The sequence below is a fragment of the Equus quagga genome, chromosome 8 (genome assembly GCF_021613505.1).
Source record: "Equus quagga isolate Etosha38 chromosome 8, UCLA_HA_Equagga_1.0, whole genome shotgun sequence".
Classification (NCBI taxonomy): Eukaryota; Metazoa; Chordata; class Mammalia; order Perissodactyla; family Equidae; genus Equus; species Equus quagga.
Genome location: NC_060274.1, coordinates 45,362,605 through 45,506,783, shown reverse-complemented (window position 1 = coordinate 45,506,783; position 144,179 = coordinate 45,362,605). Strand labels below are relative to the sequence as shown.

Below are 144,179 nucleotides of genomic sequence, written 5' to 3'. Positions count from 1 at the left end.
TATGGACCATCTGATAGTCACATTTGGTTCCACCTATGGTCTTGACCTCCTGAAGCTTCTGCCAGCCTTCTAACTCAACATTATTTGATCAGTAAAACTATTTTAGTTTGCAGTCTTGGTCTAAGCCAGGATCAGAGTGAAAAGTTAAAATGTTTCACTTAAATGAAGTGTTTAGAGTAGTCAAACTCATAGAAACAAATAGTAGAATGGTAGCAGCCAAGGGTTGGGGAGGGGGAAATGGGGATGTGTTTAATGGGGATAGAGTTGTAACTTTTCCCAGATGAAAAGTTCTGGAGATTAGTAGTACAATAATGTAAATATATTTAACACTACTGAGCTGTACACTTAAAAATGGTAAATTTTATATCATATGTATTTTACGACGACTTAAAAAAATAATAAATAAAAATGAATCTTCTTTGAGAATTTATCCTCTATGTAAAATTAACTGATAGGGCATTTGAGGAAACTGTTACTTATTAGATTATTCTTTATTCACAGTGATCTGCAGCCCTGGATCTTATAATCCACGTGATGGAATTCACTGCCTTCCATGCAATAGCAGCCTGGTGTATGGAGCAAAAACATGCTTGTAGGCCATTCTTTTGAGTCCTTTGGTGGTTTATTAAACATGAAAGTATATTTTTGAAATATTACTATACAATAAATCACTATTATGCAAAAATTAAATATCTTAGATTTTACAAATAATGGTGTCATCATTTTAATTGAAACATTGTATGTCCAAATGCTTTATGAATGGAACATCCAGCAATCTTTATTCATTGATGCCAGACCCCCATACTACTACAAAATCTCTCTTGGATCACTGCTTTTTAAAAATAGTTTCAAATACACTTTATCGGGTTAGCCCAAAAGGTCTTTCAGAATTTTTACAAGATAGCCCATTCTATCTTTACTGTATTCTTCCACAGTCATTTTAATTTCAGCTTATTTCACTCCTTTGATTTAATTTTATGAAATTTTAGTTCTTCTAGTTTGAACTTTCATAGTTCAAAGTCACTTTTTCAAAAGCTTCTGAGTCTTATTTTTGAGATTTTTAACCACTTCAGTGCAGGACCTAGTTCCAGAAACATCATGAGTTTTTAATATAGTTCTATGTGGCTGTCATAAACTTTACGATTTAAAGTCCTTTAAATTACCTTTGTGACGTTTTAGAATGGAGTAATCATTGTATGTTCCTAAATTAACATTTGAACTTTCACCATGTGGAAAGAAAGAGAAATTCAGCAATTTCTTTCCGTGACAACACCTCCAGGGAAGAGAATCAAACAATCATCACCACTTTTATTTCATTTCCTTCACTATTAAAGTATTATGTGACAGATACTACTGCCACTACAACCTAAGAGAACTTACGCTCTCTCACACTGAGATGCTATATTTGAATATGAAAAATTACCAAAAATTTAAGGATTTAAGTACCAGGAAAACACATGAGTAACTTACAAAATTAGTAGTTTCTCAATTTTCTAATTATTGTTGTATATATATTTTTATTCACTTTATACTCTCTTGGACATTTTCTGTTGAACGTGTCTCTTCATATTTCCTTTCTTAGGACATAAACATTTGTAAATGGCAAATATCCATAGGTTGGATCTAGATATAACTGTGCAAAAATCGACAGGAAAAAAGTTTGCTTATACCTAGAATCTATTAGGCTTTCTAAAATTAGCCAGTTAATAAATTAGCCTTTCATTTGATCATCCTATGGACAAATACTATCCTGGAATTCTCACACAAATACAAAGGGAAAAGAAATGATATTTATTTTTTAGCCCTGGTGATGTTTCTTAAAAACATCTCTTTAGACTTTCATAACCAAGACGTAATTGTTTTCATTTGGCTTTTAGAGGTTTTTCTAGAGCCTTCTTTCCTCTAGTGAGTAACATAACTGCCATTGTGCTGTTTGGGTTAGTTGCTCTTCTAGCCCGTTTTCTGTAACTAGTTGAAGACCTGCTACGTCTCCATCTCCAAAAGCAGTGTGACCTCCTAAAGTTTTCCAGATGTCTGAATTGTATAACGAGATGAATCGAAATACCTGTTCTTTCCTTTGTGCTCTGTAAGTTTGGATTACTTTTTCCTATCATTTAAAAATGCTGAGGAATTTCACTTAGGAGATATTTTTCTGAGGAATGAACAGTATCAGCTCACTAGCTAGCCAGCCTGGCAAAGCAGAGGCAGAGTTAGAATGGTGATGACAGGTGTTGGAGATGAGAATCTAATGAGGAAGATATGGGTGGTCTGGGGTGAGGGTAGACAGACAAGAGTAGGAGAGTGATTGTAGTAAGGAATGAAATGTAGCTCGTGAAGGCAGGCTGGAAGTGAGATTACACCAACTGCAGAGGGAGGACAAGGCCAGACGTTAGAAGCAGAGGACAAAATAGAAGATGAAAGTAAAATATTACTATTTTCTCTTGGTTCCCATAGTGAAATGTTCTTTGCCCTATTTTATCACTTATCACATTTATTTTAATTGATTGTGTTTCTGACTTCCACAGTCAGTTTATATTAGGGTATTTCTAGTTTCCTGGTCTTCTTCATAGAACGTAGTTATGTGCTTAATAATTTCTTAAATTAATTAATAGATTATGAATGCACCATGATTATCAGTACTTTAATAACTAAGATAAAATTTGCTTCTATTATATTAACAGGACGTGGAATGTTGAAAGTTGTTTAAAGTGATGACAATATGTATGATAAAAATTATAAACTAATCCCTAAGAGAGATTACTGTCATAAGGCAGTTTCAAGTGTTTATTATTTTTGTTTGCATCAAAATAATATCTTACATTTTTATAATGCCTTAATTTTAACAGGACATTTTAAAAAAATTTTAGGATCTGATATTTATCTGATGGACCTGTGAAGTTTGCAGGGCAAATATTATTCCCATTTTGTATTTTATTAATTAGATTTGTTTTCCCATTATAAATGTGTAATATGTATTCATTTGACAATATGTAAAAAGAACCTTAATAAGTTTGGTCAAGTAATTTCACTTAAAGGAAACTATCCTAAGAAAGTGAATCAGAAATCCAGTGAAATATTACATCCAATGGTATTAATTGCTGCATTAAATATAATGAAAATGAAATGAACATAAATGACCTATAAGAGGGAATTGGTTGAATAAATTATGTTATTTCCATATGGTACAATGTGATGTAGTGTTGGTATCTGTACTGTTTAGATTTTTCAAACAAATGAACCAAAATGTTAACAATCATTGTTTCATGTAATATGATCACATGTGAGCTTTTTTGATACCCTCTGTTTTCCAAATTTTCTACAATGAAATGAGTTACTTTCAAAATCTTGGAAGCAATAAATGTACTTTGAAAAATTAAAATAGTAACAATTTGGAGAAGACATCATTGCTTATCTCTCCAATATCAATTCGCTTCTCCCTTCTTCCTAACAGAGTACCAGGTTTGTTTACTCCAGAGAATGATTCTTTTTAGCTAGTGAGCATGTGGCTTTTTTCTGGCAGCTGTTTTGTTGAAACCATGAGGATGAAGCCCACACTGAGGACACAGAGTGGAGAGCTCAAAAGAACTGGGGCCCCGATAATGATGTTGAATCATTGCCCTATTGCATCTGAATCCCAGCCTGCCCCGGACTTCCCAGTTCTGTGAGATAAGAAAGTTCCTTTTGTTGAACCAAGTTAGGTTTTCTGTTACTTGCAGGTAAAACCATCCTAATTGATAGCGTATTCATTAGAGGAAATTTGTAAAATAGAGGAAATTAGAAGTAGGGGGAAAATACCACTTTATAGTTTCATAACCTAGAAATCAGCAATGTTAACATTTTGGTAAATTTCCTACTTTTGAGTGAATTTTTTATTCATGCTAGATGTACCATTATGCAGCCAATATTTCCCTTAATATTATGATATATTTTCCATGCTATTTTATTTACCTCATTAACAGAATTTTATTGACTATACCATTTGATACATTTCAGCAAAATTACTATAATATGGTTAAGCATTTCTAATTGCTGGACATTTCAGTTGTTTCCAGTTTTCACGGTTATATGTAGCATTTGAGCTAACATCTTCTTGGTATTTTCTGGTATTTTTAAGTCTTCTCTACGCTTAGTACCCAGAAGTAGAATTATTGGGTTTGGATATTTCTAATCCTCTGGACCAACTACAAAATTTCTTTCTTAAAGAATTGTACCAATATATAGTCCCACCAATGATATGTCAGAGTACATATTTCACTGCACCCTCTCTTTTTTTAAAATTCTTTATTTATTTATTTATTTATTTGAGGAAGATTGGCCCTGAGCTAACATCCATACTCATATTCCTCTATTTTATATGTGGGACGCCTGCCACAGCATGGCTTGACAAGTGGGGCTAGATCCACGCCCGGCATCTGAACCAGTGAACCCCAGGCCTCCGAAGTGAAGTGTGCAAACTTAACTGCTACACCACCCGGCTGGCCCCTGATATCTTTTTTTAAAATTGTGATGTATTTTGAAATATTATAATATGGAAAAAGTTTCCCATACTATGTTTTCATTTTTTTGAGTAGTAGTCAGATTGAACTTTTCCTCATATAATAATGCTGCTGCTATTGCTGATGATAGTTATTTACTGAGTGTTTATTGTGTGAAAGATTTTGTTTGAAATCCTTCACATAGATTTTCATATTTAATTTGCCCAACGCTGTGATTTATTATTATTATTCTCATTTCATATATGCTAAAAATGAGTCACAATAATTATGTAACTTCCCCAGGTTTACACAGCTGATAAGTCTGAAGATGTGTGTCAGTTATGACTTGGTTCTGCTGCAAGTTAGAGAACGCTGACTCAGTGGTTTCTGTTCTCCCTCACGTCCAGCAGAGGTCAGGTCAGAGCTAGTGCGGTGGCTCCACAATGCTGTTGTTACCTCGGCCACTTGTCCTTTTTTGCTCCACCCTCCTTTGTGCAGCTTTTGTCCTCACAGTTGCAGTTGGTGGCTGTACTTCTAGGCATTGAATTTCCCTTTCATTCAGAAAAAGGATGAAAAGGAAAACTCTGTACGAGACTTTTATATTATATCCAATCGAATAATGTCACAAGACCACCTGACACTACAATGAAGGGTCGAAATCGATGCATTCATTTTCGATTCTCATTAATAGAGAAAAAGAGGTAAATAAGGGATATGGCCTTGGGATGGGTATTGAGTGGACCATGTCTTTATCTTCTACAGATCATCCCTTTCACTAGTCAGCATCAGTACAAACCCATCACATTAATAAGCTCTACAGGTAATGTACTCCTTCTCTTCCTTACGTAATACAGCCTCAAACTCTCATCCAGTTACTGCATCCAGGTTGAAGTTCAGAATCATAGGTGATGTGTAGAAGCTTATATCACGTCCAGGGTCCCTGTGGTCGAGACAGTTTATGTGCCTCCAACATATCCAATATAAAATGGGTGGGAAGGAAGAGAATAACTAATTTAAAACACCCATTCAGAAAAGTGAGAGAAGAGAAGCACATCCCAGTCACCCATGCAGGTGGACAAGACAGAGTGAGATCTTCCTGCTATCAGCTTGGTATAAGTTTTTCGATTGGTCCCTGATTCTAACCTCTGTGGTTATCTCCCTTATCCATTATATTCCACTTTCTGGAAACTGCACTGTAGTTTCACTTCACTCTCTGTTAGAACTCAGGGATACAGGACACTCAGGCTGCCACTGGTCAGATTTGGAAATCCACGGGGAAGTACAGTCCTCTTGTATTGTGTCATCGTGGTCAAGCCTGGTGAAAAAACATGCAGAGATGCCTCACGGGCCCCTGCCTGCCCTCACTCTCTTCTGCTCTTCGTTGGATTTGCCCCCGGGCTTCCTGGCTCTGAAGACCCATAGTGACCTCGGGCACACCGCCTGCTGCTTGGCATACAGAGAATGAGCTTCCCCAGAGGTCTCAGCTTCCACAGTCTGTCCTTTTATACATGTAAAAAGAAGATGGACTCCCTGGTTGGTGGTAATTCATGACATTCAGTGACAGAACATCACTTAAATTATCACCTATCATCACCCAGGGTCAAGTGCCTATAGAAGACAAGGCTTTGGGTGCCCAAGCAGCAGGTAAAATTATTTGTTTTAACGAAGACAATGAAGCATAAGGACTGAGGTGAGTTGGTTGCTTCTAACCACACTTGGTGAAAGAAAATGAGGTCAGGGCTTTAAAGAACCAGAAAGCTTCTATGACTGCCATGAAAGTAGGTCATTTTTTTTTTTTTTGAGGAAGATTAGCCCTGAGCTAATTACTGCCAGTCGTCCTGTTTTTGCTGAGGAAGACTAGCCCTGAGCTAACATGCATGCCCATCTTCCTCTACTTTATATGTGGGACGCCTACCACAGCGTGGCTTGCCAAGTGGTGCCATGTCTGCACCCAGGATCAAAACCAGCGAACCCCGGGCCACCAAAGCGGAATGTGTGCACTTAACCGCTACGCCACCGGGCCGGCCCTTGAAAGTAGGTCTTATCTCCTGTGGCCACACAGATTTCTGATAAACAAATTTAAATTCTAATCCAATGGTGGGCTCAATTATGAAGCAACTTGAACTCACAACCTAGTCCATTCCTCATGTTAATGATAAGGCATTGATTGGGAAAGAAAGCGTATGACCCTCAAAATTGAGATGAGGACATATGAAAGATCCCTGTGAAGCTGAGCCCATTAAACCCGACATTCTACTGGCTTCTTTTGCTAATTGAAGCATCCCTTCCCCCCGAGGAGGTTAGCGTTCCCCTTGCCTGAAGAGCCTATAGTGTTCTCTCCTAAAGTAGTTGTCTGTCCCCGTCCCAAAGACCATCTTCATCATGTCTCATTGCTCCTAAACCTATACCTAAACTCGAATCTTGGCAGTCCCCAGGCTATTTTGGTATTAAATATTACCTACCCTACATATCAAAATAATTGCAATAGCTATCAAGTTGATATCAGAAGATATCTGGCATATACATATGCTGTGTCAGACTGACCCTACAGGGACCCCCTCAACACACACACAGTTATGTTCTGTATAATCCTCTCTCCTTGAGAGTGGGTAGAACCTGTGGCTTGATTTTAGACAACAGAAGATGTCAAAGGTGGAATAATCACTTCCATGATTACCTTACATTAAGACTCTATATTAGCAAACTGGAGCAAGAGATCCTTCTGCTGACACTGAAGAAATGAGCTGTCATGTTATGAGAGGGCCTGAAGGGGACCATGTGGCAAGGACCTGAAGTGGATGCTAGGATCTGCAAACAGACCCCAGCTGTCAGCTAGCAAAACATCAGGGCCTGAGTTCTGCAACTGCGAGGAATTGAATTCTGCCAACAACCATGTGAGCCTAGAAGACCCCATACTCCAGAAAGGAAACCAGCCCAGCTAACACCTTGACTAAGGCTCTGTCCCAAGAAAAGCCTCAATCAAGCCATCGCAGACTCTTCACGGAGAGAAACTGAGATAATGAATGGGCATTGTTATTTAGGCCACGAAATTTGTGATAATTTGTTACCCAGCAATAGAAAATTTGTAACTGATAGATATGAGAATAGATCAAAGTCTACTCAGTCAGAGTGAAAAGAATGTAATGTTAGATCTGACTGAATTTATTGAGATGGATGGAATTACCACAGATTCTGGATTTGATGTGTTAGCTTGAGCAGCTCGGAATAGCACTAATAGTCTGCTCATCTGATTGACTGAAATCTGAACCCAGCGGTGGATTACACTGAATGAAGTTGGCAAGCCTGGAATTACTTGGTATACTGAGGACGGTATCTAAAGGCTGAGTGAGATTGGAATGCTGAAGTGGATTTTTATGTAATATCCGCATATCCACCCCCCCCATTTCTGGTCCCTGATAGGTCTAGAATTCTTGGTGAAGAGAGTGCTGGCATTCTTGAAGTCTCTGTAATGGCAGTTCTTTGTGGTCTAGCAATGAGAGTTGAGATGCTGTCATTGAAATTGGCCTCATAAATCTAATGAGGTTGATGGCTTGTAGGAGTAGTGCCAAGAAGAGGCCATGGACAGGTGGGCATCGGGGCTGAAGCAGTAATCAGAAAGGTTTGATCCACATAGATCTTTGGCATGGGCAAATTGCTCATGGTGTCCCTAAGACTGAAAGAGATGGATGACAATTCATTTTCCCATTGGGTTGGAATTTAGGTTCATTTATCAGAGCTCTAGTCCTGTTTTAAAGAAGCCTGACTTAAGTCACAAGAGTTGAGAGTCAGGACTTCTTAGCTAATTTTCAGAATTGAATTGATTCACAGACCCAGAGGTATTTGTGCCTTGACCAGAGTGGGGCAGAAGATAGAGGGATGTTGGAAAATAACCATCCAACTTAATCAGGTAGGATTCCAGTTGCAGCTTCTTTTACAGATGTTGTTTATTTACTAGAATAAATTAACATAGTCCCTAGTACATGGTAGGCAGCTGCTGATGAATTTGGTGAATGCTTTCTTCTCTATATTTTTAAGTGAAGACCACCAGAAGCAGTTTTTTTTTCTTTTCAGCTGGCTGGCCAGAAATACACTTTGACTGTCCTTCTGCAGGGCTATGTCAAATTCCAGCCTCTGTCATAATCTTGTTTGCAGGTAATTTGACAAACTTTCCATTCTGTGGTGCACCCATGCTGACCCTCTATATTAAAGGCACCATGCTGATTGCACCTAGTAAACAGGAATTATCAAATTCCTCACACAACAAGTGAGATATATGCATGTCAGAGGGTTGGAAATAAGCCTCACAAAAATTCAGAGTCTGCCACCTTTGTGAGATTTCCAGGAGCCTGTGATCTGGGGGCATGTTGATATACTTCCATATTTATGGACAAATGTCTTCATCTGGTTTCTTCTACCAATAAAGAGGTGCAGTGCCTAAGAGGGGAGTCTCTTGATTTTGGAGTCAGCATTTACTTCAATTGGATGTGCTGCTCCTGCTCATTTACTAAGTAACCTGAAAGGCTGCCAGTTTTGAAAGAGGCTTAGAGCAAGAGATGGCTCTGCAATCATTCTGGGCCACTGTGCAAGCCACTCCCGACTTGGGCAATGTGACCAGTACAAGCACACTGGGAGTGTCACAGCAGATAACAGTATTGCATGGACTGTTGGGAAGATGAGGTAAGTCACAGTGTGAACTCTTGAAATATTAGAGAAAGCTGTGCCATCCTCTTCAGATATTCTCCTTTTGAGAAACTGCTTCTGGATTGGGGCTGGATTTTTGTGTTGGCCACCAAGCTACCGTGTGATCTGAGCTGCCATCAAAGTGGGTATATTCTAACCCACTGAGCTGTGAAGTTGGGTGTGCACAGCAGCAATCTCTCAGCCAACGGGATTGGTGAATGGGTGTGTATGAGACTGAGCTCAGACAGGTCTGAAGTCACGTGTAAATTACACCAGACAGTGGCTCAGACTTTCATTGTCCCCACTCCTGCCTCCTCACTTCATCCTGCACCTGTGACCTCATGGGAAGTTCTCTATGACAAATTTACTGGGGAGAAAATACTTGAGCCTAATTTATAGAAGATTATACATAATATGTTTGCAGCATCAAAAAGTGTACAGCTACAGCCATACTCACAGGTGTAGTCCCAAAGGAGAGTGGTGAAGGGAAATCTCAATGGGTAGAATTTTGAACAGCCCACCCATTTTTCACTTTGTTGGGAATGAGAAATGACTAGAAGTATGGATCTGCATAGATTTTTAAGCAATAAGTCAACAGTTTAGCTCACTGATCAGAGACTTGGAAAGAACAAGATTGGAAAGTTGGTGACAAGATGTTGTGAGAAAATGTATGTGACTAGACCGATCCAAATAAGCACAGCGTGTGGAGGAATGCACACTAAAAAACTCTGCAGAAGAGAGCCTTAATAATCCAGTAGACAAGATGACGCATTCTGTAGGCAATGGTCCCCCTCTCTCTTCTTTGCCAGCAGGCTCATGGACAAAGTAGCCATGAAGACAAAGATGGAGGGTCTGCTGCCTACCTAGGCATAATCTGATTACAGCCACTTTTGAGTGCCCAGTCTTCCAATAGCATAGTCCAACGATGAGCCCCCAGTATGTTTAGCAGGGAGACAGTCAAGCACCTGCATAATGAGTTGATTACATTGGACCAAGTTCATCACGAAAGGGATTGTGTTCATACTGAAACTGGATATAGAGTTGCCTTCACTGCCTACAATATTTCTGCCAAAACCACCATCTGTGGATTTACTAAACGCTCTTATTGCTGTCATTATATTCTGCACAGCATTGCCGCTGACCAGGGAACTCATTTTACAGGAAATGAAGTATGGCAGTGGGCTCAAGCTCATGTAATTCACTGGTTTTACCATGTTCCCCATTACCTTGAAGCATGTGGACTAATAGAATGGTGGCTTAGCCTGTTGAGGACTCTTTTGGTGCCTGCTGAGTATCATTACTTAGTGGGACTAAGGTAATGTCCTCTTGGGTGTGATTCATTCTATGAATCACCAACTAATAGCAACTGGCCACATTCCCCTCATTGATTTTATGCCTGTGGAGTTACAGTGATTATTGTAAGAAGGACATAGTGGAAGGCCCCAGACCTGTCCCTACCTGTATAACACTAATGCATGGTGTTGTCACTTCTATAGTTAAGACTCATGGGTCTCAGAATTGTGTGTGTGTTGGGGGGTAGGTGAGGGGAATGGCTTTTCACTGTTACCCCACATATCCACTAGCAAGACATTTGTTTCCTGTCTCTGCAGTTTGGACTCTGCTAGTTTAGAGTATTATTTGACAAGGAAGGAATGCTTCTATTGAATTGTAAGCTGGAACTTCCACCTCATGCTGTTGAACCAACTCATTAAAAGGAGGTGACTGTACTAGTTGGGATGATTGACCCTAGCCATCAAGGGTAAACTGGGTTGCCATAACACAATTTGGACAGGGAGGAATGCCAGAGATCCTCCATGGCATGTCTGAATACTTCCTCATCTTGAGGTAAAAGTGAATTGAAGACTACAACACCCAATATAAGTGAGACTGGTGATGGCACAGAATGAAGATGTGACAACTATGAAAATGTGCCTTTCCAGTCTCCTACGGTAAGGAGTAATTGATTGATAGCCCTGCTGCTGTACTCTGAATTCACCACTGTTCACAGTGAAGCCATGTTTTCCCACAGGTTGCTCTCCACCAATGACTGAGCATGGTGAGGGTCATGATGTAGGCTCATTATCTGCATGTGGGAGTTCCCTGATGGGCAACTGTGGCACAAGGACTTCTCATCAGCCCAGCCAGTTCGCTCTTAGAACTGCAGTGCAATCTACAACTCCACCTAGGACCTTTCCTCCTTCCTTCTCTCCTCATGGGGTTCCAATCTGCATCGTTATATGGGGGCTCCCTCAGCCTTTTCTCTCTTCCTCCTCTTTTTCTCTCACAGACATTTCCCTAAGTAAATTATACATCTAATGTTAGTTTTTTGACTGATTCTTGGAGGACCCAAACTAACTAAGTTAGTTAGGAGCCAGGAATGATCTGAGTGGTAAAATGGCATGCCAGGACTTGTTCCCTGACCACTCAGTGGGCAGAGAGGTTGCTCCCCTGAGTGGTATGTCCTTTCAGGTGTGATGATTTGGGTCTTTGAAAGATAAGGGGACATTGATGCCAACAGGTCAACAGAGTTGGCTCACTACTGTTTAGTCAAATTGGTGCTTTGAAAATGAATAAGGAGAAACTGAGGGCCTTAACAAGTGATTGATAGCTATGTGTGGGAGCCAGAGGGCCTCTTTGGTAGCTTACAGAAAGATTGTTAATTTACTGGTAAGAACCAGGGGATTAGAGTTTGAGGGTGTTTGATCAAAGGAACTGGAACTTATTATACAAGAATTTATTGACTAGGACAGTTTTTGGGGGGTGTGATATTTAATTCCCTGGCAAGAATCCTGCGTTATGGGCACACTTACTGCTGGGGATGGGAAGCTTTTAAAGGCCTAGAGAAAGTGCTGGGCAAGACTGAGCAAGGTAGAAATTCTGGAGCCACCCAGGGAAGATGAAAGAGGAAGGAATACAGAAGCTGAGGGAATTGGGGATGCTGGAATTGATATAAGAAGGTAAAACTCCCAACAGAGCATTATGTTCCACAAGAGAGCTCAATGGCCCACACTTCATGGGGCCATCAGGGATGTGTGGGTCTGAGCAGCACCAGCATCACTAAATACTTCATCGGTGGGCTTCCTCTGCAGGCCAGGACTAATGGGAGCAGAGGCAGACAGAGTAAGGCAAGAATAAAGCCTGATGAATGTTTGACTGTGGGGCACCAAGTGACCACAAACCCAGAACTGCCCATTATGCATTGGGTCTCAGCTGACCCAACAGCAATCCATTGTTAGATGGAAGTGGTACCTTGAGGACTCAGTCCAAGCAGGACCATAGTGCCCATGTAAGCTGCATGAGCTGATAGTCCAGACCCTCGTATCACTCACAACAATTGTACCATTGTCTGTGCCCAAGCTTTGACCTATGGGATATTTGGAATTCTGTTTCTTAATTTGTGACATATGGAGACTTTTATTTACTTTTTCATATTGATTTATAGTTTAATTGAAATGTTCTCCAGATTTATAGTCTATACATCAGTTCTTTATATTGTATTTTCTTTATGACTCAGCATAAAGTTATTTATAAAATTTCCACATGTACTTATAAAAAATATGTATTCTGTAATTTTTTTTAGGAAGAATTATGTGCATGTCCACTAGGTCAGGTTTATTAATTATATTCTTCATGTCTTCTATATCATTTATGATTATTTTGTCTCCTATTCATTCCACCAGTTACATATAAAAATATTATGCTATAAATTATAGTATACATCCTCATCAAGATCTAATACTTGTTTCTTTTACCATTTTATATTTGTATCCTTTAAGAGTGCAAGTCACATATAGATACTTTCAATCAAATGAAAACTTAAAAAAATTACCACGAGTAGAAATTCACTAAAAGAAAAACCAAAGACTATTCTTCAGGCAGAAGAAAAATAATGTGCAATAAAAGGTGAAAGAAGGAATAAAACCCAATAAAATGACAAATAGGGGATATAGCTAAATGAATAGTGACTATTAAAAAGTAATAGTAAAGATTTGTCAGATTTAAAAAATGCAATTAAAATACATCAAGACAATAGTAAGGAATAATTAAATGGAGTTAAACTCTACTATGACTTTCACATTGTCTGTAAAAAGATAAAAAGCATCAGTAAATATTAGATCTTGATAAGGCACGGATATATGCTATAATCTACCGGACACTGTTTCTGTATATAGAATTCTAAGTTGGCAGTTATTTTCCTTCAGTACATTGAAGAAATTCAGCTGTCTTCAGAATTCCATGGTTTCTTTTGATACCATGTCAACATAATTGTTTCTTTTTTGAATAAAATCTGTCTTTTTCCTCTGGATGCTTGTAGGATTTTCATTTTTTCTTTGTTTCACTGTAGTGTTGCTGTTTGGGAGCTCTTCATTGAATTGCTGTCCTCCATCAACGTTAGAAGATCATGAGCTATTATCTTTTCAACTATTGCTTCTACTCCCTCCTGCCCTTCCTCTCCTTTTACGACTTTAAATATTCACTGCATTCTTATTCTCTTATGCTTCCTTATGCATTTTATATCTGTGCTGCTTTTTTTTTCTGACTTTAAGGATGCAAGTTGCATATAGATACTTTTCTCAGTATAGAGAAATTCACCATAGATTCAGATTCTATTCAGAATAGAGAATTCACTATTCTCTCTTAAGCTGTGTCTAATATGTTGTTAAACTCATATATTTAATCTAAGTTATTATATTTTTCAGTTACAAAATTCTTATTTGTTTTCTTTCAATTTTGCTAGGTCAGTTTAGGTTTCTAATCCTCTACTGAAACTTTCAATTTTGTCCTACACCTCCTTGAGTACAGCACATTTATTTTCTGTTCTGGGTCTGATTATTCCATCACTTGAAGACACTGTGATTCTGTACCTGTTGTTCTGGGTTCCTGTTCCTTTGTGTTCGTGTTTTCTCACAGCCCTGTGTGCCTCTTTAGTTTTGATGATATGCTTTGTATTTGAAAACATTTGTAATCATAATTTAGGGCCAAAGACAGTTCTATCTATTTCCAGTGAGGAGGCTGGAGGCATTGGCCATCTTTGATCTCTTTAACCCAGTTTCAGTGGTTGAGATTTTCTGATAATCCAGTGATTCAAAGATGGTCTTCCATTTAGATAACACCAAGGCCACCATCCTTGGTGTACTCAGACTCCATATTTTGCCCCACTTGCCCCATGAGATGTCAAAAAGTGCTATTCAGTTTCTCAGCACACCGTTCCAAATAGGAAACATACTCGGGGCAAAAACACTCAGAATGCTAGGCAAAACTCTGAATTTGGGCTTTTCCAGCTCTTAGTCTGGTTGTGTTTTTCCCAGGTTTTTAGATCTCTAATTGCTTCAAGAAGAATTATATATTCTGTCCAGCTTATTTTTGTTGCCCTTGGCAGGAAGATTTTTCTAAATTGCCTAAACTGCCAATTCAGGAATGTGAAGTTCTTAGCTTTAAAAAGAAGATTTTTGGTTTTCATTTGTTTTTAAAGAGGCCTTTCTCCATGCCATTGCAGACTAAACTCTAGTGAGAGTCCATAAAAAGAATCTGAATTTAAGGTACGTACTTACTGCTAGTCCATATTTCTAGTTATGTGGTTTAATGAGCATTACATTTACTTTTAGAAATGACAAAATAAAAATGTGTTGTCATCCCAGTCTGTACCATGGGACGTGATTATATCACAGATACTACTTCAGTGTAGTGTCTATTCTTCGCTTAAATAACAGAAGTGAAAGTCATAATATATATTTGAGTAAGCCTCAAGGATTATATTTAAATAACTCAAAATATTTGAAACATTTTGAGTATTTTTTAACGACATAGATTTTATTGTTCTCATTTAATCTACTTTAAAAAGCCGGAATATTTCAAAAGTATTCTCTTAAATATGACTCTATCCGGAAGTGCAAAACCCAGTCTAATAAATAGTTTATTTTATAAATCAGTTCAACACACATACCCATGCAACAACATGTAGAAATTGGACCTAATTATATACATTCAGCCCACATAAAATTAAGCTATTACAAAACATTTTTCTGGCAGATACTATAAGTAAATGGGATAAAAACTAAGATATATATAAATTATATGTTTTAAATGTAAACATATGAAAAGAACAGAACAGGAGAAAGATGAATTCTAAATTAAGACATTCACTTTTACTTAATTAGAATCTTCAAAATGTTTTAATTTCAATATTCTCATATTTCCAATGTATTAAGTAATAAACACTTTTCTGTGGACCTTGTGCTTTATATTGTCCATTCTAGTATGTGTGTCTTACAAATATTAACTAACTCAATTGTCTTAGGATTTGTACTACTATCCCCACTTTACTGATGAGTAATCTGAGTTAGAGAGGTAGGTAGCATGTACCTGATCAACATTCAGTAAGTGGTAGGACAGGGTTTAGAACCAGACTTCTGATGGCCAAAGCCTTTACTGCTCAGTTACAGAAAGCAAAGGGAATGCAAATATTTATTGAGGATGTTTATGATACAAATGTTAAAAGAATGCTTTGGCCTTTGTTTCTGGTGATTGTGATTCCATAGATATGGAGTAAGGGCCATTGCCAGGGATGGGAACCACTTGCCAATGCCTTCTAATTCCTGCCATTCTTTGCTGATACCAGATCCATCCCTCCAACCAGCATGTTCTAGCCCTTGCTTCCTAAAAAGCATCTTAGGCATTTCCTTTGGATCAATTTCCTCTCCTCTTTTTTCCCAGCTGGAATTCCCTTTAGTATCTTCAACACTATGCATAATATTCCATCTGTCAGATAAGCAGGAAAAATGGTGGTTGGAGATTTCTTCATTGTTACACTTGCAAGAAAAACTTGATGTGTGAAAAACTTGTGCGAGACATGAACACTTACTGGGAGACTCACTTGCACTACAGAACTTATAAAAATATATCATTGTTCTCACTCTATAGAAAACTGTCTGTATTTCAGAAATATAATAAATGCAATCTTTTAGTATCTCTCCCTACAACAGTCTGTTAAAAATGAAAACAGAAGCTGTGGTTTTATACTCATCTGGTCCCTTGTAAAGCATCATATGTATTTGCAAATGATGCCATTTAAAATGAGTTTTCTCCCTCATTTCAAATACTGAGTCTTTGGAAAAAAATCACTTCAAATTATAAGTAGTAAATAATTAAATGCATATGTGTATATACACATGCTTATATTTATAGCTATGTACAAATAGTTACAGAATTTATGTAGCTGTATTTACATAGACAAATTAGAATGGCGAAGTCTGCAGAATAGCATCTCTCAGTCTACTCCCATGTATATCTTACTGCTTATATCCACCTGTCTTTGATGTCTGACTTAAAAGGACTGTCTAGATCATGAAGCGTTGCTTCTTTTGTCTTTTGTTTGGTTGTTTTTAATCAGGTCCTCCTTATACTTAATTTACATTTCATATCATAGTGAATTTGGAGGGTAACTGTTTAACCATTTATGGATGCATGCATGTATAGAAAGAATGCTTCCAGCTGGAAAATTTAGATAATTCTGAGGACTAAAGTGAGGGAACATTATCTCACCCTTTGTTTTGTTATTTTCTCTTTTTTTCCTTAAGAGCTAATTATGCATTATAATTTTTAGTTTTTAAGTCATACTTCTCAATGTTTTAAAGTTTTCTAATGCACCTTTTAAAATCTGTATTACTCTAAATTACAACACTGTTGCATTTTGGCTCTGTATTCAAATTAATCACTTTCATTCCCCCCCGATTATTATATAACATTATTTGTCCTTTGAATTGTAGGTATGCTGCTTACTGTACTAAAAAAGCCCATTATGTTTCTTTTAAAGATTTTTAGTTTTTGGCTTAAGTCGAGGACGCATTTTGATTCTCACTTCAGTGTTGCTATGTGTAAGATCTATATTTTTTATGATATCGATTGCCATAATTAATCTATAACCTACAAAAAGATAGATAGGAAATAATATTTTTATATCAAGCTTCTTTATTGCAATGATGCCTATTTTTAAATGGGAATGTTTTCTTCTAGAGAAAATAGCAAGGGAGGGCAGGAGCATTTGAATTGACCTGGCCACTTGTCTGCCAATTGCTGACTGGAGGGACCTTCTCACTCCTCCAACCACCTCCACCATCTCACTGGGATTGTTTTGATTGGGGACGGACTTTGTTTTTTGGAAAAATAGTATGTGCTTTGAAATCACAGATTGAACATTATGTAATGTGCAGATTCCTTTAACCCTTTATTTATAGTAAATTAAACTGAAGTTTCTGAGGCTTAAATGAAAACAATGTGTGGAGAGTATATTGCAGAGTATAACTAATCCAGGAAGGCACTTAATACTTTCTTAAAGTCATTGGTTCCATACAGTCTCAACTTCATAATTCAGTCACTAGCTAGTGTATATCAAGAAGTAGCAGAATTTGTCTTAAATTATAAATTATGATACTGATGCAAGTTAATGACTTTAATGCAAAAGATCAAAATGGCATGTGATACCATCCCTGTTTCTCTTGATGTAAGAACCTCTGTAGGTGTACAAGACCAGGAGCTCCATGGCCCAAGGGCCATATATTTCTTAGTCACCCAGGCCAAAAGTGTACTTGGCACATAGAACACACTCAATAAATATTTGTAGAATGATATCAGTGATAAATAAGGTTGGCAACTGCTCCACTGGAAGAATATTTGGTGCAGGCAGTGCTCTCCACTCCAGCCCTGACTGTGCAGCATGCAGGATAACGGAACCAGACAGACTTGGCCTCAGTTCTACCACTGAAACTTGGACAAGTTACCTACCACATATTAATTTCCTCATCTATTCAGCAGAGTTAACAAAAGGAAGAAATCAAATGAAAGAATTTGAAATGCCTATTGTAGTGGTTGGCATATAATTGGCACACAATACATGGCAGTTCTCTTCACTTGGCTTCAGGAGGACTGGGTCATAATATTTGGTCATCTTGTGTAAATTTCAGTGCTAGGACCATATGTAAACAAAGACATACAAAAACACTACTGATGCTTGGATACTATTTTAACAAGAAGTTGAGATACAGTTTGGTTAGGAGTCAGAAGATATGACGAACATTTAGACTATGAAGGTCACAACATTTTTGTGAGGAGCTACCTTTTTTATTTTGACAAGTGTCGAAATCACCATAGTTGATTTAGGGAGATATTCATTCCCTATATCTGTGAGGAATAGAGTAGAAAAACATTTTGGAAATTCCTGTCTAATTTTTAGAGGTCCTTGCTCTAAAAGTGAACGATAAGATGTCAAACCCCAGGCTCTGGTGTAAAGCTCAGTTTGGTTCTTAACCAGTTTCTGAACTTCCTGGAGCCTACATTTACTGTTATGCGAAAAAAGGGGATAACGTTACTCACTGCCTGGGGAAATTGTGAGGGTAAGTGAGATAATAAATGAACCTAACATACTTCTTGGCTTATAACATACATTTATTGTTTGCCTAATAGTGGATTTTACAGAACTATAAAATAAAGTACTTTGTTGCATATAAAACATTAATAATTTCATAGAAAGGCATGACTTATTGGATACTTTGCACTTTTTTTCATTTTAATTGTAAGAAATGCATGCTTAGGAAGGGAATAATCCACAAAATCAAGGAGAAATAAAAATAGAATTGTACTCATTTGATAATGTAAATATAATAAATAAAGAAAATGGGAAAATAATATTCCTATAAAATGTATTTTAAAACAATTCTGCCTAAACATAAATTCCAGGAATTTTTAAAAATGGAAAATTAATTATTAAATAAAATATTAAATATTAAATGAAATTGAGAAATGTTTATATATCCTGAAAATTGAATTTAAAACCAAGGTGGCAATATTTACAATTCTTTTTAGTTATCAGACTGTGTCATCAATGTACTAAAATGACTTCAGGTGTATCCTTTGATTATTTTTGATAATTCCTATAAATTGCATATTTAATGTGTAAGTCATAGATTTTATATACTTCTCTAAGCTCACCTGGAAGGAGTTTCTTGGACTATAAAATGCCCATGTGTAAAGCATTTAGAGCACATTTTCATTTACATTTTCTTAACGTTATTGAGACTTCTAGTGAGCACTCCCAGTGTGATTGTCAGTGTCACTTAATGTTCAATGGACTTTATTCCTTTCAACATTGGGTGTTTGGACTTGATGTCTACATTTTTGTGTTAAGGTTAAAATAGCAGGGGCTTTGAAAAATTCAGACTGAAATTTGACACTGTGGTGAAATTTAAATGAGCTGCACTTTGTAACACTTTTCCAACAGGCTATGGAAATGGTTGTAGTTTTGCACAGATGACTCAGTTCATTGATTTATTACTTCATTAGATACCTATTGAGCTGTTTAATTATGTTATTATGTTTAAAGTATGCAGAAATATTCAAAACTGTGAAAGAAAGTCTAAGATAAGCCATTTATATTCCAGAAGTGAGAAATAAGCAAGTAAATAAATACCAAAAGTGTAAACTTGACTTGTCTTATTATCCATAAGTACCAGTTTCTCCTTAGTATAAGAAGTTATTTTCAGCATCAGAAATTTTATACCAAAAGCCATTTGTTTCCTGACTTGCATCAGAAATGGCCAATGGCTGTTTAATGGCTCTTCACCCTCAACTCTGCAAGAGTGGGGATTTGATATGTCCCAGGTTGCTGTGTTCTGGACGTGTGAGGTCTGCAAGACAACTGAGAAACTAAGAGACAAGAGGGCAGCTAGACAAGGGGATCTTAGAGTTGCTCTCAAGATGCGTATTGGACTTAAACAAGGACAGTAAATAACTCTGAATTTCTATATTGAATACAATTCAGCAAGCCTTTAACATAAAGGTATTGGATGATATTCTGGGGACTGAATGTTCCACAGCCTGAATTTGAAAGATTTTAGAGTAAATAATTCAGGAAAAATAAAAATTAACTATAATGAAAGCATAATAGGATTTCTAAATCATATGCTAAAATAAGATGCCAAATGAATAGCATGTCAGGGGCATAGAAGGACAATCCAGTTAGGACTAAAGAAGCCTTCTCACAAGTAATGGCACTTGAGTTCTGTGTTGAAAAATGTTTAATATCTCAAGATGCTGAAATGACAGGGAGTTGGAAAGCCGAGGCCGTGTTCAGAGCATAGTCAGAGGCAGGCAGAGCCTAAGGATCTGACACCCCCTCCCCCCCGGGGACTGGGTCAGGGTGTGCACTGTGACCTAAGTGTAAAGGCGACAGTCTGCCATGCTGAGCAGTCTGGCTGCTATTCCGTGTGCAATTGGGAGAATTCAGCCAAAAACTAAAGCTGTGTTTCAAAAACTGAATTAGTAGACTGGGGAAGTTGGTTTGGAGTGAGGAGTACGAAACAGCTCTACTGTGGAACAGTAGGTGGCAGCTGGAATGCAAAACATGTGAACTGTAAAAATGCTTTTAATCCAGAATAAGTGAATTGCTATCTCCAAATCTGATTATTCAGAAAAACTGACTGCATCAGGCATCCACAGATGCTAGGAGTAGGGAAAAAAGATTAGGTGGGCAGGTCTAGTAAAAACTTATGTTGAAAATTATATTGGCCAAAGAAGCCATAGCTGTTCCCAGTGGTGCCTGTTGATTGGTACACCTGCTACTGCCCCATTGTGCTGATGGCGAGCCATCTAGAACACTTTTCCTTATTGCGTGGCATTGGAGCACACATCTGCCTTTCTAAAAATTAATAAAAGACTTCATCTCTTGCCTGTTAACGCAAATAGAGTAAATTGTTAATATTTGTTAAATTTGGCTTGTGTCTACTTTTGTTTTCTATATGTGTAAATAATCTATATTTAAGATAATTGATATAGTTTTCAATAATGCTTGTTTGAAATAGTGTATATTTTGCATGTTTCAAATAATGGCTACATTAAAAACATATTTCGCTACTTAAAATCAAAATAAAAAAAGAAAATATTTGAACTCTCTGAAATTTTTTGGACGTTTTTAAACATTGTATACATAAAGCATTTATGTTGAGGGAGTGGAAAGGAGAGCTTCTTAAACAAATTCATGATGCTACAAATTTTAAAATGTATGACGATTCATCTCAACATGTTTTACTGCGCAAAGGAACTGAAGAAATTGAAAGTATCAAAGCGTAAAAGGAAAATAATCAGGGGCCAGCCCATGGCGTAGTGGTTAAGCTCCACTTCAGCAGCCTGGGTTTATGGGTTCAGATCCCAGGCATGGACCTACATCACTTGTCAGCCATGCTGTGGCGGTGAACCACATATAAAGTGGAGGAAGACAGGCACAGATGTTAGCTTAATGCTAATCTTCCTCAGCAAAAAAAAAAAAGTGGGGGGGATAATCAAATGTAAATTAGTTTCAAGGCATATAAACTCCCTGATGTCAAGGATAGTCTCACCTCCCCATCTGTAGAGGCACAGCATTAGAGCAGGCCCTGGCACATGGCTAGGAAGCATCTAATGTCTGTTGCATGCGGGACTGAAATACAAGTTATGCGGGGCTGAAATACAAGTTTTGGAAATCACCCAAAACTTCTGTGAAATGTAAAAGTACTGATGGATTGTAAAAGTACTGATGGATTCATCCAACAAGGAAATAGGCTATGACTAAGAGAATGAATCTAACTTGAAAATCAAAAATGTCAGATTAGATCGTTTCCAGAACCACTCTATTGCTTGTATAAGTAGCTTCATATTTTCAGATATAAATATTGGTTGAGTAAGTTGAAGTAAATTCATGTAATACATTTGTAAACATGATTTCCTTTTTTAAGCTGAATAAATCATTTGACAATAATTATTAGGTACTTATGGAGCAGGCCTATTTGAATTTTAATGATTCTGGCGCTCCAACAACTCCTTTCTTGAACTTTGAGGCTCTGTGTTGAGTACCATGTCCAAACCACAATGTTTTGGAATCAGTCAACCTGGACTCATACTCTCCTCTCTTTGTAAGGTAGTTATTGAGGTGGTTACACTTATCGAACAGGACAGTTTCATTGTTAGTAATCTCAGCAAAGTGTTCTATGGGAAAAGAAAAGAGTAAAATAACAGTTCAACCTGATAGCTTCATAGATGTGCAAGTCTAAATCAACAGCAAGCCAGAAAGAACCTAAGAACAACAAGTTTCTCTTGGACAAAAATGTAAATAATATCATTATATATTAAGGATAAGAAGTATCATTAGTCCAGATTCTGTCATTTGTTTAGTTTACGTATTGTTCTTATGTTCGTATGTATTATTATGTGTTCTTATGTTCTTATCAATCTTATTGATGGATAAAGGCAGAAATATTCTCTAATATGCATGGATCAGATCAGAAGGATTTGCAGTGGCTTCTTTTATTCTTTTATTATTTATTTATGTAGAAAGAGGAATGAGGGGTTGAAACCAGAGAGGGAGAGGAAAGTTACTGTAGTGTGATAACAGCCATGAGCTCCAGTTCTCAGGAGTGTGCCTGGAACGAGGTGGCTCACGCTAGATTAGACCCAGTGAAAGTCAATTTCTCAAGATGATTTCATGCTCACTCTATATGCAGCCAAATACCAGGTTTTCTGAAATTCTCACAGTGTTTTGGGTGCCATTGCCGTAATTTCAGAGCTCACCGCCCATCCTGTGGGGATTACATCACTGAGAGAAGCAGGGAGACTTTGGGCCTCAATGACTGAGTCTCTTGGACTGCAGCATTCCTGGTGGGGAGAGGAGAGGCTGCTGGTATGCTGTGGGAGATCGAGAATGCCTACCTCCCCATGGGGGCTAGGACCATTTCTTGACAAAATCATAACTTTATATAACCTTGTCTCAAAAAAATCTACCCTTGGATAATGGAGAGATGGCTGATATCTAGCAGCCTTTAATACCAAAAGGTAAGTTTCGGAAAACTGATCACACCTGAGAGCAACTGGTTCATTCTTCCCCTGAGTATTTTCATGCAAATTTGTGTGTGTGGAGCACATTTTGGCCAAAGACGTTCTTGATAAGCAAGGTAAAAGTTAAACCTAAGCATATGTAAATTTCTTAGAAATTCACTTTGTGGTGGCTCTACATTTATTAAGGTCCATAGTGGTTCAACTTTTCAGTGATGACAAATATATCAATTTTTCTTGACTATTATTCAACCTTTAATGATTGACTGATATATACTGAATGATTTTGTTTTGTACTCTCTGCTGTTTAGGAGGCCTGTCTAACCTCCCCTTGCTGACCTCTAGTTGAATCCTACCACAATGCAGTGTAATTTCTTATTTGTGTTATGCCAGAGGCCAGAGGCCAAATTCCATGAAGGCAAGAAACCATGCTTTATTCCCTTTCTTGTCTTCAAATAATTTATACTTAATAGGTGCTTAATTCCAAATTTTGGAATCAATAAATGTATAGGAAAAAAACTTTAAAGCCTTCAAATAGTGACTATAGTTCTGCTTTTTTACACCCTACACCTAGTAAGACTCTACCTTTCTCATCAATGTGCCAAGTGTTGATTGATTGATAAAGGCAGAAATATTCTCTAATATGCATGGATCAGATCAGAAGGATTTGCAGTGGCTTCTTTTATTCTCTGTCCAAATGGAGTCAGTTTAGAATTATATGTAACTTCAGAAAAGTTACAGAGTGCACCTGGCCTTCAGCATTGTGTGTTTTAACATATTGGACAGAAGAACTGCTTCCTCACTCTGCGCTTGGAGGATGACTAACACAGGGTTATCGCTCAGGATTTGACTGTGGCCAGTTTGGGGGACAGATGATCATTCTGATGAGAAACATGAGTCCATGAAATGCAGAGCTGGGATATCTGGAGCGTATTTAGATTGCAGGTGTTCAGGAGTTCAATTTTCCTTAACTTTTCTCCAGAGAATCAAGGGATTCCTTGTTTTTCTGCCTGATGGAACAATAACGCAAATTGTCCAGCCTACCTCGTTCCTCAGTTTAGGGAATGATTTAAAATCATGCTTGCAAGAGAAAGTAATGTAAGTGAAAATGAAATATATGTATGCATCCATCTATGGCCCACAACATCGAGTTTGAATGCACAGAAAAGGTGTATGTTAGCTATCTTTGTGCCTGCATTTCCCAAATGACTAAGAATGGAGATGATAAAAGCAGTAAGTTGTAAGAAGGAAATATTGTATTTATGTCAATTAGACTGGATCTTCAAAGGATGGCCAGTAGATATAGCTCTGTAATGAAATAGAATTTGGGCAGGATTTCAGTAGAAATCAGTCCCATTATCTAATAATCCATTATTCTAAGATGTGAAGGAGAATCAGCAACTACAATCTCATGTGATGGAATCCGGACTGAAAAAGATATGCAGGTACACAATGAGGATGGTTGACAACACAGCATTTTTAATCTGTATCTATAGAAAACATTTATATAAGCTCTCTAATAGAGGGATTATAGAAATACATTTAATATATAATAGTGTACTTTAGTGTACTTACTGTGAAAATAGCACATTTATTTAGAGAGGGATTTTATGCCCAAAGTTCTTGTTGATATTTTGAAATATATCCATTTCCTTCTCTTGCAGTAATTGTTACCAAGAAAAGCAAAAGTACCAACAATTTTCCATTATTCCTCATCAAAAGTCTTCTCCTTTTGATTGATATTTCCCAGAGTCATCTAGAATGTTCACATCAGTAAAATATTCTAGAAAAATGTCAGAGTTTTTGTATGGTCCAGTTTCTACATTTGCCTGCATTCATGTCTTGTGCACATGGCCTGTCGTTCGATCCTCCACGTGCCTTCCTCATAAGTACAGTGACATATGGTACATTCGTCAGTCTTCACTTCTCTCCCAGCTGGGATGACAGCAGTTTCTGCAAAGCAGTTTGGACCTGAAATGCAGAAAAATGTTTTATATCGTGTGTGTATAAATATATAATATAGTTAATTAGGCAGTTAGCTTTACAGTACATGTTTTATTCACTTTTTAAATGAAAAACAGTGGATGTTCTAATTTCAGTAACATGGAGTACTCCAACTTCTTTTCTGAAATGAAATTAATATTATTTAAAATTTTTGAGAGTGATGATACTGTGATTTTCACTAACAGATTATCCCATTTTGGGGCCTTACACATAGGCCAAATCTATCATCGTTTGATTTAATTAATTTTAAGTAATCATAGAAAAAACATAATTAACCGTGACTTTCACAGAATCAGTCTTATTCTTATGGTACTTTTATAAGAGAAAGCTTAAACAAGCAAACTGGTTGAAATAAATCCGGTGTAACTTCCACACCTCTTGGAGTAGCTTTTCAAAAGTCAGCATACAAAGCAATCACCTGCAGGGCTCCTGAAACACTGGTTGCTAGTCCCCAGAGCTTCTGACTCACAGGTCTGGGATGGGCCAGAGAATCTGCTGTGGTAACAAGTTCCCTTAATGCTGATGCTGCTGGTCTGGGAGCCACACTTTGAGAAGCACCTTCTTAGCAAGTACCAGGGTTATATCTTCAACAGTCTTCCATGAGACCTTCCCTGAGATTCTCAATCAACATCAACTATGAGCTTCTCAACTCACAAAGGTGCCACATCCTCATTTTACTTACAAGGTAAAGTCAAGGACATGAAAAAATGAGTACCAGAAAGATTTCCACTATGAGTTGAAACAAACAGTTTTATGTTATGGTTCACACACCTGATTCAGATATGAACAACTGCTCTGCCTCCACACCTCTCTCTAAAATAGAAACATCAGTAATTACCGGGGCCTAAATAAAGGCGCCAATTTTGAACTTCAACAGTGTGCTCAAATTCTCATCTCCCCTCCTTTGCTTCTAAAGTCTCTGATGATGTGCTCACTACCAAAATATGATTAATTATAAGGCATGAAGTCATGTGAGAGATGAAAAACATCCGTCTACAAAATTTTTGAAAATGCACTGATCCAACCAAGTCCCAGGATAAAAACTGGCCTTTATATAATTCTAAGGCAGAATAATTCTAAGCAGAGTAACTCATGCTTTTGCGGCTGCTGCTTTTCACATTAGCCACACGGGCTCCTGAATGTGTCACTCTGGAAACTGTAGCCAGGCGTCCCCAGCCCCTTCTCCCTCTAGGAACTCTGCTTTCTCCCGCTCCCTGACTCAGACACAGTCCTGGGATTCTTCCCTTGACTTCTACCTTTCTCCCTTGGAGATCTTGATGTGTTAACAATCATTCGTCTGGGAATGAGACCCAAATTTCAATTCCAATCTTATTTTCTCTCTAGTGCTAGTCCTGTATTTCCGGAGGGCAGCTGTCTGCATGCATCGCCTGCTGACACTGCCAGACCTTCCACGCCTGGGACCAGTGCCTCTTCTGTCTGAGGTGTTGAGCTTTATTGGTAGTAAAGTCACTCTCCTCCATGAGCTCTGGTGCATTACAATACTCTAAATCCAGACCCTCCCCATCCAGTAGGCCAACAGGATGTCCTCTGTCTCCACCTACTCCCACACAGCCAGCCCTGGGGCTGCCTTCTGCACTCCTGGCTAGGACTGTTTCCTCAGCTCTGAGGTCAGAGCCCCACAGCGCAGCCATGGCTGATTGAGGCAGGCTCCACTTTGTAAACGCTGGTCCCACTTGGCTCCTGAGATGCCTGGGAATTTTACATTGGATGCTAGCTTTCTTTTGCATGCTTTTTTTCTTTGTTTTTGTTTGTCTCTTTTGAGGACACAATCTCCTCCTAATTCGCCCTACTATCTATCAGTGTGTTTTACACATAGAGGGCTCATTATAATTGCCCAGAAAACCTGTACCCTAGATTTAGGTAAGTATAATACTTACAGGTTGAGTCTCCAGAAAAATCTGGACTAAAAATCTGGTACCACCACTTAATAGTTATGTGATCTTGGACTAAGTAATATCATTGTTTTGAGGCTTAATGGCCTCAACTGCAGAATGGGAATATAATACCTCACAGGGTCTCCTAAGGACTAAATTAGGTGATGCAATGCTCGTGCCATTGAGTTATTCAACAAATGCCCCCAATTCTTCTTGCCTGAATCAATCTTTCTATGTCAGTGCAATAGTCATTTCTGATGAGTTTTTATTATTATTGATTATTTTTTATATCACTGTAGGACTTCGGGTCTTTCTTTTTCATGCCTCACAACCATTGGAGTCTTTATTCTTTTTGATATTCAAATTGTCCCAAATTCGGCTAGTGGGAGACCTGAAATGCAAGCTGCTCTTGTGTCCTTTTGACACACTCTTTTAGTCACTAATAGCTTCTTTCATTTCTGAACCAATAAGATATCTGCAGCTCACCTTGCCCACATCTGAAATTAACCTTTTTTCCAAGGGGCCCTGATTCTTTTTGCTGGAGAATGACATTTAGGATCCAAAACCTGGACATTGTGTGCGCTCATTATTACTGGGGTGTTACTGCTTCTAGGCCCTCTCAGTGGGCACATAGGAACACACACACACACAATTTTTTAAATTGAGAGTTCACATTATTATAATTGAAAAATTTTCTTCTTAAGATCTTGTATATGTATATCTTCTCCTTTATAATGAAACACTTCAAATTTAACATATTTAATTATTTGATTGATCCTATTAATTTTTTTCTTGACTACTTAGATTTTATATTATATATCTCCTTTTACGCTAGGACTCTTGTTTATTAAAATCATTAACATATTCACCTATTTTCTTTCTCTTCAGTTACATAAAGGAGTTTTAAACTTATAACACAAATGTTATTCTGAATAAATAATTAATTATTTTTTCAGAGCCGGCCCAGTGGCGTAGCAGTTAAGTTCGCACGTTCCGCTTCAGTGGCCTGGGATTCACCAGTTTGGTTACTGGGTGCGGACACGGCAGTGCTTGTCAAGCCATGCTGTGGCAGGAGTCCCACATAAAATACAGAAAGATGGGCATGGATGTTAGCTCAGGGCCAGTCTTCCTCAGCAAAAAGAGGAGGATTGGCGGCAGATGTTACCTCAGGGCTAATCTTCCTCAAAAAAAAAAAACGAGAAAAAATAATTTTTTCTTGCAGTTCTTATAGTCAGTGTATTTTGTTCAAGAGTCACTTACCTCTTTTCTCTGTGTGGTCATATTATCAGTGACATATAGAGTGAAGTTCATTTGTTTCAACTTATTCTCTCCACTCTATTCCTACTCTACCACCCTCAGCTGTTATAGTAATCATTTTCAATAATCCTGATTTATGAGCACATTATTATTTCCTCACCTTTCTTTCACAAAAGGTAGGTAGCATACTACCTAACTCCATGTACTTTGCTTTTTTCACTCAAAAATATGTCCTAGCTGATCACTCCATGTCAGGACACGGAGAAGGTCCTTGTTCCTTATGGCTCCATTGTGAGCATGCACCATTGTGTATTCACACACATGTGATCAACGGATGGGTATCTTGAAACTTGTCCCCCCTGTGTATATGAAATTTATAAATTCTTAGTGCATTTTTTATTGTCTGCATTAGCAAGGAAGACATATAATAATATATATAGCCTCTTTTCATAGCTTCACAGTTCATTTCTTTTTAGCACTAAATAACATTCCATTGTCTGGGCTTACCACAGTTTATTTATCTATTCACCTACTGAAGAACATCTTGGTTGCTTCCAAGTTTTCGCAATTGTTAATGAAGACACTATAAACATCCATGTGCAAGCTTTTGTGTAGACATAAGTTTTCAACTCATTTGGGTAAATACCACAGAGTATGATTGCTGGATTTTAAGGTAAGAGTATGTTTAGTTTTGTTAAGAAACTGCCAAACTATCTTTCAAGGTGGCTGTACCGTTTTGCATTCCCACCAGCAACGAACTAGAGTCCCTGTTGTTCCACATCTCACTAGCATGTGGTGTTTCCAGTGTTCCAAATTTTGGCCATTGTAATAGGTGTGTAATAGTATCTCATTTTAACTTCCATTTCTCTAATGACATATGATATAGAGCTTCTTTTCATACGCCTATTTGCCATCTGTATATCTTCTTTGGTAAGAAGTCTTTTAAGGTCTATCCTATTTTTAAATTGAGCTATTCATTTTCTTATTGTTAGGTGTTAAGAGTCCTTTGTAGATTTTGGATAACAGTCCTTTATCAGATTTCTCTTTTGCAAATATTTTCTCTCAGTCCGTGTCTTCTCTTCTTTTCTCTTGACATTGTCTTTTGCAGAGTAGAAGTTTTTAATTTTAATGAAGTCCAGCTTATCAGTTATTTCTTTCATGGATTGTGCCTTTCTTTGGTGTTGTACTAAGAAGTAACTTCCATACCCAAGGTCATTAGGTTTTCTCCTATTTTATTTTCTAAGAGTTTTATAGTTTTCCATTTTATATTTAGGTCTACAGTCCATTTGGGGTTAATTTTTGTGACAAGTGTAAGGTCTGTGTCTAGATTCATTTCTTTCCATGAATAGGTCCAGTTGTTCTACCACAATTTGTTGAAAAGATTATCCTTTCCTCATTGTATTATCCTTACTTCTTTGTCAAAGATCAGTTCACTGTGTTTACGTGGGTTTATTTCTGGACTCTCAATTCTGTTCATTGATCTATTTGTCTATTATTTTGCCAATACTACACTGTCATTTCATCTAAATTATCAAATTTGTGGGCACAGAATTATTAATAGTATTCCTTTATTATATTTTTAATGCCCATGGGATCTGTAGTGATGTCCCCTATTTCACTTATGATGTTAATAACCTGTCCCCTCTCTTTTTCATAGCCTGACTAAATCAGTTTTATTGATTTATTTTTCAAAGAACCAACTTGGTTTCTTTGATTTTCTCTATTGATTTCCTCTTTTCAATTTCATTGATTTATGCTCTCATTTTTACTATTATTTTTTCTTCTTTTAGTTTGGATTTAATTTGCTCTTCTTTTTCTAGTTTCTTAAGGTGGAAACTTAATTTCAGATCTTTCTTCTTTTCTAATACATGCATTCAATGATATAAATATCCCTCTAAGCACTGCTTTTGCTACATCCCACAAATTTGGATAAGTTGTATGTTCATATTAATTTAGTTCAAGATATTTTTAAATTTTTCTTGAGAATTATTTTTTGACCCATGTATTATTTAGAAGTAATCTGTTTAATCTCCAGATACTTTGGGATTTTACAGGTATCTTTCTGTTTTTGATTTCTAGTTTAATTCCATCATGGTCTGACAGCAGATGTTGTATAATTTCTATTCTTTTAAATCTGTTATGGTGTGTTGTATGGCCAAGGATGTGGTCTTTCTTGGTGAATGTTCCATTGAACTTGAAAAGAATGTGTGTTCTGCTGTTGTTTGATAAAGTAATCAATAAATTTCAGTTATAGCCAGTTGATTGATGGTATTGTTGAGTTCAACTATGTCCTGACTGATTTTCTGCCTTCTGGATTTGTCCATTTCTGATACAAGGCATTGAAGTTCCCAAATATAATAATGGATTCATCTATTTCTTCTCACAATTCTATCATTTTTTGCCTTGTGTATTTTAACATTCTGCTGTTAGGTGAATACAAGTTGAGGATTGTTATGGCTTCTCAGAGAATTGACCTCTTAATCATTATATAATTCCCTTCTTTATCTTTCCTTGCTTTGAAGTACACTTTGTTTGAAATTAATATAGCTACTTCTGCTTTATTTTTATTGTGTTAGCATGGATATTTTTCTGTATCCATTTACTTTTTGCTCTATATGTGTCTTTATATTTAAACTGAGTTTCTTGTAGATAATGTACAGTTGGATTTGAATCTTGACCCACTCAATCTCTTTTATGCCATTAACATTTAAACCACTTATGGATATAGTTGGATTATACTATCTACCATATTTGTTACTGTTGTCTATCTTTTGCCTTTGTTCTTTGTTCCTATTTTTGTCTTCCACTGTTTTTCTGCCTTTTGTGGATTTAAAGAACATTTTATATGATCCCATTTTCTCTCCTTTCTTAACATATGTTATACTTCCTTTTTTTTACATTTTTCAGTGTTTATCCTAGAATTTACAATATACATTTACAACTAATCCAAGTCCATTTTCAAATAAGTGTTCTGCTTCAAGAGTAATGAATAAAAAATAATAACAAATAATCCTAATTCCTCCCTCCCATCCCTTGGATCACTACTGTTATTCATTTCACTTATTCATAAGCATAAATAACAATATCTATCTATGAGCATACATCAAATACACTGCTTCTAGTATTATTTTGAGTAAACTATTATCTGCTGGAACAATTAAGAATAAGAAAAATAAACACTTTGATTTTACCTTCACATTCCTTCTTCATGCTCTTCCTTCATGTAAACCCAAGTTTCTGACCTATATCATTTTCCTTCTCTCTAAAAAATTTCATAAACATTTCTTGCAAGGGAGGTCTACTGGCATCAAATTCTCTCAATTTTTGTTTGTCTGAGTAAGTCTTTATTTGTTCTTCACTTTTGAAGGATAATTTTGCAGGGTATAGAATTGTAGCACGGTTGTTTTTTCTCTCAACATTAAATATTTCACTCCTTTCTTGCTTGCATGGTTTCTGAGGGGAAGTCAGTTGTAATTCTTATCTTTGCTCCTCTATAGGTAAGATGTTTTTTTTTACCTCTGGCTTCTTCAAAGATTCTTTATCTTTGATTTTTTCTGAAGTTTGAATATGGTATGCCTAGGTGTAAGGGTTTTGGGGGAAGTTATCCTGCTTGGTATTCTCTGAGTTTCCTGGATCTGTAATTTGTTATATGATATTAATTTGGGGAAATTCTCAGTCATTATTGCTTCAAATATTGATTTTCTTCCTTTTTATGTTTCTTCTCCTTCTGATATTCCCATTATGCATATATTACACCTTTTGCAGTTCCACACTTCTTAGATATTCTGATAAGGAACCCATCAAAGGCATTCTTCATTTCTGTTACAGTGTTTTTGATCTCTAGCATTTCTTTTTGATTCTTTCTTAGAATTTCCATCATATTACTTATATTACCCATCTGTTCTTGCATATTGTCTGATTTTGCCAATAAGCCCTTAGCATATTAATCATAGTTATTTTAAAATCATAGTTTGATAATTCCAACATGCCATACCTAACTCTGGTTCTGATACTTGCTCTATCTCTTCAAATTATTTTTTTCCTTTTAGTATGCCTTGTAATATATTTTTTATAGTTAGACATAATGTACTGGGTAAAAGGAACTGCTGTAAATAGAACTTTAGTAATCTGATGGTAAGGTGCAGGGAGAAGGGAAGCATTCTGTTGTCCTATGATTAAGTCTGATTCTTTTCATGAACCTTTGCCTCTGGACTGTGAACTTCACAAGTGCTCCTTAGATCCCCCAAACTTTGGTGTACAGGATGGCTAGAGTAGGCTGGAATTGGGTATTTCTCTTTCTCCATGTCAAAGGCTAGACCAGGTGGAATTGGGTATTTCCCTCCACCAGGTTAGTTGTGCTCTGATAAAACCCAAGCAGGCTAGACTCTGGCTAAACAGTTTTTCCTGAGTGCAGACTTTCTTAAAAAAAAAATAAAATGCACAGCCAGCCCTGATGGCCTAGTGGTTAAAGTTTGGTGTGCTCCATTTAGGCAGCCCTGGTTCACTTCCTGGCATGGAACCACACCACTAGTCTGTCAGTCACCATGCAGTGGCAGTGGCTCACATTGAAGAACTAGAAGGACTTACAACTGAAAAATATACAACTATGTACTGTGGCTTTGGGGAGAAAAAAAATTGAGAGAGAGGAAGATTAGCAACAGCTGTTAGCACGAAACTTTCCCTGCAAAAAAAAAGAAAAAAAAAGAAAAAAGAAAAAAAAGGATAAAATGCTCTGACATATTTCAGAATGGATACTTTCCCTCTCCCCTTGCTGGAAGATGTGAAAACTCACAAAATTCTGGAGACTTTCCACAACTGGGTCCCCTTGGATTCTTTGACTTATCCACACTGAGCCCTCAGCAATTCATCAATTACAAGTTAGCTTTTTGTCAATTACACTTTTGGTTTTCTTACTCCAGCACTGGTTCCCACAGAGGTTTCTGCTCCAGTAAGTTGTGATTCTCTTTATCTGCCAGTCTGTCTCTCCAATTTGGAGGGAGCAGTTTGCCCTGTGACCTTAATTCTCTGACGGCTCTTAAAAGTTATTGATTTTTCAGTTTGTTGAGCTCTATTTGTTTTTAGGATGGAGAGGCAACTGGAAACCCTATTGATTAATTTTTGAAGACTAAGCCAACTTTGCATACCTGGAATGAATCCCACTTGGTCACAGTATAAAATCATTTTTTATATATTGATGTATTTTATTTGTTAATATTTTGGTAATAAGTCTTGTTTCTATATTTATGCAGGATATTGGTTTGTACTTTTTTTTTTTACATTGTTTTGTCTGGTTTTGGTATCAGGATAATACTCTCTTTATAGAATGTGTTGGGAATGGCTCCCTCCTCTTTTATAGTTGGAAGACATTGTGTAGAAGTGGTATTAATTCTTTTTTTAAATTTTTGATGTTATTTTCCAATGAAACCATCAGGGCCTGAAGTTTTGAGAATAATCTTAAAATTATGATTTCAATTTCATTAATAGTTTTCATACAAATTATCTATGTCATATTGGGTGAGTTGGAGTAGCTTGTATTTTTCAAGGAGTTGGTTCATATTTTCTAAGTTGTTAAATTTATGTGTGTAGAGTTGTTGATAGTATTGCTTTATTATCCTTTTAATTTCTGTTGAGTCTGTAGAGATATCTCCTGTTTTATTCATGATATTAATAATTTACATCTGTATTTTTTTCCTTTATCTTGCTAGAGCTTTATCAATTTTATCTTTTCAAGGAATCAGTTTTTTGTTTCATTGATTTTCACTACTTTCTGTTTTTGATTCTATTGATTTTTGTTCTCATCTTTATGATTTACTTTTGTCTACGGCTTGGTTTACTTTTCTTTTTCTAGTTTCTTGAGGTGGTGACTTATTCTAACATAAGCATTTCGTTCCATAAATTTCCCTTTCAGTACTGCTTTAGCTGTTGTCTTACAAGTTCTGATGTGCTGTACTTTCATTTTCATGAAACACTTTAATTTTACAAACTTGTAACCCAAGAACTTCTAAGAATCTTGGGAAAAAATATCACTCACGATAACTTGGTAAACTAACATATAAATTATTAAAGAGAATCCTGATGTACAAAAACTGATTCTGCCCACTGTAATCATTTAGTGGCAAATAAACCCCCATATGTGCAACTTCATTGGTCAGTAGGGGACTAGAGAGAAACAGTTTTAATCTTTATTAATTAATCTGATTATAATATTTAACTTTCATATTTATATGGTACAAGAAATATGAAGCATGCAGAACAATTTTATAAATATAGAAAAGGAGATTTAGAGAGAATAAGTTTTAGTCCAAGTCACATGGCTCTTAATCAATTGCTGATCCATTACATTATGTTGATCTGGCCTGGGTGTTATTAGAGGACCCGCTGGCTGAAAATGGCTAATTTCAAAATGAACACAGCATATAATGCTTTTCTCGCCTCAGGGACAGTTGTTCAAGTAGACAGTTTATAGGCACTGCTAAACTAAACTCTTCTCTGCTAATCTGACTTCAGGGCAGAGAGTTTGCAATTGTGAAGGCTGTTGTTTATACCGTGTGCACCCCATGAATATGTGTCCCCCCTCACTGTAGCTGATGCACAGTATCGGAATAGCTTCTATCAGGCCTAGCACAGCGAAGGGGCCTTGCTCATGGAGTGACGTCAGTGGGAAGGAGCAGGTCTCACGCCTTTCTGATCCTCTGTGTTGAATCTCCTGGAATGCAGAGCCGGTGTCAAGTCCCCATTTCTGCCCTCATCACCAGCACAATCTAGCCTGTGATTAGTGTGTTTACTTAGTAGCCACTGAACTGACAATAAATTAGGCTGAGGCTCACAAATTCCAAATCAAGACTGAACCTCTGGGACATCTGTAAGTAAGCATCCCTCCTGGCTGCTCCTGTGTCTCCAGAAGAACTGCTTTTCACAGTGACAGTCCTCAGGGCCGACGGATACTCTGCTCTGACTGGGAGCCCTGGGGCCAGGAGCCACGACTCCATTGCAGTTCATCCCAGGGGCCAGTACTGCATGAAGCACAGAGCTGGAGCTCAGGGTATGCACGACTCAGTTACATTTTTAGAAGTAAATAATAAACTAACATAACTAAAATAAAACTAATACAGCTATGCCGATGGGTAAGTTGCCAATATGCTTTAGATTTCTACAAGGAATGGTAAACCACAAGAAGACACGGTGTTAACGAAGAAAAGACCTAAATAGGTGCCTGGGGGCTTACCTTCTTTTCTTCCAGCAATGACCAAACATTGAGGAACAGCCCAGCGCACCAGAATGGCAGGGCAGTGGAGCAGAAACCCACGCCATCTAACAGCCCAGTGGGACCCAGCATTTGCTCAAAGCAGCACATTTTATTTTAGGCACTAGACAATTGTCATTCTTTCCTTTGGAACCATACAATTAGAGTAACAATAATTCCCAAGAATACCAAACTTTACATCAGTTCCCTGTCTTGAAACAGCTGCTTTTTCTCTACCCCATTGTAAATCACGTTCCCTACCCCCCAGCCTGACTCCTGAATATGAAGTCTCCCCACTGTTTCCATACAGGGGGAGCAACATCTACTGCCTTTCCATTTCCCATTCCTATACCCAGCATATGCCAGATTCCCAGGGCATTGGTCTCAAAAGATAGGAAAAACTGTTTTCCTAACATGCATTTTCATATCACTGCCAAGTGGAATGAAACAACCAAGTATATATTCATGTGTTTGTGCGTGTGTATGTGTTCATGGGTACGCATGTGCCTTTCTGGTAAGGATCTAGTACAAAATCATTTTTTAACCAGAGCAGTAAGAAGAACAATAAAATGAAAAATGACACTAACAGGCATGAAAATGAAGTAGATTTGCTCTCCGTAAAAGAAATAGTCTTCTTCAAAAGAGAACTATCCTGCCAAATTACCATCCTGTCTTTCTCAATGGCTCCGAGGGAGCGCTGTGTGGGAACACGAGGTTTCATGTAGTTTACACCTCCTTTCTGCTTCTTGGAAGCATGTCCTTATTCCAGCTTCCTGGCCACTCCTGAGTCAACTTATTCCTATCCTTTCAGGTTGATATAATTTATCATATACCACTCAGTCTCAACCAAAATTCAAGAAATAAAATAGATCATCATTTTTAAGTGCGGAAGTATTCACACACTTGATCTTAAGCTCTCAAAAAACGTCTTAGAGAATAATAAGGCCCGCTAAAGGAATAAGGAATGAGAGAAGTATTTTCCAAAGTTATGAAATATGGTAAAAGGTTTACTGTTTAAAAAAAATTCCCACTGTCAAATAAATTGGGGGCAGGCTTCATTAAACAACATAAATGGGGTTTCTTTACTGAAGATCTTTTCAGAGCCCTCTCTATTGTAGTATGTACTGAGGACCTCAGAGAGAGTGCTAATGTGTGCAGCATATTCTAAATTCACTTGACCATGGAGGCCTGTATTCACAGTTATTAATATCTTGATGGACATTTATATTCCGCAAAGCAGTGTTTGGAAAATGAAGCAATAAAATTTGAGTAAAAAGTGTGGCCGACCCTTTTGCAGTGTATGCAGAGCCCAGAGGCGGCCGCTGGGGGGCAGCACAGGCTAATTTACCAGGCACGTAAATGGGTCCCTCAGCCCATCCCAGAGTGCACGCCCCCCAAAACGTTCCTGAACAAAAAGTACACTGCTCCCCTTGCCATTGTGGAGTTAAACTTTTACTGACCTTGATTACAGAATTATAAACTATATTAGTAATTGGTAATAATCCATTAAAAACAGGAGAGAAAAATAGTGGACTTGTGTACTAGAAGTGTGTTAAAAGTTCTATCAAAAGCAATAAATAAGGAGTGGTTTGAGAATGTTCTGTTGCTGTGACCACAAGAATATAATATTCTAAAGCCTGGAGGCTAGACAGGCAGAGAAAACTATGCATGCTTAATGTATGTGCCGAAAGAGGGAGAGAGAGATACTGTACCAGCGATAAAGCAAATCAGGTAAAATGATTGTAAGAAGTAAATCTGGGTAAAAATAATAATAAACTATACATGCCTGTGAAAGAAAAAATTGCCCCCAACAAAAAAAAACAGCAAGTAATGATTACTTGTTAAATATCAATAAAGGTAAAATGTTTCCTAATATGCCAGCTTGACCCTTATCTGGTAACCTTGAGAATGTACTTTTATGTTAACATTTTCATGTAAACTTTTTATTGTTTACTTTTATTGCCACCCTGCCCCCCATTCAGTTGTACAGCTTGATGAATTTTCACCGAGTCAACACATGCATGAAACTGCCACACAAATCAAGGATCAGAACAGTCCTGGGACCTGAGAAGTCCCTGTCCACGGCTCCAACTCCTAATGGAATAGAATAGGGTTGCCTACATCTGCACTTCATAGAAACAGAATCATAATGTATATACCCTTTTGTAGCTGGCGGCTTTTCATCAATATTACGTTCACATGATCCATCTATATCGTTGCATGCAGTTGTATTTATTTCATTCTCACTGTTGTATGGTGCTCCATTTTATGAATGTATCACAATTAATTTATCCTTTCTATTATTGCTACGTATTTGACTTACTTCTAAATATCTATCAATAATAGAAAGCTATAGTGGTAGCTATTAAGAAAAAAAGCTACTATAAACATTCTTAGACATGTTTTTGGTATATGTTCATATCTCAGAAATGGGATAGCTGGGTCATAGGGCACACGAACTTTCAGGTGCAGTAGAAACCATTAAATGTTTTCCCAAAGTGGATGCCCCCATTTAGTATGTGGTAATTCCAGTTCATCCAGATCCTTGACAATATTTGGTATTTTTAGTCTTTATTATATTTTATCAATTCTGGTGGATGTGTAATAGTATCAGATTCTGGTGTTATTTTGCATTTCCCTGATCACTGATGATTTCGATATTCTCTTTCAAAATGTGCTGTTCAAGATTTTTGTCATTATTTTCTATTGGGTTGTCAAGACTTTATTTTAAGAAATCTTCATATACTTTGGATGGGTCCTTTGTTTCATATATGACTGCAAATAAAATTTCCAATCATAACTGTGGAATTGTTAACTCTTCTTTTAGTTCTCTCAAATTTGACTTTACCTACTTTAAGGCTATGCCATTGGTACATATATATTTAGGATAGGGATGTCTTCCTGTTATATCGATCCTCGTATCATCTCTCTCTAGTGATGCTTCTTGCCTTACAATCTACACTATGTGATATTAATGTAGTACCAACTGCTTTCTATTAGTTAGTTTACATGGTTCATCTCTATCTTTTTACATTCAACATTTTTTATCCTATAGTCAAAGTGTCTCTTAAAAGCAGGATATAGTTAGAATTTATGAAACTCTGTGTGAAAAACTTTATCTTTTAATCATAATATTTACTTAATTTTTATTTGATATAATGATGAATACATTTGAGCTTAAATCCACGGCCTTAGATTTACTTTCTACGTCTCCGATTTGTTTTTATTCCCTTTTCTCCCTCTGTTGTCTTCTGGTGGATAAATCAAGCACTTTGTATAATTTATTTTTATCCCCTCTACTAGCTTTTTTAAAAGTTTTTATCACTTGAAATAATCCTTTCAGTTATTTTTGTAGTGCAGGTCTGCTGGCAACAAACACTTTCAGTTTCCTCTTTTGTTTATTTTGTTTTCAGGAGGACTGAAAATATTTTTGGATAGCCTTCATTTTTGAAGGATAACTTGGCAAATTGCAGAAGTCTAGGTGGCAATTCTTTTCTTTTAGTATCTGAAGTTTTTACTCCGTTTCCCTGCCTCCACCATTTTTGTTGAGTGGTCAGCTGTCAACAGCATTTTGTCCCCTTAAAGATAATACGTCCCTTTTTTCTGTTTGCTTTTAAAATTTTTATCCTTGTTGTGTTTGGTTTTCAGCAATTTTACTATGATTTGTCTTGGTATAGATTTTTTTGGATTTACTCTGCTTTCAGATTCATAAAGTTTCTTAGACTTGTAACTTGATAGCTTTTGTTGGTCTTTCTTGACCTGTTTTTCTTCAGATTTCTTTCCATCTCACCCTTTCTCTACTTCTGCTAGAACTCAAATTATTTATGCATCAGACCTTTTGTCTTCCTATAAATCAGGTTTCTTTTCTTTTCCATTTTCCTTGCTTTCTCTACTCCATCTAGATACTTTCCAATAATGTGTCTTCTACATCATTATTACTCCCTTCTCCTCTGCCTCATCTTTTTAGTAAGCCCCTTTACTGAATTATTAGTTTGCTATTGCATTTTTCAATTTTGAAACTTTTTCAATATAGTCCAGTTCTCAGTGAAATTCTCTAACTTTTATACTGTTTTCTTCAGCATGTTAATCAGAGTTATTTTAAAAACCTCACGTGGGGGCTGGCCCGGTGGCATAGTGGTTAAGTTTTCGCACTTCACTTCAGCAGCCCAGGGTTCACAGGTTCGAATCCAGGCACAGACCTCCATACTGCTCATCAAACCATGCTGTGGTGGCGTCCCATACACAAAACAGAGGCAGATTGGCACAGGTTAGCTCAGGGCCAATCTTCCTCAGAAAAAACGCTCACAAACCCTCATGTGGTATCTACCATATCTTGATAGCCTGTGAGTCTATTTCTTATTTCCTATTTTACATTTCTCTTGGTTTGGGGTCATTTAGCCTTATTTCCCCAGCTCTGAATAGATGTGAAGCTTTGCTAGGGACGGTCTTTTGCAGTCTCCCTCACTCCTAGAGTGCAGCCCTTTGCAGGACTTCGTTGAAAGCTTATGATGTTTGCGGGGGCTCCTCCGCCTCGGATCCCCTCAAGGCCATCTCCCTCCTTGGCTCTGCAATCCAGGCAAGATCTCTGCTCGAGTTCTAGGCACCCAGCTGCTGCCTTCTGCTTGAATGCTGCCTGTCTTGCCTTGGGCATGTGTGGATTGAGAGTCTGATAATGCCTCGAAGGAAAATTCCATGAAGAATTTTGGCCTCCCTTCTTTGTGGTTCCCTCTTCTTCTCAAATGCAGCTTTCCTCCCAGTTCCCAGCTGCCCTGGCAGCCCTGACACCAACTTCCCTCTCCCAGCTCAGCTAGAAGGCTGCCAGCCCTGGGCCCCAGCTTTCCGTGTGACATCCATTCCTGCGCTAGGAACAGGCAAGTGTCCAAGGAAACAATGGGAGGTGAACACGAGGCTGGACTCAGTGAGCCTGCCTGTCCTCTGAGGGCTAGGCCTTCAAGTACTTGCTCTCTGGCGTCTTCTAACCATTTTTTTTTTTAAATGTGTATATATTCTATCTAACCAATGGAAGAGTTTTTCTTATATACTCTATTTTATAATGGCTAAGAGTCGAATATGGAATCATAATTTTGTTGTCAAACTGTATTTGACTAAATATATTCTCAAAGGAGAAAGGACTAGATCACAAGTAGCCCTGTAAGATGGGATGTCACCTGTAGAAACTGGTAAGACGGTATCATTGTACAGGCCCGCAGGGATGTTAACCCAGATAGAGGGATTTATTGGCTGTAAAGAGTCAAACAGCATGTTTTATAATTTCGCAACCTCATTTATGCATTCCTTTCCCAACTGACCATACACATCCTGTTTTTGAACCAGCTCTTTTGTCTTCCTGCTGCTCTATCATTAGCAAATTAAATACAGTTTTGCATGTGTTCTCTATCCACTTATGTAAAAATATAATTTATATGAGGATACAATTTCAAAGTTTGTAGCAAATACACCTGACCTGCAATTATTAGGATAATAACCACCTTTTACTTATGCAGTTCTTCATTGCTAACAACTCAGAGTTCCGCTTTATCTTTGTTCATCCTCCCTTTGTTCCTACATGAGGATCATGGGTGTAAACTTCAGGATGGGAAAATTCAGGCTTAGAATGTGCACTACAAAATATCAGAACTTGGAGATCTTTTGTTCCAACTCCCTCAACATACAGATGGGAAAAGTGAAACCAAGGAATATCAAGAGAGTAGAACTGAGATGAGATATTTGACTTTCTTTTGCAAAAATGTATATTTGTCTCACAAACTTTCTCAATACCATCTACCATGCCAGATGGCCTCCCTATTTCAAAATTGCAAGTGTGAATGATGACACATAGGGGTATCTATTTGCTATCACTAAAGGCCAATGAAGGCTTCTTGAGTTCAAATGGAATATTTAAAAAACATGTTAATCAAGTTTGTTACTTATTTCCAATGTGCACTTTTTCTACCAGTAAAGTTTTAGTGGTGACTGTTGAAAGCCAAATGTGAGAGCCTTGAGGAGCTCCTGGGGCAACCTGCCCACTCTTGGGGGAGCAAGAAGGGTCTGTAGGGATGTCCCTTGTGTGTCCCCAGAATTCTGTCCAGGCTACAATCCTGCAGCCACCTTCTTGTTGCCTCATCTTTGAACGGCTCTGGGTCATAGCTCCTGGGACTTTCTCCTTCATGTGACCATTTTAATGCCTGGGCTTCCAGGTTTTGCCATCATCTTCTGCCATCTCAAGCAGTACTTCCTCTGTTCCCCATACACAGGGTACAAACATTTAAGGTATGGGGGAAAACACCGGCATAGTTACAAGTCTGTTTAAATGATGATATCCTCTTACTATTTTATCTAATACTACAGCATGTGATCAAGTTTAACCTTCAAAACAGAAGCCTAAGTAGCATCTGAAAAACTCCTGAAAAAGTGGCAACTCTAGGAAATGGTCCTTTGCCAAATTCCATTACTATATCTAACAAGTCACCAGGAGCAAACATGACATCAGCAATAATGATGAAGTGAATGTGGTGTAACTCAGATACAAGGGAACGACCTGCTGTGATGCAGCCAGAAGAAACAAAAGATAAACGTGCCGTCAATGTCTGGTCTCACTGGCAATTCCATATTCAGACAGCAATGCACAGCGTCCAGACTGTCCACATGTCCCAAAGGGCCCCTTCACGGCCACATGAGTTCTCCCAGCTCGAGTCATCTGGGCACTGGGGATGGGCTTCTCCCCTCCTGCCCCCAGGGGTCAGGGATGTGCTGGGACACAGGCTCCTGAGGCTTCAGCAAGGCCTCTGAGGTCCCAGCTTTTGTATCACCTCCTTCCTTTTGAAGAACACCATCATATTGAGCTCATACAAAGGCTGAGTGGATTTCATTCAACCTGGCTGATAGGCTTTGAGATAAATAATGACGTTAACGAATTAGGGGGGATAAAAACCCTGTATTCCTAATAGAATAAAACGTCTTGCAATCACAGTTTTATGGCCTTATACCCCACCTAGATTGATATCTGAACGAGAAGTAAATTTAGGAAGTTCAGTGAGCAACTAAACCACAGCTACAGGGCCAGCAAACTAGATAAACACTATATTCTTATGTACAAATAAGGAAAAGCAAAACAAGGATGCCTCTATGTTATCTAAAACAGAATTGCACCTAAGGAGGAAAAAAAAAAGGAAATCTAGCGGTATCCTGGTAAGTGCTTAACAACTGGCTCTCAGAAAAGAGGAAAAAAAAAAAAGGAAAAGACCCAAGAAATAAGGTTGCCATTTAACACTTCACCACATCCAACCTGAAGCAGCCAATGTGTGACTCGCGGCAGAGCCGCAAACTTGGAGAAACCCATATATTCCAGCAAGAGAGAAAAGTATATAAAACGTGCCAGTAACAGGGAAGTGTTATTCGATAATCCTAATGAATACAGTTTTATGGAAAAATAAAGCCTATGACACACACCGAAAAGAAAATTATGAGAGTATTAAATATAAAAGGAACATACTTCATAGTGCTCATAAAATTGACTAGAAGTGAAGGAAGAAGATGCTGCAGGCATCAAGAGGTGTCCAGTCTTACGGTCTTAGCCAGGAAGGGGGACACACCCGAAGGTGCTGGGAAAAAGGCTGCTGTCAACACCTAACACACTATGTGCAAGCTCAGAACGCTCCTGAAATTAACAAGGCCAAACATCACTAGAAACCTAAATAAAAGACTTTAAAAAACATATTGAAAAGGTAAAAGCACAAAAAACAACCAGATCAAAAGCAAAGTAAAACACCAGAGAACTAAAAAAGGGCACCTCAAATAGAAAGTAGGATAGGAGAAGTCTTACCAGGTCCAACAATTGTAAGATATGTATTTTCTTATCAACTAAAAGCTAAAGGTTTTTGATTAAAAGCAAAAAAAGCACCAAAATGTGTCTAGAAAGGAACGTAAATACAAATAAAAACTCAGAAAATCTAAATAGAAAGATTAACTTTAAATGATGCATCTTTTTTCTAAGAAAACAATTGATCACATTATATACAGATATGAACATGGATGTTTTATCATGAAAAATGAGATTAAAAATATAGTGAAGAAATAACATTTGAAACTTCACACATATCAAAGAGCATACCAATGAAATACTTGAAGAAAAATCCATTTGAAATCAAAAAGTACAGTCACCTTAGATTTAATTACCTCTGTTACATAAGGCATATCAGATGATGGTTTGTGGCTATAGGAAACGTCACTCACGTTGTAGAGGTCAGGCCAATATGGTGAGTTTTGCACCTTCAAATAGGAATATTCTTTATGTCTGAATATTCAAGGGCTTTTACTAAAAAATGACTCAAACCACACAGATGATTTCAATGAAACAGAATGGAAACCCAATTTGCCAGGGTCCCCTCATTTCCCTCAGTCTGCACTGCAGTGTCCTGGACTCACTCTGTCTGCATTCACCCAGCCTGGTGGCTTCAGACACCACCAGCTCCCACATGGATGCCTCCCACCCCAACCTCTTCCCAACCTCTGGACTCTCACATTCGCTGCTCACCTGACCTTTCCACTCAGATGGTCAAGAAACATTTCAAATTCATGTCAAAAAACTTAACTCTGGGGGGCCGACCTGGTGGTGCAGCGGTTAAGTGCACACGTTTCACTTCTTATCGGCTCAGGGTTGCCAGTTCAGATCCCGGGTGCGGACATGGCACCACTTGTCAAGCCATGCTGTGACAGGCGTCCCACATATAAAGTAGAGGAAGATCGGCACGGATGTTAGCTCAGGGCCAGGCTTCCTTAGCAAAAAGAGAAGGACTGGCAGTAGTTAGCTCAGGACTAATCTTCCTTGAAAAAAAAAAAAAATTTAACTCCGACCTTCCCCAAACCTCCTTATTCTACAAATCTACCCATTGCAGGAAGCCTCCGATCGCACAGGCCAGAACTGGGAGGCATCTGTGACTCCTCCCTTTCCTATATGCCATGTCCAAGGACCAGCACATCCCACTCAGTTTACCCTGGAACATGTGTGGCATCCACCCGCTTCTCACCACCTCCACTGCCACCTCCCTGGTCCAAGCCCCCAGCACCTCTTGGCTCTCCTTGGATCATCCCAAAGCCTGTGACTGGCCCCCAGCTCCTGTCCTTGCAGAACTTCCTCCTGCGGGCCGGCAGAGGGATGGAGCCAGCACTTTAGCCAGACCATCCCTGCTCCTCTAGGGCCTCACCTCTGACTTTAGACATCACCATCTGGCACATCCACATGCCTTCTTATTTGTCCCCCAGGAGAGAGTAGACTGTAGGAGTTTCGGCAGGAATTTCTGCATGCCTTTTTCACGCTGTATCCCATATCCAGACCTGTGCCTGGCCCATGGCAGCAGCACAATATTTAGGAATGAATATTTTTCCTTCATTTTAACTGCTTATTGCTCTTATGTAAAATTTTTTGTATAGTTTATTTTTCTTTTAAAGATTGGCAGCTGAGCTAACAACTGTTGCCAATCTTTTTTCTTTCTGTCTTCTTTTTCTCCCCAAACCACCCCCGGAATATAGTTGTATATATTTTAGTTGTGGGTCCTTCCAGTTGTAGTACGTGGTACACCGCCTCAACGTGGCCTGATGAGCGGTGCCATGTCCACGCCCAGGATCCAAACTGGCGAAACCCTGGGCCGCTCCAGCAGAGTGCGCAAACTTAACCACTTGGCCACGGGGCTGGCCCCATGTATAGTTTATTTTGTATGAAAGAAGCAACTGAACTCTACTATTAACATGTTAGCTTCCTATTAATTTATTTTGTTAATTGAATAATTTAAAATTAGTGGAAAAATAACCATTTTGCCCCAAATATTGTAACTGCTATGTTGGTTTCACGTTTTACTGAACCAGGTAGAACTTTCAGGTAAAAGGGGAACAGGTATTATTTTCTTTTTTTTTTTTTCCTTTTTTTTTTATTAATGTTATGATAGATTAAAACCTTGTGAAATTTCAGTTGTACATTTTTGTTAGTCATGTTGTGGGTACACCACTTCCCCCTCCGTACCCTCCCCCCACCCCCCCTTTTCCCTGGTAACCACCAATCAGATCTCCTTCTCAATATACTAATTTCCACCTATGAGTGGAGTCATATAGAGTTCGTCTTTCTCTGACTGACTTATTTCGCTTAACATAATGCCCTCGAGGTCCATCCACGTTGTTGTGAATGGGCCAATTTCGTCTTTTTTTTTGGCTGAGTAGTATTCCATTGTGTATATATACCACATCATCTTTATCCAATCATCAGTTTCTGGGCATGTAGGCTGGTTCCACGTCTTGGCTATTGTAAATAATGCTGCGATGAACATAGGGGTACAACGGACTCTTGAGATTTCTGATATCAGGTTCTTAGGATAGATACCCAGTAATGGGATGGCTGGGTCATAGGGTATTTCTATTTTTAACTTTTTGAGAAATCTCCATACTGTTTTCCACAGTGGCTGTACCAGTTTGCATTCCCACCAACAGTGTATGAGGGTTCCTCTTTCTCCACAACCTCTCCAACATTTGTCGTTCTTGGTTTTGGATGTTTTTGCCAATCTAACAGGGGTAAGGTGATATCTTAGTGTAGTTTTGATTTGCATTTCCCTGATGATTAGCGATGATGAACATCTTTTCATGTGTCTATTGGCCATATTCATATCTTCTTTTGAGAAATGTCTGTTCATGTCCTCTGCCCATTTTTTGATCGGGTTGTTTGTTTTTTTGTTGTTAAGCAGTGTGAGTTCTTTGTATATTATGGAGATTAACCCTTTGTCGGATAAGTGGCTTGTAAATATTTTTTCCCAATTAGTGAGCTGTTTTTTTGTTTCAATTCTGTTTTCCCTTGCCTTGAAGAAGCTCTTTAGTCTGATGAAGTCCCATTTGTTTATTCTTTCTATTGTTTCCCTCAACTGAGGAGTTACAGTGTCCGAAAAGATTCTTTTGAAACTGATGTCAAAGAGTGTACTGCCTATATTCTCTTCCAAAAGACTTATTGTCTCAGGCCTAATCTTTAGGTCTTTGATCCATTTTGAGTTTATTTTGGTGTATGGTGAAAAAGAATGGTCAATTTTCAATCTTTTGCATGTGGCTGTCCAGTTTTCCCAGCACCATTTGTTGAAGAGACTTTCTTTTCTCCATTGTAGGCCCTCTGCTCCTTTGTCGAAGATTAGCTGTCCATAGATGTGTGGTTTTATCTCTGGGCTTTCAATTCTGTTCCATTGATCTGTGGACCTGTTTTTGTACCAGTACCATGCTGTTTTGATCACTGTAGCTTTGTAGTATGTTTTGAAATCGGGGATTGTGATTCCGCCGGCTTTGTTTTTCTTGCTCAGGATTGCTTTAGCAATTCGCAGTCTTTTGTTCCCCCATATGAATTTTAGGATTGTTTGTTCAATTTCTGTGAAGAATGTTCTTGGGATTCTGATTGGGATAGCATTGAATCTGTATATTGCTTTAGGTAGTATGGACATTTTAACTATGTTTATTCTTCCAATCCATGTGCAAGGAATGTTTTTCCATCTCTTTATGTCATCGCCTATTTCTTTCAAGAAAGTCTTGTAGTTTTCATTGTATAGATCCTTCACTTCCTTGGTTAAGTTTATCCCAAGGTATTTTATTCTTTTCGTTGCGATTGTGAATGGGATAGAGTTCTTGAGTTCTTTTTCTGTTAGTTTATTGTTAGTGTATAGAAATGCTACTGATTTATGCACGTTAATTTTATACCCTGCTACTTTGCTGTAGTTGTTGATTATTTCTAATAGTTTTTCTGTGGATTCTTTGGGGTTTTCTATGTATAGGATCATGTCGTCTGCAAACAGCGAGAGTTTTACTTCTTCGTTACCTATTTGGATTCCTTTTATTTCTTTTTCCTGCCGAATTGCTCTGGCCAGCACCTCCAGTACTATGTTGAATAGGAGTGGTGAAAGTGGGCACCCTTGTCTTGTTCCTGTCCTCAGAGGGATGGCTTTCAGCTTTTGTCCATTGAGTATGATGTTGGCTGTGGGTCTATCATATATGGCCTTTATTATGTTGAGGTACTTTCCTTCTATACCCATTTTACTGAGGGTTTTTATCATAAATGGGTGTTGGATCTTGTCGAATGCTTTCTCTGCATCTATTGAGATGATCATGTGGTTTTTGTTTTTCATTTTGTTGATGTAGTGTATCACGTTGATTGACTTGCGGATGTTGAACCATCCCTGTGTCCCTGGTATAAATCCCACTTGATCATGGTGTATAATCTTTTTGATGTATTGCTGTAATCGGTTTGCTAAAATTTTGTTGAGGATTTTTGCATCTATGTTCATCAGTGATATCGGCCTGTAGTTCTCCTTCTTTGTGTTGTCCTTGTCAGGTTTGGGGATCAGAGTGATGTGGGTTCATAGAATGTGTTAGGGAGTTCTCCATCTTTCTCAATTTTCTGGAACAGTTTGAGGAGAATAGGTATTAAGTCTTCTTTGAATGTTTGGTAGAATTCTCCAGAGAAGCCGTCTGGTCCTGGACTCTTGTTTTTGGGGAGGTTTTTGATTACCGTTTCTATTTCCTTACTTGTGATTGGTCTATTCAGATTCTCCATTTCTTCCTGATTCAGTTTGGGGAGATTGTAGGAGTCTAGGAATTTGTCCATTTCTTCCAAGTTGTTCAATTTGTTGGCATATAGTTTTTCATAGTATTCTCTTATGATCTCTTGTATTTCATTGGTATCTGTTGTGATTTCTCCTCTGTCATTCCTGATTTTATTAATTTGCAATTTCTCTCTTCTTTTCTTGGTGAGTCTGGCTAGGGGTTTGTCAATTTTGTTAATTCTTTCGAAGAACCAACTCTTTGTTTCATTGATCCTTTCTATTGTCTTTTTTGTTTCAATATCGTTTATTTCTGCTCTTATTTTTATTATTTCCCTCCTTCTACTGACTCTGGGCTTTGTTTGTTCTTCTTTTTCTAGTTGTGTTAGGTGTCGTTTGAGGTTGCTTACGTGAGCTTTTTCTTGTTTCGTGAAGTGAGCCTGTATTGCAATGAATTTCCCTCTTAGGACTGCTTTTGCTGCATCCCAAATGATTTGGTATGTCGTGTTCTCATTTTCATTTGTCTCCAGATAATATTTGATTTCTTCTTTAATTTCTTCAATGATCCATTCTTTGTTGAGAAGCGTGTTGTTTAGTCTCCACATTTTTGCACCTTTCTCTGCTTTTTTCTTGTAGTTGATTTCTAGTTTAATAGCGTTATGATCAGAAAAGATGCTTGATAATATTTCAACTCTCTTGTATTTATTGATGTTTGCTTTGGTTCCCAAAATATGGTCAATTCTTGAGAATGTTCCATGTGCACTTGAGAAGAATGTGTAACCTGCTGTTTTTGGATGAAGTGTTCTGTATATATCTATTAAGTCCATCTGGTCTAATTTTTCATTTAATTCTATTATTTCCTTGTTGATTTTCTGTCTGGATGTTCTGTCCATTGGTGTTAATGGTGTGTTGAGGTCCCCTACTATTATTGTATTGTTGTTGATGTCTTCTTTTAGTTCTATTAAGAGTTGCTTTACAAATTTTGGTGCTCCTGTGTTGGGTGCGTATATATTTATAAGTGTTATGTCTTCTTGGTGGAGAGTCCCTTTTATCATTATATACTGTCCCTCTTTATCTTTCTTTATCTGTTTTGCTTTGAAATCTACCTTGTCTGATATTGGTATAGCGACACCTGCTATCTTTTGTTCATTATTAGCTTGGAGTATTGTTCTCCATCCCTTGACTCTGAGTCTGTGTTTGTCTTTGGGGCTGAGGTGTGTTTCCTGGAGGCAGCATATTGTTGGATCTTGTTCTTTGATCCATCCTGCCACTCTGTGTCTTTTGATTGGGGAGTTCAATCCATTTACATTTAGAGTGATTATTGAGACGTGGGGGCCTACCACTCCCATTTTGTGTCTTGTTTTCCGGTTTTCTTCATTTTCCTTTGTTTCTCGTCCCATGGTTTAATCTGTTCTGATGTAGAGCTGCTACTCTCTGTTGTTGTCCTTCTACTTATCTCCTCTGCTCTTGGTTTTGTAGCCCCTTTCCTTTTTTGGATTTTTCAGGAATGAGGGTTTTCCTGAGGATTTCCTGAAGAGGAGGTTTTGTGGCAATGAACTCCCTTAATTTTTGTTTATCTGGGAAAGTTTTTATTTCTCCATCGTATTTGAAGGATATTTTCGCTGGGTAGAGAATTCTCGGCTGTAGATTTTTGTCCTTCAGATTTTTGAATATATCATTCCACTCTCTTCTGGCCTGTAAAGTTTCTGCTGAGAAATCTGCTGATAGCCTGATGGGGGTTCCTTTGTAGGTTAGTTTCTTTTGCCTGGCTGTCCTTAATATTTTCTCCTTGTCGTTGACTTTTGCTAGCTTCACTCCTATATGCCGTGGAGTTGGTCTTCTTGCATTGATAAAGTTTGGAGATCTATTGGCTTCTGTCACCTGAAGATCCATCTCCCTCACCAGATTTGGGAAGTTCTCAGCCATTATTTCTTTGAATAGGTTTTCTGCCCCTTTCTCCTTCTCTTCTCCCTCTGGTATACCTATAATCCTTACGTTGCATCTCCTAATTGTGTCTGATAATTCTCGGAGAGTTTCTTCATTTCTTTTAAGTCTTGCTTCTCTCTCCTCCTCTGCCTGCAACAATTCTATATTGCCATCTTCCAAATTGCTAATTCTTTCCTCCATATTATCGGCCCTACTGTTCAGAGCATCTAGATTTTTCTTAATCTCCTCTATTGTGTTCTTCATTTCCAATATTTCTGTTTGGTTCTTCTTTATCGTATCAAACTCTTTTGTGACATAGCTCCTGAACTCGTTGAGTTGTCGGTCAGAATTCTCTCTTAACTCATTGAGAATCTTAATGATGGCTGTTTTGAAGTCATCATCATTTAGGTTATATATCTCATTTTCTTTGGGATTGTTTTCTGTGTATTTGTTACTTTCTTTCTGTTCTGGAGATTTAATGTATTTTTTCATATTGCTTGATGTTGTTGATTTGTGCCTCCGCATGGAGATAGAGTTTAGTTGCTGCTTTCACTTGTTTCAGCTGCTGCGGTGGGGGGAGCAGCTGTTTATACTTCACCAACCAGGAACCCTGTCCGTAGTTGCTAACTGGGCCTGGGCCCCTCTTCGTAGCCACAGTGGCCCTTTGGATTCCCTCCTCTGCCGTGGGGGCCATCACAGGGGGGCTTCAGGCTGCAGGTGCCTACTGTTGCAGCCCACCTAGATGTGCTCTCTCCTTGGGGTCTGCAACGGTGTTATGGGCTTTTCCAGCGGCCAGGGGTGGGATCACTTATATTTGTTGCTCCGTTGCTGTCGGCACCCACCAAATCTCACTTGTCCTCTATGGGTCGCAGGAGAGCTATTGGCATCTTCTACAGTCTGTGGTTAGTACACCTAGCTATGCTGCTTTTGCCCTGGGGTCTTCCAGCCTTGTGGCTGGCGGCTGGGTGCCTTCTACTGGTGCTGTGCAGAGGCTTTCCCTAAGGCTGCTGTGAGCCTGTAGGGTTTCCCCCTAGGCTACTAAGCTGGGTCTCTGGAACTCTCTCCAGCCCCAGTCCTCTCCGAGATCTCCGGCAATCCCTAGCCTCACGGGGCGGGCAACGGCAGCTAGGGGGTCGCCCCGCCCTCTGGGATTCTCTCCGGGCCTCTCCCGGAGCCGTGAATGCTCAGCGTGGCCCCTCTGCTAACGGCAGACAGAGAGTTTTGTCTGCTGCCCGGGCGGAGCTCCGGCGCTTCCCCTCTGGGTCGCAGAACCGGCCTTTGAAAGTTCCCCCAGCCCCGGTCCTCTCCGAGATCTCCGGCAATCCCTAGTCCCACGGGGCGGGCAATGGCAGCTGGGAGACCTCCTTGCCCTCCGTGTCTCTCTCTGGGACCCTCCGGGCGCCCCGAGCACCAGGCTGGGTCTCCCCGCCAATGGCGGGGAGAGACTCTCCCTGCGGGCTCAGGTGTGCAACTCCAAAGTTTCCCTCTGCGTTTAGGAGTAATTGCGGGGGGTTTAGGTAGGGTTCTGGTCACCTGTTTCCACCGTCGCTCCTCTGTTGTGTTCTCGCTCCTGCCCTAGATGTGTGTGGATCCTCTGGGGGCGTCCGTTGGAAGAAAGCCGCTTGCGGGTACTAGGCTGCCCATCGGGGTCGGAGAGTTTTCACCTATTTCCACATCCTCCCGGAGGAAAGTCCATCCGCCTTCCGATGTATAGTCACGTGGGTGTCTCAGACGTCCTGAGATGCTGTCTGGATATCCTTTGTCAAGCGATAAGTGTCCAAATAATTGTAGACTCGAAGGGCGAGAGACAAAGAGGACTACTCACGGCGCCATCTTGGATCTTCTCCAGGTATTATTTTCTTAAAAACGTATCTTGTGTTTCACTCAACTCAGCTTGAGTTGAAACAGACATTCTTTGTAGCATAAAGTTTTTAGGAAAAAATCCTAATTATTTATGGAGTTATTACCTTTTCAGAATGTATTTTGCTAATATTTAATTTACTGTCTTATACCTAAATCAATAAGTGGGATTTTCCTGTAGTCTTCTTTTCAGGGCTATTTTTTTTTAAGTTAGGTTGTGGTTTAGAATTATCTTAATTTTATGAAATTTATTGAGAAACCTTCTCTCCTTTCATGTGCTAATTTTAACTGGATACATATTATTTGGTTCTTGAAAGCCTGCAAAAAGTTACCCTGAAAATTTTTTTCAAACTAAATTATTTAACAATCATTTCAATTTATTATATGCTTTTAAGACCATTCTATTTTTCTACTTCTCCTTTTGAGACATTTTTAGTAAACCCAGAAATATTCCACTTCACTGAGATCTTGATGTTTTATTAATTAAACAATTATTTACTAAAAGTTACAATTGTACAAAATATTTTTCTGTAATTTTCAATTCAGCCCCACAACTATTGTATCCTCTTTATTCTTCCTAATTTTATTAATTAATGCTTTTCATCTTTTTCTTTATTTGCTAGAAGTTATCATTTTATTGGTTTGACCAAATAATTAGTTTTCTATTTATCAATTCTCTATTTTTTCTATTTTCTAATTCATTTTTTTCTTATTTGCCTTATTAGCTACTAACTTCTATATTATTTTTGGACTTTTTGTTCGCTTTTCTCTACTTTGGAATCTTTAGTTAACGTATTTTTATCCTTGTTTAGAAGTGACAATATTTAAGGCAATGGATTCCTTCAAAAATAGTTCACGTTCACAGCTGAATAGCTTTATGATTTCGTAGTGCAGAATCCAAGAAGTCTGACAGACCTCATTGTGTTCTGCTTTCTCTGTCCCTTTAGTTCAAACTGGCAGTGTTCCTGCTGGTATGGTCCCATCTCTATTCCTGGCTTCTGCTCAGACAGCTGGTTAAGTCTATGAGTCACAACCGGGATCTCTCTAACAAATGGGTGCTCAGCCACACCCCTAGTGTTCTCGTCAAAACAGGCTTTCTCATTTTTTGCAATATGAACATGCTGAGAATTTTCCAAATCTTCAAGTTCTGTTTCCTTTTTGCTTAACAATTCATGCTTCAGCTCATCTCTCTACTCTCAAATTTTACTGTAAGCAGTCAGAAGGACCCAACCTATACCTTCAATACTTTGCTTAGAAATTTCGTTTCATCACAAAAAGCTTCCACAAAACACTAGCACACTATTCAGCCAAGTTCTCTGACACTTTACAACAAGGATGGCCTTTCTTCCACTTTCTAATAACTTGTTCTTCATTTCCATCTCAGACCTTACCAGAATGGCTTTTCATGTCCATATTTCTACCAATATTCTATTCATGGCAATCTTAACTTCTTTTGCATGGACATCAAAATTCTCCCAGCCACTACTCATCACCCAGTTCTAAAGCCACTTCTACATTTTGGGTATTCGTTACAGCAGCACCCCACTTCACATACCAAAATCTGTCTTAACTTGGGCTGCTATAACAAAATACACAGACGGGGTGTCTTAAACAACAGAAATTTATTTCCCACACTCAGGAGACCAGAAGTCCAGGATGGAAGTGCCAGTGGATTCAGTTTCTGGTGAGCACTCTCCTCCTGGCTTGCAGACAGCTGCCTTCTCACTGTGTCCTCACATGACAGAGAGAGCGAGAGAGCGAGTGAGCGAGCTCCTGTGTCTCTTCCTATAAGGACGCTAATCCTGTTGGATCAGGGCTCCACCTTTATGACCTCATTTAACCTTAATTACTTCCTTACTCTAAATACAAACATACTAGGGGATTAGGGATTCAACATATGAATTTTAAGGGACAAACTGAGCCCATAGCATCTCCCAAACCCCAGGGGACTGGTCTCAATACTGTGGCTTCACTAGCCCCTTCCTCTGCCAGCCTGAATGGGGTTTTCATCTGCTTCTGATGCTCAGGGCTCTATAGTGATGTGCCATGCTCCTCTCTCCTGGGAACCAGCCCATAGCTTAACTGTTCAAACTTGTGTCCCAACCCCTCCACAAGATAAAAATGCTTTCCTCACCATCAAGCCTATGGGAGACTGCTCTCTACTGCTTTCTGGCTCTTAGATTGCAGAGGACAGATCTGAGGACAGCATGACTCATTTCTTTGCTGCACACTTTTTTTCTTCATTCTATAAATTCAAACATTCCCACCTATGTTTACATTTTAGACTCGTGATACTTGGTGAGCCATTTGATTATCAGACAAACTTTTCTTCAGTTAGGAACTTTTTCTGTTAATTTGTATTCAATCTGTTCACTCTGTTCTAGTGTCCCTTTAGAAAGTGCAACTTGGGGCCGGCCTGGTGGCACAGCGGTTAAGTTCGCACGTTCCTCTTCTAGGCAGCCCAGGGTTAACCGGTTTGGATCCCAGGTGTGGACATGGCACCGCTTGGCAAAAGCCACACTGTGGTACGTGTCCCATGTACTATAAAATAGAGGAAGATGGGCATAGATGTTAGCTCAGGGCCAGTCTTCCTCAGCAAAAACAGGAAAATTGGTAGCAGTTAGCTCAGGGCTAATCTTCCTCAAAAAAAAATTTTTTTAATTAAAACAAAAAGAAAGTGCAACTATAGGAAGGTGAGATCCCATGTTCTTCCGTACTTGCTGTCAACTTTTCTCTTTTCATTTTTACACTGTTTGTGATTTCCACAGCTCTAGAAGACAATGCATGAGCTAATCTCTTACTTCACCAATCTTATGTGTGCAGCTAATGTTTTTCACTGCAATTTTTAAACATTGGCAAACATGATTTTAACTTTCCTCATGGACTTTCCTAATCTCCTTTGTTATTTTAAATAAATTTCATAGATATATCATTCTTTTTGGTGTTTATTTTGAGAACATAAATCATATCCTTTCCAAGATTTTTTCCTACCTCTTTTACTAAATTTATTTCAAATGGAGGTCACTTTTACATTTAAGTTTCTTTCTTTGAATCAACAGTGCATCCTGGTAACCGGTGTCCATTAGCCTGGCCTGTTCTTCCATGGCAGAGCCTTGGTTTACCTGTCTGTCCTCTGCTCTGGGAGGGATCTCCCAGGACTAGGTTTCTGCTCATCAGGGTCGCTCACCTGACCTTCCTTTCTTCCCTTTCTCCTTCGAAGGTCAGAGGGCCCTCCTGGCCTCTCTCCTCATTTCCCCTCAAAGATGTTTTTTTTAGGAAATCTCTCACACGTCTAATCCTGTCTTGGCGTCTCTGTCTCAGAGGGCCCAGACTAGCACAAGGAAAGAGAGAAAATCTAGGTAACAAAGAGGTGAGGGACGGTGGGGGGTAGAAAAGAGACATAGGCCTTTCGGGGGCTGTCAGTGGACAGGACTGAGCCTTGGGTGCGTTGCTGCTTCAGAGAGGACAAGGTGCAGGAAAATTCAGACAAGAAAAATATGTAGTGGAAGCTTAAAAATTTCCTTAATTCCCTTTTAGGAATTAAAGTAGAGAATCAAAGTTTTAAAACAATTTCTCCCTATATTTCTTGAATGGGACAATTCTGATAGTGTGGCTTTAAGAGAATTCCATATTAATCTCTTGAACTGAAATCTGGGGGTGGGGAAGATAAAAGCTTGCCACGAATGCAACACAATCTCCTCTCTCTCTCTTTCTCTTTCCTCCTCCTTCTTTCTACTCAGTTTACACAGCTGTGTCCAAACTTTATAATGGCAATCTAAATTATGCGATGGGTGTGGAAAAAGAACAGAAGAGAACACAAAAATGAAGACAGTGGATGGTTTATCGATATGAAAGACTAATGTTTTTCTCTGTGTTTCTAATTTGCTTTAACTGACATAACATATGTGCTAATGTTATAAGGTGGGGGGCGGGGGGCTGGTCCCAGGCTTTGTAGAACAAAGAGAGATATCCAGAAATCTATCCTACTTCCATTTGCAAACTTTGGACAAATTCCCTGTAAGGAAAGGAGTGTCACCTCCATTAGTTTTGTTCTCTGTTAAATGAATAAAAGATTAATTATATCACCAGTTTATTGATTATATCAACAGTTTATTCTCAAGTTTTATGGCATGTGTAAATCTATTCTTAAATATTTATATATAATCATTTTCTGTTTTAAATAAGTTCTAAAACAGAAAGAAAATCTGTAAGCGACAGTTAAGCAAGCAGATGGCACTGGATGCTTATCTAGAAGCTATTTTCATTTTCTCTCAAGCATAGAGAATTATAGGAAAATATTTATTTTCAAGGCACATTTGAACAAAGAATGGAAAACTTTACTCAATTGGAGATTGAGTGTAACAAATAATAAAAATTGTTATTTTAGTATTTGTTCATCTTTTATAAATATATCTGTAAATTCAACTTCAGATATATATCTCTTTAATAGTACAAAAATAAACTACTAATTATTTCAATTAACGTTGTTATATAAAAATAATTTCAATCAATGTTTCAAAAAGAGAAATTTCCCTTCAAAAGCCTATTTATAGTTATGCTAATAGCAATCTAGCCAAACCAAAGGCATTTAGGAAAAATTAATATCCTAGAATAATATTGTGGGGGTACGTTTCATTGACACAACACGGCATGATAGATGGAAACAATAAGTATATCTCAAAGAAACTATGGCACATAGTTTATTTATTGATAAATAAATAAATTTAATTTATCATATAATTATATAATAATAATATTATATAATAATATTGATCATATAATCAAATGGAAAGTGATAAATTAGAAAACTTATCAACATATTTTACACCAATACGTATAACAGAAAAAATATTATTTGAAGCCATTTGATAAAATTTAGCAGATTTTCTTAGTAAAACCTTGAAAAAACAGAAAAGTTCTTAAATAAAAGAAAAACTGTTTACTGAACTCTAATGAGAGTTATTCTCCTAAATAATAAGGCACTAAATTATTTCAGTTAAAATCAAGGACTTGAAAAGGATGGCATTATAGTTTTGTCTACCCTGGAGGACTGTAGAAAACGAAAAGAGACAAAAGAATCAAATCGCTGCACAAACCTGGGTAACCAGTCCTGGGTCGGTCTGTCCTACCGCTGCTGAGACGAGATACTCAGAAAACCAAAGAACTTTCTGAGGTTTTAAAATAAGTTCATAGACAAGGAAATGAGAAAAGTACACACTGACAATGGCAATCACACTGAAAAATTCTAAGAATAATATTAACTAAGATACAAAGGACTTCCTTAAAAAACAACTACTGAAAGAAATGAAACAAGAACCAGATAATGACTTACTGAATACCAGCATGGGGACATTTTACATCACAAAAACTGTAGCCCAGGGCCTTCCAATTGGGACGGGGGCAGAGCTGCTTGTGAAAGCCATGCTTTGGGTTAGAACTCTGAATTGCTGCAGCCTAGAAGTCAGAGTAAAACAGAAGCAGACAGGTCCTCAAAGAGACCAAAGCTCTCCTTGACCAGCTTGACTGCAGTATATGCAATCTGGAATGTGCAAATGTAAACCCTCTCTGGGTAAGATAACATCATCTTTAGTCTCAAATTATTTCTACAAAATTTTGCCAGGAGAATATCCAGCAAATAATAATAATAAAAAAATGAATAAACACATAAGGAGACCAGATAAAAAGAATAAAAACTACAGAATAGAAACATAATTGCTCCATATATTGGAATTATCTGACACAGAGTTTAAATTAAATCTACTCACTACATTCAATAATGTGTAGGGGTCTGGAATTGGCCACCCCAAGATATGTCTCTTTGGCATGATTATTTGTGGCTCCTTACTTTGCAGACAGGAAAGCAACTGAAGAGTAGAACTTGCTTACCCTTGTAAGAGACATTTACATTGTAAAGGAACTCTCCATTTGTAAAGACATCTCCCTCTCTGTATCAGGAAGGGGAGATGACCTCCTCTCTAGAAACTCTTAATCAATACCAAAGGCAAGGACTTAAATCTGCATTTTATTGTGCTTGTCTGGTAACCTCCTGTAACTGACTTCCCTCCGCCTCCCAACGTTGGCATTTCTTTAAGGATTAAGCATCTTTCCGTAGGCTAGGAACGGAACTGATTGCTGCGCTCACCTGTGACCACTCAGCTCAAGACAATAGACTTGCCTCCTGCTACTCCCACTGAGATAGCAGACCCACTAACTGCTGTGTCCATCAAGCACTGTGTGGACAGGGCAATCTTGTGACTATTGTGGGAGGGACATTTCAATCACATGTGAAACACCCTGTTTGGGGGTATATAACCACTCTGTGCACCCCACTTCTTCAGTGCCCTTTCTTCCTTCAGGAAGGAAGGCCCTGGGCCATGGTTCCTCATAAAGCTTTGTTTAATTTTCTCTTGCTATTCTGTCTCATGTGAATTTAATTCATTCTCCAGCCAGACGAACCCACATTTTGGATAGAGGAAAAGTCTTCCTCCCCGACAAAGGTAAAAGGCAAAACTTGTAGATTTGGCAGAGAATTGGAAACTATAAAGAAAGAATCAAGTGGAAATTTTAAACTGAAAACACAATAATCAATATTAAGAAGGCAATGGGTAGAAAGAACAGAGTAGATACATCTGAAGATAGAGGGAATGAGCTGGAAGATAAGTCAGAAGAAAATATCCAGAATGAATCCCAGAGAGAGAAAAGATAAGATGGAGAGGATGTAACAGACATAAGGATATACCGAGAAGATTAAACCCAGGAGTTGCCAGACTTTTTCCATAAAGGGCCAAAGAGTAAATATTTCAGGCTTTAGGGACTAAACAGTCTCTAGCAAACTCAATTCAGCCTTTGTAGCATCAAAGCAGCCATGCACAACACAGAAATGAGGAAGGATAGTGGTGTTCCAATAAAACTTTATTTACAGAAACAGGGAGATGGTTGGAGTCAGCCAGTGGGCCATAGTTGCCACGTCATGGTCTACCCTGTGTGAAATTAAAGTGCCAGCAGTCAAGGAGAAAGCAGTGCATGAGAAATTTTTTAAAAGACTACGAAAGAGAACTTCCAAAACTTATGAAAGACATTATGCCACAGATAAAAGAAGCCCTATAAAAATCAAAGAGAATAAATTTTAAAAATTAATAAACATCTTGGAATATTATTATAAGACTGCTGGAAAGGGGCTGGCCCAGTGCTGCAGCCATTAAGTGTGCATGTTGCACTGCTTGGCAAGCCATGCTGTGGCAGGCGTGCCATGTATAAAGTAGAGGAAGATGGGCATGGATGTTAGCTCAGAACCAGCCTTCCTCAGCAAAAAGAGGAGGATTGGCAGCAGAGGTTAGCTCAGGGCTAATCTTCTTCTTCTTCAAAAAAAAAACTGCTGGAAAAACAAAGAAAGACAAAATCCTAACAGCAACCAGAGAAAAACAGAGCAAAAAGCAGCCTGTGGGTAAAGTTCAATACTGAGAGTCAAAGATCATGAAAAAATGACAAACTCGAAGTAGACACTGAGAAAATAAATCCTTTATAAGTTCTTTAAATAAATTATTTAAGAAGACTTTTTGAAATTCCACATATAAGTGAGATCGTGCAGCATGTGTGAAATTAAGACAGTTTCAAATGCACAAGTACTGAGGAAATTCATCATCACTGGGCCCTGACTGGTAATCTTCAGGCAGAAAGATTGTCTCAAAAGAAGCTCAGAGAGGCACAGCATTCAAAAGAGCAGCAAAGTCATAAACGAGTGAATTGATATAAGTATTATCTGAAGAAAATGACAATACTAATGTATTGCTATACATAGAACAAAGCTGGAAGGATCACACTTCCTGATTTCAAATTGTATTACAAAGCTATAGTAATCAAAACAGTATGGTACTGGCATAAAGATTGACATACAGAACAAATGTAACTGATTAAAGAGCCTGAAATAAACCCACATATATACTGGTCAACTGATCTTCCCCACGGGTGCCAAGAATATAGAGCAGAGAAAAGAAAGTCTCTTCAATAAATGGTGTTGGGAAAACTGGATACCCACAAATGGATGAAACTGGACCTCTATCTTACACCATAAACAAAAACCAACACAAAATGGATTACAGGCTCAAATGTAAGACCTGAAACCATAAAATCCTAGAAGATAAAACATAGGGAAAATGCCCTTTGACAGCAGTCTTGGCAGGGATTTCTTGGATGACACCAAAAGCACAGGAAACAAAAGCAAAAGAAACAACTGGGACTAGAGCAAACTAAAAAGCTTTTGCACAACAAAGGAAACAATCAACAAAATGAAAAGGCACCCTACAGAATGCGAGAAAGTATGTCTAAATCATATATCTGATAAGGGGTTAATATCCAAAATATATAAAGAACTCATACAACTCAATATAAAAAAAATTAAAAAATTAAAAAATAACAGGTAATCCAATTTAAAAAGAAGACAAAGGACCTGAATAGACATTTTTCTAATGAAGGCATCCAAATGGCCAACAGGTACATGAAAAGAGGCTCAATATCACTTATCATCAGGGAAATGCAAATCAAAACCACAATGAGATGTTTCCTCACATCTGTTAGGATGGTCATTATAAAAAAAAAAGAAAAAGATAACCGTTGACAAAGATATGAAGAAAGGAGAGCCTTTGTATATTGTTGGTGAGAATGTAAATTGGGGAAGCCACTATGGAAAACAGTATGGAGTTTCCTCAAATAATTTAAAATAGAACTACCATATGATCAAGTAATCTCACTTCTGGGTATATACCCAAAGGAAATAAAATTACTGTCTCAAAGAGATATGTTCATTGCAGCATTCTTCACAATAGCCAAGACATGGAAACAACCTAAGTGTCCATCAATGGATGAATGCATAATGAAGATGTGGTTTATATATACAATGGCATATTTTTTAGCCTTAAATAGAAAGAAATCCTGCTATTTTTTACAACATGGAAGCAACTGGAGGATATTGTGCTAAGTGAAATATGCCAGACAGAGAAAGACAAATAATGCGTGAGATACACCTTAAAACCTTAAATATGTACTTTTTTTTTTTTTTTGCTGAGGAAGATTCACCCTGAGCTAAAATCTGTTGCCAATCTTCCTCTTTTTGCTTGAGGAAGATGTGCCCTGAGCTAACATCTATGCCAATCTCCTTCTATTTTGTATGTGGGTCACCACCACAGCATGGCCATCGACGAGATGTGTAGGTCTGCACCCAGGAACCAAACCTGGGCCACCAAAGTGGAGCCCACAAACTTAACCATTAGGCCACAGGGCCAGCCCCCAAATATATATATAATGTTTATTTGTCAATCATATCTCAATAAAGCCGGGGGAAAAAAAAGAATTAAAAAAGACATAGAATGAATGTACCTGACAACAGAAGGAGTGTTAGGAGGTAACATGACCTGAAGCCCTTGTATTGTCCAGGCACTGGGTAGAGTGCCAGTTGATATTAGACACTGAGAAATCAAGTGTGCATACTGGAATATCTGGATAATCCCTGAAAATAAGCCAAAACATATATAGTTTTTGAGTTAATGGAAGGGGAAAATTGAAACAAAATACCCCCAATCATCCAAACGAAATTGAGAAAGGTGAGGAAAACCTAACCTAAATGATACAGGAAGCTGAACCCACAAGTATGGACATTCTTTAATCACACCCACAAAACTCAACCCAGATTGAAGAGGAGGCAAATCAGACAGGGAAGCAGCAATCACTATCAGTCGGGGCAGAAACACGATGGAAGCAGCTCTAGAGACTACTACCTGTTTCAAAATAATAATAATGATAATGAAAGCTTATAGAAAAGCAGCTGAGGGACTGGCCCAGAGGCATAGTGGTTAAGTTGGTGCGCTTCGCTTCAGCAGCCTGGGGTTTGTGGGTTTGGATCCCGGGCATGGACCTACAGACTGCTCATCAAGCCATGATGTGGCAGAATCCTACATACAAAATGATGGAAGATTGGCACAGATGTTAGCTCAGGGATCACCTTCCTCAAGCAAAGAGAGTAAGATTGGCAAGAGATGTTAGCTCAGAGCCAATCTTTCTCACCAAAAAAAAAAGCAGTCGATGCCTAAAAAGTGATAGCGCCTCTCCAGGTATAAAAGTTAGGACTTGGTGTAGGGTTCAAAATCCTCAGCTCACAGCTCTCTGTGTCCTCCCACACTAACAAATGGATCACAACAGTTACAGACCAGAATTCGTCCATCCACAACACTGAGCTTTGGTCACATAAATGGTCTTAAAGGAAGAAGGCAAAAGATGAATGGATGAACAAGTGACTCAGTGAATATGTTTGAGCACCAACTATGTGCCAGGAAAAGGCCATGTATCTTCCAATGTATTTTCTCATGTGATTTTCACAACACCACAGTGATGGATGCTGTCAGGAACATCATTCCTTCCAGCTCCTTCGGGCATCATCTCTGATTCTGGAAGAGACTCACATTCAAGTAGAAAGCTCGCAACCCCAGAGCGTCTTAAGGAATAACTGTGGTTTAATGCATTTGAACCCTCCAAACCTGTCAAAAGGGATTGAGCAAAGCCACAATGAAATGAGCACATCAAAAGAATCACATTGATAAATTTAGACTTTGCGCTTTAAGTTGACTTTTCAGGTTGTGTCATATTCCTTAGATATGAAGGCTGAGCAAAGAAAACAACTCTACAACTGTAATTGGGAGAATAGTTTTCAAGCTAATTATGCTATACTTATCCATACCAAATAAAACTATGTTGACAGGTCATGACTGAATACAGATACAGGCTGTCAGAAAAAAGGGAGGGGAAGGGGCTCTTAAAATAGGACAAAATGTCACGGCTTATGAGAAGGAAACTTCTTCCCCTGACCTCTTCCTGGAGCTGCTCTCACTTAATACTCACAGTTTCTCTAAATAGGTATTTAATTGAAGTATGAAATTAAATATGAATTATGTATATCCCTGAATACACTTTGAGAATTATCTTATATTTTGATATGAGTTTGTGGTCTTAAAAGAGCTTTTGCATAAATTTAATTATTTTTAGAACTCTGTGAGACGGGTGCTATCTTCCCACTTTACAGATGCAGAAACTGAGGCTCATAGATATTAAGTGATTTGCCTAAACTTGTCAACCACAAAGTGGCAGACAGAAAAATCAAAATCTGGTCTCTTAAATGAAAGGCATATGCATTTTCCACTGAACTATTTTTTTGTGTGTGTTGTTAAAAACAACGATTTAAGATCTTCACAGCTGCTGCAGCTCTTGCTGATCTCTGGCTCAGTGATTGTAGTGAACCCACCACCATGGGCAAAGAGAAGACCCATATCCATACTGTCGTCATTGGCCATGTGGATCTGGCAAGTCCACCACCACCGGGCACCTCATCTACAAGTGTGGGGGCATTGACAAGAGAACCATCGAGAAGTTTGAGAAGGAAGCAGCAGAGATGGGCAAGGGCTCCTTCAAGTACGCCTGGGTGCTGGACAAGCTGAAGGCAGAGAGAGAACGTGGCATCACCACAGACATCTCCCTGTGGAAGTTTGAAACCAGCAAATACTACATCACCATCATTGATGCCCCAGGCCACAGGGATTTCATCAAGAACATGATTACTGGCACTTCCCAGGCCGACTGCGCCGTGCTCATCGTGGCCGCTGGCGTGGGCGAGTTTGAGGCTGGCATCTCCAAGAACGGGCAGACCCGCGAGCATGCGCTACTGGTCTTTACGCTGGGTGTGAAGCAGCTCATCGTGGCTGTCAACAAGATGGACTCAACTGAGCCTGCCTACAGCACTGCGCGCTTCCAGGACATCACCAAGGAAGTGAGCGCCTACATCAAGAAGATCGGCTACAACCTGGCCACCCTGGCCTTCGTGCCCATCTCGGGCTGGGACGGCTACAACATGCTGGAGCCCAGCACCAACATGCCCTGGTTCAAGGGCTGTAAGGTGGAGAGGAAAGAGGGAAATGTCACCGGGGTGACTCTGCCGGAAGCTCTGGACTCCATCCTCCTGCCCACTCGCCCGGTCAACAAGCCTCTGAGGCTGCCTCTGCAAGACGTGTACAAGATTGGAGGCATTGGCACTGTGCCTGTAGGCCGAGTGGAGACCAGCTTCCTGAAACCTGGGATGGTGGTCACCTTTGCCCCCAGCAACCTCACCACCGAGGTCAAGTCTGTGGAGATGCACCACGAAGCCCTGACTGAGGCCCTGCCTGGTGACAACGTGGGCTTCAACGTCAAGAATGTGTCTGTGAAGGACATCCATCGTGGAAATGTGGCTGGAGCCAGCAAGAACGACCCCCTCATAGAGGCTGGCAGCCTTGTGGCACAGGTGATCATCTTGAACCACCCTGGGCAGATCCACGCCGGCTATACCCCAGTGCTGGACTGCCATACAGCCCACATCCCTTGCAAGTTTGCTGAATTGAGGGAAAAGATTGACAGGCGCTCAGGCAAGAAGCTGGAGGAAAACCCCAGGGCCCTGAAGTCGGGCGATGCAGCGATGGTGCAGATGGTCCCCAGCAAGGCCATGTGTGTGGAAACTTTCTCTGAGTACCCACCTCTAGGCCGTTTTGCTGTGCAGGACATGAGCCAAACAGTGGCTGTTGGAGTCATCAAGACAGTGGATAAGAAGTCAACCACAGCTGGCAAGGTCACCAAGTCAGCAGTAAAGGCGAGCAAGAAGTGAAGCGTGTCCTCTGCAGCTTCCTCAGCAACCTGCACCATAGAAATTACTTAACATTCTATGTATTTACCAAGTAAGATTAATAAAACTTATTTAATAAAAAACAAAAAAAACAAAAAAACCCCCAACGATTTAACAAATGTACATGTTCAAGGCTCCTTGTACAAAATCCATGAGGGCTTCTCTCTCTCTATCCATCCAGAAGCAGAAACTCATGGTCACTGCAAATTGCCTTCCTGTGACATTTACAATTTTAAAACATACTGCCAAACTTTTCCAAAGCAGCCCTTCTGATTCATGTTCACACCAGCTGTGTGCACTATCATTTCCCCACACCCTCACCAACAGTTATTTTCATTCTTCAAAATAGTGGGTGAGAATTAGCTTTCTTCTATATTGTTTTGCAGTTCCCTGAAAACTACTAAGGTTGAACATTTTGTCATATAATTCTTGTCATCGATGGTCCCTCTTCTGCTCTTTCACCTTTCGCAAATATTTTTTTCTTAATAATTTATACTTTAAATCATTTTGGATACCAAATCCTATCTTCATGGTATTTCTATATTTTATTGTAGAAAAATATTACATAATTTCTCCTTTATATTTTGTATTTTTTTTTACATCTTGATTGAGAACATTTTCACTCCCCTTAGCTATAGATTCTCATAGATTCAATTACTTATTTTTCATATGGAGAGTTCTAAACTGCCTGGGATTTTTGTTTGCATACAGCGGAGGCTATTCCAGCACCAAGGATAGCTTCCAACCTGCCTGAAGGGCCTCTTCTGGGTTCTGCCTGGGTTGGGATGATCTAAGTCAGGAAGCCCTTGCCACAGAAACATCCGCTTCCTTTTCTCTCTGGTGATTTTCAGAAATTTTTCCTGTAGTTTCACTAGGATGTGGCTGGGCATGAGTAGTTGATTATTGTTCCCAGGACATCTAACAGGATACTTGGTGGACACTTTAAATTGAAGACTTCATGTCTTTACGCTTTTCTCAAAACTGCATCAATTGCGTCTCTAGCCCTCTACCAACCCCTGTCCTATTTACCAATTTCCTATGTAATTGCAACTACTCAATTGGATTTTTAGTTTCAATGACCATTTATTTCACTTGTAGGATTTTTCTTTACTTCTTTCTTTATCTTAACCACCTTTTTCTGTTTCATAGTCTACTGTCCTTGAAATGTTAGTCTTCCATTTGTTTTAGTTTTGTTTAGTTTTATTAATTTTCTTATATATCATTTTATCATTCTTTCTTGACTCCCTCTTCTTCCTCCTTCCTTTTCTCTCTTTCTCTTCGTGTGTGTGCACATATGGATATATGCACAAGATGTGTGTGTTTGGGTGTGTAATTTCCAATAAGGCTGATTATAAAATGCATGCTATTTTCTACAGTCACTACTTTCTTTTTAAAGAAACCAGTTATTTGTTTTGATTTTTTCATTACTTAGTTTAAATCCTCTGCCCCATATTTGCATCAACCAATGGTATTACTCTAGTGTGTTTCCTTCCATAACGGTCCATTCCCATATCAAATATGAACAAAGTGAATACGAACACACAGAGGTTTCTGTTTTGTTTTGTTCAATGCTTCTCTTAGAAAAAGCTACTTTTCTGTCTCTTGTTTTTCTACCTAAATACACGTCCTGGAAACCCCACCAAGCAACTCATCTATACCTGAGTCTTCCTTTTTAATCATTGTATATTAGCTCAGGAAAATATGCAGCACATTTTATTCATCCATTCTATTACTGATGAACATTCACCATATTTCCTTATTTTCTCTAATTACACAGTGGCCCCAGGAATCAAACTGTTCGGTTGAAAGGTAAATAATATTTCAGTTTTAGACAATTGTGCTTGACTATTTACCCAGAAGGTAGTAAGAAGTCTCATTAAGACACCAACAATAGATATTATCATTCCTTTTTATTTTTACTACACAAATTTTGCTAGAAATTGATATTGTATTCCTTTATCACTTTATTTTTTAAATACTTTTTTAAAGTCCATCCTGTAATTCTCCATTATCTCTATATCCTTAGGGGTAAATTCTCCAATTTCTTGGTTCTGTGGGATATTTTTCATGGCTTTGTATTTTTTAGTATGCTTCATTATTTTTGATTATCAACTCATTTTCCAAAGGAATTTTCTTCTAAGAGAACCCAACACATATCCTGGAACATAGTCACTTTGCCTGGGCTTTATGGAGTCACCTGTTATTCATCAGTTTTTGATAGTTTCTTGAACTAGGGTTCCCCCAGAAACATCAGGATGAAATGAGGTGGAGGATCCACATTCCTCTCTTAGGGGTGACTCTTTGCCAGTCATGACTTATTATGTGTGGAGCATTTTCCACAGCCTAGATTAATGGGGGAGGTCTCTGTTATCTACTTATGATAATATAATGCTTTCCCAGCTCTTACTTCAAAAGAAGAGCACAGTTAACCTTCCTGCTACACATAGGACCTGCAGGCTCAGCTCACCTGGGCAGGTGTGAAAATCTCAACTCTTAAGATGTGCCCCGTCCTTTCTTACCCAAGTAACTAACAATTACTCATCTTCAAAATTTTTTAGTTTTATATATAATAAAAGATATAAATTATACAGATTGATGAATATTTGCAATATGTACACCTGTGTAGCTACCACCCCAGTTGTGATAATAGAAAGCTTGTATCTCCCCAAAAAGTTTCCTCAGGCCCTTCACTAGCTAGTACCACTACTCTCTCTTCTATTGCCAAAGAATATTTTTCTTGTTCTTGAACTTTAAATAAATGGAATCATATGCAATATACTCTTTATTTAAGGCTTCTTTTACGCAGCATAGTATTTTTTGAATTCAGCCGTGTCTGGCATGTAAGAATTAGTTCATTTCTTTTGACATGTGAATGGTTTTCTGCTGTATGAATTTGCTATCATTTGTTAATCCATTCTCCTCTTGATGGCCACCCTGGCTCTTTCCAGTTTGGGGCTATCTGACTAAAATAGAAATGTACATTTTTGTAAATGTCTTTCGGTGAACATGCACTCATTTCTCTTGAGTATGTATCTAGGAGCAGCCCCGCTGGGCCACAGGAGAGGCACAGATTGAAGTCTGCTCCGCCCGGTCAGGAGGGCTCCAGCTACTTCACATCCTTGCTGTCACTTGCTATTGGCAGGCTTTTAAATTTTAGCAATTTTGTGAGTAACATATCCTTTTATTTTAATTCCTTTGACCAAAAGATACCAAAATAAGGATTTAAAATTTTTCCAAAAGATCATTTAAACATCTGAGATATTTAAAACTTAGTAATACCACAATCGTAGCACCTACGTTTATAGTACGTGAGATCATTCTTTTTTCCTATCTCTAATTTTCCGACCCTAGTGTAGGTCTTGATTTTTAAAAATCTTTCCTCTATCTGGACTCCTCCTGCTCCTCTTCGCTGCCTGGACTGGTGAACATACCCTTACAGACCCTGCTCAATGTTACTTCCTCTACCGTTCCTCCCTGGAGCCCTGGATGGAGTGAGTCTTCCATTCACTGTGTAGTTTGAAATGCTTGATTCACAACAATTATCACATGGAATTATGGTCAATGTCTGCCTCTTCTCCTAAACTGCAGGATGATGTGTGCTACTCGTATTTATGCCCACAACCTTACTGCTGCATTTAAGCACATAGCTAGCATTCCATGAATATTCATAGAAAAAATGAATGAAAGTGTAAATGTTCCCTCACTTGTAGGCTTTTCAAAAATTCCTTATAATTCAGAAAGATAAACAACTGATATTTTCTTAAATTGTAACTTATCCCTCTAGAAATTATATTCTGGAAAATCCTACATACATTTGGGACAAGAAAACTTCTTTCTATATAACCATCTTTCACTACCTCTCTACATGAGAACATTTAAATGTATGTGAACACTTAGAAAAATTGATTGTGTGGGGCCGGCCCTGTGGCCGAGTGTTTAAGTTCGCGCTCCACTGCGGTGGCCCAGTGTTTCATCAGTTCAAATCCTGGGCACGGACATGGTACCGCTCATCAAGCCATGCTGAGGTGGCATCCCACATGCCACAACTAGAAGGACCCACAACTAAGAATATACAACTATGTACTGGGGGGACTTTGAGGAGAAAAGGAAAAAAATCAAATCTTTAAAAAAAAAAGAAAAGAAAAATTGATTGTAGGTGTACGATAACTGACATATGGGGACATTTGTAGGTTTCTCTACTTCTACGTAATTTGGATGTTTTTATGAAATATAAACATAATTGCCAAGTAGACATGGTGGCCCTGAATTAGATGCACTTCATCTCACAAACACTCAGTGTCATCTTCAGCTGATTTGTGATCAAGGAAATGAACCACTAAGTGATATTTTGAAATTTATACAAAATTAATTTGGCAAAAGAGGACCAAACCTGGTGTCTACTTTAAAACAAATAGTGTATGTCTTCTACTAATTAAATCTACTCTTTCCCTAAGCTCTAGAGAAACCATTCATGTTACCTCAAAAGGCAAGAAAACAATTAGCATAGGGAAAATGTATTATCTCACTTTTGATGTAATGTTCCTTAAATAAAACTCATGCTACTGTAGGCAGTGGGCACCCTGAATCCACTTGGGCTGGTCTTCTAATCTTGCTACTTCTGTGCATGTGTTGGGGAACGTTCCCATTTCCTCAACTTCATGATTGATTGACAGGCATACCTTAGGACCAGGAGTCTCCTGTGTCTTCAGCCCAGAGCTTTACAGGAGCCAAAGCTCAGCAGAACAAGTTCCTCAGGCTTTCTTATCCCTCAGACACAGAATATTACCTTGCTACCTCTGTAGAGCCTTTAGACATCCGTTCATTCATTTATTTTTAACAAACAAGTAGCATATGTCAGCCCATGGGGCATATTTTATTCAGTGTGGTGCATCATGTCCTAACATTTGTCTTAACTTTGGATGTGTAGCACCACCTCTCTGTTGTCCTTCCATCACTTTGCTCTCTCGGTCTGCTTCCTGTCTGTGTTGAGTAGCAAATTCTGATACTAAATGAATTAATGTGAACATGGCCTTTCTTGTTTTCTCATAACTCTTTCTTTCCAGCAATATTTAAGAGTGAAAAATCTTTAAAAATATATTGAGCTATATTTTGGTCAATATTATTTCCCTGTGGAATTGTTAAAGTATGTGGACAAATAAAGTCTAAACCTCTTCACAGGAATATGGCTAAAATGGAAAGGCTTTCTTCACATGCTATTCTGTATTCAGTGAACTCTAGAGAGACTACCCTGAAATATTTGCAGGACCAATGGGTATTACTATTTAAGTTTCATGAGCCATCTGTGGCTCTTCAAGTTATAAGGATAATGAATGTAATCAGGTCTGGATGATCCCTGCTCTGGTTTAAAGTCTCACTTATGAGTCTCTCGGCAAGTAGAGGACACAGACGGGCTTCTGGATCTGTCTGTCCTCAGAGAGAAGGGGGCCTTACTTCACTGCCACTGCTCAATGAAACCACCTTAGACATGTTCCTGCCTCAGACTGTCTGAGTTGAAAGGAAGCAAACATAGACCTAACCCAACAATCTAGGTCATGGTCGACCATAACACGAGGTGCACCTTGCACAGAACCCCAGCTACCAAGGTGGTGCTTATAACCATCCTATGAAGTAGCTACTTATATTTTATTCCCACTTTTAACAAATGAGGAAACAGAAGCTCACCATCATCCCACAAAGTGGACACCTGAGATTGACTGCGAACTTGACGACCTCTTTGTGATGTGACTTTGCAGCTCCTCCCATGAAGAAAGAACTGGAGTCTGTTCTCCACTTTCTTTTTTTTTTTTTAGATTGGCACCTGAGCTAACAACTGCTACAGATCTTTTTCTTTCTTTCTTTCTGCTTTTTCTCCCCAAAATCCCCCCAGTACATAGTTGTATATTTTAGTTGTGTTTCCTTATCGTTGTAGCACGTGGGATACCACCTCAGCATGGCCTGACGAGTGGTGCCCTGTCCGCGCCCAGGATCTGAACCAGCGAAACCCTGGGCCACCGCAACAGAGCATGCGAACTTTACCACTTGGCCACAGGGCTGGCCCCTGTTTTTCTACTTTTGAGTCAGGACTTGGCCATGTGACTCACTTTGGCCAGTGGGCCATTAGCAAATGTAACACAAGCAGAGACTTACAAAGGGCTTGGACAGTGGGGCTGGTTCTCCAACTACTCTTGAAACCCTGAGACTGTGTGGAATAGACCTGAGCGAGTGTGTGCCATTAGCTTTAGGACTGGGCAACCAGCAGAGGTTGGAAAGTGGAGAGGAAACTGCTAGTCAGGGCAGAAAGAAGGACAGCTAGTGTTAGATTGCAGTTGACAAATAGAAATGGCAAGCAATAGGATATATTGGAGTATACGAGGAAGCCATTTGGTATAAACCTAATTTGGCCTGACTTTGTTTTTTCCAAAAGGGTCTGACTGTGGCCGTTGAGCACGCATTGCATATCTGCTTTAAAACATTTACTAGGGCAAGAACAAATGCCCTTAAGATAAAGGTGCAACTTCCCCCCACATTGGCATTTCCTTAGGGATAAGCATCTTTCCTTAGGCTAGGAACTGATTGCTGTGCTCACCTTTGACCACCCAGCTCACCTGTGACCACCCAGCTCTAGACAGCAGACCTGCCACCCTGCTGTGTTCACCAAGAGATCAGACCTACTTGCTGTTTCCATCAATCGCTGTGCCAACAGAGCAGTCTCGCAACTATGGTAAAAGGGACATTTCAATCATATGTGAAACATCCTGTTTGGGGGTTATAACCACTCTGTGCACCCCACTTCTTCAGTGCCCTTTCTTCCTTCAGGAAAAAAGGCCCTGGGCCATGGTCCTCACATTTTAGCTCAGAATAAACTCATCCCAAATTTTCATTTATAGATTGGTTATGGTTTATTTTCATCGACACAGTGACACAATTGACACCTGCAGTGACTTGAAAGAAAAACGTACCTCATTTACTTTTAGATCTGGCTAAGAGTCAGTTGGTCTCCCAGCTGTATACAGCAAGGTACTACTGGTGGGACAGAGATAAGCCAAAGAAAGAACTATTAGCTTATAAGCAGAATTTAGAGGAAATATGGGGGAGCCAGCACTTTCTGGATTGAAAAATAAAAGTTTCACATTTCTAAGCCAACTGGCAAAGACTCTCAAAGGAAGAAATGGCCTAAAGAAAAACGTAAAATCAATGTGTGACTCTAAGGTCTTTTATTAAGAATCAAGAAAGATTTCAAATGGTGCCTAGTAGAGTCTCCCATCCAAATAAAGGTCTGCTAAGGATCATAAGGTCACTGTCCCACAGCACCAGGAAATGCTGCCCAAAGTAGAGGGACACCTGGATTTGGAGACCAATGTGATAGTGAATGAGACTTTGGGGGAACTGGGAGGAATTGGTGTATCTCACCTGTTGGAGGAAGGTGACTCATTGGTGCCAGAAAGTGGACTGACCCCCCTTGTATAGCCCTCTCTGAAAAACACCCCTAGATGGTCTCCTACCAGTCTGACTCAATCTGATCTGTAACTTGCTTTGGACAATGGGACAATAGCAAGCGATGTACAAGCAGAGGCTTGAAAAATGTTTGCATGTTGAGAGTTGCTCTGTCTTGCTGCTTTTTAGAACCCTGAGCCCATTATGTGAAGAAGCCTGGGCTAGCCTACTGGAGGATGAGCAACCATGTGGAAGGAAGCCCCCACTATCCCAGCCACATACAGAATCATGAGCTAAATAAAATAATTCTTACTTGAGACACTAAGTTTTGTGGTGGTTGGTTATGCAGTAAAAGCTAATTGATATAGTACTCTTGTCATTCCCATTTGACAACTAAGAAAACTGAGGGCTGAAAGTTTAAGTAACCGATCAAAGATTACAAAACAGATGGAAGGGAATCCAAGACTTGAGCCAAAGTAATATGATTTCAGAGCCCAATTCATTAATCACTACCCATCAAGAAGGTTTCACCTTTCTCTCCTTACCCCATGGTCCACAGCAAGAATAGTTCCCTCTTCCTGAACTTCGTATTTTTATAAAATAGATATATAAAATCGATTACATTTCTACATAACAAATTTCAGATAGAAAACATGACATAAAACATGTATTTGTGTACAATAAAAAAATAAGATCTTTAAGAATAAATATAGAGCGATGTCAGCAAAACGGCAGAGTAGGCAGCTCCAAGCTCACATCCCCCCACAGAAATGTTGAAGAACAAGCAGGAAGTGTAGAACCAACTTTGTTAGAACTGTGGAAAATTGTCAAAGGTTTACAGCAACCGAGTGAACACTGAACCAAGAAAAAGGCAACGTAAAACTGGAAGAAAAGCTCTGTGGTGTTTTAACTGGCCCTTGCTTCTCTGCTCCCCAGCTCAGCCACCATCTTGAAGACTGTAGCCTACCTTCCCCAGGCGGGAGCTCTGCCCATGGTTCCAGGGGAATCAGAGTCAACCATGTTTGCAAAATATTGTGTATGTGTGTTTGAAGCTGCCTGGGGCCACCTGAAGGACCCAAGAGATGCAAGGTCTCTGCTTCTTTAAGCTCAGGACTCACTCAGGGCAGAAAAGCAGCAGATACAGCTTGAAAACATTATAAGGTGAACAACTTGCAGCTACGGGGTCAAAAATGACTGCTAAAACATACAAGAGACCACCTGGAGCAAGGGAGGAGGAGCCTGGGAAAGACTTTATTTGGGATGTTAGGGCATTCAAAAGCACCCATGCACATGGGGGGACCTAGAAGGCCATGCACATGCCCTAAGCAAGATGGGTAGTCAGAAAAACCCTGAAAAGAGCCTAAGCTTTCATCTCAGGCTGAACCCTAGGCTCAGAGAAAGGTTAGCTAAGTACTAAGGGAGGGCCCCAGCACAGACCGACCCCGTCTGCAGAGACTGGGAGTTATTATCCTTTTCCTTTCTCTCTCTCTCTCAGCATTCAAGGGAATCTCTGTCAAAACACTAGCTAAACACTAGCTAAGGAACAGAGACTTCAGTGACACAGATGACAAGGAATACAAAAATAGATGAGAAAAGTCTCTAAACAAAAACCCAGCAAACTTGTAGAAGAGGGAGAATCTGATTTCTAATTTTATCACATGATAATCAAGTGCCCAGTTTTTCACAAAAAAAAATTAATTAAAAAAATGAAAACACAGCATACCAAAATTTATGGGATGCAGTCAAAGCAGTTAAGAAGTAAATTTATAGCTGTAAATGCTTACATTATTAAAAATAAGAAAAATCTCAAATCGATAACTAACTTTACACCTAAGTGAACTAGAAAAAAAGAGCACACTAAACCCAACCCTAACATAAGGAAGTAAAAAAATAAAGTTTCAAGCAGAGATAGACAAAATAGAAAATATAAAAACAATAGAATTACCAAAACCAAAAGTTGGTTCTTTGTAAAGATCAACAATATTGACAAATTTTAGCTAGGATGACAAAGAAAAAGAGAAAAGACACAAATAACTAAAATCAGAAATGAAAGTGGGAACTTACAAACATAAAAAGGATTATAAGATTTTACTATGAACAAGTGTGCTTCAACAAATCAGATAACCTAGATAAAATGGTCAACTTCCTAGAACCATACAAATTACCTAAGCTGACTCAAAAAAAGCAGAAAATCTCAAAAGACCTATAACAAGTAAAGATATTGAATCAGTAATCAAAAACCTTCCCTCAACAAGAAAAAAACCCAGGACCACATGGCTTCACTGGTGAATTCTATCAAACTTTTAAATAATAATTAGCACAAATTCTTCTTGAACTCTTCCATATAATATAAGAAGAAGGAACACTTCTAAACTTATTCTAAGAGGCCAGCATTACCCTGATACTAAAGCCAGATAGAGACACTACAAGAAAAGAAAATACAGACAGATATCTCTAATAAACATAGATACCAAAATCTTCAACCAAATACTATTAAAGCAAACCCAGCAGCACATTAAAAGTATTATACATCATGATCAAGTCAGATTTATTCCTGGAACACAAGGGTGGTTCCACACACAAAAATCGGTCAGCGTAATATACCATATTAATAGAATGAAGGAAAAAAAAGACATTATCATCTCAGTTGATGCAGAAAAAGCATTTGACAAAATCCAACAATCTTTCATCTTAAAAATCTCCCAAGAAACTAGGAATAGAAGAAAACTTCCTCAACATAATAAATGGCTTTTATGAAAAACCCACTGCTAATATGCTCAATGGGGAAAGACTAAAAGCTTTCTCCCTAAACTAGAACACGACAAAGATGTCTGCTTTTACCATGCTATTCAACATTGCATTAGAAGTTCCATCCAGGGCAATTAGTCAAGAAAAAGAAATAAAAGGCAGTCAAATTGGAAGGAAGGGATAAAATTATCTCTATTCTCAGATAACATGATCGTATGTATAGGAAATCTTGAAGGATCCACAAGAAAGCAACTAGAGCTAATAACTGAATTTAGCAAAGTTGCAGGTTACAACATCAACACACATAAATAGGCTGTGTTTCTACACATCAGCAGTGAAAAATCTGAATTAGCAGAGCAAATCTGTTTACAATAGCATCTAAAAGAATAAAATACCAGGGCCAGCCCAGTGGCGCAACAGTTAAGTTTGCACATCTCGCTTTGGCAGCCCAGGGTTTGCTGGTTCAGATCCCAGATCCTGGGTGCAGACTTATGCACTGCTTATCAAGCCACACTGTGGCAGGTGTCCCACATATAAAGTAGGGAAAGATGGGCACAGATGTTAGCTCTGGGCCAATCTTCCTCAGCAAAAAAGGAGGAGGATTGGTGGCAAATGTTAGCTCAGGGCTAATCTTCCTCAAAAAACAAAAGAAAAGAAGAATAAAATACCTTGGAAAAAACTTAACCAAGGAGGTGAAAGATTTGTACATGGAAAACTAGTAAACTGCTGAAAAAATTAAAGACAATACAAGTAAATAGAGAAAATCCCATGTTCATGGCTTGGAAGATTTAATATTGTTAGGATGGCAATATTATCCAAAGGAACCTAAAGATTCAACATAATCCTTATCAAAATTCCAACAGCCAGTTTTATAGAAATAGAAGCTGATCCTTAAATCTCTCTGGAATTGCAAGAGGCACCAGATAGCCAAAGCAATCTTGAAAGAAGGCAAAGTTGGTGGATGCACGCTTCCCAATTTCAAAACTTACTACAAAGCTATAGTAGTCAAAACATTGTGGAGTACATATGGACAATGTAACAAAATTGAGAGTCCAAAACTAAACCTAGACATCTATGGCTAATTGATTTTTGACAAGAGTGCCAAGTCCATTCAATAGCAAAGAACAGTCTCTTCAACAGATGATGCTGGGACAAGTAGATAGCCACATGCAAAAGAATGAAGTTGGACCCGTACCTCACACAATATACAAAATTAACTCAAAATGGACCTGTGACCTAAATATAAGAGCTAAAACCATAAAATTCTTAGAAGAAAACAAAGGTATACATCTTCATGAACCAAGATTTGGCAATGGATTCTTAGATATGACATCAAAATATGAGCAACAAAAGAAAAAAGTTGATAAACCAGATTGTACCAAAATTAAAAACTTCTGTGCATCAAAGGACATTTTATCAAGACAGTGAAAAACCAACCACAGAATGAGAGAAAATATTTGTAAATCATATATCTGATGAGGGCTTACTATCTAGAATCTATATTACTCCTAGAACTCTATAATAAAAAGACAAACAACTCAATTAAAAGAAAATGGGCAAAAGGCTTGAATAGTCATTTCTCCAAAAAGAATGGCCAATAAGCACGTGAAAAGATGCTCAATATCATTAGTCATTACGGAAATGCAAATCAAAACCACCATGAGATACTACTTCACACCTACTAATTTGGCTCTAATTTCTTTTTAAATGGAAAATAAGTGTTGGTAAGGACGTGGAGAAATGAAACTTGGTAAATTGCACCCTTTGTCCACTGCTGGTGGGAGTATAAAATTATGCAAGTGCTGTTGAAAAGTTTCGTCGTTCCTCAAAAAGTTAAACATAGAGTTACTATATTAGTTTGCTGGGACTGACGTACAAAATACCACAAACTGGGTGGTTTGAACAACAGAAATTTATTGTCTCACAGTTCTGGAGGTGAGAAGTCCCAGATCAAGGTGTCAGCAGGTTTGGTTTCTCCTGAGGCCTCTCTCCTTAGCTTGCAGACGGCAGCCTTCTCGCCATGTCATCACATTGTATTTTCTCTGTGCGCATGCACCTCTGATGTCTCTTCCTCTTCTTAGAAGGACACCAGTCCATTTGGACTAGGGTCGACACTTACGATCTCCTTTAACCTTAATTACCTCTTTAAAGTCCCTATCTCCAAATATAGTCACTTTGGAGGTTAAAGCCTCAACTCTAATGAATTTGCAGGGCACACAATTTAATCCATAACAGTTACCATATGGCCCAACAATTCCACTCTGGGGTATAAACCCAGAAAAAGTGAAAAATGGGACTCAGAAAGTTACTTGAATTCCACTGCTCATCTCGGCATTATTTACAATAGCCAAACAGTTGGAAATAACCCAAGTGTTCATCAACAGATGAATGAATAAACAAAATGTGGTATATACAAACAATGGAATATTATTTAGCCACAAAAAGAAATGAAGTTCCAATACGTGGTACAAAATGGATGAAACTTGAAAATGTTAAGGTAAATAAGCTAAACCCAAAAGGACAAATATTGCATGATTTCATTCATATGAAATAACTAGACTAGGCAAATTCAGAGAGACAGAAATTAGATTAGAATTTACAGGAGCCTTGGAAAAGAGGGTTTTGGAAAAGAGAGAGGTATTGCTTAATAGGTACACAGTTTCTGTTTGAGGTGATGAAAACATTTTGGAAATAGTGGTGATAGTTGCACAACATTGTGAATATAAAATGATACTGAATTGTACACATTTAAAAAAGGGCTATTCCTGGAGATCTAATGCACAGCTTAGTGATTATAGACAACAATACTGTATTAGAAACTTCAAAATTGCTAAGAATCTAGATCTAAACTGTCCCCAGCGCAAAAAAAAGAAATGATAATTATATAATGTGATAGAGATGTTAGCTAACATTATAGTCGTAATCATGTGGCAATATATAAATGTATCAAATCAGCACATTGTACACCTTAAACTTACAAAATTTATGTCAATCATATCTTAACAAAAATAAATTTTAAAATATGTCATATATATTTTACCAAAATAAAAAGAAACACAAAAACACATGATTGCAAAGCAGCATAAAAATTCTATAGATAAAATTATGAAACTCTTTAAAAAGCCATTAAAAAGTAATGGAAATATATATATATATATATATATACCTAGTTCATCAATAGGAAGACTCAATAAATTTCTTAATATTCCCCAAATTGATCCATACATTCAAGGCAACTTAAATGTGTATGCATTTTAAAGACATAGCTGCGACATTTGTAGGCAGGAACAAGGGGAGAGAACAGTCATAATTGTCTTGAGAAAGGATGACTTGCCTCACCAATTTTCAAGTATAAATCTACAGTAATTAAGAAAGTAAAGTGTTGACATACCGACAGACAAATGTGCCAATGTAACCAAAGAAAAGCCCAGCACTGACCCACACATGTGGAGAAAGTAGATCTATGATGACAGAAGCAGCACTGAGGTCCCCACTTTTGGTGCTGGGACAAGTGTTATCCTCATGAAGAACAACAACAAATTAGATCCCAACCTCACACACAAAAATCAATGTCATCTCCATTACAGTTTTAAATGGGATAAGCAAAACTTTGAAAACTTTCATACTTTAAGAAGAATACACGAGAGCATCCTTGTTACGTTAGAGGAGGACAAGGTTTTAAAGCCAGATTCAAAAGTGAAAATCAAAAAAGATAATATAGGTACTTTAATCCACCAAAAAATATCATAAAGAAAGTAGAAAAAGGAGCCAAAAAACCTCATAATTCAAGATACCTGTACCCTATAGAACTGTTAAAGAAGATTAAAAAACACCCCGTAACAATTTTGGTGTTGTTGAATAAAGTGGAGGATATACACACTCTATGGCCAGCAGTTCCACTCTGAGGCATGTTTCCTGCACAGACATGTGCCCACCTGTGCCACAGCACAGAGCAACGGCAGGGCCGTGCAATGCGTAATCATCAAACATGGTGCTGAAGCAACACCGATGTCTTGCAGCAGAATGGATGAATATATTCTGACATATTTCGAAAAACACCACAAGGTAGTGAAATCAATGAACTCCCGCAACCCGCAGTAAGTCTGGGTGCATCTCAGAAAGTGCATACTAGGCAAAAAAATAAAAAAAGTTTAAAATAATTTATACAATGTGATTCCTTTTATATGAGGATTTTTTTTTTTCGTTTTTGAGGAAGATTAGCCCTGAGCTAACATTTGCTACCAAACCTCCTCTTTTTGCTGAGGAAGATTGGCCCTGAGCTAACATCCATGCCCATCTTCCTCTACTTTATCCGTGGGACACCTGCCACAGCATGGCTTGACAAGTGGTGCATAGGTCTGCACCCAGGATCGGAAGCAGTGATCCCTGGGCTGCCAAAGAGGAACATCTGAACTTAACTTCTGCGCCACCAGACCGGCCCCCATTTATATGAGTTTTAAGAACATAAAAAATAAATAATACATTTTTAAGAATACATACAGGAGCAACAAAACTAACAATAAATGCAAAAATGTGAGTTATGCTTCCTCCTGGAGGAGGGGCACCCTGGGTTTCAGCACTGTTTTTAATGCTCTTCCTAAGATTCGTCCTTGGTGGGGTCATACACCCTCATTTTGTTTTTGTATCATTTGCATATGTAATATGTTTTTCATATTGGTGGACTATTCTTCATATTTTATAAAAGGAAGATCAAGAGAGCACTGCCCTGGGATGGGAAAGACCTGCCTTAGCGTGATGACAGGTTGTGCTGCTCCTTAACCTGGGCATCTCTGAGCCAGTTTCCAGAGCTGTAAAATAGGAACAAGCTCCCTACTTCACAGAGGAGTATAAGAAAGGTCAAAACCTACATGTGTGGAAGCGTTTTAAAAATGCTGCATCACATATGACTTATTATCCTAACTTCATTATTACTCATTTACTTGGTTATTAATCTCTATCTTCTTTCTGCCTTCCCCATCCTATCAAAACCATTCTCTGAATACAGGCTCCAGGGGGGCAGGGAACTCCGCTCTCATTGATAGTATATGCCCTGTGCCTAGAACAGGAGGCTCCAATAAATACTTGTTGAATGAACTGTATGAATGAATGAATAAACTCTCCTTTCGTTCCTATAACAAACAAACAAAAAAGCCCTGCGGATCGCATTAGTGCCAGACAGCATCCCTGATAAGGAAGGTTTTCTGCATGTGGTTTGCATTTCTGACCCCTCTGATGCCCTCACGGACTCAGAGGAAGGATACTCAGAAGCAACCAGGAGCTCTTCCCAGAAGCAGTAACTTGGCCAGAGGTCACCAGTATTTTCTGCTGTGTCCCAGAAGATGTTGTTACTACATTTGTAGTAATTAACTTCTCTCTCATCAAATAAATTAAGACCATGGACATCAGCTCTCCCAGGGGTGGATTGTCCTGAGATTACAGGGCTGCCCTGGCAGCTGAGCTGAAGAAATGGGAATCCCGCTGAGACACTGCCTCTCGGTGGGGTGGTGTCTGTGGGGACCGAGGGGCCAGCCCTGAAAAGCAGCCTGATACGACTGAACAAATCAGACCTCAGCGTTTTTCAGTCAGGTTACACAAATAAGCGAACAACATAGTGGCTCACAGCAGCAACCTGCATGGCTTCGTTCCTCCACCCAACTTCAGGGAACCATCACTCTTCTTTCTCCTCCTACCCCTCGCTGGATCCCTCTCACCAAATCCCTGGTCACCAGCCAGGAGCAGGGGGGCTGGGCTCTGGGAAGTAACGTGCATCACAGGTGCCTGGCGGTCACCTGGCAGAGGACAGTGGGAGGGCTGCTCTGCCCGGGAGGCAGGGGTCCTGGAAGCCAGGTACTGAGCTGGCCCAGGGGACTAGTTTTTGCTTATTCCCTACTCACCATCTGCCACCACAAGGCCCCCAGAAATGATTATGGAGAATCACCACGTTCTCCTACAGCTCGGAGCAGGAATCTTATCCTGACTTAAAGGAATAGGGTCTCCCTAGTGCCCTCAGGGCTCCTCCCCCATCTGGCTGAGCCTTCCTCACCTCACTCCTGGACTCCATCCTCTTCCATAATGGAACCAATCAAGTTGACACCTTCCTAAAAGTTCCCTCTGTGAAAGTTAACTCCTGTTCAGAAATACTGGCCAGGTCCCTGTCAAGTAAATGTACCTAACCACAAGCGACACAGCACCTAATTAATCTACGCTGTCAGGGATGATAAGAAAGATCATGAAATAGCGCTAAGAAAGAAAATTTACTGTGAATCAACTGTGACCCAATGTTTTGTTCAGCCGCTGATTGCAAAACATCCTAATTTCAAAGATAATAACATGCAAAAGAGATAGAAGGGCCTTTTAGAAACTGTGAAATATGCTAATTGTATTAACCACTAAGGACTTAGTGTGAGCAAGCTTTCTACATACACGATCTCATTTATTTCCATTTTCACACTTTACCCAGGAATATATTCATTTTTCTCTTTTAAAATATGGAAGCTGCGAAGTCCTGATCCCTCGCAAACAGGCAGGCCAGCACCGTGCCTTGCATCTTTAGGATACATACTGCATACTTCTGTTATGACAATAACAAATATTTTCCCTCTTTTCCACTCCGGACCAGGCAGTTAGCAGCACACATCATTGGACAAATTTCTTAACCTTTTTGGGCTTCAGCTTTCTCATCTAAAAAAATGTGGACAATAATAGCCATCTCATTCTGGTGTTGTGACCAATGTGACAATGTACACAGAGCATTGAGCACAACACTTGGCTCATGGTATGCATACGATAATAAATCATGGGAAAATAAATGTACATAAAAGTACTTTCTATAAATTCTCTCCTTTAATCTCACTATAGGGTTTATGTTCTACACATGGGAAAATGTTAGCACCTGTCCCACTCTGTCCTTGGAACTGCAAGACACCTGAGGGCAGACACAGGGTTTTGGTGCCAAAACTCGCCCAAAGCCCTGCAGAACACCAGGCACAGCTCAGACAGGCCGAGGGCAGTGACCGAGGTCAAGGCCGGCCTGTTCAGACTTCAAACGTGACACCATGGGTCCTGCAGAGGGCCCGGTGGTGCCTCCATGGCAAGTACGTTGACCAGCCACACGTCCGCGCAGCCAGAGAAGCCTGCAGTCACTGTGGGAGGGCTGCTCCGCACCCCACACCCTGAAAGGGGTCCCCTTCTCTGGGAGGTGCTCTCCACTGCAAACAGGGACCCAGAGCACAAATGATGGCCACAGCCACTGACTGTTCCCATTCAGAGATCTCATCCCTGCCCCTCAGCCTGGTGACCCCATCAAGGCTGGAGCGAAGTTTGGGGGCAGGTTGAGTTCCTGTGGCTTTTGCTTATGTCCTTTGTTACCGTTATTTTTAAATTTTCTTTTTTTTGAGGAAGATCAGCCCTGAGCTAACCTCTGCAGCCAATCCTCCTCTTTTTGCTGAGGAAGACTAGTCCTGAGCTAACATCCGTGCCCATCTTCCTCTACTTTATATGTGGGATCCCTACCACAGCATGGCTTGATGAGCGGCACGATGTCTGCACCCAGAATCTGAACCATCCGACCCAGGCCACCAAACCAGAACATGCAACCTTAACTGCTCCACCATCAAGCCAGCCCCTGTTACTGTTATTTTTAATGTGTGGGTGAGAAGGAAGAAGGAAGAATGTTGGATCAGAGTAGATGTGTAGTAATAAAGGGCTGGAATTTTATGAAAGCCAATTTTATGACCCCCTGCTTATTCTCATTGTCAGCCCAGCCATCAGAAGGTAGCCATGAATTTGTCTGAGCCTGCAGTTCAAGGGTACTGCCACCAGATGGTGCTGCCATCCAGGTCAAGACCAAACATTTGTTCCAGTTGGGAGTTTGAGAGCAAAGGGAAGGTCAAGTGGGGCAGGAGCCTGCTGGAGCCAGAGACACTACAGTCCCCAAGTCACAGGTCTAGAGGAGTGAGTGAGCCCCACTCCCTCAGGGACTGCAGGGTGACCAAGGCTCCATCTGAGGACAGATGAGACACTTCACCCTCAAACCAGACCCCATCATTTCCCCCAAATGAAAGCAACAAGACATGCAAACAGGAACAACCACTAAATATTGTTATCCCCAGGTTTACTCTCCAGCCTTTCTGCCCCAAAGTTTAAGAGAATTATGAAGGTTTGGTTTAAAGACAGAATGAAATCATCTCCCTAAAGTGCTGGGCCACGTGTCAGACTCAAAGCAAAGCAAAACAGAAGTGGTTGCTCTTTAAGTCGATCAGCAAACATGTCACTGACAGCCAGCAGCTGCCCAGGTGGTGTGGCCCAGGAAATGATCTGTGACAGTCACCCTCAGTCCTCACAAAACACCCTATACAGGGCTGTCATGATGCCCTCTGATGGAGGATGCAGGTGAAGCTGTGGGATCCAGGTCACTCACCTGGAAAAAGGTAGAGCTGCTGAGGCTGCGCTTTTGGCCCCAGGCCTTGGTGGAGAGGGGCGAAGAGAAGGCAGTGGCCAGAGGAGGCGTGGAGCACACTATCTGGCCTGATGATTGGTTCTCTTTGGGAGGGAGACATCGAGCGGCCAGCCTCTGGGTGGCTTCCAGAGGCCTGACTCTTTAGGGTAGTCATTGTTTTGTCAATCAAATACTCATGCAAGGCTCGCAGCAGGGCTGAGGATGCAACACAGACAGTGATGTCTGGGGATGAGCATGTACTCCCCACCACCTAACAGTCAGGGAAATGGAAGTGGGAAAGAGCCGACCGGACCTCGGAGATCCCCGCACTGTGGCAGCACAAGCCCCAGAGGGCCTGGCTGCTTCACTGAGGGCTTTCTATTTCAGACTGAGTCCCGGGCTCTGGACTGTCTTCCTTCATGCGTGGTTACACAGCACTGCCAAAGCCACTGGGCACTTTTAACTTAACGATAGTGTTAAATGACAGTGTTCCGTTCCCGTGGTCAGACCACCTTAGATGCCTGTCTGCTATGAGTCAGGCCCCGTGTCATGGGTTGAAAAGGGGTCCCCAAAAAATAGAGCCACCTAGAACCTGTGAATGTGGCCTCATTTGGAAAAGGTCTTTACAGCTGTAATTAAATTAAGGATCTTGAGATGAGATTATCCTGGATTACCCCAGAGGCCCTAAATCCAATGACAAGTGTCCTTATTATAAGAAAAGGAGAGGACACACAGAGGAGGTCATGCAAAGATGGAAGCTGAGGTTGGAGTGACGTGCCTGCAAACCAAGGAACCCAAGGATTGCAGGCAGCCACCAGGAGGCAAGAGGGAGGCATGGAACAGATTCTCCCTGAGAACCTCCAGGAGGCACCAACCTTACTGACCCCGTGACTTTGGACTTCCAGCCTCCAGAACTGTGAGCAAATGAATATAGCTTGTTTTAAGCCACTCGAGTTGTGATAATTTGGTTATTTGTTGTGGCAGCCCTAGGAGACTTTGTCCTCTTACGTCATGCAGCCTCCATAGAGGGGGTATCCTGTGACTGGCACAGAGCCTGACTAAGAGCAGTGGCCAGGCGACATCTGCTGAATGATTACATGAAGCCCCTGCATAGATGACAGCTCTGAGCGTTATGAAGAGCTAAGTAACTTGGGAAGAGTCACACAGAAATTCATTTTGGATCAGTAAGTGAGCCCAATTCCTCCTATGTTAGCATTTTTCATAAGAGCACATTTTCTCTCCAATTAAATACAATCGCTTGTACGATATGAAATTAGATATGGCCTGTCCTGGTAAAAACTGTGAGGAAGGTGCTGTGTGTGTGCACACACATGTGCGAGCACGCACACCTCTTGGCCTGCAAGCCCTCCTGCCAAACCACCGCCCACCTCCTTGTACAAACGTCACCACTGAACCCGTAGTTCCAGGCAGAGTCTGGCTTAGAGGGCTCTGCACGAGGATGGCAGGCCTCCTCCACTAGATGTGAAGCTTCACCACTGTGAGGGCCAGTTTTGTTCATCTTGAGCTCACCAGCGGAACTCTGCAGACAGCAGGTGTTAGACAATGTAACTAAATTAAAGGAGGACGTAATTCAGGTCCTTGGTGTGTGGCATGAGGAGGGGTGGTCTTTACTGTCAGACTCTTATTGATGAAAGACCCTCATTGTGTACTGTGCTGTGGTACTGGGCTCAGTCCTCCTGTGATTGTGCTATGGTACTATGCTCAGTCCTCCCCGCTGTGCTATGATACTGTGCTCAGTCTTCCTGTATATTGCTCTTTGGTACTGTGTGCAGATCTCCCGCATACTGTGCTATGGTACTGCATTCAGTCTTCCTATGTACTGTTCTGTGGTACTGTGCTCAGCATTCCTCTCAATTCTACCAGCTGGGCCTCCAATGCCTTCATGGGTCAGAAAATGAGAAGTGATGCCACCCTAAGACATGGTGAGAGCAGAAGCCACATCTATGATACAGACTCAAAGAGAGCAGAGTAATCCAACTCAGGCTGGTTACCCATTCTCGCAGCTCAGGCTAAACTCTGCAGTCCTCCTGAGATAACCAAATGGTGAAAATAAACACACAGCATTAGATCCTGACTGACAGTTCCTATTGCCAGAATGACTCCTGATTGGGCAGAAAGGAGGATGAGAGACAGGATGTACATTTAGAAGTGCTGACGTCTGGCTTGACCACCCGAGTAGGCAGAAGCACACATGCCATGGGCCTCGGGGACCATGCACTTCAGAAAAGCAGTCCAAACCCCACCCATGGGCCCACAAGGAGCCCTCACTCCAACCCTGCTCCCAGCCATGCAATTGCTTCCAGAGTCTTAGAGGGGCAGTGGCTGGATGCACAACAGATAGAAACTCTCTTCTTGGCCATTCAACTCCCAATGTTCCCCTTGCCTGATTTACCTGAGGAACGACTTTAGACCAGGACTAACTAGCAGCCAAGACTCTCTCTTTCCCCCCAAATGGACAATTTGTTTGTAAAAGACAAAGTATCATATAATCAACATACGGCCACTGCATCCAATTTTCCCCTGGTGAGGTGGTCGCCCACAGCTGAGCCCTGCTGCCTTCCCGGAAACCCATGTGAGTCCTGCCTGAGGCTGTAGAGAATGAACCACTGGGATGTCTCAGGGAGACTCTGGGGAATAGGAAATCTATACAGTAGGATAAGAAGTCGCAAGCCTGCAGTTCCATCACATCTGTCACATACAAACAATGCAAGACTTCAGGAGAAATATAAACTATTGGCTACTTTAATCAAATACAATAAAAACACTTTTCAATTATAAATAAATGTATGCCATTTGCAAAAATTGTTATGCATAAGCCTGTGTGAATAACAGATATGGGGCATTAAAAAATTCCACAAATATTATTAATCATGCATTTTGTCTAGACTCCTTTTTGATTTACTAATCTAGACATGACATAATCATTTTATTGGTTACACTTTTAAAAATGAATTTGATTTATGGAATAGAAAATAATTTAAGGACTAGAGAATACTTACCAAAATATGCTTTGATATTATTAACATATGGGAAAAATTATTTATACAAAACACAAAAATACATTTGCCTGGGAGATTTTGAACATCTGAGGTCCAGGGAATTGGGAAATGACAGTCAATGGTTTACAGATCTACATATTTGAGCAAGATTTCAGAAGTGGGAAGAAAGGGAAAGACAGCTCCTGGAAGCAGCTAGAGCATCGATGGAAGATAAACTGCAAAACGGAAGCAGAGACCACGGCTGCCGATAGAAATTACACAGTGGAGCACACTGGGCTACAATCACTACTGCCCACGTCTGTTTCAGGGCCAGGTGTCTAGAAATGGAGGGCACGAATGTGTCCAGGGATGGCTTGTCCAGAGTCCACACCCCACTTCTAGGTGCAGAGAGTGTCTTCTGCTTCCTCTCACCCATGGGGAGCAGAAGAATCTGGGGCTGCACATGCGGCGACAGGGCGGGCTTGTGAAATCACACTGAGTGTAGATGCAGGACAAAGACCACCACGGGGAGGCCTTGAGCCTGAGCCCTGAGGTGAGTGAGGTGGCAGGACGGGCTCAGCCTGGGCAGCTGTGCTACACCGCAGCAGGCACCCCCAGAAACTCACACCACAGGTATGAATACAACGCACAGCTCAAGCCCTCGGCCCCCGTGTTCCAGCCTCTCCAGCCCCCAACTTGTTAGGCAGAGCCTCCAGCACACAAGTGACACCGGTGAAATTTCTCCCCAGAGACTCCTCTAGCTTGTGTCTGAGACCTCGAGAAGCGGCCCCAGGTGGGATGGCATGCTACCTGACCTTGGCTTTTCTTTCCTGCATTCTGAGGCTTTGACATCTGAGGCCCTCCTAATCTGGAGGGACAGCCCCTCACAGACTAGCCACTTCCTAGAGATGGCAGACAGCTCCCTTCCCTAGGGGAATGTTTTCACATCAAACCAAGCCACCCAGAGCCACACCCCAGCCCCCTCCTCTGTGGGGCGATCACACTCTGGGCCACTCTGCCCTGCGCTCATCACCCAGTGCCCGGGACCAGACAAGGAGGGGCAGCCCCTGTGCCCAGAGCCCAGGAAATGATTTACACTAGCCAGTCCTCAGCCGGCTCCCCCTGTCTCCCCTGTTCCTTCCACAGAAACGACAACAGAGGCTCTTACCCACATGTTCCCCTCTCTCCCTTTCCTTCGGACTGACCCACGGGCTTCCTTGGGTGGCCCTGTGTGGCATGGCATGCCCTCTCCTCCTGTGAACCATGAGTCTAACAACCTCTCTTTTCTAGTGGCAGTCAGTCATCTCCTGATCTGTTGGTCTTGCCATTCCTAAAAATCAAAAAGCAGACATTGTGAAGCACATACCCTCCAGGAGGGGCACAGTGACAGCACAGGCTGATATCCATGGACCACTGCTGGCCCTGTGCTCAGGGCCCCACACGCAATCACCACCAGACCCTCTCAACAATCCTGCAACACAGGTAACATTATTATACCAATTTAAATATGAAAAAATGAGAATTACAGACAAGATGTAACTTGTCAGAGGTCACGTAGTTGATTCTAGTCAGATTTGGAATTTATAGTCATTATATTGTAAAATGCTCTCACTTTTCACTTCTTAATATTACATCCCACAGGAGATTCTTACACCCTGGCAGTAACTCTTTTAAAATTCATCTATTCTTGTAACGAGCCCTCTCTGTGGCTTGCTGTTCTTTTAAAACACTTTGCAAATAATAAGCCCACATTTTCAAAGACATCTGTAGTTTGTGACACAGACCTTCTGCTCACTGCAAGCTAGAGAGAAATTCTGCATGTAAGGAATTCACAGCCTCACACTGAATAATTCACATATACAATCTGTCAAACTGCTAATTATTCCTTCAAAGAAAAACAATCAGATATTTGTATCATAATATTTTACCCCAACCAGGCGAAACTGCCAAGGTGTCAGGGTGATTAGGAACCTACTTCACTGCCTGTCAAGTGATGCTCAGGAAATTTACATATGCATCCACACACAAGGACAGAAAACATGTGCACTCTATGTGCTGAAATTATCAATTAATTTGACAAATATGTGGCAGGGGGACTTAGGTGTCAGCAAGTCTTTAGGCGCTGTGGATGGACACAGAGATGAAAAAGTCTATGTGGTGCTCACAGTTCAGTGCAGGAAGTAAGTGAAGTGATACTAATGTCATTAGGATAAAAGGAGAGAGTCCTCTGTCTTAGACACCGGGGCTTCCTGGGGAGGTAATGTTTGAGCTGAGTACTGCAGGGCTACGGCCAGATTAGGAAGGTGAGGAGGGACATCCAAGCACAGGCAAGAGCAGGTGCAAAGACAGAGGTGAGGAACTTTGCTGTTCTGCAGATGTCAAAAATGCCCCCAGGGGGCTGGCCTGGTGGCGTAGTGGTTAAGTTTGCACAGTCTGCTTCACCAGCCCAGGGTTCGAAGGTTTGGATCCTGGGTGTGAACCTATGCGCTGCTCAGCAATCCATGCTGTGGCCGCATCCCACATAGAAAGCAGAAGAAGACAGGCACAGACGTTAGCTCAGCGACAATCTTTCTCAAGCAAAAAGAGGAAGACTGGCAACAGATGTTAGCTTAGGGCCAATCTTCCTCACCAAAATAAAAAAGTGCCCCCCAGGCTGGAGGTCAACATGTCCCTTGGGGAACAGCAAAAGCTGAGGCCAGATCACTGACGTGCTTGAGTGAGAAGCCAACAAGTGTGACTGTTATGTCTGATGCTACAGGACGTCAGGGAGGGATGTAAACTGGGCAGTGATGTGATAATATTTTCATCTTAGATAATATTTTACCTGTCAGTAATGTGGCAGATGAATGGGAAATGGAGACAGGAGGCGACAGTAATAAGGGTCTGACGGATGAACAAGAAAGGAGAGATATCAGGGATATTGAGGAGGTAGTCTTAGGACTAATTTGATGAGAGGTGCCTGTGTATAAGGAAAGGAAAAACAGAGAAAAAGTCAATGAAGATTTCTGAGTTTGGCTGTGGAACTGAATGGATGATGATACATGAAGGCAGGAAATGGGAGGAGAATCGGGGTTACTTTTGTTGGGGGGAAGACCAAAAGGTGGAAGAGTTAGTGGTGTTTCATCTAAGGTGTGTGTGGGACTGTGAAGTGGAGAGGTCGCCTCCCACTCAAAATGGAAGTCACGGAGGTGGGTACTCCTACATCAATCTGGACGATGATTGAATAAGAGTCCTTCAAGGGTATTAATTTTAACCTTTCCACCATTAAAGTAATTTAAAACACTCAGTTTTACATATGAAAAGTCTCACTAAGTTATTAAGCTCCACATTTTCACAGTTCCAGGTAAGCCAAGCCAAGTCGGTCAGGAATGGTCAGCTTTGCTAACTCCAGACATGTTTCTAAAACTTTATCCTATAAACACTTTCCTGTGTAATATTTATACTACATTACTCAATTAATTTTATGTCCATTAATGAATATAAATTTATACTTATTAATAGGCCATGAAATAGTAGCAAAAATAAATCCCAAAATAGAGAGAAGGCATGAAAGAGTGGAAGGAAGACTGGCCTTTGACTGAAACTCTCCCCTTTGGGGTCAATGGCTCCAGCACACAGCAGCCACATTACCCCAGCAAGTCTCCCCTCGCCCATCTCCCAGCTTCAGTTTCCTCTTTTATAAAAGGAGGTGATTAAAGTGCGTGATCTCTAGGACTCTATCCAGATGTTAACAGTCTATGATTTCAATGGAAACTTACGTTTTCATATACCATTAATAATTTCAAAAATAACACATGATTATAACCATCAATGCACTAGTAAGATAGTAAACCCTTGACATTTAATAGTTTATAAAAAAGGCTGAAGTGTAGAACAGTGAGTGGATACATCTGAGAGAGAGACAGACAATGCATCTGCGTGAAATTGGTCAGATGATAACGTAATACAGAATCTTTAGGGCTAAAGGGAATTCTCACAAAACAGAGGCCAATCTTAAAAACAGAAATTCCTAACTTCAGGACACAAACTCATGGTGATACTTCAGGCCAAATTAGAATTCCTAATAAAAGATCTTGATCACTTAACAAGATGAAACGCAAGAGTGCTTCCCAGTACAAAAGAGACGTTGAAACAACGCTGTACGTTTTCTCCTCCTCTATGGCAAGTCTTATGGGGGCCAGAGATCCAGAACTTTGTCACTTTGGAGTAGTACACAGGAGCATCTATATAGGAAGGAGAGTGAGAAAGCGAGTGTGTGAGGTGTGTGTGTGTGTGAGTGTGTGTGACTCTCTGAAACCTGTCCCTGTGGATATTTTTATCTAAACACTTCCTTGGCACACTCATATAAAAGATAGCTCTACTCTGTGGAGTTTACCTATGTCATCCCTCTTTCCCAAAACTATCTGAGGTGGCTTCCAAAAGTAAACATTGCTTTGTTTGAAAACATCACATTGTTTCTTAGGGGACATGTCCTAAGGATCTAGGTAAGGTGACAGAGCCCACCAGAGGGACTGTCCCATGAAACACATCACCACGTTTCCAAGATCTTTCATCTCTGTGCAGTGCAGAAGCCTCCAGCCACGACTCACTCTTACCAGCCCATGCCTACTGCTCTCTGGGAAATACAGAGGGACAACAACAAACATGTGAAGTGCAGGCAGGGAAAACCTTTTCTGAACTTACTGAAGTAATTCCATGAAGAGTGGTTCTTAGATTTCTGTTTGTTTTTTACTTAAGTAGCTGCTTTAGTAACACAGGAAAATTCTCCTGGGCCAATGGTTTGAGCTGCGCTACTGCTGACCACGCTAATTAAAGTTTGGCTCCTTTATTTCCTGAATGATAAGAAACAGCACATGCACAGAATTTCCAAAAACATGTGCTTCCTAAGTTGATGGGCCTGGGTGAGCTGTGTCTGTTCCTCCCTCAGCAGAGTCTGGGGTCTGATGTGTCCGACCTGCAGCCTGATAAATTCATTTGCCTCGAGTTATCAGGCGCTAAGAAAAGTGGCTCATCCATGAGAAAATTAAGTGTAAACCAGAATATGAATCTGGATTTATATGAATATGGCCTAATAATGGAATTTCCATATTTGTTACTTCTTATTTCATTATAGTAAGCAAGAAATTTTAAAGGCAGAGAAGATGGATAATCTTATGGGATATCTATTATTAAGCAGTGGACGCACGGGGAAACACAATTCTTTTCTATAGGGTCCCATTGGTCTCCATAAAACAGGGCATACTCTAGTTGAAACAGTCTTATTAATGAAGTATAATTGACATACAATATTCTACTAGTCTCAGGTGTACATCATAGTGATTCAACATTTACATACACTATGAAATGAGCACCATGATAAGTCTAGTTACCATCTGTCACTATACAAAGTTATTACAATATTATTGACTATATTTCCTGTGCTGTACATTACATCCCCACAACTTATCTCCTTTGTATTTGGAATTTGGACCTTTTAATCCCCTTCACTTATGTCCTCCACCCCTCAACCCCTCCCTGTTCTGGTAACCACCAGCTTGTTTCCTGTATCTATGAGTCTGTTTCTATTTTCTTTGGTTTGATAATTTGTTTTGTATGTTAGATTCCACATATAAGTGAAATCATACAGTATTTATCTTTCTCTGTCTGATTTATTTCATCTAGCACAATACCCTCTAAGTCCATTCTTGTTGTCACAAATGGAAATATTTCATTCTTTTTTACGGCTGAGTAATATTCTATTGTATATATATGCCACATCTTCTTTATCCATTCATCTATTGACAAATAGTTTGAAACAGTCTTAAAGCTACATGGCCAAACTCACACTATGAAATCTTCCTTTATTTCAACATTTCCACAGAAATTACCAACATTAGATTGGCACAATGTATTACCTTATCTCCCATATTTATTTCCAATAACATTAATGAGAATTATTATACAAGTGTACAGACTATTCCTTCTAAGAACATTCTTAAGCCCACTGACACATGATTTAGGGTGATCTATTTCAGGAAGGATCCTTTAGACAAGGGTGTAGAGTCACTTCATGTCATCGAATATCACTGGGTGGCCCTTCCTGACATCAGTATCCTAAATTCCTATTTTGCTCTCATGTTTTCTCTATGTTTTTAGGTTCTTCCCTATATTGACTTGTCTAAACTATCATACCTAACAGGCATCCGCTTAAAAATAAACTAAAAAGAAGTTATGGCATATTTGTTTTATTTCTTATGCTAAGTAAGTTAAAGTGGATGGATAATCTATTTTTAGACTTCTCTTTAGGTCCTGAATAGTATTTTCATATAAGCTATGGTGATGAAATAGCCATTTATTCATTCATGCATTTGTACTAAAATTCAGCATGTATTTATTGAGTATTTACATAATGCTAAGGGCATCACTTAGAAGGGTGAATTTAAAATGTTCTCCTTATAAGAGTTGCTTATTTTCTATCCAGCAGACTGTTAAAATTGTTTTGGTGATCACTAAGGAATGATATATTAATGAGAAGAGAGGCTTCACAGATCGGCTCTCCTCACTCAGAAACTGAGACGTGAACACTGATTTCCCACAAAAACAAAGCTCGATGAAAAATGTCTCCATAAACTATTACACATTATATGACAAATGGACAAGGACATCAACTAGGATGAAGGATTAGAGGAAAAGCAAGCCACGCTAAGTGACTTTCCACCACAGGGCCTCCCAGCTAAGTACCACAGAGCATCTCTCCTACTAGAAGGTCTGAGGGAAAAAGCTCCACGTCCAAATTATTTCAGGAAATCTGTTACCAATTCTTAGAGATTCCTAACATGCATTACCACACTACAGTTCTGAGGCATGAAGCCTCTAAAGAAAAGACACCTGCTCAGTTGTGTTTAAGTGAGAATTTTATATTCACATTTAAATAGTGAATCCCTAACTTAAATTCCACCTACACTTTAATTTCTTTTCTCCACTCTGAAGTCATTTTTGCTTGCCTACAGAATGTTGAGCTGAAAGTTCCACTACTTCTTTTGCCTGATTCTCTTACTTTAACAAAAAGAAACATGTAACTTCTTAGGCTATTTCAGCAAATGCTAGTTTTCATAAATGTCCACAAACCTCAGCTGTGTTCATCTTTGTCAACAGGGGACTGTTGGGGCTTCTTCCCTGGCTTTGGTTACTTGAGCCTGGCACACAAAGACCACCTTCTCTGGAACCACTCCTGGGCCAGAACAAACACCTTCCCTCCTACACAGTAGGTCTCATAATTTGGACAGAAAACTCCCAACTAACACTCCTCCAAGCACCCAAAGAAGACACATATTTCAACTTCCTCTCCTTTGCGGGGAATCTAATCAAGAAGAAGGTATTCCTTCTAGTTCTTCTCCTGACGCACTTCCGGTCTGTCCTCCCCCACCCTCTATGGAGTGTCATCAGCTCATTCATGTTGACCAGTGGTAGTGCTGAACAGCTGGCACCGAGAGGCTAAAACTTGGGACTGAGCTACATACTGCCTCAGGGGTTAGAGAGAGGATGGAGAGAGACAAACCAAGTATAAGAGGGGTTTGACGCAGTGTGATCCTGAAGTACACTGAAGCTATAACTGGAAATTCTGGAGAATTCTCCTGAATGTTTGATCCATAAAAATAAACAATAAAACAGTGAAACAGCTTAATATGTGTAGAGCTCTTAAAGCTGCACTGAAGCAAATTTCTTAGAAATTTGGGGAGAAAAAATAATCTTACCAATATCCTTCTGATCACAAAACAAACAAACGAATTTCCAAAACATTTAATTATTTTGGAACCTAACTCACTGATCTGTGCTCAATGACCCATATCACCTCCTCCCACTGCTAAACATTATCTCACAGCATTGGAGTTTTACTAAATAAATGGCTCCCTAAGAAGCTGGGAACTGGCAAACAGCAGCAGTACATTCTGTTGAACAAATGGATGGATGCAGAATCAGGCACTGTATGATGGACCCCATTAGGCAGATGCTACGTGATAACTATGACTTCAATGCTGCTAGTGTATGTTCCATTTGACTATTAGAATTTTCTACACCCAACATTAGGGGTGCCCCCCTCACCCTTGTTTGCTGCAGTTCTAGAACATGACAGCGATTCTAATATTTTTCATTTCATATCCTAAGAAACATTTATTCATCCACAAGCCATATTAGGGAATAATTTCCAAGATATACTCTACCACTAACCAAAGAACAGGCATTCTTCTCAGGAGACACTTTCCTCATGGGGGAATGCAAGGTGACAGTGACAGGAAGGAGGGAATGGACTTCTGTGCAGGAAGCTGAGTCAGCCACATGGGCCCACATGGTTCCTATGGTAAGAGAGAAATGTCCCAGCATCCACTTCCCGGGGAGAAACATTACGCCCTATCCCCAGGGCCTCACTGTAGCCTTGACCTTAGGAAGACATGATTTGGTCCCAGAATCATTCATTTGCAAAAACAACAACAAAAACTTAGTTTTGAAACCACTACATCTGCTTTAAATACTTCTAACTTTAGGTTCTAGAAACATGGGATTTCACAATTAGAAACATGTGGTTCAAACCCCAGTGTGAAATGAGTTCTTGTTAGAGGCCCATTCCTTTGTCAAATGATTTTGCTTCTTCCACTGTGTTTCATAAAAGATCCCTCAAAGCTAGCTGAGGGCTTTTCTTTCTAACCTCTGTGTTGTCCCTGACTCCCCAGGTCCCTCACTTTGAGGCCTCGGTTCAGAAACATAATTGACATTCTGTTTTCTCCAGCAAGCGCTCCTTTTATTCCTTTGAGGTAGGTTTTTTAAATGCGGTGCAACTTTATAAAGTTGCCAGGAAAGCGAGCTTGCCAGGTGCAGAGAAGTGCAAGAAGCTTGTGGAACCTCCCTGCCCAATCGGCAGCGTTGACTCACCTATGGCCACAGCTGCTGGCGCCGAAGGGGTCAATGGGACCCCAGAATGAGATCAGGGTGCCTACTCTGTCTGAAGCTCATATTGGGGGTTAGGACCTTCAACATGTGAGGGACGCAATGTAATCCATAGCACCTTCTAATAGTCACCTGACACTGGGCAACTTATAGATCACCTCTTAGCCTTGTTTTCTGATTTGCAAAATGTACATTATATTTATTTCATAGAGTCACCATGAGGCTTAAATGATATAATATAGAGTAAAAGCTCCCAGAAAATCCTGTAAACTTTTGGGTTTTGAAAACTCAATAATAATTATTATTATGACCACTACAGCTTTACAAAGATGTTGCTTAATCCCTCACTCAGAACTCTGCCCTCACACTGCTGTGGGCCACTCCAAGAGCACTATGCAACCACACACACTTGCCAGGATGGAAAGCCCTGGAGTCCACCCCACTATGCAGGCCCCTCCTCCCCCAGCCACTGGGAGGATTCCAGCTGTGAACATCTGCATCCTCAGCACCAGCCCCTGGGCTCCTCTTCCCCACTGACAAGATCCCAAGAGGCAGGAGTCAGCTTCAATTCTGCCCTGGCTCGGCAAGCCTCTGCCAACAGCCAGACTGCCCTTAAAAGTTCAACCAGTTATCCCAGGAAATGAAAGAGGATTGATCTGCTGAAGAAGACATTATTTAAATAAGAGATTATAGATAAATCTCATTATAAGTCTTTAACACAAGATCCTTCAAGAGTCTCAGATGAGAAATGTCTCGCATTCACGTAACACTTCACCTATTATGGTTACGTACTCCTGGCATTTACTTACCAGAGATGATAACCCCTGACTCTGCCCCCTAATTCTTATCAGAAGCTCGAATATGAGTGAGAGATATGGAAGAATGCCTTCAGGTATTCAGCCCTCCACCCCCACAGCTATTGTAAATTTAATACTCAGATTAAGCAGGTCCATTTGAGATTTGCTTATCCAGACTGGAGAGCCCTGACTTCTCTTCAGATCGCTTCCACTGAGCTTGCTTGGCACTCTCCCATCAACATACACAGAAGAAGATTATAAGCAGATTTTTTAACTTTCTGTAAGGATTTCAAAGACATCTTTTATTACACCATAAGGACTAATAGGAAAAATTCTTTTGAGCCTCAAAAAAGAGATAAATAGGCTCCTCCTAACCGTCACACTTTATTTGTATTATTTGCACCATGGATCATTTAAGGGATTGGATTTCTTTCCCCAGGCTACTAGAAAATGCAAAACAAATTTGTATTCCACCTTTAAAAAGTGTATGTGACCTTTGGCAATCATTAGAGGTCATAAGCTTGCTCTTGGATTTATTTTTTTTTCCTCCCTTTTCTGAAATTGCATCACTTTTAAAATTTTAAATCTCTTCATATTTTATAGCTGGTGTGAGCCTTGTCAAGTCCTTTTTGAAATGAGGTAGGGTGCACTGGTTAAAACTCCTTTTTCATGTGCACTTCCCAACTTTGATCTTCAAAGAACACGCACAACGCCAGTAATCGCCCCAAGGCTGTTCCCGGGGCAAGTCTCCCATTCTGATCAGGTGGTCTGGATCCACTCCACGTCCAGAACTCTCTCTTCTCCTGCACCCTGCCTTCAGGACTCCAAGGCAAAATTTCAAATGAAGGATCACTTTCAATTTTAGCCAATAAGAGGGGTCCCAAAGGACTTTCACATGTCCCGTGATCTTGCTTGACACTGTAAGCACATGATTGAGGTGACTAGTTATTGGTTTCCTTGCTTTAATACCATTTTTTGCAAAAGATAGACAAAATTTTCAGTAATTATCCTAAGAATGTCTAAATTTAATTAAGTTTGATTACACAAGGCAGTATGAGCAATTTCTGCATGGTCCGTTGAGCCTCACAGAGCTCTGGTTATTTAAATATTCCCTCATTGAATATCACAATTGCAGTTCTTAAATTGAAGTCCTCACATCTCTATGGAATATGTTTAATAAAAATGTTTGAAAAGAAGTGGGTCATTTTTGCTAAGTTTCTCAACTCATTCCAATAGTTGCCACATATTATCATCTATAAAGCCAATTTTTAATGTCACACAAACCAGATAAGTTAGACTTCAAAGACTAAAATTTCAAGTAATTAGTGACTATATTCTTTAGCAATTAATCATGCATACATTGTTGTGTCTTTTGAAATTTCATTCAAGAGCAGAACAAAGGTGGTGTGAACCTCTGAACCTGACTTCTCTCTGAGAAGAATATACAATATAGATATTTCTGTAATTGAATAGTGGTTTGGTTACTTTTTCAGAGCGTACGTACATATATGCATAAATTCTATGTACTCCTACGTAAAGATTTTAAATGTGGTTTTAATAAAAGCCATAGACAAAAACATTAAGTGTAAAAATATTAATGAAAGCCATCAACCTACACATTTATCTCAATTTACTTTCAATTTAAAACTTTTACCAGTTTGGTTTTATAGATATAAATACAATTCTTGAGTTACCTGGCTAAAATATACTATCCAAATTAAACTTGATGGCTTGATGCCAGATTGGATTAATCTGGGAACAGCATCCCAGACTTTGGTTCAACCCAGAATGAAAACAAACTCCCTAACAAAGTCCCTTCCTCTGGCTTCTATCCATTATCACCTGCAAGTTATCAGGAATGGATAACCAAGGAGTTGTACTTTCTTCTAAAGCAATTTAATTATCTTTGATTGTCTTGTATAAAGAACTTAGTCATGATATCATTTTACAGGGTTCAATTTTTTCATTTTTTCTCATTCAAAAAATAATGGTCATTATAACAAATTAGAAGAAATATGTAAAGAAGGAAACAGAAAGTGTTAATAACCAAGACAGATAGCCAACACCAATAGTTTGTATACGTCCTTCCAGTGACACTCAATAAATCATTAACTTATTTTATTATATTTTCTAATGAGTTGTTCCTGGTGTGGGAACACCACTGATTTTTTTGTATCAACAAAGTAGTGAACAGCTACAATGTAGTTCTAACAGCTTATATATAGATTCTTCGGATTTTCTACATTCCATCTGCTGTGAATAAAACTTTCGTCCTTCCACTTCAAATTCATATTCCCTTTATGTCTACTACTGTCTCATTGTATTTGTTAGGATTTACAATAAAGTATTGAATAAAAAAAATAGTGAGGGGCCTGCCCAGTGGTGCAGCGGTTAAGTGCGCAAGTTCCGCTTCGGGGGCCCCGGGGTTTGCTGGTTCGGATCCTGGGTGTGGACATGCACCACCTGGCAAACCATGCTGTGGTAGGCATCCCACATATAAAGTAGAGGAAGATGGGCATGGATGTTAGCTCAGGGCCAGTCTTCCTCAAAAAAAAAAAAAAAAGAATGGTTATTCTTTTGTTTTCTTGAAGAGTACACTTGTCACATTTCACCGTTAAATATATTTGCTTTAGGTTTTTGTTTGTTTTCATACTACATTAAGATCTTTAAACTTTGCTTTTATTCTTATTTGAGATTATCTTTATTTTTCAGTCACAAATGGGGACTGAATTTTACCATATATTTCTTTTGAATCTTTGGAAACAATCACACATTTTCTCATTTAATCTGTTTACATGAATGATTACCTCAAATGATTTTCTTGTTGTGATCATCTCTGAATTACGGGAAACTCCACTGGATCACAATGTGGTTTTGTTTCATATTGATGGATTTAGTTTGATGGTATTTGATGTAGAAATTGTTTCATTTATGTTTGTAAGTGAAACTGAGTTATGGACACTCTCTTTTTTCAAGGCTTTTTGGCCTCATAAAGAGTTGGGAGAGTTCCATATCCTTTATTCAAAACAATGCAAGGGACACCTATTTCTTAAAAGTTTGATGAAACCTACCTGTAAAGCACTCTGGATCTGTTTTTTGTGAACAGATTTTTAAAAACAACAAAACTACTGATTGTCTTTCTTTAATGTTTACATGGCTATTTAGATTTTTATTTTTTTCTCGAGTCAATTTTGGAAATTTATTATTTCTCAAAAAATTATTTCACTTAAGTTTTCAGTATTTTTGCATAAAATTATTCACTGTGTTCTTTTTCTAGATTTACAGAATTTTATAGCTATAGCCAGGTTTCAGATCTTTTCTCCTCCTTAATATTGCTCACTTGCAGCTTTTCCCTTTATTTTATGCTCAATCTTGTGAGTTTATTGTTATTTTTAATTATGATATCATCATCAGTGCAGTTTTATATTTTGTGGGATTCCTCTGTACCTGACTTGTGAAAAAGTCTCTACAGAGTGGCTTGAGCTTCCTTCTGCCAGAACTCCAAGCATCTAAGTGTTGATTTGTGAAGTGGAAACTCCCACACAGCACGAATGACTTCCCCAACACTCTGCTGAGAGGCCTGGCCAGTCTGTAGTCCGCTTCCACCTGCATCACTATGGCAGCCCTGGCCCTGTTAATCTGCTGAGTCTGCTCAAGAAAACACAAAGCTGCTTATTTATCAGTACCTTGTCCAACCCACAGCGCCAAGCCACGTTCAGTAATTCTCCACGACCCCTCTTCTTTCCATTTCTCCAGAGACCCATCGCCTTTGTGTTCCTACTTTTCACTTCCCCACAGCGCCCCCTTTTGTTCTCTCTCTTCTCCCTTTAGAAACCTCCCTCACCTCTGCCTTAGTTGGAGTTGAGCTCAGTCCAAACTGGTTTCTGTCCCCTACTGCAGTGTCTGAAGAGAGTTGTTCTTGCCACTTTTAACAAGTCTCCACTGCTGCTGCTCCTTGACAATTTCTAACCCTGTCCCCAACCCCACACGGTGAATGCAAGACAACTGCACCCCAAGCGCATGCATGTCACAGGCTTAACCATCTCTCCCTACCCCCAACTTCCATCATCACACACAGTCTAGACTAAAAATTTTATTCAAAGGATATGTTCTAGATCTTTTGACTTACAACGTGTACAGCTAAATTCCTGTCCCCACGCGGGTTCACAATGCCAATCACTGGGACCTCCAGCCAGTCTCAAACTCCCAGAGTCACTGTGGTATTGACTGTCTGATATTACTCTGGTTTTTTACTTCTCTCTTCATTTCTAGCACCTGAGGGATTTTACCTACTTTTTTTTTTTTTTCTTCCAAACTAAGTTACATATTTCAAAAACAAAAAAATAGGGGCCAACTGGTGGCACAGCAGTTAAGTGCACATGTTCCGCTTCTCAGTGGCCCGGGGTTCGTCGGTTCAGATCCTGGGTATGGACATGGCACCACTTGGCACACCATGCTGTGGTAGGCGTCCCATGTCTAAAGTAGAGGAAGATGGGCACGGATGTTAGCTCAGGGCCAGTCTTCCTCAGCAAAAAGAGGAGGATTGGCAGCAGTTAGCTCAGGGCTAATCTTCCTCATAAAAACAAAACAAAACAACAACAACAGTACATATGTGTGTATATATATACCCCGCATTTTGTCTTTGTAATAGGAGGGGTTTCATGAACCTCAGTTCCATCTGCCATGTTGCCAGAAACCCAGTGCATTTTCTGTTGATACTTTAGCATATACTACAGACATTAACACTTAGTAGGACTGGAAGATCTATTGAATAATCAACTTTCTCATTAACTTGTTGCACGAGTATATATTTTATATAGTTGGAATCCCACTCCCATAGCTTTGTATCTTGTTTCCAGCGTGGGCTTCTTAATGTGTGATGAAAGCTTTCTGCCCAAATTCATTCTCCAAATAATTGAACTGTTTGATTCCCACAGAGTCTCTCCTGGAAATGAATTAGCCACTGGGGATAACGAATAGAGGACATAGGAACATCCCAATGAACTGCATCAAGTCAACCTTGAAGTTTGCCCCAAGGTCCACATAACCCATAAAATGTTATTCAGCTAATCAGAAGAGCCCTGTTCAAGGATCAGAGAGGAATGTTTTGGAAAATAGCGAGCCTACGTCACTCTCAAATCCTACCCATCAGCCTGAGACCCCAGACAACCACTGCTAGTCTTGCCCAACTAATATACTGTCCCCATGGGACAAGGTCAACTTTCTGGCTCTTGGATATGATGATCCAAAGATCATGTCCACATTCACCTCTCTGGCCTGTACCCATCTTCTGAATTCCAGACTCCAATTCCCTACTTGCCAAAGCCACTTGGATCATTTAGAGGCTTGTCAAGCTTAATTTATCCAAAAGTGAACTCCTAATCCCCCCGAACCACCATCTTGCTGTGTCCACATTCTTCTCAGGATCAACAAATATCAACCACATTCATTGAGTTGCTCAAGCTAAACTTGCAATTAACCCAGACAGCTCTCCTTCTTTCATGCCCCTATCCAATCCATTAGCAAGTCTTACTGGCTTGACCTTCACAGCATTCTCTGATCACTAGCCCTGACTCTGGTCACCTGACTTCCTGGATTCTGTACATTTCCAGCTCTAGACCTACATGACTTATAGTTGCAATTCTGGAAATGTCCTTCTCCATGGAACACTTTGTGAGTGTAAAATCTCCTCATAACAGGGTCAATTTGTGGTCTACACTTTTAACTCCGGGGCCTAGTGAAGCACATGTTGGGTACTTCTTGAGTGACTGAAGAAAGCTAAATGACTACTGGGCACAGCTTATTGTCAAGAAGTTAATCAAACTTGAGAAAGTCTTGACAAGGTTGAATTTTACCTGAAGGTTAAGGAATCCTCCTACCCTTCTGGGTTCTGAAAAATGGCTGACTGCAAAGAATCACTCTTCCCTGTATGACTTAGATGAGACTCATGACGCCCCCTTGTTTATCCATGACAAGGCCAGACACACACTCTCCAAATTCCCTTGCTTTGCTTCATAAATGATTAGCGGAACTGTTTTGTCCCCACAGGTCAATCAGAACAAAATGCATGTTAACATCTCTCCAGGCCCTGAACTTCTGCTCACCCTCAGCCTGAGCAGCAGAGAGCTCCTCCATCCCTCAAGAACAAGCCGGCTTCAGGTAAAATGGTCTCTGATCTACTATCCAATCATCCTCGTCACCCCACATCCCACACCCAGTTCTCTCCAGCCTCATTTACTCCTCTCCATCAAAAAACCCTGTCTGGCCTAACTGGCGACACTCACATGTCTTACGGTCACAGCGTTGCCCCCTGTTGCAACGCACCCTTTCCCCCTTGGAATAATCCTTTTGAATAAAAGTCCCTCCTTACTAAAGTTAGGACTTGGGTTTTTTTATTTGATAGTGTACCATCTTGTTGATAGAACAGGATGTTAGTCAGGATTTATTTTCACTGAAAAGAAACAACTTATTTTCAAGAAAGCATGGCCCCTCAGTCTGTGCCCACCCACCACCAGTGGCTGGAGATTATCGTCCCCTCAGCGTCCATTTCAGTGGGCAGTGACCCTCACTATCAGGAGTTTCTCTTTACACTGAGCCAAAATCTGCCGCCTGTATATTCTACCCATGAGGACGCTCTGAAGTTATGCAGAATAAATCTAATTCCTTCCCCAGGATATAAGTACTCAATTATCACATTTCTCCCTTGAAACCTGAACATCTTCTCTTCTCCAGGTTGAATAATTATGCTCAAGAAATACAACATTTGTCACATCATCCCTAAACCCTGGTGTCCAGTCAGCATGGAATGATCCTCTTTATGACTTCTGCTGAAAATATAAAAAATTTAAAACATCAACAATCAAAGGTAAAGGGTAACATTTCAAAAAAAGAAAATCCACATCAAAGTAAATTAGAACAACCCCAAAGAGTGATAAGAAATGAAAAATCAAAACCACCCAGGACGAAGGAGTTTGTTGGAACAACAGGAGAAGAAGAGGCAGCTGAGGACAGGCACCCTCCACTCGGGAGCCAGGAGCAGCTGCCCAAATCAGAAGAAGGATTGCTCCCTAGACGAAGCACACAACCATATGCTGTTGCATCAGGAATCATAAAACAACGTATTCTAGGGAATTCAGGGATTCATAAACTTTCCAGAAGATGAAAGCAACTGAATAGAGAGAAATACTGAACGAGTGATGTTAGATAAACACCAGCCCAGAAAAACTATCATCAACCAAATGAACAGGAATAACAATATAACACAAAGTAAACTCACACATTTTGAAATCATATCCAGTAAATCCCACAGGTGATGAAATCAAGATAGCAGAGAAATTACAGAATTCTAAAAACACAGAGCACCCCGCACCCCATGGAGGAGCAGATGCTTAAGAATACAGCTTCTCCTCTGCTCCAGGACTCCTACTAGCTAAAGATTTTTTTTTTAAACTTTAAAGAAGAAAAAGAAAATCCTACAACTTGCAAGGGCAAAAAAGAGAATGCCTCAGATTTCTTCCTGGAGATTTTGAAGAAAGAGAGAGCTGCAGGGAAGAGCTGAACACAGTTGAAAGGAAGGGAGCCACCCCTGCAAATACTGCATTCCCTTATGCTGACTGTCCCTCTGAAAGCAAAGAAAAATGTCTCAATAGATGGAAGACATGAGAAAAATCTGTAAGCAAAGACTCATGACTATAAAAATCATTAGAAGCAACACTAGAGATCTGAGAGCAGATTAACTAGAGAAAATAACAACAACCCAAAAGATAGTTGATGACATACAAGCGAATCACTATGAAGCTCTGCTTCCAGTTAGAATATAAAAGTCTCAAGAGATTATCATTCCACCCTAACAAGGGGCTCGATAAACTATGAAACCATAGCTGGGTTTGTTGTTGCTGTGGTTTGTTTTACGTGTTAATCATTAGAGAGCTGAAGATGCAAAAGAGCCAAAGTGGACTAACTCCAGAGAGCGATGAGCCTTCTACGAGAGAGGAGACGCTTTCGTCGCTGGCAGAGTGATCAGCAAGGAGGAGGCAGCCAAAGTGCTCACCAAGGTTAATGGCCGTGAATGGACCAGCCTGTTGCTTTGGACACCAAAAGAGCACCAGCAAGGGAGCCAGTCTGCAGCCCAACATCAGCCCTTTCCTGTGGGTTCACCAAGTGCACAGGGAAAATTTGAGGCAGGGCAGGAGAGCAGAGAGACCCTGTCAGGCTGTCTGGGCCTTAACTGAGATCACTGTGCGTGCCCTCCAAGGGCAGCAGAGCAGAGAGAAACTGCCAAAGATAAGGAAACCAGGAACACAGCTGAAGAGCAAAAGGAACACCCAATCCCCCAGACCCAAAAGCCAGCAGCCAGGATGTAAATGGAGAGAGACTCTAATAGTTCAGATAGCTGGCCACTGGGATATCAAGCACAAAGAAAAAGAAAATCTGAAATCAAACTGGTGTTCAGATCCCATGACCCATTCCTCTTTATTTACCTAAAAGCCATAGAAGTATACATCCACAAAAAGAGTAGTGTGACAATGCCCATGGCACTGTGTTCATTATAGCCTGAACTGGGAAAGACCCAAATGTCCATCAACAGGAGAAAGGATTGATATATTGTAGTACTTTTGTACAACAGAATACTACTCTGCAAGAAAAAGGAACCAAAATACAAATAAGCACAGCACTATGGATGAGTTTCAGAAATATTGTGTAGAGTGAAAGAAGCAAGATACAAAACATTTCATGTATGACTCCACTTCTACAAAGTTTAGGAGCAGGCAAAAATTATCTAAAGAGAGAGAACCCAAAAAGTAGGTACCTCTGGCATCTGGGGTGGGGTGGGAATTAAATGGCAATGTGCAGGAAAGAATTTTCTGGGATGACAGGTGAATATACATAATTAACAAAGTTTAAACTGGATGGTTAAGATCTGTACATTTTATTGTACGTAAATCATGCCTCAATAAAAGTTTGATCAGAATATAGAAGCAAACAAAATTCATTCTGAAAATGTATTCAGAGAATGGCCTGGGTAAAGTATTTCACTTTATGGTGGAAAACTAAAGGATAAGGATATGACGGGATGTCCAGAGGGGCTGTCCCAACGCCCTATCACAGAAGTCTCTCAGAAGGACTTGAGGCGCCATTACACGGGGAGAGCTTAGAATTGCTCCTTGTACAAAGTGGGTCTCCTATATGGCGATTACTGTTAATAATAGGATGTAATGGTAAGAATGGCAGAAAATAATGAAAGCTAACTTTTCTCTGAACATAATAAAATCTTAGAAAATAAATTTAATCACATACAATTACCTCTTCTCTCATACAAAGAAAAAGTGTTACTGTTCCATAGAATGATAAATACAGAAATAAAAAGAGACAACAAAGACTAAGAACAATGCTGAACATATGGGAAAATGGAGTTCAGAATTAATAAAATACTAAAATGAGTTAGACTTTTTTTATAAAAAAGAAGACACTACAGCATTTAAGACAAAAAAATTTAAAGGAGGTCAAACAACTTTGCTAACTTAAAAAAAACACTTAAAATCAAAATACATGTACTAAAGTTCTAGAATGGGCAGAGCTTCACTCTACTTGCATGAGTATAAAAGTGTCAGAATTGACTATAAACACCCAAGAACACTGAAAACTACATAAAATCTAAGCATACAAAAAATGCAAGCCCTACTCACAAACCTAGTTGCAATCTATCTAATTGCATTGTTAGACTATGAAACACTAAGCTAAGCAAGAAATAATAAAAATGTTTGAAGACATAATGACTATTATATTAAAGCCTAGGAAGGGTATAGGGATGAGATGTATACACTTATATATAAGCGCATATAAGACAAGAAAAAAATAATTGTGGATAAACTATTTTTTCCCAACTTGCTAAAGATAAAAGTTTTTCCTAAGACTATGTACAGAATTCACGTAATATTAAATTTACCATAAGACAAATAATACATAGTGCTTGCTGAAAAAAATACATATGTATATTTATATAGCATACCTAGTAAGTGCCAGGCTCCATTAAATAACTTAAGTCAGCTTTAGTGAGAATGTTTCTCAAACTTTCAAATAAGTAGTTAAATCTATCTAGACACATAAGAAATCTACTAAAGACTTTTTAAATGTAACTGCTGAAAATTTTTCATCAGATTCGTGGTGTATAAAAAAATTAATGAGAATTATCACTGGTTTTGACATGTAATATGTATTTCCATTCATTCAAGAGGATTTTTCTCTTTTTCGTTGGAATTTTTTAGGCCAACCATGTGTGACTTCCAGACAGGGACGCTGGCTCGCTTACCTGCATACCCTATGCTTAGAATCACACCTGGTAAATCGTTGAATCATTGACTGTGAGCTTCACCTTTTTGAATCCTCCAATAATTTATTCATGGCCTAAACATGATCAATTTTTTTAAATGTTCTAAGATGTTTATCGTTAGTGCCGTTGAGTAGATTCCAACTCCTAGTGACCCTGTGTACGGCAGAGCAGAATTCTGCCCTTTGCATCATCCTCTCAGCTTCCAGTGCTGTATCAGACAATGTTCCGCTGTCATTCATAGGGTCCTTATAGCCAATTTTTTTGGAAGTGGGTGGCCGGGTCCTTCTTCTTAGTCTGTCTTAGTCTTGAAGCTCCACTGAAACCTGGCCACCATGGCTGACCCTGCTAGTATTTGAAATCCCTGTGGCAGAGCTTTTAGCATCACAGCAACACACAGCCACCACAGTGTGACAACTGACAGATGGGTGGTGTGGTTTCCTGACCAGGAAAGGAACCTGGGCTGCAGCAGTAAGAGCACTGAATCTTAACTGCTAGACCACCAGGGCTGGCTGAAAAAAGATGTTTAGCAATTTATTTTCTTCTTTGACTACCAGAATTTATTTGTGAGAATACTGAATTGAGCTTGTTAAAGAATTCTTATATTTTCATCCTAGAAACTAAAAGTAGAACACTTCTGGTAATGGTGGTGGTACAGCTGAAAAATCCTCCTGCAGGTAACAATGATGAAAACTAAACAAAAGAGTAACTCATAGAAGGCACTGGAGAGCCACCAAAAGCAGGCAAAAAGCATGAGAGAGTTTATTTTGAAAAGACAACGAGAAAGAATTGTGAGTTTGAGGCTTTTTGCCTGGGGGTGCACCCAAAAGCCTCTTTCTGTCCCAGTCATTGGAAAATCATAGTCTTACTGCCCACAGCACAGAGTTAGGGTAAAGGGAACAGCTAGAAATTTAGGGGGCTAATCTTTGAAGTGAGAAAGCTGTAGAAAGGGTAAGACACAAAATCCAAGTCCAAAGCCTGTCCACATCCCTGGCCACCCAATAAACAAGGACGTACAGTGCAAAGCCTGAGGAGCTACCAAAAGCGGGTTCAAACGGGAGAGGAATCTATCCTTGAAAGACAAAGTGCACCAAGAATCATCTGTGAATTCGCTGCTCTTTTGACAACAGCATTTCCCAAGACACATGCAAGAGAATCCTGAAGCCCTACTGGCCTGAGGTGTCAGAGCATACAAGTGGGATGGACAGAAAAGCTGGAAAGTTAGGAGAGAAACCTGGAAGTAAGGAAACAGAGAGAGAGGCTAGGCATAAATACTTGCAGAACCCACACAAATGCATAGCTGTGCACTGAACCTCACAGCTTCTGTGAGATCCCAAGAGGGCCAGGCTGAAAAGAAGCATCTGCAGGCAGAAAGGATTGGGCCAAGCTGCTGCACTCCACAAGGGTGTGCCACATTTACAGGGAGAGTGCAAGTGAACCAAGTACCTACTGCAGAACACCGTCAGTACTGCCTATTGCAGAAGAAACAACAGAATCCAGAGTTTCTGCAGCATTGTATCTACAAGGTACAGTTTTTAAATAAAAAATTAGTAGCCATAAAAAACAACAATGATAACAAATATGTCTGCCTCAAGTTGAAGGACAAAGACTACAGAAACTGACTCTGAGAGAGTCTAGGTGTTAGATTCTACAAAGATGTCAGAACAGATATTAAGGTATGTATACAGAACTTTTTAAAATGTGGACCCAACAAATCTTAATGAGTGAACACACAGGGAATCAGAACAGAAAAGTGAAAACTATTTAAAGAATTCAATGGAATTTCTAGAGCTGAAAAGTACAATAACTCAAATGAAAAAAATTACTAGATAAACTCAACAGCAGAGTGGAGAGGGCAGAAGAAAGAATCAGTGAACTTGAAGGTATATCAACAGAAATTATCTAATTAAAAAAACAGAAAGAAAAAAGATAAAGGAAAAATGAACAGATCCTCAAACACCTGTGGACAATATAAGAAATTTTCATATGTGTAGTGGGAGTACATAGGAGAAAGAGAAAGAAGCAGAAAAATAACTGAAGAAATAATGGCTAAAAATCTCATAACTTCGGGAGATTTAGCAAGGTGGGAAGATATACGATTAATAAACAAAAATCAAATGTATTTATATATTGAAGTAACAAACAACTGAAAAAGGAAACTTAATAAAACACTGTCATTTAATATTAGGAAAAAATAACATGAGGAACTGAATTAACAAAAGTTGTGTAAGACTTATACAATAAAAACTATAAAATGTCACTGAAAGAAATTGACGAAGACCTAAATAAATGGAGAGAGACGCCACGTTCAGGTATTAGAAAACTTGATCTGGTTAAGATGTCTATTCCCTCCAATACTGATCTATAAACTCAACGCAATACCAGTCAAAATCCAAGCAGGATTTCTGTAGAAACTGAAAGCTTATTTTAAAATTTTATGAAAATGCAAAGGTCAAAACAATTTAAAAAAAAATTGGAAATCTTATAGTACCTGAATCCAAGACTTACAATAATTCCCCAGTAATCAAGAGTCTGACGTTAGCATAAGGATAAACATGTAGATCAATGGAACAGAATAGATGGCCCGGATATAGGGCAAACTTATATAGTGAATTGACTTTCGACAAAAAAGTCAAGGGAATTCAATTGGGAAAAGATAATCTTCCTAACAAATGGTGCTGGGCCAACTGGATATCAATACGGGGAAAAAGCAAACATTACCCCTTACCTCCCACCATTTACAAAACATCTAGACTGCAGACAATGTATCTGAGATCCAAAACCATACAACTTCTGGAAGACAACACAAAAGAAACTTTAGCAACCTTCAATTAGGTAAATATGTCATAGAACAGACACAAACAATATAAACCCTAAAAGAAAAATCGACAGACTTCACCAAAATATGAAACTTCTGCTTTTTGAAAGATGCCATTAAGAAAATGAAAAGGCAAGCCATAGATTGAGAGAAAATATTCACTTTGTGTATCAGACAAAAGATTTGTACTAATCTATTCAAGTCAATAATAAGAATCAAATAACTCAATAAAACAAAGTGCCAAAGATTTGAACAAGGTCTTCACAAAATAGCTGTACAAATGTCCATAAACCACAAGAAAAGATGTTCACCATCAGTAGATGGAAAGGAAAAGCAAATTAAAGTCCACTGAAACCATCAGAATTTCTAAAATCAAATGTTGCCAATACCAAGTGTTGACAAAGATGTGGCGTAACTGTACACTAATATAATATTTCACAAGTGCTATGTGGACTCAGTTTTGAAGTCAGTGTTGAAAACTCTCAATTCCCCTTCACAGGCAGTTTGCTAGGCTCCACTCCAACTACTTCCCCTATCCCAGGCTCTAACACTCCTGAGTTAGAAAAGATACATCCCCAGCTGCCAGAGCGCCTGACAATTCACACCCAGGAATGGCCCCTTCTAACTGGAGACTGTGGAATTTTTCAAAATATCCAATCCCCAGGACGCCTAGGTAGCTCCACCTAGGTTACTACAAGCCACCCGCCATACATAAGGCACTGCCTACGGTTCCAGGTTGCTGTCACCCCGTACTTGGATGCAAGACACTTTGTGGCTCCATGTGGCAGCCTTCTCCTTTGGAGCTATAAGTAACAAAGAGTTCTGCCTTTTATCTATCCAAATGCTTTTGTATTGTATCCTCCCATCCAAAGAACTTAATGTCATGTAATTATGAAACAAACTGTAGCACTCAGGCATCATTGCAAGGAATGCAAAACAGAAAAGCCACTTCAGAAAACTGTTTGGCAGCTTCTGATAAAGTTAAATACACACAGACACTCACTCCCAGCAATTCCATTCCTAGGAATCTACCCAAGATAAATAAAAACATATTTCTGCACAAAGACTTAGACGTGAATATTCATCACAGCATTATTCATGCTAGTCAGAAACCGAAACCAACTCAAATGTCCATCAAGTAGTAAATGGATAAACCGTGGTATATTCATACCACGGAATGCAATAAAATATGGTATAGCCATACAATGGCATTTTTTTGAGTGTTTGCTGTTTTCAGATGTTGGAAAAATCATAGGCCTTCTCAGCTTTATATCATTTCAGTACAGAATATCTAGAGATCCAACTAAACATATGAGCTCAATCAAAATACTCTTCCCCAAAACTGATATATCCCAAAACACAATGATAAAATTTGATAATTAAATCTTAAACACACATGAAGGTCTTGTCATGTTATGGGCTCAGAGACATCTCAGTACTATCTGATTCAAAGGTTTTGTTTCAACAAAAGGTAACTAGAAAAAAATTCAACAGCTGAAGATTTTTTCTATTTGTTCAATACCGTGATTAAACATTTGCAATTGATTTTGAAAGAGACATGCAGCCAAAATACAGAGAATTCACTTACAAAAATATGTCAAAAAATGTTGCTAAGCACTTAGATTGACTCCAAAGTAGTTTTTCCAAGGTTCAACCGTTTCTAAAGGAAATCCAACTGAGGAAAGAGGCACTACTGCCAAGCTGAAAATTTATTCTATTCACAAAAAGACAAGTTTACAAGAATATTTTTAAATTTTGCCAAGTACAGTTTCTATATTTATTTGTAGGCTATCGCTGTTTGGATGCAATAATGAATAATATGTGCACCATAATCAGCTTCCAATGCATTTCTACTCCACTGCTTCCTCAAGTTAGTAAGATCATGTTTCTATACTGATGCTCTGCTCTGCCCAAAATTTATTCCTAGTAGCAGTCAAAAAATAATTTTACTTTCAACATGGAATTTTTAAAAATGCATCTAAAATAGAATTAGCAATCACATTAGATGTTTTACCTTTAATGAAATTAATTTCAAAGAGCTTTGCTTTGATTCCAGGAATTGAATTAAAAAAAAAAACTGTTGTTGAAAATAATTGAATTGATTTTCTATTTGAAGCATATAAGAAACTGATATACAACTGACATTTAATTTTTTACTATGTTTTTCTCCAGCTATTGGAGTCAACATATTAACAGCTGTCGTTTTACTTTTTATACAAGTACAAAAACCTTGCAATTGAAAAGGAGTGAAGTCAGTCTGGATTAAGTGGCTTTCATTGAGAATTCATGGATCAGAGAGTGACAGGTCAGTACACTTTCTATTGCCACACGTGTTAAATTATTTTCTTTAGACAGTTTTCTTAAAATTACTACTAATTCTTCAACTAGAAGCCAATGCCTCTTCAGCAGACTTTTCTGTTTAACTTGTATCTGTTCAGTGAGTTCACTGCAGCCCCAACCGATGACTAGAAAAAGTTTGTGGAAATTACAAGTTCATCATCAATAGCCTTGAGAAACAGAAAATCAATACTAAACGTTTGCTAAATGTTGACTTTCTAATTTTGTTCCTCTGGGTTTTTTTTTTTTTTTTTTTAAGCTCATTGCTAATGAAACGATTAGTTGCAAAACAGAGAAGCATTGTTCAGGCTCCCATCTGGGAGGGCCGCCCAGCTCGGCTCCAGGTGGCAGGACGCCTCATCACTGTCCACACCGACCGCCTTCACAGGAGCTCCTGTGGGGCCAGCTGTTCCAGTCTGTACTCGCGTTGCTCCTTCAGGGTATGACTGTCAAGTTTCATCTTTTTGGTAATTTCAAATGATTAAGTTTTTCCAGTTTAGCTAGGAACTGTAAAGGCACTTTGAGTTTAAATATGGGGAAGAGCCAATTTAAGTGAGGTAAGCTTTTCTCTGTGTTCCTAGTATATGCATTTAAACTTACTCACATTCCTTCAGAACACAAAACAGAAGTCAAGTTCTTGTCAGTTTGATTAGAATTTTTTAACAAAATATTTCTAGTGAAACATTTTAGGAGGAAGTAAAAGACCCACTTGCAGGCACTGAATTTCATTTTAATTATTTTTAAAAATAAATTTATATTCCCTATAAGGTTCGTCTAAAGAATAGACTGGACGAAAATGAATTTCATTAAAACAAATATGTTTTAGTCTCCCTCTGCTTAGCAAAGCATAATGAATGAGCTCTTCCTTCAGGCTTTTCACTTGTGGGCCCAGAGGGAGCAGTTTCAGCAACTTCGTTATTCTGATGCTGTACTTTACATAGCGAACGTCAGGCTGCCTCACTGATCACCATTTCCTTGGAGCCCGGGGTTTGAAGTAGTTGCATGTGAGATGTTTCTGGCACTCAAGACAGGTCAGAGCCAAGAGGAGCTGTGGGGTAGAGGGTCACTGAGGTATTTATAAGAGCTACAAAGACAAAATTTCCTTCCAGGGTTTCTCTCTCAGGTAGGGACAGAAAGCTTGGTGTTTTGAAATATTGAAGAAAAAAACATTCTATTTTCCATTTTAGTCTACACAGCTGTCCTCATGTGTGGGCATGGCAGTGGAAAATGGTGTATGAAAGTGAGCCAGTTCTGGCCCCTGGCCTTGGGCCCATCCACTGCCATATAGGAGAAAAACAGGATGGCAAATGCCACCACTGGGGCACACACAGCGCTTCCTGTGAGCAGGAAGGTGAGGGGCCGCATACAGCTGGAGACAGACTGGTATCAGCCTTTGAAAACAGGTTGAGTTTTGTTTGTTCCAGAAGAGTTTTAATGCATTCCAGGTGGAGTGAGCAACTGAGGAGAAACAGATGAAGGTCTGTGCCCATGGCTCTGTGTAGCTTCCACATGGGGAAGGCTGAGTGCGGGGAGCCAGCGCACAGTGCACAAGCCAGGAACATGGGACAAGTTGGTGTGCCATGCCTTTCCAAGGCGCCAGTGAGAGGGCTTACAAAAATCTAATTATTAGGAGAGAAATGAATTTGGGGTTTTTAGGGGGAAATGTATGACACTTTAAAATATTAATCACATTTATTTGCTAAAACATCTCCCCTCCTTTAAGTAATATCTATATTCTTTAACTTCTAAAGGTAAGTTCATGTGTATTCTCTCCCATTTTATCTATCTCCTTTTACACATGAGGAAGGTGAGACCCAGGTAGGTCAGGCGATTCCTTTTGCTGCACAGGTGGCGGCAGGAGTGGGTGGAACCAGACGCAACAGCCTTGCTGCAGCTCTGGGCTCTCTCTCAGGGATCCTCAGACTCCCCTGCCCGGAGGATTTTATGTGCCTCCCCATCTTCTTTAGGGGAAGGTGATATGAGACCTTCTCTGTGTGGGTCTTCAAAGAATAAGGGACAAACGTTTTAAATGTTTATCTTGTTAATTTACAGAATGACTTGCTCATATAACTAAGATGGGGAAAACCAAGCAAATGTGAATTAACCAGAGAAAAGAACATTATTCTTTCTTTGCACCCAAAATGGATTGCTGAGAAATGATGTCTGAGACATGCATGCATTAGTATCAAAGAAGAATAGATATTTAGCGTTGAAGGACTCTTCAAGTCATCTGGTCCAAATTGGAAAGTATTTATCTCTGAAATTGGCTCCTAGCCTCTGAACACTTCTGAGGAATGGCTCTAATGGTCAGAAAAGTCTTCCTTGTCTTGCACCCCCATCTGCTTTCTTTCATTTCCACTCATTTTTAGGCCTTCTACCCTGAGATGACCTGGACGCAGACACACCAGCATTTGGTCCTCTCCATGGAGTGGAGTCCAAAGTGCCCCTTTGTACCTACCGAAGTCAGCTCCTCAAGTGACCAAAGAGTAGTTTAAACCACTCTAGTTTTACCCAGTGTTACAAGAAACAGGTTATAACACAGGTAAAAGTATAGAGTCTTTTAGAAGCCTATAATTCTTATTATATAAAAAATTTCGGTGCTCTTAATTAAAGACTTGGCAGTGTTTTTCTCCCATATAATAATGCTTCACTCAGTGATGGCTGATATGCTTTCAATAGACACTCAGTGAATGTGTGCTTAAAGATAAATTCAGTTCACAGCTGTCAGGATTACCAAATTGTAAGTGCTCTTAAGTGAAGGCATTTGTTTTAGAAAAGATAAGATGCAATTTTCAGAACTGGTGGTTTATGGATACCTCCTGGGGTAATGGACTCTTTTATACCTGAAGTTTATCTTCCTGAAAGACAAATAAAAGGTTTGGGTTTTGCTGTTAGTGTAAGAGCAGAATGCGTCTTCTGATCAACAAAGAGGGTATTTTACATTCGCTGGACGCACCCACTGAAAATCCTCGCAAGGCATATTCATTGGCTCGTTCTCCTGGAGACGGTGACAGATTGGGCAAGCCATCCACAGGGCTATTTGTCTTCACACTGTCTACCACTGACAGCTCATTTCTACCAGAATGCAGCCCATGTAAGTGTTTTGGATGCAATTCAAGTTACCTCTGGTAATGGCACCATTGATCACGCTGTGGATGTGGTGAAGATATCTGCCTGCCTTGGGATGAATAGCTTTATTGTATGTTGTGACAATTGATTTCCCTTTTGCTGAGGACATAGGCTGGAGATATTTTAGACCACTGCATTAATGACCAAGTGGTTTTTAACACATGAATAATGGCAAAGGAGCGTGATTGGATAATCTTCTAGAGGACAAAGGGAAATACAGCTGAAAAACGAACCTCTTCTGCAGCCTTGATCTGCCTGCCTGAGGCTGGGCAAACTGCCACAGTGTTCTAAGTACAAATTTAGGGGTTCCTTGAAAAAAATCTGGTGATAGGTATTATTTTTGAGAAGCACAACTTGAGGAGGTGCCCGAGGAGGCCAAAGGTGGGAGAAAAGCTTCTTGAGTCTTGAGTCCTGACTCAGCGGCAGGCACTGATTTAGTTAATCTTCAAAATAAGCCTGCAGGGCACAGACGGAAGGAAGACCATCCCCATGTGCAGGAGAAGAAACTGAAGCGGATAAGCAAACTCAACAAGATGGCAGGGATTCCACCAGAATGTTATGTCTGCCTAGCTCCAAAGCCAGGGCTTTTTGGCACTACTCCTTCAAGGAATTTAGTCTAACTTGACAGCTCAAAATGTGGAACAAAGGGCATCCACAAGCCTTTGTTCTCCAATAGAGCCTACAACCTGCTCTTGCAGGGGTTCTGATCCCCACAACCAGAATGACCACTTGACTTCAAATGTAAGTGGCTGCTTCTATCCAAAAGCTCTTCTCTGGCACCTTCTTGCCTTGGGATTAACTCCAGCACCCTGACATGGCAGCAGGGTCCTTTGTGAGCTAGTCTGTGCCCATCCTTGTACCTCTGCCTCACAGGCCCCACCTCTCCTTCCACCTCCAGGCTTTGGGGACGATTCCAGCCCATAAAGGGGCACCTTCCCCCCTCCAAAGGCCCTCTACCCAGGAAGGCACTCCTCCCAGTTCCTCCCCCTTCTACACCCCGCAAGCTGCTCCTCCCTCCTCCCCTCACAGTGCTCCTCATCCTCTGGGGAAATCGCCCCTTTCCCTCCCATGATCTGTGTTTCTAGAGTTCTCCCTGTTTGCCATTTCATCTCCTGTGGAATACAGTAAAGGATCAATCAATATCTGCTGAATGAATTAATGAAGCACTTCTAAGCCCATCATGTTACCTAATTGTCACAAAACATCCACAGATATAGCTATATTTACTATCTCCCTTTCACAGGCACAAAAAGGACCTGGAGAAATCAAGTTACTTGATTGAATTCTTACTCTGAAGACCTCATTGTATTACAGGGCAGTCCAATAATTGGTTTTCACATCATTGACTTTCAGCCATCAAGAACCATTTAAGTTATGTTCAAAGTTATTTTGTTAAGAAGGTAGAGAAGTACAATACATTGTAGAAAAAAACACCATCAAAATACTGTAAAGTTTAGGTGCTTAATATTGAAAAAATGAAACATTTTCTATAAATTAAATTACGAACAGTTTAGCCAGGTTATCATAAAACCAGAGGCTTTATAAATGTGTGCACAACCTTCTGTAAAACATGACAATATGGTTCAGAATCATAAAAATGTTCCAGGTCCCTGACCTAATAATCTCTCTCCCGGGAACTTATCCTGATGAAGTCATTCAAAAGCAAATAAAGGCCACACACATGGTGATGTTACTGCAGTATTACTCAGGGTTTTCCCCTGCCTCCCTCACCACTTTCATCATAATTCAAGTAAAGCAGTAGACACAAGTTCTTTACAGGACTACCTCCCCTCTACACTATGAGCTCATTAAGGGCAGGCACCATAACTTAACTGATCTTTGTATCCGCAGTAAAATAAATAATAAGTACCTCAATGTTTTATAAAAACAATACATATGAACACATGCATGCGCATATGCACCACACCCACAAACACACAGAGTCCTCTCCAAAAATCTAAAAAGAGAACAAAATATTCAACAAAAAATACAAACATTCAACCAACGAGCATGTTTAATTCTGTCTCCATAATCCCTACATCAGAATACAGTGTGATTAGGGCTCTGGGCTCTGAGAAGAGCCAACAGTGCAATTAACCTGCTTTAAGAAGCAGGCCAGAGAAGGTTCTCCTGGGAACGACGTTTGGGCACACGTTTTCATGAAGCGGGGTAAGATGGGGAAGGGACTCCAGGCAGGAGTCTGCAGGCCCTCAGCAGGTTCAAGGGCACAGTGTAAAGTGGGAATGGCCAAGCCAAGTGGACACCAGTCCGTGACCTAAGGCCCAGCTTTTTCTGACATCCATGGCCAAATGCAGTTTGTCTTTAGGAATCATACAAATAAAACCACTGTTACACACTTTCTGTCTAGTTTAGAAGTGCACTCATGTCAGCAAAGCACTTCCTCCTAACAATTGGGCAGCAATTACTTTGGTGTTGTCCTTGTCTAACCTATTGATCTTAGAAATTAAGATTCTGCCCCAATGTTTACAAACAAAAGTGTCATTTTTAAGGTATTCACAAATTTACAAAGAAGAGCTGCTAACTCGAAGATCTCAGGAGAAGATGAAAATAAATTAAGTCCCTGAATTGAAGAGATCGAACTCTACCCCTCCCTCTTCTTTAACTTGTCAGAAATGAGAAGACCCTGGAGCCATCTGAGCTCTTCTGATGACACTGAGGATCTATGCCTGCAATGGGCAGCAGCAAACCTGAGCTCATAGCAGTTAAGAAAGTGATAAGGAACACCATGGGGCATTCAAGGCTTGGCCTAAAGAATAAATAACTGATGCTTTCTGGGCTCTGTGAGGATTAACAGAATGCCATCTGAATCATTATCCCCACAGAACCAAAACAGACAACACATGGAGAAGAAATATGTTAGCACTTTGGAGTTGAGCTCTTGGTTTATGTCAGGGAATGATAACAGAAAGCGAATAAAGCTTTTACATTTTTAAAAACTTATTTATGTATTATTTTTAGGGAAAAGGTTCACTAGGAAGTCATTTCCCCCAGACCTCAATGCCAAGAAAAGAATTGTGGTGTGTTTCTCTTTGTGGGTAATATTCATTGTTTCTCTTTTTCGCTTTGGCTGCTAGAAAGCTTAAGTCAAATCTGCTGCCCGTCTTTAATAACTAGCTGTACAGGATGATATAGGCACATATCTGTAGTAACCTTTTCTGATGTGCCATCCAACAGTAATTGTCTCTCTGCCCTGATATTTTCAACTTTTAAAATATTATTATGTAATATATATTTCTACAAACTTTAAAATCTCTACAAAGACAACAAATACAAAATAATGCATTTGAAAATGCACCAAAATCTCAAAATGATCCCATTCATGTCTAAAGCTTACACTTTACTCTGTGCTTCTCTGATTAAATTTGACCGGGAGGAAATATCAAAGGAGAGTGTGAAAGAGAAAATGAGTGCCCAAAAGCCATAGTTCTCAAAGGGTGGTCCATATAAAATGGAGAAAGATTGGCACAGATGTTAGCTCAAGGACAATCTTCCTCACAAAATAATAATAATAATAATTTTAAAACATGCAAATTCTGTGCCCCCTAGTCAGAACTTCTGGATCAGGAACTCCCAGGGTGGGGTCCAGCAAGTCTGCATTTTACCAAGTCCTGGAGGTGATTCTGATGCTCACCAGGGTTTAGCTGGATGAACAGTGTGAACTGGAGTCTGAGATCCCAAAAGAGCACAATACCTATCTGGAGGTACCTAGCCACCTGCATTGCAGGCTCATGTCCTGGGAAGTTGAATCATAGAGAGGAAGAGTCTAGACATAAATAAAGAATTAGTTTTAGGAATTTGTATTTTCCTAGGAATTTGTTCATTTCTTCCACTTTGTCTAATTTGTTGGTCTAAAGTTGTTAATAATATTGCCTTACATTCCTTTCACTTTTTGTAGGGTCAGTAGTGATGTCTTCTCTTTCATTCTTGGTTTGTCTCTAATTTTCTTCTTGGTCAGTTTAGTGAAAGTTTTGTCAATTTTATCAATCCTTTCCAAGAACCAAGTTTCAAATAACTACTTTAACTTGATTTTATTGACTTTTTCCTAAGCTTTTTCTATTTCCTATTCCACTGATTTCTGCTTAAGTTTTTATCATTTTCTTTCTTTTGTATGCTTTTGGGTATAATTTGCTGTTCTTCTACTACTTCCTTGAGGTGTAAGCTTACATGTTGATTTGAAAGCTTTCTTCTTTTCTGATACAAGTGTTTAAAGCTGTAAGATTCCCTCTCTTCACTGCTTTAGCATCATCCCATAAATTTTGATATGTTCTGTTTCCATGTTTTATCACTTCAAAATACTTTCTAATTTCTCTGTGATTTCCTCATTGACACATGGGTTATTTAGATGCGTGCTATTTAATTTGAAAATTTTTGCAAATTTTCCAGATTTCCTTCTATTGTTGATACTAATTTAATTCTGTTGAATTCTGTTGTGTTCAAAGAATATACTTTGGAAGATTAAGTCCTTTACCTTTATTAAGACTTGTTTTATGTCCTGACTTATGGTCTACCCTGAAGAGTGTCCACCTGCACTTGGAAAGAATTCTTCAGTGGTTGGATGCTGTATTCTACATATATGTCAGTTACATCAAGGTATTTGACAGTGTTCAATTCTTCTATATCCTTGCTAATTTTCTGTCTAGTTTTTCGATGAATTATTGAATGTTTTATTGAAATTTCCAACTACAATTATTTCAAGTTTCTATTTCTCCTTTGAATTCTGTCAATTTTTACTTTATGTATTTTGCGGCACTCAAGTACATATACGTTTTTTATTTGTTTTCTACAAATTTCCTGGCATTTTGTTCCTCTGTTACTCCCTGACTGCCTTTTTCAAGTTAAATAAATATTTTTTTTTACTGTGCTATGTTTAATTCCTTTGTTGATTTTCTTAGTGATTGTTCTAAGAATTAAAATATGCATCTTAATTTATCACAATATACTTCAGCTTAATACTAATTTAATTTCACTAAAAAAAGGAAATCCAATTTTTTTTTCTTTCATGTCTCTGCACCAAGAACAGGCCTTGTCACAGAACTGCAATGTTACGGAAGTAATGATAAGTGGCAACAGCCCAGTGCCTAAAACTCAGTGGAAAAACTTGTATCTCTGATTGGTGGAACTAAGAGAAGGACACTGAGGTCCAGAGAGAGTTAGGAATCCCATTACATTTTTGTCTTTTTCATCTCTCCACTTCATTTTGACATGTTGGAATTGTTTAGTCATTCGTCAGATATATGTATTGCTTATATTTTTTCCAAATATGTGGGCTGCTTTACACTGGCTCATTAGTGTTGTTTAATAAACAGAGGATCTTAATTTTTCTTAATTTTAATGAAGTCCAATTATTCAATTCTTTCCTTATGGTTAGTGCTTTTAAATTAATCTTTGCCTACTCAAAATCATAAAGGTGTTCTCCTATGCTTTCCTCTAAAAGCTTTATTATTTGAGCTTTCACATTTAAATCTGCAATCTATTTGGAATTGATATTTTTTGGTACAATGTGAGGTAGGAGTCAATTTACCTTTTATCTTCATACTGCTACCCAATTGACTTAGCCAGCACCATTTATCGGAAGGATCATGCCGCTCCCCACAGTACTGCAGTATCAGCTTAATCATACATCCAGTGATCTTTATGCCTGGGTCTTTTCGACTATTCTCTCCCATTTGTCAGTCTTTTAATCTTTGGGGCAACATGACAGTATGTTATTTACTTCTGTAGTGTACATTTTCCAGCTTTGTTGCTGTTCTTTGATATTTCACTGGCCAGTCTTTAACTTTTGTATTCCCATGTGGACTTTAGAACCAATTTCGTAATTTGCACACACACAAAATATCATTGGGTTTTTTTACTGGAATTGTACTGAATCAATAGATTAATGTGAGGGAGACTGACATCTTTACATTACTGAGTCCTCCAATCATGAATATGGTACATCTTTCCATTTACTCAGGACTTCTTTAATTTTTCTCAATAAAGCTTTAAGACTTTTAAGTGTAGCAATGTTGCACAAATTTATTAGATTTATTCTAAGTATTTGACACATATGATATTATTTGAAAGAGTAGTTTTTAATTCATTTCTATTTGGTTGTTGTTGATATAGAGAAACACAGCTGATTTTTATGTCCTCAGCTTGTAAAACAACCTTGCTATAATCAAGTATTAACTCTGATATTTGTAGTTTCCTTTATATTTTTAATGGACACAATCAGGTCATCCTTAAATAATGACAGTGTATTTCTATGAGATTGGTATTATTTCCTTGGTAAGAATTTTGGAAAGATTCAACGGTGAGGCCAAATAGGGGTAGATTTTTCTTTGTGAGAAGGATCTTGATATGAATCACACACACACACACACGGACACACACCATTCAGGTCTGTCTGACTCACTATATGTAGTTTAACTAAGACCTTATCTTATTCTCTGAAATACACAGGAGAATTAAAAAAATACAACTCTGCTTAATTCTTAGTCAATGCTTCTCACATATTTTCCATGAAAGTGACTCTAATAATTTGAACTCTTAGTATTTATCTTAAACATTTCATAAAAGTTTTTCATTTTCTTCCAAAAAAATAGCCATACTTACTCTCTTGCAGAAATAAAGCTGTAAATAACTACCATCAAGTAGCACTGGGGCTTTCAACAGATGTGTGATCTTTACAGCCAGCACCTTTGCGCTTTCAGTACATGTCAGACCCTCTGGGGTATGATGTTCCGCCTCAGAGAAGCACACCTAATCCCAACAATGCCGTCACATTTCAACATCAATGTCCCACTTCTATCAGATCTCCTCCTGTGCACGCATAAAGTAAGGTGACATGCACACATGCAGAATGGAGGTCTTTTGCTCTCTAATGATCACAGGTGTGTCTAAGACTAGGGGGCTGGGACGGAATGGATGCTGTGAACCTTTGAAGTACACCCGTCACTAGAGAAAACCTGAATTCCTGAAAGTCAATATAACACTCACTGTTTGTATCATGGGGAGGAAAAGAAAAAAGTGGCACACAAACATCCATTTTATCAAAAGAAAATCCTTGGGAGATTGATCTATACAAGTCAACAAAGTGAATACGTTAAGTCGTATTTGAGTTGTGATCATTTATTTATATTCCAGGCATTCCTGGTTTCCAACTTTTGCTCCTTTGATGCAAGTGACTTTGGCAGCTTGCAAATGAACTGTAATTTTCCTTCTGTCAGGAGAAAGAGCTATTTAATGCTCAGGTCAAGACATTCGAGTGTGTGGAGTAAAGGCCAGCTTACGGAGATCGAAAGTTAAAACCTTTCTATTCCATCCGCACTAAATCAATCCGAGCATTTAATTTCATATAAGGCATCATCTTTGATGTCCTCTAATCTGTGATCTATCAGACATGTAATTTTTTTCTTTTGAAAACATTGTTTTTTGTACAAGAGGCAGGGTTGGACTACCGTAAATTATTCATTAATCTCAGCCAATTATTACAGAGCATTCATTTCTGATAGAAACTGTTTTCATTTTTCAAGCAAATCTTTTAGAAAGAATTCCAAACACCACATGTCCTGTCAAGGTCAGAATACCCTATAACTAGAGACAGTTAAAAGCCAAATTCTATCTGGTGAATAAGTTATAAGAGAACTTAATAGTACTTACATGATTAGACACATTGAAATTTATTTCTAGTTGTATTCCTGAAAAGAAGTTGTTGATGTTTTCATATAACTGAATCAAACAAATCCTTTTTAATACAAATCCTTCTGTAATCTGTAAACTGTAATCCTTCTTGAATCTAGTTTTAAAAAACATATTCATTCTCCTTCAAAGAATCTCTAATACGCCACCTCAAAAATCCCGCCTTCCTTCATCCCTTGCTGTCTCTCAAAGTACAGAGGCAACGGGAGAACACTGAGAAGTCTGTTATCAGGGCCACAAGCATCCCCTCTCTCCCAAACCATCAATGCAGTATGAAAACATCCTGTGAATCTCTGAGTAGAGCTTCTTTACATAGAGTTTATGTTTGAACAATTTTTGCTTATCCAAAAATAAAATTATATCTTAATGACTAAAGTTGAATACAATCAGAAAGAAATGACTTTAAATCTTTATAAAATTTTAACATATCTGCACACAATAAAGAATTAATTCAAATAATTTCTAAACATAGTTTTCTGACTCTTCACCCTAAGTGGGACATGCCCTCAGGGCAAAAATAACTGCAAAGAAATCTGGAACTTCCTCAGTGGTTTTCTTGGTGGTGGTGGTATTGATAGAAGCTATCCTGTGTGTATTATGGAAAAGAACAAATAAGCAAATAGATTGATGGTGTTAGGTTATATACAGAGGTGGGGAGCAGGGACAAAGACAGAGACAGAAAGAGATAAAGTAAATAAAGCAAAATGTAACAACAGGTACATATAGTGAAGGATATACAACCGCTCTTTGTACAACTACTTCAACTTTTCTGTAAGTTTGAAAGTTTTCTAAAGGAAAAGCAGGGGAAAAAAGACTCAGGGATTGAAATCATGTCTTCCCATTGTTTGTAAACATCCAAACTAGGATTCGCTAACTATCTAACGCCAAAACTTTGTTTCTAATCATAATTGACAAGAGAAACACACAATATCTTGGATACTTAAGATGCCAAATATTTGAGCAACTCATATTCAATCCATTCACTACATATCACTGACTCAATGAGAGGTTAATTGTCCGGTCCACCCCCACACACAGGACACAGCAGCCTGGACGTCAGCCATCATGATCCCCTGAGAGACCACAGGCACCAACTGGCTCCTCACCTGGCTTATTTCACTCCACACCCCAGTGAGATGCTGCCAGCCTCTCTACTTGCTTCTCCTTCTCTAACTCCAAAATCGTTTTCCTCCTATTAGTTAGTCCTAACTAACACTAGCTAAGTAAACCGTATTGATTTCCCTGTACCCTACAGCTAGTACTGTAATGTTATTTATTTACTGTTTTGGTGAGGAGGATTGGCCCCAAGCTAACATCTGTTGCCAATCTTCCTCTTTTTGCTTGAGGAAGATTGTTCCAGAGCTAACGTCTGTGCCAATCTTCCTCTATTTCGTATGTGGGACAGTACTACAGCATGATTTGATGAGCAGTGTGTAGGTCCGCGCCCATGATCCAAACCCGCAAACCTCAGGCCACTGAAGAGGAGTTCGCAAACTTAATCACTACGCCATCAGGCTGACCCCATGATGTTATTTTTTTAAAGAGCTTAGTTCATGCTCAAAGACCTCTTCATTCTCATTATAATGAAATTGTACCTTATGGTTCCATTCTTCATAATTAGTACATACAAAAGAACAGCCAACTCCATATAAAGTACACTCTACAACATCTTGATCCAGTCCACTTATGTTCAAAGGACTGTACATGCTGTGTCTCCACAAATCCTTTTCATTCTTAATACAATGATCCCATTCTTGCAGGACCATCCTTCTTACACAGAAACTTCATTTCCTCTTCCATTTATTTATTTCAGGAGTTTTACAATTTGTTGTGGTGAAATCTGGGTATCTGTGTGTACTTGGTGAAAGGTATCTATGGCACCTCATGGCCCACACAATTTTGATTGGCATGACTATAGAATCGCAGAATTGTCTTAGAAATCAATAATAACCCTGTGTAACCATCTGCCACTTACAAAGCCCACATCACATACTAGCAAGCTCGGTCCAGCAACCTCACAGTTGACAAGCTAAAGACTCACAAGTTAGTCCATTCCTTCTCTAAAATGATCAGGCTGTGGGACTGCTTTCATCTTTCTGAGCCAATCTGTGACTTCCGCCATGAGTCATAGCACCATGCCTTGGGGCCACAGCCAAAATGCTCTCACCAGGGAAGACACTCAGATATTTGAAGATGTGGTTGTGTCTCCTCTTCCAAGCAATGCTCAATTGCCCTCTGGAGCCATAATTCTTAAGCCTATCCTCCCTGGAAACACACTCTTATCAAATACCCTCTTAAAGTATGATGCCCAGGAGGGCTCTCAGTACCTCAGGTACAAAGTTATCCTCATTATTCAGGATGAGGAAACACTCTCCTTTATAAATTATGATCAAGGACAACCTGCCATTTTTTTTTCGTAAAGCAGACAAGGCTTTTGATCTACCACTGGCTCTCACTGGGAATAAGGGGGGCTGTCTTCCTGCCTAATTTGCTTATGAAAAATATTCAATTATGTTCCACGATTCATTCACTTAGTAATGAAAAGTAAATGAGCCCAAGCAGCGTGTTTGATTTGTCTTGGAAAGACAGAAACTGCTTTGCAAGAACAAACAAAGTTGAATTAAAATAAGTGACTCTCCTCAGGGGTGGAAATTGAATTTCTCCCCAAAGAACTTCTTAACCCGCATAAAACATGGGGCTGACACCGGTAAGAGAGAGCAGGCCTTACTACATAACAGCTCTGACGTCCCCAAGGCCTCGCGGTTCCAGAGATACACGTGAGTGTGGACACACACATTCAAACTCACATATTCACACATGACTGTGGACACACATAGTCAAACTCACACAGCCAGACATCTTTCAGCCACCATGATGTGAGCAGTGACCGCCTACGTGGACTTCGGGGCATGGGGAGGTGCATCCGCTGCCCACAGCATTTCACGTACCGTTTTTGCAGATGGGGCAGCACTGGTCCGGCTCGTACACGGGGTCCACACACTCTGTCTGGGGACATGCAGACACTGTGCACAGCACTTCCCCGCTGGCCTCACAGCGGCACCTCTCGCATGGAGACACCTGAAACACAAGCCCAGCGTCAGGGTCACAGCTCCCACTATCCTTACCATATAAATTGATGATTTTCTTCCCCCAAACTTTGTGTGAAGACATCCAAGTGTTTTAAGAATGTTAACAAAATGATCCATCCCAGTGGTTTTCAAAGCGTGGGCACAAGGGTCCTGGGGTTTAGTAGATTCCCCTGGGGTGTAACACATGCTCCGGCCATAGGGCTCCTCTCTCTCAGCTCCAAAGGAACAGCTGTTTTTTTAGTGATCCACATTTTGAGCTTCTTTATAAACTTCGTTTTGAAGAAAGGTTTTTGTTTCTTTAAAAATTAAACAAATAATACATCATATTGAATTCTTGCCCAACCACTGATCATGTAAATCCCTTTTCCACAGCCCTGCCAAGTGCCACCTAATTGGCCTAGAAAACTGCCAAAGTTTGAGTCAAGAAGATGGTAGAACAGGAGAAGAAGGTGGAGGGGTGAAAGGGTGGAGAATCTGAGCCTCTTCCCCACCCAGGCACCTGGCCAGCGGCTGTCTCAATAGGACCGCATTGAACTCTCAAGGCAACACTAAAATACACCTACTAAAAATACTGGCCCTGTTGACTGATGAGGAAACTGAGACTCAGAGGCATCAGGCAACTTGCCATGGGCAGACCTTTCATAAGAGGCAGGGCTCCTGACTCAAAGTCCATGACGGTACCACTCTCCTCCAAGGTTTCTCAGGGTCACGCCCTTCTATCCCCCAGTGTTACCACGTTCTTCTATGTACTGGGCTTCAAGCTGCCTCATTGCACTCCCAGTCATTGGTCCAAATTCTACCTTTTTGGATCATCCCAACCAAACATAATGGCCATTCCCGGAAAGGTTGTACACTGCCAACTGAATCCTCATATAAGAACTCATACAAGATGTGATGCGAATTATTTTCTTCCTGAAAACTATCGATGGAGTGATTTTTCATCTGGATTGACGCAGGACAAAGCAGAACCGACATACGCAGACCCAGCAATCAGAAGCAGAAGCAAAGCTGTGACGTGGAAATAGGTGCTACAAAGACAAAGGAGATGGGAAGGGGGTTATCAAGCTGAGTTTCCTGGGCAGGGAGGCCTAGCTGACTTTTGTGTACACACCCACAACACAGCCAGCACTTGTATAGTAAGGAACACAAACAACATTCACGGATGCTGCCTTTGTCTATACAAGGCAAAAAATAAACACCAAATATCCTGGTTATTTCATGAAGCAAAAGCTCAATTTGTATTTCAAGGCACATTCTCAGGCACTACACCATAGTTAACTCGGCTGGGTCAGGACTTAGGCATGTATGTGTGTGTGTGTGTGTGTGTGTGTGTGTACTTGGAAAATAGCAAAAGGAATAGCAAAAAGGAAACACTGGAAACTTTACAGTGGCCCAGGGCAAAATCTTGACCTGGCCACCATACAGCCTCAGGAGTTAAAATCAATCTTATAACAACATAAAGGCATGTTTCTGAGAGGCATTGTTAGCAGGATCAGGTTTTCTTGCCACCATAATGAGTGTTGCTCTTTGCTGCTGCTGCTGTTTCCTTCATTTCCTGTGTCTCCTACCAAGTGTCCCTTCAGTCTGGAGCATCCTTGTGTCAAGGGTGGATTTACTTATCAGGCAGGACAAGAAAACGATTCAGAGTTTTAAAAGCAGAGAGCTTGAGTTGCAAGAGAGACATGGTTCACTGCATATCGGTACCTTCAGCAGAGGACGCTGGGCATACGCCATAAAGCCCAGACGGTGTGGGTTAGATGGTGGGGAGCAGGCACTCTGCCACAGAGGGGCGAGGGACCATCCCATCCGGAGGGCAAGATAGTCAGAAAGGACCAAGAGGGTCAGGAATCACCAGGGTCTGTCCTCAAGAGAGGGGCACAGCCTGGCACCACTCTGACCCCAGGCTGATGAGCAGGAAGGCAGGAAAAAACACTGTTTTGGTTTGGGAATTTGAAAGAAGGTGAGAAAGGGCCCTCTGCTGGGTTCCCAGGAATGGCTTCAGAAAGCCACACAGGGGCACCTGGAAGTCAGCAGGGCTTCAGGCACTTGGGCAGCAGCCCTGAGTCGGCCTCTCCCAGCAGTTTCCACACAAGAGAGCACATCCTCACAAGCTAGGCAGAGATGCTGGCCTGGAGACAGAACACTTCTTCCTGCTGCGTCTGAAATGTCCCTGCATCTGCGTCAGAGAACACTGCTCAAGGGAATGCATACAACCTGGTCTGCTATTTTCTTAAAGGTTCTGCAACTTTATCAAAAATTTGATTATGAGTTTTACTGTCACTAAATATTTAGAAATCCTATTCAACTATTTGGAGATTTGCTCATTTCTCAAATGTCTACAATGAAGCTTAGAGTCAGGATCACCATGAGCATGTCCCTCCCAGCCTCACCTTCAGCTGTCTGCTCTGCCTTCACCACACCCCACACTGGGTTCCCACCCACTTGCATATAAGGTTGAGCCCAGCCTTATTCCTTCCTCTCTCCCAATCCTTCCGTTTCTTTGAAACTCTTTAAGTCCCAGGACCTCTTGAATTCTTCTAGATGTACTGGCCTAGAGCAGAGTCTGTCACTGAGAGCCCTAATCCCAGTCTGCAGGTGAGCCACCACCGAGATTTGGTGCACGTCAAGGGTCAGACCGTATCTCTGTCACATCTGGGACTGTTAGAGTGATGAAGCCAGTCAAAATGCTCAAGCAGCTCAATCAATATTGACTGAGTCAAGAAAGAAATGGTTGGAAAGACGCAAGAGGTAAAATTAACATGGCACATTATGAAAAACACAAAAAATTAAATCTACAGCTTTGCTTCAGGAAGGGTTGGTTGCTCAAGGCCTCACAAAAAGCTGCTCAAGGATTAGATACTCACACCTAAGGAAAAGAGCATATAGACAAATCTTTCCATTGAGAAGGATCAATATTGGATTACACATTTAATCCACAAGTGGAAGAGAAGATAGGGATGTCAGAATGACATAAACACGAAAGCAGTGACTTTACGAAGAGATCCGATAGCATGGAAAGGAGTGTGTGGAAAGTGAGTAGCTAAACACAGCCTGAGATCACAAAGCAGAACTTCAAGATTCTGAAGCAATTTATTCCTGAACCTAGGGAACAGATGTCACACCACGCTCTGTCCATTACATATTTCTCACTCTTCTACTCTGTCTGTCAATGTTTTCTTTAAATAGCTAAAATTTATATTGAGTAGTTGAAGATTCATACTCTCACTTTCCCAGTAGATAAATGTATTTTCAAATGCAAATACAGAAGATATAAGATATGGACACATATATTTTACAGATTGGGGATTATACACCTGTAGTTTCTGGGACAACGATGCCAAGAACAACCTTCCAGGTCCCATCATCAGCCGCTCCATCCTCCACTGACCAATCCCATAGGCTTACCACCTTACAGAATCCTGCACTCGCAAGGAGAAATACAAAGAAATACTCAATCCACTCACCTCAATGCTCAGCCTGGCCAAAGAGTTGAGACATAAATGTGTGAAAGAGAAACTAACAGAACAGCAGAAAATAGCAGATACTAATTGAACTGTGTGCATATTAAGAATTTTAAAGGCAAAGTTGTGGCTTTTGGTTGGAAAGATATGGAAAAGATCAAACTGAAACACGGTTAAGTAAGTTGGGGAGGACTGGGGCAGGTGAAGAAGAGACGACCATCAAGACGATGGGGGCGTCACAAGTACCGCAATTCCCTCCTGGGGCAGAGAATCAAGTGGGGATGCCTGGGCCGCCACAGCTCAAGGACCAGCAGTCCTCAGAGGGTAGGGACAGGGCAGCTGCAGAAAGCAGAGGCCCCAACACCAGAGGCTGCAAAGAAGTCCACAGGCACATCCCTGGGAGCCAGCACAGTGTCCCCAAGGCCACAAGGGACCTATTGCATCTTGGGACACAAGCCCAGCTCTCTCCTGGGAGACAAGGCCAGAAGCTAATGTCTTGGGGACAAGGTGCCTTTCCCAACGCCATGAGGCTACATGAGTTCTTCCCAGCACCAAGTGGAGGCCATCATGGGAAGAATAAAAGAAGGTAGGAGACATCTTCAGAGGAGGAGAAATCCTGAAATGCTGAGTAATTACCCCAAAATGAGGAGATTCCAAAGACCTCAAAAGACTGAGATACCCTAAAGAGACTTAAAACCTTTAAATTGATAACAACAAATATTTTCAACCTTCAGCAGATTCAGAAGCTACAGAACTAAAAGAACTGTTTTAAAACTGAAGAACAATGTCTCAGTGTTTGCACATCTGAGTTTTGTTTACACATTTTGACCCTACTATGTAATTATTCTGACGCCCTAAAATTAAGAATCAAGCTGCCAGAGGCAGGAACTGAAAGCGCCCTTCACTAAAAGCAGTCTTTGCTTGGTTCTGGATGACAAGTAGCTTCCCAAAGTCATTGTCACAGTTTTGTCACCAGATGGCGAAAGTGTCCTTTCCAGGTGCCGAATCTGTCTTTCCAAAAGTGTCCAGCGTCACACTTGTTAGCATAATACATGTAGAGGGAAATCACAAACTTCCCTTCTGTCTAAACCCTGAGATCTTATTGGCTTCTGACAGCCTGGAGCTATGTTTTTTGGAGCTGGACACATGAGCATGCCTTTCAGTTCCGCTTTTTTATGGAGTGAAAATGCACCCAACACATCTGGTGAATTACCGCAAACCTACACAGCAAGTCAGGTCAGCAGCCTCTCATTCACCATATTCCTGAATACATCCTGGGCCACCCTATCTACTTTAAACAGCATCTCCTGACTATCTGCAAGAAGCCTGGAAGATGCTATGCAGGTCATGGCTTTCTTTTCAACAGTCACCTCGAAATGAATCTTTCCCCAACCCTACTTCAGGTTCCTTTCCTGAAAATGTCTTAACAAACCAGCCCAAGGCATTGCAAAGTTCTGCCTTCAAATTGAAAAGTAGCAGGGCCCTGAATGGACACTCGGAGACACCTGCCCCACGAGCCTTCGTCTTTGAGGCTCCAGGCGCTGTCTGACCTCCCTCCTCCAGTCAGGGCCATCACGGAAAGCTCCAGACCCCCACATGCTCCTCCATCCTCTCTTCCATGGTAGACAGCAGCTCCAAAGTGAAATGAACTGGATCCACAGCCACCTTCGAGCCTCCACAGCCACCTTCCAGCCTCCAACACAGGCTGCTGGCCATGGAGCAAGAGAAAGCCTCTGCTTCCTGCACCCTTCAGAAAGATTTTTTTTTGTTCTCTTTGTCTTTCCACTGTCTGTCAGAGAATGGATTTGCACACAAAAGAACTTAATTAAGAGCTGTCCCCAGAACCTGTCAGCTTAGAGTCTGAGGAAGAAAACAACTTCACCTACAAACAACAGATTAACAGTACAACAGTCTGACAACCCAAAGCAACCCAGCTTTCTTCTCAGGCACCAAAGAATAGCTTTTCCTTCTTTGTAGTTTAGCTTAAGGCAAGACCCTGTGTCTAATAATGTCTTTCAAACCTCATGTGAATAATTCCCTCAGATTAACATACATCATGCAGGGACTTGCTTATGAGTGGAAAAGATGCTGGCAGTGTTTACATGGCATATTTCATTTGGCAGCAAACAGCTGAAGAGCTAAGATGAGAATGAGGAAGAACACATCTTCTGTGCTGAAGATCCAGACCTAGTGAACATTCTGGAAGTGCCCTAACCTGACAGATTACACAGTCAGAATAGATGCAGCAAAAAGCATGCTGGCCACCTGTTATGAACTGAATGTTTGAGTCCTCCCCATCTGTTCATCTGTTGAAGCCCTAACCCCCACTGCGAAGGCATTCAGAGGTGGGGCCTTTGGGGGGTATTAGGTCATGAGGGTGGGGCCCTCATGATGGGATTAGTGCTCTTACAAGAAGAGGAAAAGACTGGAGAGCACTCTCTGGTTTCTCTCCACCATGTGGGAACACGAGAAGGTGGCATCTGAAAGCCAGGAAGAGGACTCGCAGTAGAACCCAACAGTGGCACCCTGATCTCAGACTTCTGACCTCCACACCCTGGCCTGATGCAAACAGAACAATACAGAGAGACAGGATGAGCCGGTGAAGAACCATGTGACCACAGGGCCATAGGCAGCCAGACTCAGGGCTCCACCCTGGGCACTGGGCCCAAAACAGGAAGGAGTCTCTCTTCTCCCACCTTGGGAACCTGGGTGACGCTGAGGTTTTGCTGGAGTTACTTTAATGGATACTTTGCTCATTCACAGATTCTTAAATTAAACTCTTAACAGAAGGGATGTGATGTCAATCAGGCATGACCTCCTACCTGGGGCAGACTAGGAGGAAAGAAAGCCCTCTGAAAACTCTTGTTAAAGCCAAATTCTTCTTCTTAAAAAAATGGGAGGATCTAATTAAAGGATTAAAGATAAGTAATCCTTGGGAGAAAGAAACAAAGAGCTTAATTTTCACTTAATATTCAAATAACTGAAATTAAATGTCTTCCAAAAACTAGGCTTTTAAAAGATGGGTGTGAGGATGTGACATGAGAATTGGTTCTCTCAGAGATGATAAACTCAAATTATTTCAGGGACCTGTCAAGTAAAAATCAAGGTAGTTAACTAGGGGCAGTAACATGGAGTACTGGGGACTGTGACAAACAGGCAAAAACCTTATTCCATTGAAACAAATATACATGTCTCTTCATGATGTGCGCGTGCACGCGCGCACACACAAAGAAAACAAAGCCACGTTGCTCCCTTTCGGCATTCTTCATTTGAGATGGCAGTAATAAGGCTCATCTTAGGCAGGGAGTAATGAAGATGACCAAAGGGGTGTGTCAGTTTCCTTCGCCCACAGCTGGCCAGGCTGCAGGAAGAGGGCTCACACTCCCCAACTATAAAGTGGCCAAGTGAACTCCCTTCTGTACGCCATCCGAGGTCAGAGTCTGGCTGTCTTGTTGAAGCTCCCTTCAGTATGCATCCGCTGCCAATTACTCTGAAAGTGCCAGACCCGGGCCTGAGCCCGGAGCACAGCACACCTCTGGCCTTGCACCTCTCCTTGAAGCTGAACCTCTTCCAAAGCATTCGGAAATTACAATGGGATGCTGCCAGCAGTTTTCCCAGTTAATGAAGTCCCTCTCCATGGATTTTAAGCTCGGGTGGAGAAGACACTGCAGGGCTCGCTCACAAGAAAGGGATCCATCTCTGAGCTCAGACAAATGGGCAGCAGGGTCTCTGAGAGCTGACCGTTGAATTGTCAGTCACCCCTCGCTGTCACCCAGGAGAAGACAAGCTTATTTCCTCGGCTTCCTGGAGGGCAATCAGGAGCCAGAGGCGAACTTTGCTACCAGCAGGAGGTGACCTGAGCTGAGAGGCTGACATCAGAGCACAGTTTATCCCTCAGGCCATCTCAGGGGCCCAGGGAAAGGCAGCAGCCTTGTCAGAATTCTTTCTTTTCCAACCCACCCACCCCTGACATTTCTGCATGTGTGACACGGCTAAACTAGCAGCGGGTTGAAGCAAAGGTGCTCAGGCAGCCCTGGTCCACGGGAGAAGGACTGCAGGCACCCTGGCCACGTGCAGCTCTGCACTGTGGGGAGGGACCAAGATGCCACCACGACAGCCCGTCCACTGGCTGAGGGCCCTGTGTCCCCAGAACATAACTGTCAACCATGCAAGAATGTGACCAGAAGTGGAGCTATAGCTCCTGACACCCAACAGAAATTAAGAAATATAAGTAATGGCTTACTGGAAACTAATTTTGTATTTTGTTTCAAGCTTCCTAAAACAAAAATATCGAGATACTTTCTCAAAAAGGACATGGAATTTGAAAGTAAAGTATAAAAAAGAAATTGTTGGGGCCAGCCCGGTGGCATAGTGTTGAGTTTGCACACTCTGCTTCAACAGCCCAGGGTTTTGCCAGTTCGGATCCTGGGCATGGACTAGGACTACTCATCAAGCCATGCTGAGGCAGTGTCCCACATATAAGGACATACAACTAGAATATACAACTATGTACTGGGGCTTTGGAGAGGAAAAAGCAAAGAAGAATTGGCAACAGACATTAGCTCAGGGCCAATCTTCCTCACCAAAAAAAAAAAAAAAAAAAAGGAAGACGTTAAAAAAATGAAGTTGTTTTTAAAGCTGGACAAGGGAAATATCAATTAGTGCAGCATGTTAACTTATGAGGAAAGCAAAGAAACTATACAGATGGGCCAATCTGTTTGGTAGAGTTCATGCTATTATTTATTTCTGAGTTGCCTAGTGAGCACAGTGTACTGAGAGCCATGCAGGAGGAGCATAGTATTTTGAAATGGTCTGAATTTTCTTACATGGCCAACTGGAGCTTGGTGGCATCATGATCAGAAGCTCTGGACAGCAGGAGGGGCCTTTGATATGTTCACCTATTTCATGATTTGGCCTAAAGCTGAGGTGGCCCCTAGTAATAACTTTTTCCCAAGAACATTTAAAAGTTATATTGAACGGCCATTTCCTGTTTGTTTAAGGATAAAGTTCTCAACTGAAAATTCAGTGCAAGACACACCAACCCCTGCAAGGCACAGAAACATTAGTTCCACCTCCAGCTGGGCATGGCCACCCTGGAAAGCCCCGTTAGTTAGTCTACAGTTGGGGTTCTTAACCCCAGCCCCCTGACAGTGGTTGTCAGGGACTATTCTGTACCCTGTTGGATTTCAGCAGCATGTCTGACCTTTACCCACTGGATGTCAACAACATCCTTCCACGCCACCCCCAGTTATAACAACCAAAAGGGTCTCCACATATTGCCAAATGTCCTCTGTGGGAGCAACGAGGTCCCTTAAAACCACTGGTCTACAGTTTGGTGAACAACAGGTTTCATTGCATTCCTCCTTGACTCTGTGACCCTGCTTCTGGGATCACAGTCCTTCTTCCTGAATTTCATCCTTTAGATTGCATTTTGAAGTTCTTTCAGTAAAGGTATTTTGGTGGTATGCTCTCCATTTTTGTTTGAAAATAACTGTTCAGGCTCCTTCCTAAAAGAGAGTTTTGTGAGATACATAAATCAGATTAACACATTTTCTCTTTGTTCTCGAAAGATGTTCTACCATTTTAGGTTTCCCACTGATGACAAGATGTCAGCTGTCAGCCTAGTTACTCTTATTTTGTAGGTGAAGTCTTTTCTCTCTGGTTGCTCTTAAAATCTTCCTTTTGCCTTTGGTGTTCTGCAGTCTCACTATGATATGGTTAGGTGTGCATATATTTTAATTTATCTTTCTTTAGATTCACTGAGATTCCTGAATCAGAAAATAAGGGTCTTTCAAGTAGAAAGTTTCAGGCACTATCTCTTCATGTCCCTCATATTCTCTGCTATCTCTTTCAGAATTCTAACGTGATGTAAATTTGATCTTCTCTCTCTGTCCTCCATGTATCAAAACATGTCCTTCCTATGTTCCCATCTGTGTGTCTGGGTTTCTTTTTGGGTAAGTTTTTCAGATCTACCTGTTGGTTCACTAAATTATCTCATAATTTGTACCTAATCTACTGTTAAACCCTCTCATTGAATATTAATTACAATTATTGTATCATTCATTTATACAAGTTCTATCTGATTCTTTCTCAAAGCTGACTAGTATTTTAGGTACACGTGTTATTTACCCACACGTGTTTCAGTATTAACTTCTTTAAGCATGTTAAATATTCTCATGTATATCCCAACACCTAGGTCTGATTCTACTGCTTTGTCTCAGCTGAATCTTTCTTATGATACTCTTTCTTCTGGCATGTAATTGTTATTCTCACATTCCTTGGAACACTATTTGTAGGGGTTCTTTGTGGCCTCCGTGGAGGGTGCATTCTTTCTGAATGCATTTGCTTCTGTCAGAACCTGTAGGCGTTGCCACCCTGGGCTCCCTTTAAAGAATAATATTCCGCTTTATGGACCGCTCCAGTAGGCAGTATGGGCTCACGCCCATAAGAGGGCACGGACACTAGAGTCAGCAGCTATTCAGAGAAAACTTTCCAGCTCTGCACAGCGTGGAGGCCCATTCAGGGGAGTTTGTCTGCACTGTCCTTTGCAGGACAGGCTCTTTGGGGGAGCATGGCTGTATGGTCCTAATCTGATTCTCTCTACTTGGGGTCCTGAACTCGTCACATGCCTCAGCCTGACATGAGTCCAGGGGCATCACCAGATGCTCTCAGCCACCACTGCAAGCCTGAATTTCCTCTCTGGATTCCAATTTCCACTTCCAGGGATTAATTTCCCTTACTTTTTTGCCACTTCAGTGTGCTTTTAAGATGTGTTTTATACAATATTCGGAATTTCATGAGTTTTGTAAATGGTGGGTTTTCAAGCTATCAGTCTTCCATATGCTCAGGCAAGGGGTGTCTCATCATGTTTAAAGTAGAATCACTTCTGCCATAACTGGAAATGCGCAGAGCCACATGGCATCTCAATTTTCCGTCCCTATGCTTTTCCATGGGCCTAGGGCCTCCGAGAGAACTCACAGGGCCACAGGCAGATGTCTGACATCATCCTTTTCTACAGATTCGAAAGGCACTCTATGTCCTGGCCGCACCCCAGTGCCTGACAGAAATAGAATGAGAAGTGAAATCCAGCTGGCAAGATCTCAGCCTTGGAATAGATGAGCAGCAAGAAGGATTCCCAGCTACGTGGTCAGAACCACACTATGAAGGATGGTACAAGGTGCATAGACTTGGGTGGAAAACCATGTCCGTTACTCAAACTTGCGGTTGTTCTCTTTGAGACAAACTCTTGTCTTTTCCCTAAAAATCTGCTCTAGGATTCCTCTGTTATTTAAAAACAAATCATCAACAATAGAGTCCATATAACCGGCTTCCACCTGCATCCCCTGCAAAGCCCCTCCTGATGCTCCTCAAAGCACATCACACACTATAGGCTCACTGATATTTATTCAAAAAAGCCACTCCCTAATGATGAGAGCCTCCACAGGTCGGTCTTTCTAGAGACCAAACGCCGTGCTGGGGGCAGTTACCGCCCAAAAGACGCACACTCACACACTCGACACAATGCTCCTAAAACTCCACACTCACCTCGCAGCAGGTTTTTTTTTCTCCTATTTGTTCAGAGCTTTGTAGGTTCCAATTGCTTTCATATATATCTCATTTACTTCTTATAATGTGAGAGATAAGCAGGATATTCTCCACTTTTTACCACCAGAAAATAAGGAGGCTCTGAGAATTGCCCAGGGGCACAAGGATGAACTAGAACAAGGGCTCACACCAACATCTTTAGACGTTAAGTACTCTGTCCTTGAAGTTCTAGAAGCTGACTCTCCACCCGTGCTGAAGGGGCAGGATGTGTTAGCGTGGGTCCTCGGCTCCTAGGCCTCCTCTGATACCAGCTGGCTGTTTTGAATAACGCACTGGTTTCCTAAGGGGAAGTTTCTCCACCTGTGAACAGAGAGGCATTACAAAGCCATGTGGCTACAGGACCACAGGTAAATCCTGCTGAGTGGGGACATGGTCAGCTGGAAAGCAATTGCTCTTCTCAAGAGGCAGCCCCACTCAGCTGCAACAGATGGCGGCCACCTGGGAATCATCCCGTCTTCACAACAAATTGGCAATCTGGGTATTTACACGAACCTCTGATTTGTTAAGTATCTGCACTAGTCAAACAAATCTCTCATGTGCTGTGAGCCAAGCAGAACCTCTCCCTGGGCTGGATCTAGCTCTCAAGCCACCAGTCTGCCCCCCGTGGGCCCGATAATCTCCAAGGTCCTGCCACTTCTGAGATCTGGTGTTCGGTCCACTGCCCACTGGAATCCTTCCCTCTTGCCTTCAGGGAGCTCTTGGAACTCCTGTTCTCATTACAACTCAAGATTTCACACTTTGAAGGACACAGATTCATTCATTTTGTCCTATATGGCTTAAGTCAGCTATAACATAAATCCACATAAAAAACACTTAACCAAATAGGTGCAGCATTTACCGGACACAAATGTGGGCCAGGTGCTCCTGTATAAGCTTCCCCTTCTCCATGTACAAGAAATTCTCTCAGCCACGCACAACATGACGCTTCATCACCACATGATCATGAAGATGAGATGGCATAGCTGGAAGCAACCATCTTCACAGTCCAGCAGACTATGACTCAACTCCTGGCTCCACCATATACTGGCTCAATAACTTCGGTCAAGTTAATTCACTCTTTTGAAACTTAATTTTCTCTCCTTTAAAATAGAGGAAATACCACCAACTCATCAGTCTGTTGGTTCCCTTCTTCCCATTATAAAAGACCAAATTTCTATGGTGTTTATCCCATGTTTACAAATCAAATATGGCCTGGATCATGTAAATAAACAGTCATTGAAGTTGCGTTTCCCCACCTGAGTTTGGGGCATATCTGCAACGTCCAGAAAATCCATATGACTCCTTTTTTTTAATTGTTACTGTTTAAATGGCTTTCAACAGAAAGGCAGAAACTGAGAAGTCCAGAATGTGCAAAATCTTACTTGGAACCAAAACAAACTCAGAGGCAGCAACAGCATATGCACTAAACTGACGTACAGAAAAGAACATAAACTCTACACAGCTTGATGCATTTTACTTTGCAAAGGTAAATAATGGTACTGTTTTTGGTAACATCAAACATTTTGTTTTTAAGTAACATCAGCCAAAAGAATATAAATACCATTAGACTGAAAAATATGAAGAATCATGTCTTTCTCTTTATTGCCACTTTCTCATAACTGCAATAGAAATCTAGGTGGAGCTTTTGATTCCACATTTCAAATAAGATTTTTTTTCTTAATAAAGTGCTAGAAATGAGATTTTGCCACAGGGTTAATCATAAGTCAGACACTGAAGCCATAGGCGAGGGTTTGGTTTCACACAGTGGTCTCGAATCATTTCACCTGCAACTCCCCCTTCCAGTTTATCTCCAGTACTACAGTCCTCAGGCTTTGAAAGACAGTCAAGCAAGCCGCACTTATTAATAATTCATGCTGTCTTTTTCATCAAAGACTTCTACAATTGCCAATCAGAGCTCCTGATCAGCTATGATAACTAGTGTGGACACATTGAACTGATATCATCCCAACCCAAAGCAACGGAATGTGAAGTTTTAGTTATCCCTTATGGCCCTTATCTTAGAGAGTTGCATAAATTCCATTAGGTTCTATAAAACACTGAAACAAGCTTGCAGACCCCATTTCTATCTTCACAGTCCCCCACAGATCAGGATTCCCATGAGGGGGACAACTCCTTTTGTTGCTCCAAATGGAATCAATTTTTATTAATGAATTTCAAATTTGATTTGCTGTTGGCCTGTATGGTAGTCATCAGGGGCGAATTTAAAACTGCTCAGTAGAGCCCCTCCTAGTCACCACTTAGTTATGGACTATACAAGGACCCACTGACATAAGGACAATAATTCCTAAAGTGGTGCTGAGAATGGAATAGACGCCGAATCAGAGTGGTCTAGGTGGGCTGCTTAATTATGTTTATCAGGCATTTAGTTTATTACTAATCTTTCTGTACCTTCTTTATAAATTCTTTCTTCCAATCATACTTGCTGATGCCCCCTTCTCCCTACCACATTCCTTACATCTAGTTGGTTCCATGTCTATGAGGTCAACTCTGGTCATTGACATCCTATGCTGTGGGCTGGATCATGTTGCCCGCCTCCTAAAACGCTGAAGTCCTTACCCCAATACCTCAGAATGTGACTGTATTTAGAGACAAGATCTTTACAGAGGTAATTAGGTTAAAATGAGGTCATATGGGCTGGCCCCAATCCAATCTGACTGGTGTCCTTATAAGAAGAGATTAGGAGACAGACATGTACAGAGGGGCGACCATGTGAGGACACAGGGAGAAGGCAGCCATCTGCATGCCATGGAGAGAAAGGCCTCAGGAGAAACCAGCCCTGCCAACACCTTGATCTCAGACTTCCAGCCTTCAGGGCCATGCAACAATAAACTTCGATTGTTTAAGCCCCCCAGTCTGTGGTACTTTGTTATGGCAGGCCTAGCAAACGAATACACCCTAGGAAGCAGAGAGCACATGAAAATACCATTCATTTATGAAAAATATAAACCAATAGACAGGCTTCCTTACTCAAAGTTGGACACCTGCTGGTATAAGCTGAAGAACAAGACACTTGATATATTTGAGAGGCAGTGGAGGAAATGCTACTAGTAACTATGTTTTTATTTGGATATACAAATTAAATTGCAAACATCTCTGGAGGAATGAAGATATCACTCTAATTATTAGCAGCTTAATGGTATTTCACTGAAGCAGTGAGGTCTTCTGCTGACATCTGGCTGAGATGAACAAGGCTGTAAGGAATGGGAGCTGTAATGGGGCAAGAGCAGAGAGAGAAGGGAAAGACAGGTTTGAAGTACGGAGAAAACCCAGCAGAGAGGGCAGCAAGCAGACAAGCGCCCAAAGAAAGAGAAGCGCAGGAAGACAGGGAGTAGCCAGGCTCTCGCCAGGACCGGATCCCCATCACAAGCACAAGGCAAGATCTGGAGTTCTGGCTGCTTCTCACCTCAGACACCCACAATGAGCATCCAGCCTCCATCAGTAATTTCCTCTCTCTCGGGAAGCAGAGGACAGACTGTCAAGGTGTCTGTGTGCCTCCCAGGGAAAGAGGCCCAGACCAGTGTCCATTTTGTGTCCTTCTTTGTAACAGTGTTCCAAGCATGACCCTATTGTACCACAACCTCCATCTAAATTACATTTTCTTCAGAGAAATGCAAAGTGCTTCAGACAGAAAATGCTTTCTTTTTCCATTTTCCATAGACTTTGTGCTATGCAAACTACAGGCTACAAATGATTTCCCTCTGAAACCCAGAATACCCAGCACAGTCATGTGAACAATTGTTGTACCCTGGCACTCAACATCACAATTATCCATTACTACAACGCACAAACCCCTTGGACTCACAGCTGTCCCCCTACCCTTCTACATTCGCCCTTCCAAAGCACCCATCCATACTGCATCCCTTCTTCTATACGTTAAAGAAATCAAAAATGCAGACACTAAATGACTTGTACAAAGCCACACTAAATTAGGGAACTATCTAGAAATTTTCTCATACTAACAGAAATGAACAAGCACGATCCATACAATGAAATAGTTATGTAGCTGTACATATTATAGCAGCATACATAATTAAAAATTTGTAGCAGCTTTGCAATATTCATGCACTGTACATCCTGGCAGCTGGTAAAGATTGGATGAAAGTTAAGAATGAAGTGTCACTTGAAGATGAAAGATACGCTTAAGACTCTAAGAATAGGTATATTACAATTCTTCCCAAGATTGTAATCTTTACAATCTCCCTTTTGTTGCTATCATCTCCCATCTCCAGAGTTTGAAACATCTTCCACCTGTTGACAACCAATTTTTGCAAACAGGAATCAAATAAGAGATCTCCCTCCCCCATATGCAAAGGCAGCCTCACAGCATCTAGCACTTAGCCATGTGTTACTTAACAGAAGTTGGAGTTCTTCCTTCTACCTATGATCTCAGGTTCACAAGTGGCCCACTCTACCACGAGCTTTGTAGATCAAAATGCTAATAATTCCTCAGACTACCTCATGGGACACTTCTAAGAAATGACTATGGAATTATATACAGTGCAAACAATAAATGTTACTAATTAATAACTAACTGCTCATCTTTGATCTTATAACACTTAGATTTCCTGATGAACGTAAAACACTCAAGAGAATTGTTTTGTTGGGCCCACACATATAGGCCTGTCCCAGGCCAATATGGAAGGTCTCTCGTCTGATCTCCACCAGAACCCATGGCCACCTTTCCCTCAGCACTCTTTTTTTTTTGAGGAAGACTGGCCCCGAGCTAACATCTGTGCCCATCTTCCTCTACTTTATATGTGGGATGCCTGCCACACCATGGCTTGACAAGTGGTGCCATCCCCACACCCGGGATCCAAACCAGCAAACTCTGGCTGCCCAAGCGGAATGTGCAAACGTAATCGCTGCACAACCGGGCCAGCCCCGCCTCAGCACTTTTGCATTGCATCCAAAATATCTGGAGAGGTGTCTGCCTGGCTCCCCAGTAGACGGGAAGCATGTTGAGGTTAAGACTCCTAACTGACTTCTGTTACATGGCCAGGTCCTAGTTCTGGTAGGGTTGTCATCAAATTTACCTTTCTTTCTCCAAAGGGCTGAAGCAAAGAGCAGTGAGCATTAAGTAGGTATGCCTAGAGAGCTCCCAAGAGCCTTAGAAATAGCTGGCCCCTTATCTTACATAGGAGAAAAAGGAAACCCAGAGGGAAGATGTGCTTTGTTCCCCTCATGCAACTGGTTAGTGGCAAAGGCAGAATGGAAACTCATGTATCCTGACTCTACATCCCAGCGTTCTTTCCTACTTTGTACATTATCTGTAGATCTGTCCTCCTGGCTTTACATATCCACAACACTTGGGAATTCAATACGCCCTGTCACACCCTGGGCACATTCTCAATCTGCAGATGTCAGAGGCTGTGCTCTGGGGGACTCCTGCAGGATTCCTCCCCCCTGCCTCCCACGCTCAGCTTTGGGGACTACAGGTCCCAGGATGCCCTCTGTAGCTCAGGAAATTTCTGGCATGCCAAGTCAAGCGGCCAAGCCCAGACAAGCCACAGGTTGAGCCCACCATGCAGGGTTGGAAAGGCTGAACAGTCACGCAGGTCTCTCCCCGGCCCGCCAGAGAAGACTTAGGGCTTTCGGAGTACACTGGAGTTAGCGCAGGCGTGCTGGGTAGCACCTCCCTCCAAACCAGAGCCCCCAACGCGGCTGGGCTCTTGGCTCCAGTAGAGTGTATGGAGAAAAGCATGCGCTGCAGGGCTGAACTGCTTAGCTTGACAGGAGTCGGCTTCTTAACAGCCGCCTTGCCTTCAACACGTTATTTAAATACTCTGTCTCAGTTTCCTCTTCTCCATAAACCAGAGCTAATACACTACTTTATTGCAGGTATGAGGTTTAACCAAGTTAACACACGTGAAAAATGGAACCTGGAGCCTGACACACAGTATGCAAACAAGAAGGCCAGTGCTAATACTATTACTAGTACTCATCTAAAATAAAACTGTTTTTAACCATAAACTGGACTTCTTGTTTTTGCCGTCCACTATGTTTTGGCATCCAATGAGCAAGCATTTTTCTTTTTCTTTTAATGTTTAGCACATTTGCGTGACACTCCAACACGTAATCTAGGGAATTGCCTTATTTATATGAATAGTCTCCCTTAATTGGCTATTAGCGGAAGAATATATCCCAAATGGCACAGTAAATTACCCTGTGTTTGAAAACAGGTTGAGCATTTCAGCAGCAACACTTTTAAATTAGGAGCAGTAAATTAATGTTAAAAGTACAGCCAATAAGTCTGTTCGGGGCGGTCCCTTCAGTGCCATGGGCTTCATTCTAATGAAACCCTTTTATAACGAAGACCAAAGAAATTAAAGTGGATTGGCCACATTGCTTTAAAGGATTACCTCTGCACTGAAAAAGAGAGGTCGTGTTAAGGGGACAGGAGCACAGCGCTGTCCGCCTCTGAAAACCAGAGAATGCCTCTTCTTCAAAGTGGGGACACAGAGCACAGAGCGGCGTCACCCCTTCCTGGGAGGTGCAAAGCCGCCGGGCGGGCGCTCGCCTCTTACCACGAACTCCTCCAGAGTCTGGTAGGTCTTGCCCCGGAACTCGCAGTAGTTCTTCCTCTCCTTGCACTGCGGGCAGCACTGGCTTGTATCAACGTGGATGCAGCGCGGGTGCAGCCGCGGGCACTCAGGCTGCGCGCACAGCGGCCCCTCCTCGGTGCACAGGCACGGGCAGGCCGAGGGGCCCGGCGCGAACTTCTCCCCGATGGCGTACACGAAGCCGCTCTCATCCACGCAGCCCTTGCCGCGGTAGTCCGGGTACACGTACTCCTCAGGCGGCTCAGGCGTGGGCGCGAGGTCCGGGCTGGTCGCGTCCTGGGCAGCGGCGGCCGGGGGCTCCTCCTGCGGGGTATCCCCACGAGGCCGGACCTGCAGGTCCCCAGCCTTGGCGCCCGTGCCCTGGGCGGTCCAGGCCTGCTTCTGCTTGCTCCACGCCTCCCGGCCGGCGAGCCCGCGGCCGCCCTTGGTCTTCCAGTCCCGGCCGCTGCCACCCTCGTCCCTCGCAGGACGCCCGAGCTCGTTCACCCGCCCCGGGCCGTCCCGAGACGCGTGCTCGCGCTTCTCCTGACCTGGCTGCTCCGGCGCCTGGGCCAGTTTCTCCAGCGGGATGCTCGGACTGCACAGAGCCACCATCAGGCAGCAGGTGACCAGGAGGGAACTGGACAGCGCGCCAACTGCCATCGCAGTGGAGCTGGGCATCCCCTACCACGTCCCGGCGGGCGGGCGGGCGGGGAGCGTGGCCGAGGGGCGAGTCGCATTCACAGCCCGGGGGCGCGCCGCCGCCAGCCGAGAGCCGCCGTCCCTGCGGAGAGAACAGCAGCACAGCTGAGCCCCGCGGCCCGCGCACGCCCCGGCCCCCACCCGGCCCCGCGCCGCCCGGGCTCCCGAAGCGCTCTAGATTAACCAGCTGGACCACGCGGGCGGGGGCAGCATGCCCAGCGTCGGTGCACAGCCGGGATCCTTAGACATCCCAAATTGTGGAAACGTACATGGAAGCGAAGTCCCAGAAAAACACCGGCGGGCAGTGTTTCTCACGTAGTCGTGACTGGCGGTGGAGATGGCCGAGGGCGGGTGTCGGAGCCGCGGGAGTGCAGCGAGCCAGGCCCGCGCCCCCTGCAAAGCTCCACATAGAGCCACATAATTCAGGAGATGAGGGTGCCCCTCCCTGGGTCCTAGACACACTTTCTCAAAGGTTATTAAACGGAGAATTCCGCAGTGGAGTTGGATGCGGAAGACCGTATAGGAAGCTTAAGAGGGAATCCCTCCCTCGCTTGCCTTAGGGCATTGGGGGAAAAGGGGCGGAAGGGGGTTAAGCAGAGCTTCTAGGACCCCGTGATTCATTTCTAGCAACTTTTTAAATGCCTTCAGTTGGGAAGCAAATGCTGCCTCCCCACCCTCCTCCCCAGGCCTCG

The 144,179-nt window shown here is 40.4% G+C and overlaps 2 protein-coding genes across 2 annotated transcripts in view; one reads left to right on the top strand and one right to left on the bottom strand.

The window, feature by feature from the left end:
* The window catches only part of ZPBP (zona pellucida binding protein), a 125,744-nt gene extending 125,143 nt beyond the window's left edge, over window positions 1–601 (top strand). The window contains exon 8 of the mRNA XM_046668924.1: window positions 502–601. Coding sequence (XP_046524880.1) covers window positions 502–596 — 95 coding nt within the window. The 3' untranslated portion in view covers window positions 597–601. The remainder of the gene's footprint in view (window positions 1–501) is intronic.
* Window positions 602–24,662: 24,061 nt separating this feature from the next.
* VWC2 (von Willebrand factor C domain containing 2) lies at window positions 24,663–143,466 on the bottom strand. Its single transcript, XM_046670688.1, has 3 exons — window positions 142,771–143,466; window positions 125,040–125,169; window positions 24,663–24,980 (listed from the first exon to the last, which is right to left on the bottom strand). The coding sequence occupies exons 1-3, from the start codon at window positions 143,464–143,466 to the stop codon at window positions 24,829–24,831; spliced, it is 978 nt and encodes a 325-aa protein (XP_046526644.1). The 3' UTR covers window positions 24,663–24,828.
* Between the last annotated feature and the right edge of the window lie 713 nt (window positions 143,467–144,179).

Excerpts from the sequence above, each read along its gene's own strand:
- VWC2 (XM_046670688.1), bottom strand. The coding sequence starts at position 143,466 with ATGCCCAGCTCCACTGCGATGGCAGTTGGCGCGCTGTCCAGTTCCCTC. Across the intron at positions 125,170-142,770 it reads AGACTCTGGAGGAGTTCGTG|GTGTCTCCATGCGAGAGGTG; the intron begins GTAAGAGGCGAG and ends CTTGTGTTTCAG. Across the intron at positions 24,981-125,039 it reads CTGCCCCATCTGCAAAAACG|GTCCAAACTGCTTTGCAGAA; the intron begins GTACGTGAAATG and ends TCTGCATTTCAG.